The following is a 140655-nucleotide window of genomic DNA, read 5'->3' on the forward strand; positions in this document are numbered from 1 at the left end:
GTCCTAAAGTGAGCGCTTGCCTTGAGATGATCTTTTCAGACTAGGACATGATGTTCTTGTTCAGGCCTAACTCGGCAGGTCTTCTGGGTCATTTGTGTGTGCCTGAGTTCCTGAGGATAGAGGGATATCAATACATTTAAGCCCACATCTTTCACCATCCCAAAACACCACAAGCCAGGAAAGATACAGTTTGGGGTTTGGCCTAAATCAGTAGGTTTCAGGGAGGTGAAAATAACTTAATGCAAAGGTAAAATTTAAAAAGCACTTCTCCCGAGTTTCACCTTAGAAACTTCCTTCTCACCTGGCCTGACATCCCTATAAGCTTCATTCCTGGTGCTCTCGAGTGCCTGTTTCTAGCCCCTAACATGTCTACCAAGAGGGGACACCAGATTCAACAGGTTACACTAAATGTGAGCTGTTTGCATCTGAGCCTGTCGGGATTTACATCTACTTCAAAACCATTTTTGCTTATGCTCTTATTAAAGCAGAATCAAGAACTAAGGATAAATCCAGATGAAAAATCCTAAATGTAGAAGTGTTTGGGTTTCTTTTAACTCTGAATAAGGCAGCAGATCTTCCTTGTACCTTGCAGTGTTGGAGGTGTATGGTGCATCTTTTCCATCTTCTGCTCCAAACATGCAGATCTCATCCCATTGTTTAACAGGGCAGGGTCTTGCTCAGCACATTTTCAAATTACAGATGTCTAGAGTACAGACAGGCATGGAGGAATAATTTGTATTTTTCCCTTTAATTAATCCACCCAATGCACAAACCAAAGGAGCAGAGGAACATCTGCAAACACATCATGTCTGAAAGCTTGCTAGTAGGGGGCTAAGAAAAATCTTACCAGGTAAGAGAAATGTTTTCAAATAACTTGTGCAAAAAAATTCAAGGTGAGGAGGGAAAGCCTGGTAAAGGATCAAGACACTGGGACAGCAAGAGACATGTCCAAGCCATGGTTTTCTAAGAGCCGAGGCTTGACTGAATGAGCCTGGCCAGATGAGTCACAAAGGGGTAAAAAGGAGTGCTGTGATCTTACACAGGTGCTCCGAAGGGTAGGGAGAATAGAAGGAACAGACATAAATGTTCTCCTCTTGCAAGGTTTCTTTGCATCTATAGAAATCCTGGCTGATGGAAAGGATTTTCAGGAAGGAAAAGGAGACTCTTCAAAAGAAACTCAAGCCCAGAAGAGAATCAGGGGAAGAAAGAAACACATTTCATACTAATAAATGTCAACCAGTGGGTTATTCTCATGATTGTAAATTAGCTGTTGTGGAGTTCTGCCATGCCGTACTAGATCAGTTCCAGGACAGAAGAGGCTCACACAAAGCTAGCCCATGCATGTCTGTGCAATTTCTTTCCAGAATCAGCAGTGTAGCTATGGGGTGTGGACATATCCCTAGTGATGCCCCTGAAGTGTAGAAGGACAATATTAAGCATCAGCTGAATCTTGTATCTGAAAAGGCTTTAAGACCTGACAGATCAACTCTGGTCCATCTCCATGTAGATGATGTGCAAAGGAATTGATTGATTTATCAATCCTAGCAATGAGAAGAGCTTTTCATGACCACACAAAAGACCATTCCTTTGGGGAACAAAGGCATATTTGGAAGCAGAAGGCAGAATTTGTGTGGTAAATTTATCTATTATATTTCATAGACTCCTTGCAAATAATCAACGGACCCCCAGCTATTAATGAAAAACAGAATGAAGCCCACTAATTCTAACATATTACAGGGTAAACCCTTTGGGGTTAAATGGAATAACTTGTGACAAAAGAAGGTCACACTCCAGTCAAGTAAACCTCTTTGAGCCCAGGGACATGTGAATGTGGAATATGAGCCCCTTGTTCTGCTCTGCTTGAGAGTCCAGTGTCACCCCAGCACTGCACACTCAGCTGGATCCCTGCATAGAGGCGTAGCCCATTTTCAGCTTAATTAGAGAGTGATGTATCTGCCCAGACACTGTCAGAAAGGAATGACTGACTCCTTTGTGTATGCATTTTCCACATGCTTCTCCTACATGCTGGGTGTGTCTGGTTTGTAAAACCCCATGTGGCTTGAGTGAAATTACAGCGTAAGTATTCCGGCAGAAGGCTAGCAATAGGCACTGACATGTGTTAGTGAAGGACAGACTTGTAGATACATGAGAGAGGTGTGGGAAACAGAGAAAAAAGCTCAAAGTCAAGAAAGGTGTAAACAGGAAGCAAGTGAAAGGGCTGACTCACAGCGGGAGGCAGCCACAAAATAACATCATGCAAGATGTTACGGGAGAAAATTATGGAAAGAATATCCAGGTGGAACTGCCAGTCGCAGGTTATTTCAAACTGCCTGGAAGAGAATTGGAAATGAGCTAAGTACAGGCAGCAAGGCAAGACCTGTAAGAAATGGATGGTCTTTAAACTAACTGAGGTATCTGAGGAAAAACAAAGAAACAAACAAACAGAAGGACAAGGAAGCAGTGCAATGAAAGAAGCCAGCTTTCAGAAGCTGAGCGGTTTGGCATTTTTCACCTGAAACTGAAAGGTTATTTTTCCGTCCTCCATGTCTGCAAGATTCACTTTGTTTTTAAAGTCAAGCTATTGATGCTGGTTTTAGTTCATCTTCAAGATACACATGGTAACATGCACAGGAGACCTGCATTCCTGTGGTACCTGTCTGATGGCATTTGGCTCTGCAATAATTATGGGATAATTTATATTTATAGTTTTGCCAGTGTAGAGAATAAACACACAGTTACCCAATACGAATATACCAGACTGAGACAGAAGTATTTTTACCTGCTCAGTACAGAACAGAGATTAGGTACAGTATTTTTAAAGGATTTCTTGGATACATGGAAACCTTAACAAGACCACTGGAGGGCAGCAATGTCCAAGTGAATCATTCCTCAGAGTACTTCAGGAACTGTTCTGGGAAGACCCCAAACCCAAGACCTTAATAAACGAATAGAAATAATTGGATTTTTTTTTTTTTGACAGTATGCAAAATGGGGCAATTCTTCCCATGCAAAAGGTAGTGCTGCAATATCATTTCTCGTACTTTCCCATATCTAAAAAAATCCACCCAAAGCCTGTATGACTTGTCTTGTTTTCAGAAAATCCTAGAAACAACCAAACACCTGATCTTTTAAGGGTCCTGGTGGAATAGAACAAGAACGTGTGGGGACCACCTGGGCAGTCTGAGCAAAATAAATATAAAAAAGCAATATGATCCTGACAAGACACCAAGACTACTTATAAGGGTGGAATAATCCAGTATTTATGGTTCCTCGAAGATCTATGACTTAGGCGCTGTCTACCTTAGAAAGAGCTATGGTGCAACAGAGGCAGAATCAAGGTGCAAAAAAGTTGGTGCTCAGGAGATGATATCCACTCTGCATGTATATCTATTTGCGGATGTTTTACTTAAGATTAGCTTTAGCCTGGCTCTGTAGATTAAGCACTCATTTGATAAGCACATGAGGTGAACACCTGGAGAACTTCAGTTTCAGGTTGGTTTCCTCCTAAAGAAATGCCATTGTGCTCCATGCTGCACACAGAAGCACATAAACCAGAAGTTTTCTGGTGGACAAAAGTTTTGACATGAGCCAGCAGTGCTCTCTTGAAGCCCAGAAGGCCAACTACATACATCCTGGGCTGCATCAAAAGAGGTGTGACCAGCAAGTTGAGGGAGGTGATTGTCCTCTTCTACTCTACTCTTGTGAGGTCCCACCTGGAGTACTGTGTCCAGGTTTGGGGCCCCCAGCACAAGAAGGATGTGGAGTTGTTAGAGTGAGTCCAGAGTAGGGCTACAAAGATGGTCAGAGGGCTGGAGCACCTCTGCTATGTAGAAAGGCTGCGAGAGCTGGGGATGTTCAGCCTGGAGAAGAGAAGGCTCCAGGGAGACCTCATTGAGATCTTTCACTACATAAAGGGGTCTCATAAAAAAGATGGAGAAGGACTATTTACTTGGGTAGATAATGATAGGACAAAGAGGAATGGTCTGAAACTAAGAGGATAGATTTACATTAGACATGAAGAAGAAATTCTTCACTGTAAGAGTGGCACGGGATGCCTAGAGAAGCTGTGGATGGTCCATCCCTGGAGGAGTTCAGGGTCGCGCTGAACAGGGTCTTGGTCAACCTGGTCTAGTGGGTGGCACCCCTGCCTATGGCAGGGGGCTTGGAGCTAGATGATCTTTAACATCCCTTCCAACCCAAGCCATTCTTGGATTCTGTGATTCTATGATATGAAATGGGTCCCTCAGGAGTCTCTTCCAAAACATCAGCATTACATCCAATCCTATGTGATACAGAGGGAAAACACTAGATAAAATGTCTGGTAGAAGTCATGCATGGCAGTTAGTGAAAGTGTCTACATTTGGACAAGTCACATTTATAAATGTAGCCTAAAGCTTGTTTTTGATTATGCTTTTAATATTTTATACAAGCACAAATCTCTCTTCAGCCTTTGGAAGTTAAGCATCTTGTAACAGTGATAAGTAGAATGATATATATGCAAATGGTTCTTAATTTTTAAAGTATTCATATGGAAATTTAAATACATATGTGAATGAAAGACCTTTACAACAGGAACAGTGGCATGTCTTTTTTAATGTTATATGAGTAAATGATGACAGCTTAAAAACAGAGATCTAATAAAAAATGCACCAGTATCATATAGGAAGATACTATGTATAGCTCTGGACCAGACTGTAGGAACTCCCTTCTGATCTTGTGTTTGACTACTGGGCAGACAGAGCTCACCTTCACTTCCAGATTCCATGGTGGATTTCTGGACTGCAGCTGGAAAAAAGCATCCAGCTTCGAAAAGTGAGATGATCTGCTTGGCAATTTTACTGAAAGACAGTAAAGATGAAAGTACAGAAAGCTTTTTCCACGGTCAGTTTTCATGCACATGTATATACTATTTTAAACAAAAACATCTGCTTTACTGCCACTGCTCTGAGGCTTTCTGCAAGGCTAGGAATGAATTCCTTAAGAAATGCTGGATTTTATTAACATTCCAGCTAGCAAACAGATGTTACAATTAATTGTAATAGCACATGACAAGAAAGCTTGGAATTCTGATATGGAAACATGTCAAAATGTGGATACTCCAACCTACTTTTAAAGGCAAGCACACACCTATGTGCCTTCACAGCCACCAGAAACCAATATGTGAACTTTTCCTATGTGAAAACACACGTACCTGGTCTTACCATTGTCAGATTACAATTTTTCTGACTTTCCTTAACCTTTGGAACAGGATATCACAGACTTGCTGAGCTTTCCCTTGGGAAAGTTTCTGTTTTCACAGGGAAACTAAAAACACGACATTCCTCAGAGTCTAATTTGATGTCGTATTCCAGTGGTGAAACGCAGATTGTGTTGAAGTGATGAACTACAGCGTGTGACACTAACCGTGTAGTCACAAACCCATGTGTCTCATGCCGACAAACACCATTTTGGGGCTTGCAGCCGATGTTTCTTGCCTATCTGCTCATGGAGAACACACACTGGAAAACTGTAATTATTTTTTGCGATGGTTATTTCCTGTGGAGTGCCATCAGAGGGCAGTAACACACAAGCATAGCGCCTATCATTCCCTCCATGTCCAACCCTTGCAAACCCCCTTGGCAGGAGCTACCGCATAGTGAGGGAGAAGCCCCATGACCCACCAGCTGGCTCCTTCCCTCTCAGCAAGAAGCAGGGGGAAAGAAGAAAAAAAAAATAAAAGAAAGCAGGCAAGACAAACACAAAAAGCTATGCAAGGGTGGTTTCTAAGGAAAATATCACCCACTCCAGCAGCTGTTGTTAGCAACCGGTGTACACAGCCGCGGTGCTATAGCAGGTTGAGAGGGAAGATTGATAGTTTTTCGGGTTGATAATGAACTACACAGCTTTTCTCCCCTCACAGCCCAGCCGCAGGGATAAAGCCTGCCTCTTCAGGAGGCTGGGGAAGCTTTAGGAAAAGGAAAGGCTTTGCCTCATTTCCTCAGCTGTAAAAGTCGGGATTTGTACCGGGGCCTGCTGATGGTGGAGGGGCAATGCGACAAGCTCAGAAAGTTCAAATTAACGTTTTGTTTCTATTTTTTTTTATTATTATTATGAATGTATACCACTCTGTTGCTTTAAAAGAGGGCAGAAACTACCCATTCTGTCAGGGCAGAAGGACTGTATGGGTGCCTCACAGAGACACAAGCTGCCGCCCTCAACCAGCCGCTCCTGTTACCGTGACAATTTACACAAACAGAGCTGCTGTGGCGGCAGGAATGGCGTTGTGTGAGGGGTGAGGAAGAGCTGGGGCTGGGTTAATCCCTGGTATTGGGGTCCAGGGCTCCCCCCAGCACCCTCCACTCCACCCCATGAGGTGGGCCTGGCCCTTGCACCCCGTCAGGTTGTTGGGCAACGGGCGGCCAGAGGCTGAGGGCAGCCAGAAGGACCCCAGCGCCATGGCTGGGCACAGCTTCCCCAACCGCTCACAGGTAAGGGCACAGGGCATACAACCTTTTCTTTCATTCCCCCCATCTTTCCCCAGCAGTTTTCCAGCACTTTTCCTCCTCCCTCCTTCAATCCCAGTCAGTTGCACGCATGCGCTGGAGCTCGGTGGTGCAGTATGAAATCCCTAAATCTCCACTGCCCATGAGGGAATAAGTGTGTGTGTGTGTCTACATGAGGTTCTGCAGGCCTACGTAATTACTTAATCACTGCGTAATTACTTAATCATTACTTAATCACTGTTCTCTTAACCCCTGTATCCCTCCCATGATATTCTCTGTTCCTATCTCAGGCCTTGAGCGTTAATCGCCTCATTTCCTTTCCTCAGGACATCTCCCCCCTGTTGGCCAGCACCTTTAAGGATCTGTACACTGGAGATGTTATAGGGTCAGACATAGTGGCAAACTGGATCAAGTCCCGAGGAGGAGAGGATGTTTATCATGAGGCTTTCACAGAGGAGCTACAGAAGGTACAAGTGAAAACCAAGGCAGAGTTTGGAGCTCGGTTTGGGTTTCATTGCTACCTCTTAATTTCTAGGTCTTCCATAAAATAAAAGAAGGCAAATATGAATGCATAAGCAAATAGATGCATCAGTGGACATAGTGTAGTCTGAGTAATAAATATGAATACTACTTCCTGACACTGTCTGCTTGGTTGAGATTTGTTTCACCTGAAAGTGCATGTCTCTTACTTGTATGTTACATCTAAACTAATCACCCAAGCCTCTCTACATCCTCAGAAAATAAAAAAATAGGCAACTTTTAGGGGGCACAATCTGTCTGATCCATTTTAGGTACCTACTTTGGTACAGGGTGGAACTGTACCTGTATTCCATTGATGGTGGAAGGATCCTAGAATGAGCAGGCAGGAGAAAGCATCTAATTTTAGCTGAATGCATCCTGCCCTTTCTATTAAAAACAAACAAACAAACAAAAAAAGACATGGTTAAACCTTGTGACATGATAGGCTACTGGTGTTGTGAAACCAATGCTTCTCAGTTTTACTTGGCGTTCATCTTGTATGTCCTTGTGCCTCCACTGTTATTCTTTCTTTAAAAACTTTTTTGAGGCTGGTTCTTTCTTTCTGAGGTGTGCATATGAAGCATTTACCACACCGAACAGTGATCCAAAATACCTAGGGAGAAGTAAATTGTCACTGCTGGCATGTGTTTGGGGACCTTCCTAATAACTAGGAGGGAACATTCACTTTAAACTTAATCCTACACTTTTAAGGCAAAATGTGTTGCAGTAGCTAGTGTTCCTCAGAAGGTAAAAGAGACATTTCTCTCCTCCTGAGAGGGTGTCATTATCTTTCACACATTTTTGTGTATATATGGGTAGCTGGATAGTGCTTCTCACCCAGCACAAGTTAAATGATGGAAACGAAGGTGTTTTAGCAAGCCAATTTATTGATGTAAATTAATGATATTTTATTAAGCCATTTACCTCTCATAGGCAAATATTTATCTGTAAGGCAGTCTTTAATAATTTGTGACAGCTTAAACTACAGTCATTTCATCCTTGCCTGTAACAGCTTGTAGCAGAGTATAATTGCCGACTGACAGAAGCTGATAGAGTAGAAGAGAACATCATTCAAGCCCAGGCTCGAGCAAGAGCTGAAGAAGAAAGGGCCCTGAATGTGCTGAAGGTAGATGCTGGGGAAGAATTCCACAAAATGGGATTACCACCAGGTGAGAATTCAGGAAACCCTGTACTGGGTCTCTCCCCAGTACATGCCTATAGTACTGGGACGCTAACATAATGTTGGTCTGAATCGCTGGTAGGTCTGACACTAGATTCAGTGAACTTTTAGTTTGGCTTTACATCAACAGAGCAACTTTAATAGATTTTGTGCAGACCTTCAAGAATGGTAACATCTGCTTAACATTGAAAGAAACAAAACAACCAAGTCATTTTCAAGGTATTAGACTTGCTATTAATTGCTTTCCCACCTAGCTTTATAACAAACATATGCACTTTGCTATGTAGCAGCAACTAACAAAGATCAGATGTTTCTCTGATGACTGCATAGCTGAGTTTGAACTGAATTTAAAATTGTGGAGATAGATGCCCATGTCCTGGGATTAAAATACCAGACAGTTTATCTATCCAAAAATATTACCTGACAGTGATGGGTTAAAAAGAGAACATAACTTTGAGTTGATCAAGATCATTGTATCTTAAGCTTTTGCACTTATCTTTGATTTTCTGTTTTACTGTTGTAGTGGCATCCTCTTTTAGGTGGATTGTGGATAATGAACTTCTTAGAAAAAATCATTTAACCTGCCCTGATGATTACATCACTGATAAATTACCTGTTACTAGAGCACCAAAAGGTAACTTTTACAGCAGAAAATAATTAGACTTTTTAGAACAGTCACATTTAGTCACAAAGTCCATGATTTAGATTGTTTATCGATAGAATTCAAAAGAAAGCCATAAATCTAGAATCTTGGAGTTTCCTCTAAGGTGGTAATTTCATTGTCCAAGTGTAAAAGCATGGGGCTGGATTGCACATCTTGTTTATGTAAATTTTCTGGCTATCATAGGTCCATCATATAGATCTTTTTGTAAATCAGACAGGACATTCTAAATCCCACTTGTAGGATTAATACAGCTTTCTGGCAGTAATATAATTTTCTATATAGCTTGTTTGACTAATACTTACAAAAGTTTTGCTATTACTTTTCTTCATTTTTGCAAAATAAACTATAAATGAAATTCTAGAGGATGTAAAGTGTGATTTTTACCTTTGATGAGACTAAAACAAGTTCTTATGCTTAGAATAAATGCTTTTAGCTCATGTTTTTCTGTTACAGAATTACATTTTTCTTTGAATTACAGGGAAAACAGAACCTGGTTACATGAAGGAGACATTTAGTTTTAAACAGCAAATTTCTTCAGACTTGCAGGACCAGATGACTACGCAAATTGCACACCTCCAGAAAATATCTGGTAGCCTGTCAAATGTGTCTTTATCCACATTAACTCTACTTTCAACGCCAGATTCTAGCCACCAGACCAAAAAGGCAAGTAAGGTAAATTTTACAGATTTGCTGGTTTTAGTCTGTCAGAACTGCGGGGCCTGTTGTTAATCCTAAAACAAAGGGTGAATCTGACTGTATTACTAATTTGGCTGCAGTGTTTTTCTTTGGTCTGTTAAGAAAAGAGAAATGCAATATTTTCATATGAATTTTCAATGCTGTTTAGCTTCAGTTAGTCATGTACAGATAGCTTTTTCATCATCCTCAAAGCTGCAGTGTTTAATTTTGCACCGTGGTCTCTGTTTTTCAAAGAAATCTAATGCCTCACAGGAGGCGGCCTGGAAAGGCAGTAAGTGCAAAGCAGAGGGAGAAAGAGAATGTGCTTATCTTGCCAAACTTGAGAGAAGACAGAACTATCTGAAGAACCCCCGCTTTTTCCCACCAAATACTCTTCATGGAGGCAAATCTCTTGTCATTTCTCAAGAAAAGATGGAAAAAATCATAGCAGAAGCTAATAAAGGGTAAGCAGTGTATGTAATTCTTTGCTTCTGAACTAGAGCTCACAAAGAGCTCCACTATAGAACTACTATGGATTTACACATAGGTATTTTGAGCTAAATATCTGTATGGCCTCTTAGGAAATTGAGTATGTCTGTATGACATTTTGATTTTTGCTAAAGGATACGCTTTGAAATTTGTTATTTTGTCAGTATGTAAAGAACCAGGCAGTAAGAAAATGTCTTTCCTTTTTTTTTTTTTCCTCCTTTCTTTCAGTGATATCTCATTTGTTTCTGTGTTTCATGTCAATCCACCTATTGTTTTATTTTCTGATTATGAAGTTGGACGCGTTTATGAGGTGAGAATTTCTTTGCAGGGATTCAATTTTGCCACTGGAAACAGTACATGCTGCCATGATTTCACCCAATCTTTTGGCTTTCCACAATTTAACAGAAGTTTGAGTTTCTTTTTTATATTGATTTAATGACCGTTTAGTTTCCTTCAAGATACTCTTTCACACATACCACTGACACTCTAATCAATGCAAACTAAAGGGAATCTTTTTCAATATCTACTTGGTTTTGCTAGTATTTCATTAAGACTTTACACAAACTGAGAAGAATGAACAGTTTCAGCAACTTTGGTATTCCTGATTTTGATTTTTAGGCCTGTCTTCGTGTTAAATTAGCACCTACTAGCAAAGTACTAGGGAATAGCAAACATTAAGATAAATAGTAATAAATACAATATACTATTATATTTCCTTCTTAAATGAAGATGACTGTAGAGATACAGAACGTCACTTCAACGTGTCACCATGTAAGACTTATTCCTCCTTCTACTTCAGCATTTTCCATTGGACCAGGTAAGTGGTTTTTTTTTGTTTTGTTTTTTTTTTTTCTTTTACTGCCTTTAAGATAGTAACACCTAAAAGATCTAATTTATCTGCTTGAACTAATATTTTTCAGAGACTTTTTGCTTTGTTCTGGTATCCATAGTGCTCTGGGTAGCAAATTACAACAATTACAATTTCTTCAGTAAAAGAAACAGAAGGTCGTTGAAACTGAAGGTTGTTTTACATCTCTAAAACCATTCACATGCAACTCATAACCAGATTCCAGTGGCGTAATGAGGAATTCAAGAAGACTAACATTACCGTGTTTGATGTCAGACTGATATGTATCTGTGGAATACCTAGATTGAGTCTTACTCAGAATTCAGCTAGGAACAGACTTCGTATCCATTGAAATCAGCATGGGGAGAGGGCAAGAAATAACAAACTAGCAAGGAAGATTAGGTTTGAGGATATTTAGAAGTTAGATGTGCACATGTAAGGCATGTTTTGTAGCAGAGGAAAACCAGGTAACATCTCCAGGTTTCTCTCCTGTAGTTTTCTGTAGTTAAGAGAAACACATTTCAGACAAAAAAAATCTTTTGAGTTCAGTGAAAGATAGGCATATACACAGATTGCACTGGCAGGCCCTTTGTGGTTTTTTATCAGCTTGACCATGGTGAGAGTTTACAGGCATCTTTCCAGATGGAGTTATGATCATAAAAATCTATGTCAACATTGTGAGGTTTCAATTTTTTAATTACTTGCATTTTTTTTTTTCCAAGGAAAATTTCCAGGAAAGGGAGGAATGATTGCCCCTGGGATGTCATGCCAGTATGTAGTCCAATTTATTCCTGAATATCTAGCAGATTATGAAGATTATATATTAGTGGAGACTCAAGTATCTGAACCTCTTCAGATCCAGATCCAAGCAAAAAGACCAGCTCCAGTGCTAACATGTGAGCAATATCCAGTTCTTAAGTGTCTTTTATGTTAAATGGATTTTTATTTTTTTTTAATTTGACTGTCTCCAATTTTATGTTACAAAACAAACATGGAGAAATGTGGCAGTGCATTTTCTACATTTTGATACCTATCTCATTTTCACTCCTAATAGATTTGTTAGCTATTAAAGTGTAATCTCGTCAAATTTTTCCTCTATTATTTGCATGTGATGCATGGAGCTCTTTATTTTCACTGTATTAGAGGAATGAACAGGAACTGCTTTTCTAGGTTTGTATCTCATCAATTACTAGACGACTAAGTGTAAATATTAATCTTAAATATTAAGGAATGATTATTTAGTTATAAATATTTGCTGCTATTGATTAATACGGATTCATGCTACATTCATTATATATTGATATAATCTATCTGCAGAATTCACCTCTTGAATATTTAGCCTCAGCTGTAGCAATCAGGACTACTGTTGCACAAACTTGCTTTCATTTAAAATTCATCTTTTTGAAAAATCGTCTTACTTAACTGTCATCATTCAATGGAGTTCTTAAATAGGAAGCACCATTCAACTGTAAGATGAATGCAGAAATATGCAACTCACATAGTTTGATATTCAAATTGAAAGAATTCAAGGCTTTTAGGATGACAGGACCCAGCATTTTTATTTGCAGCAGTGTTGTCTTAAAAATGTTATTTAAGCACTAACTGGCTTTGCCAGCTGCTAACCTTCACTGGATTTGTAGCTGATTTTCTTTGTTGCTCATTGCAGTGCCTCGTGTTATAGACTGTGGTTCTTGCCTTGTTGGGGGAATTAAAGTAACACCGATTTTGTGCAGAAATGAGGGATTTAGCACTGGGAAGTTCTGTATAATGCCAAAAAAAGCCTGGCCACCTCCTAATTTCATGGTGAGTGATCACTGGACATGGTATAGATGCCCTGATGTGAAGAGTTTTTGAAGTAATTGTGGTTAACTAGTACAGAATTCATGAGACTTTTCTGGGTGCATCCATACTGACCCATTCCCTCAGGGATTTACATTTATCCTTCAGTCCAGTCTCCCTGACTGTCTGTACCTCCTGCATGTGCTCTGGCTTACCTATGGAAGGAGTTGCCAATTTATTACACACAAAAGAAGCAAAGATTAAATCGGTTCTAGCACACTTGAGTTAGTTTCCTCCCCTTCCCTGCAAAGCCATCAAATACTGACCTTGCTGCACCTGCAGACCCTAGAAATCCACTGCATTACTGCTCTTTCTTTAGCCTGCCATCACAGAACAGGGTATAAGTGATAGGGACAAAGATGAAATGTGACTGGTAGATTGCTCTTATGTGTTGGAGGAAAAGCTATTGGAATAGCTTCCATGCTAGGTTGTTCCTCCTGAAATATTTCAGATCCCATTCAGTCATAAACATACAGAGACAGACACAGCTCCTGTGCTCAGGCATAGCTGTTTCTCCTGTGAAGGTGAGCATTAGGGCACCTGACATGATCATTTATCTCTGGAGACAGCACCTTCCCTCTTTAAGCTTTCACCAAGGTAATTATAAAGCACAGAGCACTTCTTCTAACTAAGCCGTATAAATAAGCCACATGCTTTTGAGGTGTGATAAAACAATTATGGGAAGGTGTAGAACAGTGATATTTTAGTATGCCGTCTGTTTTAGGTAACCCTGTGTTATGAAAACAGTAAGCCAATAAGCTGATTGATTTAATTTAATAATAATTTCTATTTTATTTTTATTTTTTTAAATCTTAGGCTGTTGCCACTGCTGGCTTTGTGACGCAAGATCCGTTTGGGATCTATCCTGCTGTTTTTGAGCTAGCTCCAGGGCAGAGTACAACAGTAGAGGTTAGTAACTACTGCTATAGAAAGTATTTGTACTTTACCAAGTACATTAGCAAAACGTCAGTTTAGGAAGTCCCGGCTGGACCCTACAAATTTGAGTTTCTGTGAAGAAAAGAGCTCAAGTCCTTTTGTAGAATGATTTGGGAAGAATTGCAGCTATGAGCCTTACTGAAGGGTCTTTCATTGTAGCTTCCAAGTTCTACTTACCTAGCAGAGACCAGTCACATTTTCCCCATGCAAAAAATCTTGTTAGAAAAAATAGAAATCTGAGAAGACAAGAGTCCTTATTTCATTCCAGCTGGGGCACCGAGTCCAACAAACTTTTCCTTTGTGACTTTTATTGGAAAGAGACATTTTGGGAAATTATAACAATGTAGAGCAGCAGGTACAAATCCTTATTTCTGCTCTGCTGTTTACTGAAAAAGATCCTGCAGTAGGTGTGCAGTGCTGGCTACAGTCACTGCTTTCTCTCATGTGGGCTGCGTTTTATCACAGCATCACGATGGGGAGAGGAAGAACGATACTGGGAGCACAGCCAGCCTCCAACCTGTTTTTTTTTCTCTACAGTAACTCCTAGCTGCCACTAAATCAATGGATCACGCAGGTGTGGGTAAAGGAGAAGAGTTTCCCTTTCTCTCTTCCCAGCTGCGTTACTTCAGGAGGGTCACCCATTTGTGGGAGAGAAAGAGGAGGTGGATTTAGCATAGGTTGGGTTTGCAGGCAGTAATGGATAGCAGGCAGGAGAACCATGGTACACATTACTGAAGCCAAAGGTTGCACAGTTTGGGCCCTGAATCATTTTTGTTGAAACGGAGCTCGCGGAAGGCACGCAGCATCTGACCCTGCTCATACTGCTGCAGCTTTACAGGCAGCAGTGGTGTTGCTCAAGAAGTGACTGAGGACAGACCTGATCCTGAGGGTGCAATTTGTATGACTAACCTAGAGAACTGCCCCCAGCTCCAGTGACTACAAAGGCAGCTTGTGGTGACCAGCCAAGTGCACTCACGTAGGTTTAGTCACCCAGAAAGCACCTGTTTCTTTCTGGGCTATGTTAAGGGAATATGACTCCATTCCTTGTAAATGTAAGATTACTTAATTTTCATTCTTGTAAATGTAACATTATTTAATTATTAACCATTAGAACTGTCCTTTAGTGAACACTTATGAATTGAAGTTTATGACTTCCTGGAGAAAAATCAGTTACAAACGTTATTATTTTGCTTCTCTCTTTCAGGTAGTGTTTTTTCCTTCCTCTCCAGAAGTCTCACAGCAGATATACACCATTGTTTGTGACAATTGCCAGGTCAATGATGTTACAGTCACAGGTTTGTTCCTAAGACTTTCCAGAGATCATGTTTCTAACACTACAGATGGTCAGTTGATGTGAGTGGTGGTTGAGGTGCATTTGGGTGTGAAGCAGATTTGGGATAGATCTTGGATTAGGGTATTCAGGAGAGGCAGGCAGTCTTCAGGTTATCTAATTAAAGAAGTTGAAATTATTATAATTGTTAGTGCTTGTCCTGTATTGTGAGTACTATGACATTGGGCTTAACATGAAATTCATACAATCACTTTATTACATGTATTTCATTTGGGAATTTTTAAGAGCGCTTTTGCTGCTTATTTTTTATTTTCATTATAATGCTCAACATGTCTGGCAGCCACAGCATCAACCATTGCAAACATTCTGCTGGCTTCAATGAAACAATGCTAATGTAGGTGGGCTGAAGTTGTGGCCCTGAAAGCCAAATTTGTTAAATTCTTAAAGAAAGGATCTCTACTGATGTATGTTGGTAATCAAAGAACATCAACAAAATGCTGTACAGTTAACACAGTGGAGCTCTGAAACCTGAGGAAACACCAGATATAATCAGTAATGGCCATTGCTGGTCCTTGGTGTTGAAGAGCAATATGAACTAAGTTAATAACAAGGTGGAAAACAGTAATACCTATTTATTTCTTCAAGGGGTTGGCCAGCTGATAGCTCTGGAGCTTTTGCATGTTACGGGTGGAGAAAGCAGCCCTGCACCTGGTGAAGTTACTGATGTCACAGCACAGCACCTCATACGATTTGACCCCCAAAACCCACACACCACTGAGGAGAAGAATTTGGTTATAAGAAACTCTACGTACGTAGCTACTATTAATAGAGTAATGCTCTGAAGTCTAAACACGCTGCTAGGGACCTTAATTGTAACACTGTGTTCTATCAGACTGGCAAAATCTTCATGCTCTTGTTAAGCTTTGTGGAGAAGCTTTATGCTTCTTTTTGCTCTGTTGTTTAGTAATTAGGGTTCAAGGATTATGCCTGGAAGAACAGGATGGTTGTAGAAAGTGTTTAACAGGGTCAGCTAGCTGGGGTTTACCTCATCTAACTTTACATGTCTACAAGGTGTATTTGTACAGCTGAGCTAAGTGCCTTATACACCTTTCCTTTAATAATGAAGGGAAATAGATGGTTTTTAGGGTACAATTCTGACCTGACTGTCGGCATCTCCTACAGAATAGGACATAATGCGTCCTGGGCTATACTGGATCTCCCCTGATTAAAAGGGAGCTCAGTGTTACTAGCTCAGCTTTAAACTTTCACATGATTCCCACTATTGTTCCATAAAAGATTAAAATATAAACTCTATTTGAAGTCAAGGAACATGCCCCATAATTACCTTGTACTGAACATGGTGGAATCCTGATTTTGATCAAACTCACTTAGACAATAATAGAATTATACTAATTTGCACAGTTGCAGTAGTTACAAGCTGCAGACCCCCAAAACAGTGAGGAGATCAGTGCTGTATCTAGATACATGCAAGTAAATTGCTACAGTGAATTTCTGGAAGTTTGTTATCTGTCTGGCCTGGAAACCATAGATGCACAATGCCACAACAGAATGTTGTTTGGGTGTAGGAAAGTGTGAGTCAGTGAACTGCGCTATCATCGTGACAGCAGTCCACGCGCTTCTGGTGTCAGCATTAGGGTGAAGCAGAACTGGGCAGGCTGAGACTGAACTTCATGGAAACAGTCAAGAGAAAACTTTATAAAGCTAGGGAAAGTGATACAAGACATTGTCCTTGTTCAGGTTTATGTCATTAATTTCACTTTGAAACTCCAGTGTCCTTTCTCCATTTTCTAAGACAAAGTTTTTGAGGTCAAAATGAACAAAGTTTTAAAACCCATGAACAGATTCCATGGAATACTTCTGCTGAAGCAACCCAGTTTAGCAACATTTTCTGGATTACAAATAGTATTGCAGAGCCACTGCTATCATCCTAGCTGGAGCCACTGTTTGTTGATTTGTTAAAGACCAGAGCTTGCATTTGGATTAAATTCAGAACATTACATAGATTATTAGCAGCAATCCAATGCAAACACTGGTATCAGCAGGAATGGTCCTGTTGATCTCAAATTCTTGAAAGAAGAATTTTAGAGTTTCTTAACAAGTTAAATAAGGCAAGAAAGTGTTAACATCTCTTGTGCATATATGTATATATATAGCTTATTTCAATGTATTTGCATATTCTTTGTAGAATTTACATACTCTGACTCTTTCTATGCTGTCTCATCAGCTCTGTAGCTCACGAGCGCTGATAAGCCTAACCCCCTATAATCTGTAAGGAGAGGAATTTGCTGCATGGAAAAGAGAGCTGAAAAATTTCTCCCAATATCTTGCTTAAAAATGTCTAATTTTTTAATCATAATTTCTTTTTGTTTATTGATCACTTTGCAGCCATGTAGAACTTCCTTTCTACTGGCAGATAATAAAGCCTAATCTGCAGCCATCAGTGCCAGAAGAAGCTGCAGACTTCACAAAGATTGAATACAAAAGAGACACGGAGTCAGCCTTCTCCCTGAATCCTGAGCAGGGAGTTTTACTTCCCCATGCTGATCATGAGTTTACTCTCACTTATGCTCCACAGGAGGTATGGCTTGTGATTCCTTCCTATCTACAAACTCCAGCTGCGTATTTTTATGCAAGTCATAAAAGCCATGCTGCGCAGCTTTCTGAATTAAATGTAATTGGCTGGTAGTATGCTCTAATAAACAGTATTCAAAATATAGAAAGTTACTGAAAGAAAACATGTTTTGACTGCAAAATATGAGGCAGCTTCTGATCTCATGGCATTTCTGGTACTGATTGGACACCATTAACTTTATACTGAAACTGTGGACACGTCCTCTTAGCTGCAGCTGTGCTGGCTGATAAAGTTGCCATCCTTACTGCGCTACCAGCCCCTTCACAATGCCCTGACCATCAGAATCTGCTAACTGAGCTCCTTTGGGGGAATCTATCCCATACCCACATTATAGCTCAACAGTCTTGGTTAGCAAACTGATTTTTTAAACCGTTTCCAACTGTAGCTTGTTTGGGCTGAAAAGAGACCTATGAACAGCTCTGCAGTAAATAAGAGGGGTAGTAGTAGATTTTGGCAGAGGAATGATGACATGCAGCTGTTGTAAAGAGGGGGGTGCAGTGATGTTTGAGTGCAGCTGTACCAGTGGATGGCTGACTGTTGTCTTAGTTTCTGCTCTCCCATCCATGTAAATAGGGAGTATGAGCTCACTGTATTTAAAGAAACTTGATCCAGAGTAAACCCAAGAGTGAAAATGTCCCATGGCGTGTTGATTGACAGACATAGGAATGCCTCAAGTAAATATGGAAGAGAAATTAACTTAAAAAATACTTTAATATAAAAATATATTAATGATGTTTTAAAGGTTTTAATTTGTTAACAAAAATATGTTAACATACACACTTAAATAAATGTCTCTTTGTAAACAAATGAATCCTTTGCAAAGCCCTTCTGATTTAAGGCCTGCTTCTGTGGGTGTTTTATTTGCTGTTTTGTTGTGGTTTTGTTTTTGTTTTTTTTGCCATTAGTATATAGAAGGCATCCTCCTTCCCCATCATGGCAAAACAGTGCTTTCTATTCAAAATTAGATTGATGGTCAGTTAAATACCCTGGAGTGGCTAAAAAAACCTTAAGTTAGTACAGCCATACTAATCTTAATTTGCAGAGTATTTGCAGATGCTTGCTGTAGTATGCAATATACAAGGGAAATAATAACAGGCATGTCAAAAATGAGTATTTTTCTTGGAACCATAAGCCATGAGATCAGAATCTGGCTTAATGTTTTGCAGTCCAATATGTTTTCTTTTAGTAACTCTATTTTGAATATGTTTTTTCAGAGTTTAGTACTTTGGTGATGATTGTTCATAATTTAAATGTAAACTACGTTTTCATCTCTATTTTTGAATTCTCAATGTAACTGCCTACTTGACAATAAAAGCCTTTCCTTATCTGTACAGCTGAAGACATATCACAGTGTGATTCAGATGGTTCTGAGGGACATCCCAGAATCACCTAGGTAAGCTGAGAAATGAGATTTCCACGTAACATGTGTAGCCATGGTGTTTAGCTATGGTGTTTCATTAAGTTAACAGAATTTTTATCTTTCTGGTTATGATGGACCGAGAGTTATAAAGGATTTAATGTGCACAACTAAACTAATAAAGGATTTTATGTGCACAACTAAACAGTGGTATAAAATGTCTTTGTGAGATTCCATCATGTCTTATGGCCTTAGCCACAGCTGGGGCTGCACCTCTCTTGGAAAAAGATAATTCTGACATTTTGTCTGTTCTTTTCCCATGCTTTCTGCTGAGATTTCCAGCAGTTCTTTCTGTTATAGACTGCTGTGACAAACAGTGACAACTTAGATACTTATTCCATGAATGTGCTGGGACAACCAGAGCATGTTAAAAGACCAATGGGATTTTTCCAGTTTTTAACTGCACTCCAGCAGTCTGTAGTGGAGAAACTTTTGACGTTTCTTACTTTTTATCTGGCAATAAAAGATGGCATCCAGTTTAAGCAAAAGTTTAAAATGTTTAATAATTCTACTACATTTCTTCCTGTAGTTTAGTGAAAGAGGGAATGCTTCAAAACATCCCACAATACAAGGCAGAGGATGTAATAGCACTGGAAATAGAAGTTAAAGGATCAACAGAACCATTTCAGCTTCTTCTGGAGCCATACGCCATTATCATCCCTGGAGAAAGCTTTATTAGTGTAAATGTCAGAAAGACATTTAAGGTTTGTTTGCTTTTTACTTCATTGTTATCATGTGCTTTGTGTCACTGGATGTCATGGGTTTTAGAAGCTATCAGATGGTCCGTGTTATTTTAGTTTTTCTTAAATATTTTTAAAGGAGGCCATGACTACTGTACTGAAATCCCCTAGCAGGCCTCCTTTGCCCTGCACTCCAGGCAGCAGGCTTTGTTCTTTTTTCATCTCTCAGGTTTGATATCACAGAGCGTTACGCTTCCAAATGTTTTTCTGGGTCACAAACCTGTTGCTTATCAATCTGTCACTCCTGTAGTGCAAGATTTTTTCAGCTAGAAGGAATAGCCAATGGATGATTAAATGACTTTGTAACAGAGGCACTCTTTGTTTGAAGGACTACTGCAAGCACAGAAAAGCTGAAGTCACTTAGACTGTAGCTTTCTAGACCTTATTCTATTCCTGCATGTCCTGGTAATTTCTGTTTGACTGTTATGGGACAGGTTCCTGCTGCAACTGTCCACTCATTCCACATCCTTTTCTCTATAGATCGAGATCCTTTTGATCCTTTTGATCTTAGTCTCACGTAAATATAAATAAATCTGTTAGCTATGGCCAGGCAGGAGGAGGTTTCCCTGTTAATGGTCTTCACATTTTTTCTTAGAGCGTACTAACTGGCATTTAGTTCTCTGCTCACTCTCCCCACAAGTTCTTTTTCAGCTTAAGGCAGCCATTTCATACTTTCCAGCAATCCAGTATAGTTAAACATGATATAGGTAATTAGAGTATGGTCTGAATAGATCTGAAGAGCAGGCCAGAGGTTTTAGGAGCTTACATCTCCCTCACAAACAGATCCTTTGGCAAAAAAGGCTGTCCTCAAAAGAAGGATTTAAAGTTTAAGCTTTGAAGTTCTGTTACAGTTTTGAAAAACTTAACAGGCTTCAAATATTTCCATGTTATATTTCATAAAATTTAATGGATTTTCTTCAAGCTTCAGAAAACACCAAACACCAATGTGCAAGTAGCCACCAAGTTCATCAAATACAGTCCTTTGGCATAGATCTCCCCATTTGAGCTACCTGCTCTAAGGTTTTCTTATAGGCCTTGGAGTCTATACGACAGCATCCAGATGGTGATTCATAACATCCTATAGGCTAAAACATATGGGAGGAATTGCTCTCAGCACTATCATATTGGCTTTATTGACTGTAAAGGGAATCCTAGGAGATGAGATCAGATACAGAGCTCTCAGCTATTTTGAAGACATCCGAAATCCAGTCAGATGAATTCTGCATCTTGTGCTCATTTTACATGACAGAGGAGGAAAGCAAAGGGAGGTTACAGTACACGATGAAAATAACAGTAGTTAGTGCATGGTACTGGGTCAGTACTGTTCAAGTCAGCGGTTAGATGAAGTTCTGTGTCTTTCCACTTTTAGTTTGCTCAGTTTATTTCAAGATTCAGGTGAAGGTACTGTATGTTGGAGCTAGATTCAAGCAACATCAGTAGGTTTTAACATTTATTGGTGATCAGGACATTGCTAAAGTTTGTAAAGATAAGGATGTGATGTGAGGCTTGCAATACCTAGTTTGCAGTGCATCACTGCTGTCAGCAAATTGACTTGTTATTATGAAATCTTAAAGTACATTAATTATCTTGTTGTTTTTGATTGTTCTAGATGTGGAATAACAGCAAATCGTTGATCAAGTACACATGGGAGAAAATCACAGCCTGTGACATTGTGGAAGTTGAACCTCACACAGGTGTCATAGGTAAAGTTGCTGTGACTTGCAGGTATCAATTAATGATAGAAATATTTAAAATGGTATTCATGGAAGAGAAAAGTCTTAGAGCATCATAATGCAAGCAGGGCCTGATCCCCAGCCTACTGGAGCCAGCAGGAGACTTAAGTTGGTTCCAGGAGCTTCAGTACTAGGCTTACAGTGGGTTATTTCAGTTCAAGAGGGTGATTTTATTTGTTTGTTAATTTTTCTTCTCTAGATATGAATGAATGCTGTGAATTTGAACTGACAATTACTGGAGGCAAACCTGGGCATGTCAGCCATAACCTGCTGTGTAAAATTGAACACTCTCCAGAGCCAGTCGTGCTGCACGTTGAGGCTGCTTTCAAGGTGAGGACCAGTTCAGTGGTGCAGTATGACTAGATGCACGGCCTGGCTGTTGACTGCAAAAAGCCTTTTGCTTCTTGAAGGCCTGACAAATCTAGGGTAGTTACAAATAGCAGGCATTTTTACTGTCTAGTAACAGCTGTGTAAATGCTGATACTCCCATGACAGTAAGATTTTTTCTGTATTACATGCAAGGCATTTGCTTTCTGCTATTCTCTGAGAAGCTGAACATTAATCTTAGCTAATAATGTTTTTTAATTAGGCAGTTTTGGCAGAAATGTCCGTTTTGACATCTGTTTCTTGGTGTCCTAGGGTCCTCTTCTTTGCATTGATGTTCCATCACTCCAGTTAGGCTTGATTAAGTGGGGCGAGAGTGTGTTAAGAACCTTTGAGATTAAAAATCTGTGTCAGCTGCCAGCACGGTGGAGAATGCAAGAAAGCCAGGTTTGTCTAGCTGAAAGGAATGAAGAGGTAAGTCACTGCTGTAACTTACCATGCTCCCTCTTTAGCTGTTTCTTTCTCAGGCTGTACTATACATTCCAGATATCAAAAGTTGTGATTTCAATGATGCCTTATCAAACGGGTTCTGCACAGTTACATCAGTGCACAAGTTCTTTGTGAAATGAAATATATCTGCATTTTTTTTTCAATTCTGTTTATTTCAACCCCCCTCGGCAGTCTGATCTAAAGAGACATGGAGTATCTCCTGTACGCCAGGGATTTCAGCTGCTGCTAATATACATACAGTTACATACTTGTACGTACATAATGTACATACAAGGGGGTAAGGCTTCATTAGAGTGGAGGCTGCTCAGTTCTCCTCCCACACACCCACATCAGCATCAGATACAAGAATCTCAGCACCTACCAAATTGGTTTTTGTGGCTTCAAATAATGACTTTGAAATATGCAGGTGTGTCCCAAAATGGCTTCTTACCACAGTGAATGCTAAAACTACTGTTCAGTATTATCTAGGCTGTGATATGTCAAGGACTGGAATGGACTCTATTTGATTTCAGAGCTCATTCCACCATTTCATGTGAAATAACTAGAGGAGCTTGGAGATGATACAAAGAATTGAGTGAGAGCTGCTAACTGCAGACCATTGCATATTCTGAAATTATAAGAAACAATAATAATAAAAAAAAAAAGCAAAATGTTTATTTTGATTATTTCTGGCACACAGTGGACTTTGTAGATAGATTTCTCCTTGGTGTTAAGCATTAAAGGGAAGTGAGGAAATCCGGACTCAAGGATAAGTGCTTTTCCTAGCAACAAAAGGCCAGACTCTGCCTGCAGGTCTCTTTACATAATTGACGTGGAATTGAGTTTGCTAGTTTCATGGTAAAATTAATCTAAACACTGTTCAGAAGTTCTGTTTTTCTGGATGTTTTTTGTCAGTTTTGCAACTGAAAGAGCAGCTTATTAAGCAGGAGCTTTCTGTTGACCATCACAGGAGATGGAATGCTGTGGGAAGTTGCTCCCATGAGTTCTGCAGCTTTGTTGTGTTGTTTTGTTTGTTTTTTTCCCCTACACATGACGCGGATGTATCACCAACTTTGGGTGAAAGTTGATGGCAAAAAAAAGAAGGCTTTCTGAATGGTGGCTCTGTCAGCCTTTCAAAACAGTTGTGTGTGTGCCAGTCCCTTTTCCACAAAACAATTATAATCAGAAGTACCTGAATCATAGTGACCTGGGGGAGACCCTGTCCTCACAGTCCTCAAACTCTTCCTTCTCACTTTGTTATTACTTTGTCCCTTGGCATTCCCAACACTTCCCAGGACCTCAGAGAGATTGTAGAGCCTTAATCATTTGAATTTATCTTCCCAGAGTCCATTCATATCGCAGTGAAGATCAAAGATCAAGTTCTCACTTCCTCCTGCATAAAAGCTGCCTCTTTCCTTTTCCCAAACTTCTCCAGCCCACATCCTACGCTCGTGCTTTTTCTATCTGTGCTCCTCCAGTCCTCGATCTGTGCTCCTCCAGTCCTCTTTTCTTGACTCTGTGTTCAGGAATCTCCCCTGACTGCTGACTGCTTCATGCTCCCCCTCACCCTACGCACAGCTATCCCTGTTAAGCCCTTGGTTAAGTCATTGCCATTTTACTAGCTGTCCCCATAGAAGCAAAGTTCCTCCTCCTTGTCTAGCCAGGCGTTCACAAAGCTAGCATTGCACTTACTAAAATCTACCCGGATGAGAATCCAGAGGCAGAGAAAAAGGACATGTCTGAGGAAAAACTAGACACACACAAATCCTAATTGGAGTGTGCAGGTACAGCGTTTTACACTTGCTTTGCAGGCATCAAAAAAATTCCTGTCTCCTCTCTCCTCTCACAGGTATCTCCCTTTACCATTCAACCATCTGCTGGAGAAATACCTCCCTTGGGTTCATGCAGTGTGTCTGTTCAGTTCACATCACTGCTGTGCCAGCGTCTCCAGACAATATTAGAACTGGAGGTAGAAAATGGAGAAGGGAGGTAAGAGGAAAAAGTCACATTCTGCTTTATTTTTTCCTGAGAGTCACATGTGATTTTCACTGCAGGTAGTTTTCTCTCCTAAAACAAAAATATGTAGCAGAAACTCAGAAATGGTGTAACCTATCAAAGAGCCATCCAATCACTAATATTGCTAAATAAACATAATCATCATTCTTTCCAGCATGCTGTTGTGTGTCTAGCACATTTCATTAGCGATAACAATAGACCATCTGTGTGTTTATTTCCAGTCATCTTCCTGTTTTTGTTGAAGTTCAGACCCCCCAAGCGTGCCTGATGTCTAGCCATCTAGCACTCACTGAAATTTATACTGGAATTCCTGTCAAAGCAACCAGCAAACTTTTTAACCAGACACAGCTGCCAGCAAAATACCTGTGGGGAAAGGTAAGTGTGTTTCTGATGGATGGAGAATAAAGGGCGGATGGAAACTGTAATTTCTATCAAAAATACAAACAATAATTAACAGCTTTTCTGACGTGTCCTTTGAATAATGATTGCTGTTTACTGGCTTAGGAGCAGGGCTTCAGCTTGAGACCAGACTTTATGAAAAGATTCAACTCCCCATTGTTGCTAATATGTTTTTCTGTCTGTCAATCATTTATTGGAGAATGGGTGGGCAGAATGGGAGGGGAAAATAGGATGCAAGCTACCAGAGTATTAAAGTATCATGGCAGTTTAGGGTCTGCATTTAATTCAGTAGAGCAAAGAGACAATGCTGCTTTTGAATGGTGTCTAAACTTAAATTCCACGTTCTGGGTGGGATTCAGTTCACAGTTTAGGACAGATAAATTTAATGTCAGTATGTGGGCTACTGTCTGAACATTTCAGCGAGGGGAAATCTGGGCAGGAAGTCAGTCACTAGAATAGAGATGTTAGGTGTCATTTTGGGTCCACCAGATTTTTTTTGTGACCTTCAGGTGTCACTCAAGAAACTCTCTTGTAAGTCCTGTCACACCAGCCAGCAGCTATTCTGTGTACCCGTGTTTAGGTAACTGAATCCTACCACATCCATACAGTCAATGGCTTGTGATTGTGAAAGGGTCTACAGCAACTCTGCTCCCAGTCCAGATCCCTCAGCTGAGCACCTGAAGACATTTGAAATTAATCTAAGCAGGTGAATCTTAGCAGCCGTGGGGGAATTGTAAAGCCAGCTTTGTCTCAGCAAACCATGTTGCTACCTGAAAGTGTTCTAAGCCTTAAAATAACTCTGTTTTTATAGTCCTCTGTGATCTGGAAAGAAAATCCAGAAGAAACAAAGTTAATTAATTCACAAAGTTAACTGTTTGTCCTGTCTGTTTGGCAGCTCGTTGGAAGTCAGGCAGCTTTCTGTTCTGCCGCTGTGTCTCCAGCCAGTGGCACCTTAGGTCCAAATGAAGAAAAAGAATTCTGCATAGAACTGATGACTAACGTCACGGTAAGTTTATAAACAGATGAAATGCTGGCATTCTCATCTCGCCTCCATCTGGCAAAAGGAAGGATTATTATATACAAAATATAATGTTCCTTTTTTACATACAATATCTCTGAAATTGCTTTGCTTTAGAGGTAACCATGGTTGAAGGCAACCATTAAAGCAGTCCACATGGTGTGCAATTTTCTACCCTGCCTGTTTGTTTCCCAACTATATTTGTTTTATTTCTTTTTTTTTTAAATGCTTATTCAATTACTCTTAGTGCTTTATCTCTTTTCATGGAGCATACAGATCCATGCTTATGATTATCCCAAAGAAAATATAGCAGACTGACATACATAGCACATACTTGGTTTTCTGAATGCAGCTGGGCTCACAACATTTTGGTATTTGGAAACAAATTAAAAGAGACTGCTGGGACTGAGAGTCTGCAAAATTAAAAAGCCCTGCAGGGTGTAGACTGCAGAGTTCACAAACTTCGTGATTTCAGCCATGGACTTCATGGGGGGGATTCAGACATCTGATTTAAAGCACCTAAATAAAGAAACTCCCTGTTCATGAGGTGTATTAGTTCCCACTACAGTCACAGGAGACCTAAGTCACAGCTACTTGCTTTAAAGTAGGTGCTCAGGACCACTAGAGCTGCCCTAACATATCTCTGATACACAGATGTGATACCAAACATGTGCGTTTGGTTATGTGTGGCATGGGATTCCAGTAGAGTTGAGCCTTTTTCATTCAAAGCTGGAAGCTCAGCAGGGCACACTGGCCATCTGAAAGGGCACTTCTGGTTATGGCTGGGGAGCTGAATCCCATCTGAGCCATCTACCAAAAAAAAAAATGTCTGCTCTGTGCGTGAGCAAGATGGCAAGGTACCCTTACTGAATCAGTGGAGATCTAGAACTCATATTTGGAAATCACCTTTGTAGATGAACTCCAGGTCTCACACTTGCAGAGCTATGTTTAGAAGTCTAGATCTTGAGATGAATCCCAGTTTATTATTTTATGCAGGATGTGCTGATTCATGTATTGGTAAGGCCAAAAAGGATGGTTGTATTGAATTAGCTAGAGTACTGGTTTATTGGCCACGTATTTCATCCTACAAGTCCTGCTTTAGACCCAGGTAGAAATGAAACTTTTTTCCGGAAAATTATTTTGGTATGATTGAAAGTGATTAATGCTTAGAACTTCAAAACTTGAAACACAAGAAGCATATCAAAAATCACTAATGGAGCAGTTTTAATGTTACAGACAGATACAGATACAAAGATATGAAACAGCCACAATTTTTTTACCTTGTTATGTCCTTCTAAGCAAATCTGATGCTAGCAGGAAGTACACTCAAATCAATTCAATAAAAACTTCAGGATTCTGTTGTAGTTCTGTGTGTGTTTGTTTGTTTGTTGCTTTGTTTTGTTTTTGTCCAGTGTGGTTTATGTGCATTTTCTAACTAGTTTTCTTAATGAAGCTGCCTTTCCTCCGATCTTTGATTCACAAGCAAATTTGACTCTTCTCCTTTCAGGGTGAGCTGAAAGACCTTGTCCTTTCCTGTAGCATAGAAGACATGACTGAACCCGTCTTTCTGAGCATTTCTGGAGATGTGAAAGGACTGCACGTCACCTACTCAGTACCTTGTGAAAGTGGAGCTGCCAGGTAAACCAAGGCATCATTTAAAGTCATCTTCCAGTTGTGTTTGTTGAACAGTTTTAATAGATGCAAAACCCTTGTCTGTCTGTAGAATACTTATACCAAGTGTTTGATAGTATTAAAAACATATAAAGAATGTCATGGCATGAGTAATGTTTGATAAACCTTTGCAGTTTTGTTGTAACCAGATACAATATAGATCACCTGTATACCAAAGACTGTTTGGGGGAAAAAAAAATAATCTTTTAACAATAGAAGATGTTGAACTATAATTTACATATCTCTTTGCAAGGTTTTAGTGCTGTCATTTCATAAACTGGACAAAACATCCATGGTACCAGACCTTAAGGCAGATCATAATGACACAGTCAAACTTTATTTCCAAACTAAATGTTCCAGCATGCGAGTGCAGTGCAGAATTTTACAGTACCACCCTATAAGACTGAAGATCTCTGTGTATCTTGGGCTTCCAAATTAACACTACATAAATTACTTCTTTCCAGAGCAAAACAACAATAGAGGAAAAAAAAAAAAAAAAGAAGTTATTTATATAAGCTTTATTCTTCCTCCTGCTTGATGTAGACAGCAAGGACAGTAAAATGTGCAGGGACTATTCACTGTAGGGGGCGGATTGAAGAAAAGGTACTGGGTTTGCACCATACCCAAATTCAGCATCCTTGTAAACCCAAGAGAAGAGATTTTGAGCTCTTAGAGCACTATTCCACTCCCACCACTGTTTAGCTGAAACAAACTAAATTAACAACTCTGAATTAATTAATTTGTGAATAATAAACTGGTGTGAAGTTAACTGCATATAGTGAAACTCATGGTTGTGTTTTGTCTGTTCTCACGTGTGCTCCTGGCATTTGTCACCTGCCAGCTGTCATGACACTTCTGTGTAGAGAGAACATGAAAATTCCCTTTCTGCCTGCTAACTGAAGTGTGGGGCCTCTGTAGTCCATAACATGTTTGTGAGCTATCTTCTGCAGTGCCAAAAATGTGCAAATTCAGCTCTTACAGAATTAAACCCAATATCTAGTAGTTTGGACCATTAAGATTTCTTATTGCACTGACAGAGTTCTCTATAACTTGGTATATCTGACTGATATACTTTTTTTATATGTAGCATGATTATTCTCTTTTTGAATGTGGTTGTCTTTATCCATTTTTTATATCAGAAAAAATGGCTTTAATTTGGTAGGTCACCATGTTATACACAATAAACTTTCTACACAGAATAGGTCCTTACAAGGGTAGAAGTAGAAAAAATGAAAAGTAGTAAATGCTGATGACAAAAATCTTAGTCCTTTTACACTTGTCTTCACAACCACATTGCCTCATGCATATCTTAAATCTCCTGAAATTGTCTGTGGCATAAGAAAATAGGACTGATGTTTTAATACTTACTTTTTTTCTGACAGTGATGGAAGACAAATATTACAAAGCCCCTTTGATCTTCTCCTAGACTTTGGATCTGAAGTTACATTCAAAGACATAGTAAAACGTCAGCTGATTCTTACCAATCACACCGCAATCAGTGCACCATTCAAACTAGAAGCTGAGCATTTTACTGGCTACTCACCTACTCCAGAAGAAATCTGCCTGTAAGTCTTAATCTTTCTGCATAATAACTCAAATACTAATAGAGATCTGGATTTAAAATGAAAGCAAGACAGAGTGCTGTTTCCTGTGTCACAAGATGCACTTTCTGCAGTTCTCCGGTGTTGGTTGATTTTGTTTTAGATTGATTTTTTTTTTCCTTAAAGCTCTTTGACTCTGGTCATGAAAAGTGCTGATGATATTTCCTGCAGGAACAGATCGCTTGCAGTGCCAGGACAGAAGTTTTAGCTGGCATAAATGGCAAAACACTATTGTTGCCAATGGATGTAAGTTGGTTTGTACCTGCCAAGGCTCTGTTGTGCTGGGTTGTACACAGCCTTACAACTCTTATAAGTTAATTCTCACTTAAGGATGTTACTTCCAAAAGATACTCCGCAGGCAGTCCTTCTTTAAGTAATAATGGCCACTAAATGATTAGTCAGATGGAGCTGTTATTTTAGCAGAGATAAGCTCATTTCACAGAATTGTCTTGATGTTTTTTTTTTTTTAATTTTTTTTCAAGCTCTCCAGGCCACCTGGTGAAAAGGAGAGGGCCTATCACAAAACATGCAGCCAAAAGAGCGCAGTCAGGTATGAGAAATAATTGTTATCCCACTCAGTGGAGAGAAGGCAAAAACCATCTGACTACCACATTCAGCATTAAATCTGCCAGTCAGGCATAGTTTTTTTTTTTCCTTGGAATGTTTGGCTAAGTCTACACTTAAACAGCTTGGTTCCTCACTTCATTCTTGAGGCTGAAACTCCACATTGCATAAGCATTAGGTCATTTTTTTAATTTTTTTTTTTTTAAAAGAAACCAACGGTCTTAAACAAAGATGGGTGATTCTACTTATAGTTCATTCCCAGTACAGACAAGATGTATAACCTTTGGCCGTTTCCTTTCTATGCTGTTTTCCGATACCATTGCAGCAGACCTTTCTCCCTCAAACCCTTTTATTTATCTCCCTGCTGTAGAAAACTACCCCACAGCCCATCCATCATTTCTGGTGCCTTGCACTGAAAACAATAATACTTGGAGCCACAGGGGACCGAGGGAGGGGGTGAAGTGGGATCAAAATGCTATAAAGTGTGGATGCGTCTTCTGTATCCAAAATAAAACTTGGATATATTGGTAGCTTGCCATAGTGTTTGGTATCTGTTAAAAAGACAAAGCTTTTCAGCTGTTGAATTAGCCCTTAAGATTAGAAAAAAAACTGTTCTGACAGATTCCATGCAAGCGTATTGATTTAGAAGACTAAGTGACTCAGAACGTGGAAGGGCTCTGCTCTTTGTAATTCACATTCTTTGTGTTGAACAGCACACAGAGGTAAACAGGCAGCTGCTGCTAATAGAAAGATAACCAGTTAGCACAAATTCCAGCTTATTTTTTCCCAAACTGAGGGTGTGTTTTTATGTAACCAATCGTTGCCTTGCATATCTCAGAGGCCTGGAACAGGTTGTTCGAAGGGAGACTATGAAATAATCTCTGCAAGAACTGACTCACTTAAACTGCCTTTTTTTTTTTAAGGCCCACTGCAGAAGGGAGTAAAGCAGTAAAAATATGGGCTATGTAAGTGATCCCATTTTCTTTGAAGCCAGTGAGGTTATCCTGATTAACACCAGCTAAAGATCAGTCCTCTGTTTTCTTTGAAAGGCTGACTTTGTTCCATTTCCTCAAAACTTATCAAATACTTCTTTGCTGTGCTCCTTCAGCGTTTGCAGCAGCACTGCTGTCTCATGGGAAGGGAGTAGCTTTCCATGTACAACCTTCCTCAGGAACTCTGAAAGCCTTCCAGCAGCTAATCATAGAAATAACAGCTTACAACAACATGTGGGGAGAATACCGCGATGATCTTGTCTGTAAGGTAGGTGGGGCTTGGTTTCAAATTAAATATTGCTATAGCAGATTTGACACCAATTATATTTCCCAGATTCCTTTCTGTTAAAAATTCTTGTTCAGGTAATTAGCTTGGTAGTTATTGCTACCATTACCTCCAACGACATGTAAGGAACAATTCCTTGCTCTTGCAGTTCTTGGTGTAGTTCTGGGGTAATGTGTCCCTGGGGAGGTTTCCATGTGTCTTAAAAGTAACTGGAGCAATTTTGACAAATAAAATATGTTTGGTAGCTGGCCAGTGCACTATGCTCTACCAATACAATTATTAATTATATTATATAGGAAGGCCTCAGGGAAGCTGATTAATGTATGAGCTTTTGTATTCTCCTGCTGAGAAAAACTTTAGCTTATGAATTAGGTGCATATGAATTAGGTGCTTTTAAAAGATACAAGTCAAAACATATGAAAATCCAAACCGGTTTTCAAAACATAATTTTATAGCCAAGGTACTAGAGTTATATCTTGATTCTAATAGCAAAAAATCATTTTTAATAGGTGGGAGACTTACAAACTAAATTAATTCCTATGCAAATGACTGTGAAAGGCTGTCCAATCTTCCTGCAGATGACAGGACCACAAACACAGCAACCCATCATCAGGTACAGCCCAAAATACTGTCAAAGAAGTCAGACAATTAAACACCACTGGGCAGTAGCCAATATATATACCTGTTCCCATCTTCCTGTGATATAATGAGCAGGTCAGCACAGTGACTGCAGAAGTACAATAACTGCTTCTGTAACACCAATGCATTTGTCTCTGCCAGCATAATTAAAAAAGAATGCACAAACAAATCTTCCTGGCTTCACATGTTCACCCTGAAATGTCTGAGACAACTAAGACTGGAAAAAAGACTGATTAAAGAAAGTAATGTTGTATTTTGCAGCATTGGCCATGTGTTACCTGCTGGCCAAACTTAACAGGCTGCCAGTGCAGCCAGATATGCTCCAATTTAATAATTTTTTATCGAAAAATTGTTTTGGACATTCACTTATTCTCTGCATGTTCTAACAGCAGGTTTCCCCCCTCAGGTTTGGCACTCACGTTTCTGGAGGGTGTCCTGTCCTACGGAGTGTGCGGCTCAACAATCCCACTCCCTTTGGTAACACTAACTTTTGTAAAACAAACACCAACACTTGCATTGTGCTCCCTGTAATAATAAAAATAGAACAACCCATTAACATGTTAACTAACTGGCCTTGTTTCCTTATCAGGATGTTTTCTGTAAAGACATTGACAGTCTGTAAGACAATATCTAAGCTGTTTTCTAACTTGGCTAGTACAGAAAAATAGTACAAGTTGTCTGGTCTTTATCTGAATGGTAGTATTTATTATTAGGGCATTATTGCCATGAGTATTAGTTTGCTGTCTGCAACAGTAAATCATCTGAGCTCCAGACAGAGTACAGGAAAATGTGTTACTGACTCAATGTGTTATTACTATGAAACAGCACATCCCATCCTAGTGCATCTGGGCTTTCATTCCTCATTGAAATGATGCAAATTCAGGATTTTCCATACTGTTTTTGTGAAATTCTCACCTGCTTCTTAGTGGCATCAGGCTCTTCTGAGTTTAGTCTTTTTATCTCAAGTGAGATTTTAAGCTCTTCAAAGCAATGCTCAATCACCTTTTTTTTTTTCCTGAATGCCACCAAAAATGTTTGCTTAACAAAGTACTTACCGTTTATTTTAATGTTTACTTATCATTTATGTTGATGTTATTGAAATTATAGTTTGGGATCTAGAGAGCTGTAATAATCTCTAATAAGGGTATGCACACATGCTCTTAAATCAATATCATTTGTTTACAGCAAACATGGCAAAGCTTAACATGTACTCTAATACAAATCCAGTTGCTAGACAACAAATTCTTTACTTGATCTTCTTGTTCCACAGAGCCAACTAAGCTGTGAGTCTTCTGAATGACCAGAAACAACTGTCCTTTCTCCTTTCAATTCAGACATCCGCCTGGACTGGGAAATTTACAACCAAGTAGAAGATGATAAAAAGCTGGTGGACCTGTTGATGTTCTTTGGAGACCCTTTCCCTCCTAAGGACGTGGATGAAAATGAGACTGCATCAACTGGTAGCAACTCGGAGTTGGAGATCGCGTTAGAATTGGATCAACCCCCCATTCCCTGTGGAAGCGTTTATCCAGCCTTGCAAACCACCGATGAGGTCAGCTGTTAGTCTGTTTTTTATACTGCTGCTGAGATACATGATGGGTTTCTTGGCATGAACGGTTGAAAACAAGAACATGCAAGGCCTGGATTATTAAATGTCAGCTCCTCTCAAAAGTCAAAAAAGCAATGCATCAGTAGGTGACTATAGGTATCAGTAATCAGTTTCCAAAACAAGCTATAAACAAATAGCTCTTCAGCTTCTCCTTCTCTTTAGGAAAGCTAGTCAGATACTTCTTAAAACAGTCTTTGACAAACAAATCAATTTGGATCTACTTTTCTCATGGCTACTTTAAGTGCTGCAGTCAGAGAGCAGAATCTACAGTGCAGAGTTCAAATCACAGCTAATGTCTTGGAGGCATTTTTCCCAGTGCCAAACCAGACTGGTTCTGTTAGATGTTACCATGTTATAACAGACTCTAATATGTAAAGTTTTATTATAATATGGCAACTTACTGCTGTGAAAGACTGGGAACAACAGCGAGAAGGTGTTATGCAGGATCTAGCAAAAGCTTCACAGAAAGCACCTTTTCTCTGTTTCAGCTCAGAAGGCATAGTTGTTCTGAAAACACCTCCAATGTTCCACATGCAGCAAGGGAAAGTTGTTTCCCTAGAGTGCTGGTTTATATAATGGGCCTGGGATGTTTCAGCTGAGTGCTGCTCTTTGCTGAACAGGACCCAAGCATGCACATTTTTCAAGAGGTTTTGGTTTTGAGAGAGCAAACCTATGCATGAAAAAATGTATGTGCAGGACACATCCATGTGTCCAGCTTTTGTGCCAGAAAGAAACTGGAGCTGGCCATGCTTACGGACAGTTCCCTGTACACTTCACTTGCATTCCTCCTTTGCAACGTAACCGTTTTAACCATTCCCCACCCTTGTGTCCCTGCAGTCTTCAGGCACAGACAGCAAAGAGATCGCTCAAGAACCTGCAACGCAGAAGATTGTCTCTGTACTCATACGGCCTCATGAAGGGGTTCCTGCTAACAACCCCTACTCCGTCACTCCAAGACAGATAGTAAGCTGTACATTTCTTTGTGCTTAGATTTAGCATGTTTTCTGCAGGATAGCAGAGACAAAGGAAAAGGAAGCTTGGGGTTGGGGCACAGACTACTAAACAGTAGGCCTGGGGGGGCGAGAACAACTTCTCCCTTGGCTTGCTTCAGTGAAGTGTGTGGCATGAAGTGGGAGGCATCCAGCCTGATGCTCTAGCAGCACATTATTTAATCAGTGCAGATTTGCTAAGTAAAGCTGGCAGGATTAGAAAGCAGGCTGCTGGGAAAGGGTTTTCTGTAGACAACATTTCTGAATAAACAGTTGTAACCCACTGTATGTCAAAAAAACCTGCTACCAACAGGGGCCACCTTGTCACAATTCCTTAGAAATAAGCTAAAGCTCTTGAAACATCTAACTATGAGTGATAGGGTTGCCCCTATCACCACCAGTGTGTCCGTTTTGATTAGCAAATTTTTTGCTGAAGAGTTTCAGTTACAAGTTAGAATTAGCTAAAGAATACATTAAAAATAAAATAATATATGGAAATGGCTTCTGAAAGCAATGAAGCCTACGGTCAGCTCTGGGGTGATCTGATACTGAGATAGCTAAGCTAACACAAGTGCCCCTTTGTGGAGAGTGTCTCTATTCAGTTTAGCCAGCAGAGATCTTGGCCCACATGGAATGTAGTTGATGCCTATAGAGCCATTCAGGTATTTTTTTTCAGAAATGTCCTCAATATTGCCATTATTGATCCAAGAAGGTCTAGTAGCTCAGGTGATGTGCAGCACAGCTACCCAGACCTGCCTCAAGTCCATGTCTGTGAGCAAATAAACTCTGCGTGACCAGACCCTGAAACATTTTGGTACATGGCAGAGCTTTCTAGCTCCATCTCTGCTGTGGCCCTGCTAGACCTCAGGCAGAGCTTCCTTATGTCCTCACTGCTCTGAGTGGGGGAACACGGTGCAAGGAGAGCTGAGCTAGCTCTGCTGCTTCTGAACATAAGTCCAGCAGGGCCAAACAGCTCACCCTGTGATCCCATGAACTCAGGGAGGCTGCTTTTGCACAGCACTAGCCTGACAGCAGCACACACCACACAGCCCAAGCTCACAAACTTGGCTAGACCTGGGCTGGTTCTGCGGGAGAAATTGCAAGCAAAAGTGTTTTTGCAGCAATAACACAGTTTAATCATGCAGAACCTATTTAACCTGTACATCACAGGAAATCCCCTGTAGCTGGTTAGTACATTCCCTGCTGTTAGTAAAGTAAAAAATGGCTAACTGAATTGTAAAAAAAACTCATAATTCACACTTGTACATCTTCAGAAAAGGTTTTTTATGTCTCTGAATACTGTCAGTTGTAGGAGTAACAGCTGAGTTAGCCTTGGAGGAAGAGTGGGAAGAACTGGGTAGAATTAGGTATTATTTCTAAAACCAGACAGGGATGTATGTGTGCTCAGGGGAGCTGTTCTGTGGCTGTGCTTAAACTGTTGATAAAATGGCCAGACTGGTATTTGCAGCTGAAATAATCAAACCAGTTTTGTTGCCGCATGTTGTCATTTCAGTGCGTGCCCTGAGCTTAGCCCATTCCCAGAGGATTTCAGGCTCCTTGTGTAACTCTGTTTTAGCAGCTGAGCGCTGAGGGTGCTTGTGCAATCCCCGGCAGCTGCCTGCACGGCTCAGCAGGCGTCTCTCGATTGCAGCTGGTTCCAGGAGGTGGCAGCATCTCCGTTTGCATCTCCTTCACCCCGCGTGTCCTCCCGGAGACCGTCACTGAAGTGCAATGTGAAGGGTTTGCACTGGGATTCATGAGCTTAGACGACAAGGTAAACTGATATCCCAGCAGGGCTAAAGACGACTAGGAAATAACCGTTTCCATTCCTGTAATTTCACGTGCAGGCTGCTGTGTACTTGGCCAGTCTGTGCAAACAGTCCTCTTCCTGCAACCCTGAACATCCTTCCTTAATTTCATTAGCTGCATTTACCTTTTAGCTTGGAAGCTTTCTGGGGTGGGAATGTCAACCTCTTGTTACGTTGTCTGGACCAGTAGACCCCAGGCAAAAGCCCAGGATTTGAATTGCTATCCCAACATCAGGTTTTATTGATAACAAGAGCTAACAATGCAACTGAGACTCAGGACTCTTGAGTTCTGTTCCTGGCTCTGCACCAACCTTCCTGTGAGCTCTCGCATAGCACCTCTCTCCCCTGGGAAGCTTCCTCTTCAAAAACTGCAAGTGCAGCTCGTGGGCTGATGTGAGGCTTGAGCAGTGCTTTACGGATTGCTCTGAGATTCTCTGAAATGAATCATTGCAAAGGTGCAAGGTAGAATGAATGAATAACAGAATTTTTAGTAAAAACATCCCTAATGTTCCTTACTCCTGTAGGAAGTACTGTCTGTGTGTGTATTAAACACAGTCATGAGAGTCCAAATACTGCTCAACTTCTGCCGTTCCTTGCACGTTGCCATCACATCTTACAAACAGGCAATACGTTGCCAAGCAGAATCCCATTTTGGCTACCAGCCTTTCAAGCTAAAAGCAGGGCTTTAGGTTTTAGTGCTGTCATTTATCCAGAAATTCTGTTTGGGTTTTGTTGTTAGCTTGCAAAGACAGTGCCTGACAAGGTGCTCCGCAAACACGGCTACGATGCTCCACCGTTACGAATAGACCTGAGAGCCTCCGTAAGGCATGCTCTGTAAGTACCTTCACACTGACACCTCACACACTGACACCTCACACACTGATACCTCACACACTCACAGAATAAATCAGCCTGGAGGGAAGGGCTCTGACCAGCTCTGATTCTTTACACGCAGGTTAAAAGTAGACATGGATCATGATGGAGAAATGATGTTTTACTCTATGGCAAGTGATCTCATACCAGATCAGCCTCTGTTAGGAGTAAGTACTTCACACACAGATGTGTTCTGTTGGACTGAGCTACTGTGAAAATTCACAGCTGCATGCAATGGTTTTTAAAATACATCTTTACCAGTGTCCTCATGTTGCCATTTTCAATGTTGCACGTAGTTGTATGTAAACTAAAAGGACTACAAGTACTTATTAGCCAGGAATAAGCATAGCTGAGCTCAGACAATGCCTATTCTATACATCTTCCTCTATTATTATTTTATTTGTAGAGGATTTCTTAAGTAGAAAAATAAGTACTTCTTTTCAATACATAAAGGTCTGATAGCAGAATGAGTCACTTAGAGCAACGTAGTCTGTTTCTGTGACCTTTGACATTCAAAGACTCTAACCTTATTACATTATTTGTATTCTGGGTTTTTACTCAAGAAATTTTGAAAAGCACAAGTGAAAAATAATGGGCTTCTTTGGGATAGAGTCTTTCAGATCCCTGGTGCTGTTGAAAGACCAGACTAGCACAAAGCTCTCAAGGGAGTTTAAACTAACCAGTTTTGAATAATTTTTCTACCAGGTTTTGACAGATTCAGTAATGACTCAGAGTTTGAAACTCATCAATTGCACTAAGGTTCCTCTGTACTTCAGGCTCCTTCTGTCTACGCCCTTCAGCCTGGCCAGCACAGATCTCCAGAAGAACACCAAAACATCCCACAGCAAGAAGGAAGAAACAGAACAGCAACCGCAACTTGTACTTTATCCCCAGCAAAACATGCTGGTAGGCTCAAAAAAAATAATCCTCTGCCAGAATAGATAGTTTAGTAATTGGTATGTTAGCATGGCCCAGATGAACCACAAGAAAAACACAACCAATATAGAAATCTCCCGATGTCAGGGGAAATAGTGGTGTATTAGCAAATGCTAATAACTGCAATTTTGCCTGCTATATTGCAGGTACAAAGTATTTTTCCACAGCGGCTCTGCTGTGCTTTTCTCATCAACTCTGACCTATTACAAACTCTTGCAGAAAGCCCTGTGTCATTTCTGGACCTGACCTAAATCAATAGCCAAATACATGCTGGACTAATTAAAAGACTTGCAAAGCCTACATTCCCTCATTTCCTTAAATTAGATGCAGGCAGTTCAGAGAGAAAAAATTGGTTAGTTTGGGATGTACACAGTGACATTAAAGGAAGCAAAGTCTTGGATTCAAGAATTACCTAGGGTGCAAAAATGAATAACCCTCAGCTGCATTTTGAAGTGTGCTTCTCATTTTTCAGTGTTCATTTTGACTTAGAGGCACACAGGTCTTAATAGCACATGTGCCAGAAGAAAGACTTACATTTTTAAGACATCTTTGGGAATATGGTATTTGTAACCTCAGGAACTGAGCGCTTTTGTCTTGCTAGAGAATGTTTCTCTCCTGTGGTTCAGCAATTAGCTGTTCACCTTTACACTCCAGCTCTGTGTACTGGATTTATAGGAAATAGCTGTGCTTTTTCCTTCATGTCCATTAAAGCACTTTATTCCAGTGGGAATTTGGTTGCTGGCACAACACTTTTGGGTTCCAGTGGGAAAATGTGCACGCGGGCCTTTGAGCAGTGTTTACTTTGGATTTCCTGCACACAGTGCCATCTTATGTGACAGTCATCTGAATTCCTCTTCCCACAGGTGAAAGTGTCATTCCACACAACTCTGGAGTTGCTTACCTATCAACATTTGCCAGATACCCAGATGCTTCCTGGATTCCAAGTGCTCCCGTTTGAGAACGGGGAGAGAAAGCTGAAGTTCAGTCAAAATCTGGTCATTGAATACAGTAACCACAGCACCCAGGTAAGAGGAGAATGACAGCACTGGGCTGTTTTATCAGCATCTTCGATTCAGAATGAACGTGCCTTGGGGTTCACTGAGCTGTGAAATACAGCCACCTCTGGAGTAAACCTGTAGCATACAGTCAAAGCGAATGGCCAGAGATTAGCAAAAGCAGAGTGCAGTCTGTTAAGCCTGCAGGTGACTCTCCGGTTGGCAAAGAAGTTTTGGGTCAGCAGCCTAGTGTTCGTACCCCGTTTTCCTGCAAGAGCACTGTTTGCACAGCAGGAAGGCCTGGGTGATATGTCTCAATCAAAGGGCAGCATGCCCAGTCACAGTATGACTCTGTGTCCTGAGACACTGCAGGAAGCAGGACAGTCTCAATGAACATGCCAGCAACTGAGTCACCAAGCGCTGCCTCCTGCAGTACCCAAGTGCTTCTTGAAAATCTCCTAAGCCTGCCCAGCTCATGTGGTGTGGTCATAGCCCACACACATTTAAAAGACTGATCTCTTCCAGATGGAAAGCTATAACCCCCACCCAAATCTTCAGCAGTTCCAGTACTCTGCATTGTCTTCACACCAGGTATTTCTGAGGGCTGATCTGTAAGATCCGAGCACCGTATCTAAAATGCAGTCAACTTAATAATAATAATCTTGGGCAATCTGCACCAATTGAATGACTCACAGTGGGCCATATAAAGTCCTCGGGGACAACAAGATGTTGTAATGTCTGCATCTCCACAGAAAATCCTAATAAATCCAAATAACAAACCAGAATATTCACTGTGTTACTTCATTAAGACCACAAAGATGAAAACCTGTCTCAAAGCAGTGAAACAAGCAACAACTTCATTCATTCAAAGCTGTAGAATGGGGAACTGACTCTGTTACAGAAAGAACACAAAACAAGTACTCTTGATTCAGTGCCTGAGGTAAGAATGATCCAGCTGCAGCAGATACAAAACAATACAAAAAAAAAAAAAAAAAGTGTTTTCTTGTTTTTCCTTTCCTCTCTTTTGTAGCTGGTCCCAGTGACTGCATACCTTACTGTTCCAGTTCTGGAGCTGTCTTGCGACACGGTTGATTTCAAGACCTGCTTTGTTGCACAGACCAAGACTGAACATGTCTTCTTGTCTAACAGGAGTGGCTGCAGAAGCTACTGGACTGCTTTGCTGGGTATTTGGGTTTTGCAACTGGGTTTCCTTGCTCTGTAGTTTCACTGTTCATTTTTTTTGGATGTTTTGGTTTTGTTAAGACTGCGTGCATTCACTCATATGATGATGTTTAGTCCAAACATACCAGGTCTGCTTCTGTTCCCACATACGTGCGGTGGTGGTGGCTGTTGGTTTTTGTTTTCATTTACATCAGTGTATCTCTGCTGGTTTCAGCCTTTACTCCAGATTTAACCAAAGGATGAAACCACAACCCTCACTGTTGGTGGACATGCTTTGCTCATTTATACTACAATCCCAGGAGGCAACAAGCAGCAGCAGCACCTCCTCACGAGGGCTGTTTGAGCTTGTGCCTAATGAGATCAACAACAGATGGACTTCAAAGGAAAGAAGATAAGGGTCTCATTATTCTGACACAAGGACATTGATCGCTCCCCGTGATTAAAGGATGAAAATAGAAACTGGCCACATGCACAGAAAGCTTGTGACAGTGCAAAATATGATTTATTAGTTGGCACAAAAGGAGGTGCATTGTTTTGAGAGCTATATGCTGTACAAACCGATACAGAAGGTCTCGTATTGCTTTGTTTGATATTTGCCCTCTTTGCTGCAGATGAACAAGAAAAGCATAATAACGACCTGGAAGTATTTTCCGTCTCCCCTCCTAATGGCATTTTGGAGGCACGCGAAGGGGACCAACCTACCAAAGATGTTTTGCAGATCACCTTTACTGCCAGGTATGGTTAACACAACTGAAATCTTGCTGTTACTCCCTGTTGAGCCCAGACTCATATTGTGAGTAGTCACTGAAAGCAGAGTTCTGCACTGTTCTTGTGTTATCAGGCCTTTGACACTTGTCAGTCTCGTGCTTCCGATCTCTTTCCCTCCACTGCTCCCACATACGGGTTTTCTTTTAGAATTTTCACCCTGAGTTTCAGCCTTTGGTTTACCTACTTCAAATCACACCATTAAAACAGTTAGCATGGCACACTGCCTGTGTATGACTGGATAAAATCGCTTTCTTTAGGGTCCTCAACAGAGTAAATCTCAGGCTCTGTCAAGTCAGCGCAGAAGCCGATTCAACAGTTAGCTTCTTTATGCATCTAGCACTTTATTAGGACAAAGGGAGAAATGTGTATGGAGTATTTCAAAATTCCAGTAAGAATCCGTCGTGCCTGACAGAGCAGTGTCTTTTGCAGTCAGTCTCAGGGATACTTCATTATAGTTTGTGCTCTAAAAGTTAACTTTTTGAATTCCTTTACCTCAGAATATCTCCTGATGAAGCAAATAGTGCAAAATGTTATTCTAATGCACTGATACAATTTGTTTTACTCCTGCTTAGCTTGGTTCAATGTTTGGACTGAGTCGTGTTGATGTTTGGTGGAAAAAAAAAAATCGATGCATTTTTGTTGTCTCTAGTCCAAAGGTTTTCTGTACGACAAAGATAGCGTGAGCTGCAGGCAGACAACAGCAAAGAGCACGAGAGATCAGATGCAAATAATTGTCTTTGTCCTATAAACAGCTGATATTGTTCTAATTACGTTTATGGCCAGCTTACCATAACCTTTTGTCAAGGCTGAGGATTACTTCTGAGTAGCAGAGGCACTGACCCAAAACCTTTCATTTCTTTGCTGTAATTAATGAGATGCAAATCCTGAAGGAAAACAGCTTTTGTTACAAATGATGTTTTTTTGCTGAGATGGCCAGAGGAAAGGCCCCATGATATTCCTTCACACCTCCCAGAGAAGACAAGTAGGTTTGTTTTTTTTTTTAAGCTTCACTCATTACTTGGAAATTTTAACATCTTGGCAGAAAGTTTAGGATGAGCCTATCCCTGGGATTTCAGTGAACTCTGAACACTGCCGAGAGGGAAGTTTCAAGAAGCAACCTACAAGTGACAGCTATTGCTGGAACTTCAGGTCCCCTGGGCCAGGCCGTGAGCTCTCCATGCCTGGAGCTCCTGCAGTCTCAGCAGGATGGGGCCTGTTAGGCCTCGCTCTGAGCACTGCCTTGGACCGGAGACCAACTTGGGCCAGACTCTCAACTCCTTAAATCTTTCAGCAGAGCCTTTTGACTCTGCCTGAAGCGCTTCCTTTGGTCTGACAACAGGTACCACAATAATCAGCCTGCCAGGGAATTCCCAGCACTGCCGAGCTCAGCACCAGCATGGCAGTAGGAAATGATGATATGTGAGGTGATTTTAGTGACTCACCTCCCTAAATCAGGCATCTTCCTGCAGAATTTGGTACTAGAAGTAAGAGCTGCCTGTTAGACAAGTCTCTTGCAGGCCTTTACAAGGGCAATCTCTGAGAGAGGTGCTTCAGCTGGAGGAGCCCAAGGGCATTGGGTAGCACCAGCCTTAGGCAAATTACGCTGTAAGGCTTCCACTTAGCACAAGTGCTAAAATGCCACTTGCTGTAAGCCCTTTGATGTTCATTTACAACCTGGACTCGGTCAATTATCCCTTGACTTACTGGCATTGACAAACTTGTTTCAAACCTGTCAGAGGGGAGGAGCTGTCACAGCAAAGCGGTGCAGGCAGGTGTTTGTTCCCAAGCGATGCTAATCCCTTAGAGCTTGGTTTTATTTATTTAAACTCAAATTGACTTTCACAGATAGGAAGGCACTCGAGGTCTTCTTTCAACAATGAAATTAATAATGCAGCGTCTTTAGCTGAGGCAGAGACTGTAGCATTGTTTTAAACCCTCATATGTATGAAACCAAAGCCAGGTCTCTCCTTTTTCTTCCACAAAGTAACTAATATCATCGTAAACCATGGAGATAGGTCCAACTATAACTGAAATGTCATCTTTTCCCTCTGCACTTTAGGAAGGCCATCGAGTACGAAGCAGTCGTGACCATTACTGGGATGCTGGGAGAGAAGGCTTGCACGCTGCACATCAGGGGATGTGGATCATACGATGGGAAGTATGAAGACCCACATTTGATTTAAGCAGGACAGATGGCAAGGTAGTAAGTCAGCTGCAAAAGTGGCATCAGCTGAGCCTGTATTGTCATCTACTTCAGCTTTTAAATGTGTACCAGAGTTTTAGCAGAATAAAGTTTATAGGTTACAGGTGATAAAAGTCACAGTAATTTGAAAACAGTCGTAATCTCATCCTGTGGTATTTTATTGCTCTGATAAGCTTAGTGTTACCCACAGAGCCAGGCTCTGCAACAGCATGTTTTAAATTGCAAGCTAGCAATGGTAACTGTTAGGTCAAAAAACTTTTGCATAGTACACTGTGCTTCAAATTACAATCAAGGCTGAAGCTTTTGCTTTGCAATTTTTCTGCTTGTTTAATATTAAAATGGCCACTGATACATAATGAAACCAAGAATTAGTGAATAGACCAGCATTTCCCTGGCTGTCTTCTCAATATCTCACGTGAATATGGGAAAGCCAGCATTTCCTGGACTCTGCGTGTTTCATCATGCTTGGATACGGAGAACAGCCCCTTCAGCTACAGAGGGAGAAACCCTTCTTCCTCTTGATTCCTTCCTCCCACATGGTTCCCATTTACTCACACATCCCTTCAACTGTTTTTAGAATTGCTTTAGCAAAAGGTCACTGAAATTCCCACTTCTGAGACTGTTCAATTTTCCACTCCCATCGCATAAAGTTTTTGTTAGAGGCACTGTGTGTGGGGAGGAAGGGCCGGGAAGAGAACAAAAGATGATGCTATCTGCCTTCTGCCTGCATGAAAGCAGATCTGTACTGGCACTGAAAACTCATTCTATGCATAGGAACCGTAGTGTGCAAAGAGGACCCTTGAGTTACAGTTAAAGAATGCTATCTTTTTGCTCTGAAATACATGAGATGGCTGGGTAAGCGAGACTGGCTACAGAACAGGAACATGAGAAAATAAAATAGCTCTCGCTAATCATGACCTTCAAATATCACAATAAAAAGAATACAAAGATATTGCAGGAGCCCAATTGTATTATTAAGTGCAAAATAAGAGCTGGGACAAAAAACTTCAGTCTGTGTTACAAATTTAAACTTCCTAACAGTCATTAGGCATCAAAAGGTCATTAATGCATTTATTTTTGAAGCCATTAGCTCCTAGCTTCAGTGATCCTTCTGCTAACAAGAACAGGTAAGGAAGAATTTCCTAAGATGAAATGTAAACATTTGTATTAGTGCTGAGATCTGTTTTATATCTAATTATCAAGCAGAAGCTTGTCTGTTGTGTTAGTCATACAAGCTAATAATTAGAAACGTGTTGTAAAAAAATGGAATGGCTACTTTCAAACACCTTGTTTCTAGCAATTCTTCAGAACCTTTGCTTGCAGGCACCCCAACTGTTTGTTTATATTTTGCTGCTGTATAAACTACTTCCTAGCAGCCCTTCCACCTTGCCCCCGTGGTTGTTTCAGAGCAGCTTGGTTAAAAATCTCTCTGTAGATAGAAAGTTAAAGCACATCCTCTAGCATATGGATGATTTAAGACAGAGCCAATTTGTGACCTGGGTAGAACAAACATAGTTATAAAGGAAATATTAAGTCTTTGCACTGCTTTCAAAAGAAACCTTTCTAGACTAGATGATGAAATCTTTAAGAAATCTCTGGAAAAGCCATCTCATGTGCACCATCATTTTCATTTGGAGCCATGGTTTTAGGTGATTTGTCATACAATGTACAACGTAAATATAATTAGAGAGGAGGAGTTCAAAGTAAAGGGATCAATTACAAGTGTTCATTCACAATCACCACACGAGGGCCTGTCTTTGAACTTCAGCTGAACTCGTTTCTTTTCTCATCCTAGGATGCTTTGCAGCACTGAAGTGAATGTCAATCTTGCTTTTTTCCACCTCAGTTGATCTGTAGGATTGGTTCTGCTTCTCAATTTGAGCCTGTAATTTGTAGAGCTAGTAACGGATCCCTGTATCCACTTGATTCCACAGTGCAAATCACTTGCTATTACTAGAGAAGGCAGAGAATTAGCAGCTGTGTTGATTTGTCAGTACGCTGGAGTTTAGTTCCCTGGGTATTCAAATACTGCTGCAGCTCCCATACCAGTTCCAATGCACATTGACACAACACCATACGCTCTGGAACAAAAGAAGATGTGAAATTAAGAAAAACATCATGTTTATATCACCTGACCAGGAGAAAAAATCCAATAAGAGTGATGGTTACTTCTGAGCCCCATTTACCCAGACACACCTAAGGTTAATACCATTGTTCAGTGCTCACCTTTTCCCTCTACGCTTCAATTCATTGAGCAAAGTGACGACTTGCCGGGCGCCCGTACAGCCCAGGGGGTGCCCCAGGGCTATTGCTCCTCCCAGGGGGTTGACCTTCTCCATGGGAATGCCCAGCTTTTCAACACAGTACACAGCCTGAAAAGACAAAGGGAAACATTTCACAGGATGCTCTCACCTCTGTACCTCTGTTAGTTCTCAGCTCTCCTGCAATACTGAACTAGGAGGGCTGCACAGCTGGTGATCTCCACATACAAAGAAAGACAGCAAACAGCCAGGCTGATAATCCTAGGCAGGTCTAGGGGCTTCAGAAGATTTGTGCTCAAAATGAATTGAGCTCAAGTTATGTTTTCTATTACGTAAAATACACACTGTTATGTCAGCTGCTCTGAAAGTATTAAAGTATTAAAATAATTAGTATTTACGGGCCTGACTAGCTAGACCATTTTCCAGTGGAAAGCAGAAGAACTACATTACAAATCCAAAGCACATGAAGCAAGCAAAATCTATCAACTTCATCTCAAGCTGAGCCCACATACTTTCTGACTGGCAAGTCACAGATTTGTGGCCAACAAGTGACGTTTCTGCATTTCATTAAGGACATGCAAATGGATAAGTGCAACACATTCACACCGACACCACCCTGTAACAAGTTACAGCCTTGTGAAACAGCAATTTCGCAAGTTAGTATGAGGATACAACAACGAAGTAATCGTTATTATTTAGTGGAGATCTTTTTTTTAGTCTATGCTACATAAGCAATGCCCTGCTTATTTTTATTTCAAGAAAATAGCCTGTATGTTTTTAACATTTGGCCAGAAGTGTAGTCAAATCTTCATTTTGAGACCAAGTTGAAATATATTTTGTTTCCAAGCAATGTAACAACTCAACCAGAATGATCACTCACCTGGCTTGCAAAGGCTTCGTTGATTTCAAATATATCAATGTCATTTAGTGTCAGACCTATGGTTCAGAAAAATCAGGATTTAAAAGGAGATATTATTGCCTTATAAGTACATTAAAGAGAATAACTCAAAGTCTTTCTTCATGAATTCTACTTCTACCCTGCTAACAACAACAAAGAGAGGACCTTGGCTCCCTGTTAGGTATCTACGTTTTTATGTCTTTATGTGTACAAGTACCTAAAGACTGCAAAACCTCACAGTCCGTGGCATCATGTCACTGAGTTTGCAGTTTCCTTGGATTAAATGTGGTTTCTTTGCGGCGGGGTTAAAGACCAAAGGGTATTTCGAGACAAAGATAAAACTATAGGCAAATGTGTAACCACAGTGCCGACAGCTGACCGCAATAATAATCGTGAGCCATAAAAGCTGCTCGACCCTGTGAGTGTGATAACACCGAGGAAAGCCCGTTCCACTGGTCAGATGCCAAAATTGTAAAGAAAACCAAAACACAAACAAGAAAACCACACACCCACAGCCTCCTCACATTACGCGAAAAGAGAACTAAATGAACTCTAAATCATTTGCCACATGCTGGCAGCTTGTTGAGGCTGTGCAGGGGTTTAGTCCTGAGCTTCTCAAAGGTGAGTGAGGGGTAATTTGTGTCTCAGAAGCAAGCAGCATTACACCACCACCAGGCAGCATCTCTTTCAGGGCTCTAGCTGCATGTGCAGGAATAATCACCTCAAATTTCAGTCCACAGGGAGCGATTCTGCCCCGTGCTGAGCTGCGTGGTCCTTACCTGCCTTCTCCACAGCAGCAGGGATGGCGTAGGCTGGCCCAATGCCCATAACATCGGGCGGGACTCCAACCACAGCGAAGGACTTGAGCACCCCCAGCACTGGCAGCCCCAGCTGTGCTGCTTTGGAGCGTTTTGCCAGCAGAACTGCAGCTGCTCCATCACTGACCTGGCTGGCGTTGCCTGTTGGAAGAGATCTGTCACCACCCCTTCTGCCTGAGCACATGGTGCGACGGGGCAGGCGAGCCACGGGAAGGGCAGAAAATCGTGTCATTGAAGGCAGAGCTGACCTGCTGTGGTGCTGCCGTTCTCCTTGAAGGCAGGCTTCAGCTTTGCCAAGCCTTCCAGGGTGGTGGAAGGCCTAATCCCTTCATCTTGGTGCACGGTGATTGTTTGTTGGTTGCCCTCCTTATCTTGGACGGTGGTCTTGACCGGGACAATCTCGGCTTTAAACAGTCCCAGCTGCTGAGCTTTCGCTGCTCTGTTAAAGGAAAGTACAAAAGTTAAAATAACCTGGAAGGGAACTGCAAGAAGTGATGCCAACAAGAGGAGTCAGAGGATGAATTCAGGTGTGACTTGGTACCAGGTGCATCAGCACTGAGCAGCGGATGGGAAGAACACAAATACTGCTTTCTGTTAACGGGAAGACAGACTTCTTACCTCTGTCACAGGAAATACATCGCTTATATGTTGGGCATTCCTACCCAAACCTGGGTCACAGGAGCACTAAGTGCTGAGCAAGATCCTGTTCTGTCCCCACTCACACCTCAGTGACTGACTGACCACCAGCAGCCCACAGCCATCAGGCTGTACTTGTCCAGTGGTACAGCCACACCACAACAGGGAGAAAATAATCCCCATGTCCAAACATCAATGCCTATTTCTGAAAGTTTAAAACAGGGTGAGGCAGCTAGGCTTCTATGCAATACTAATGATCTGTGAGAAGTTACAGAACAGAGTTTCACCCATTCCAGATTTTGTCCTACAAAAAACAAGCTGACTTTTAGACTGCAGACTTGAAGTATCATCTTCTGGCATTTAAATGTCATCTTTCAAATGATTCCAATTTGTGTTGCATAATTTATTGACTACACAGAAGGGAACCAGAAGTAAAGGTGCACAGAGGATCTGGTCTGGTCCAACCAGCAGGGAACAACTGACACAAGCAGACTGATGGAAGCGTGAAGAAGGCAAGCGGATAATTTATAATTAACTCTGAGCACATAATTTTAATCTTTCATACTAACGAAGTATTTAAAAGCCTCCGCAGCAGAGACAATTTAGAAGATTTACCTTCCAGCAGCAAAGTGCCCTTTGCAGGTAATGCAAATTGGAGACAAAGCTTGTTCTACTCCTTTATGCTGTTATTCATAAAATATAAATATTTAATATTGCCAAGAGAGATTAAGAGCCGAAGGAGAGATCAGTAACTCCACAGACATCCTGAGCCTGCAGCCAGAAAATCAACCCTTTCCTCATGTGAGAGGTGAGGATCGTGTTCACATACCCTTCTGCGCTATCAGGCAGTGAGAAAGCCTGGCATGCCAAGTTCCCTCCGAGCAGGGCCAGAATTTAAAGGTTAACTGCCTTGTCCAGCAGCTTCCTGCGTTAGATAAATAATTGGACCGGGGCGATGCTTAAACACAGTTCTGAAAGTTTAACTCCTTGATGCCAGCAACTTCAACGTCTCGCCCACTGCCCCTGGACTGCTGGTACAGCCCTGGGGATTCCAGGGGTCAGCTCACCCTGGCAATTATTTCACCTAAAGGAAGGGTTTTAGAAGTAGGACTGGGCTCACTTGGAGCCAAGCACCTGCAGCAAAGACAAGCCGCTCCTCTTACAAGCTCGGCAGCTCTCTGGAAGTGCCTCCTTTGAAACGCTCCCCCTCAGGGAAGCTCAATTCTGCTCTGATGCCCACGGTGGGTTTAAAATGACACCGAGCCAAAGCCACTGTGAGAACACTGAGCTGTCCACTGGGTTTGGGAACCTCGTGGCAATGGTGTCCTTCACTCCATGACACACACAGGTCACTCGGTGCTCAAAGCCTGCACGGCTGGTGGTGAGTGTGCAAAACCACACAGCTCCGGGCTCAGGCTGCCTCACCATGCCGCTGGGCTTTGCTCTGACCACCTCAGGCTTCTTTACTCACCGCTCAGTTGCGAAAGGCAAGATGAAGGCTGCACGTAACCACTCATGCAAAGTGCGATATTGTTGTGTTTTTTCCCCCCCTATCTCTATGTATTCTCGAACCAGAAAGGTGAAAATCAGAAGCATTTACTTTTGTTGGGAAGCCAAGGCAAAGGCGTCCTGCTTCTTGCGGGAAACTCCAAACTTCTCCGCCACATTCTCTGAGGTTATTCTGGGAAAAACAACATCAGAAAATTAACCCAATAATGTACCTAACGAAGCTGGAGTTGTCTTTTATTGACAACACAAGCTACAAGCAGTGGCTTCGGTCTCAAAGCTCACTGCTGACTGCTCAACCTGGACCTACTCACCCCATGGGAATCAGGCAATCTCGAGCTTTGCTGTTCTCCATCATACTGGAGCTGATATCACCAGGGTTATTGGCGCTTCTGAGGGACATCGTTTCCACGCTAAACATAGGGGAAAAAAATGAAGTTACTGCCACTGCTTCCATGCTACGCTAATGGTGATTGCTCAGCTAGGAGTGATCGATGTCTTGACAACATTATTCCCTATCAACCTACAGAAGTGCAGCTGATAATTAAAAACTGGCTGAGGCAGAAGCTCCTCAGGCGTCAGTACAAAAATTAGCACCAAATTACACCGGGTTGTTAGCCTAAGCAGGTCCTTGTTCCATTAGGACAGGACACCAATGTCAACAGTTAATTTCTCATGTTTCCACAGCAAGGAAGGAGCTGCTAACTATTCTGGCACTTCTGCCTTCAGACGTAACGAAAAACCCAAGGTTCTTGGACTAGAGCTGTCAACAGCCAGAAAAAGGCCAGTTCCAGCTTAGAAACTGGTTGGCAGTGGAACAACATCGAGTATGAAGCAACGCACGACAAAGAGACTTCAGTGAGCTATGCACTGGCATTTTGCAACACGAAGAATTTCAGATGTGGGTCCCAGAGGCTGCAGCCTTTGGCCTACAGATGGGTTAACAGATCGAAGGAACCCAATTTTACTGCACGAATACAAAGCCACCGCTTAGGACTTGCGAGCTTTTGTACAGTCAGTCTTAGGCCACGAAGCTGAAGATGCTTCACGGTCTGCTGCCTTCTGGGAACACAGATCTGCTTGGAAGGGATTTCTGACGCCCCATCCAAGACCTGCTGCAGGAGGCCATAAAAGTGCCATAAAAAGATGTTCTTACCCACAGGCCAGGCCAATGTCATACGACCCATTTCGGATGCCACCTGTAACAGCAGGGCACAAACATTCTTATTATCGTTAGGAGCACAAGCGCTTGGATTCCAGATGCAATTTTGTGACCACCTGATGTGTTCACTGCCCCTGGAAGGGGCTTTCCCTCCGTGCTCCAACATAAGCCAAGGAACTGAGGTGGCTGAAACTAAGCACAACCTGACCTGCCAGCAGGGAGGACGGGATTGACCCTTAAAGAAAGAGCCTGACGTGGAAGTGGTGGTAGAAAGAACTCATCCTCAGATGACCAAGGTATTTCTCTAAGGGTATCTTATGTATCTCAAGGGTACGAGGTGTATCTGTAAGGGTACCTTTGTATCCCAAGGATATGGAAGCATTCAAGTCAACACCATGCTGAGAATTCCCAGCAGCAGAAGGCTTTATCACTGTTTTTACTGCTCAGAGGGACTGGAGAACAAATGACCAGGATAAAGGAGCACTTGTAGCAGGGCAGGCATCAATGCCAGCCCGAGTGCCTGTGCACGCTTACCAGCTATATTGATAATGGCCTGCAGCCCGGAGGAGCACTGCCGGTTGACACTCGAGCACGGCACCGTCTCTGGGATCCCACTAGGGCATGAGAGAGCATTAAAGACCATGCAAAAAACTGAACTGCTACAGAGAACATGAAACCTCTTGATTAAACTGTAACCCTCACGCTCAACTGATCCCAATAAATGCTTGTTGACCTATTTGGACCTGCACCAAGACAAAGCAAAATTCACGGATAATTTCCAAATGGAATTGCAGGTGGCTCCGCGTGCTGTTTCCCCACAGGTCTACCTTGGAAAGCCCTCTGTAAGCAGGGCCCTCTCACAAGCCCAGTTCCTAAGCTCTGACCAGGGCCAGAAATGCTCAAAGGCTCTGCAATGTTGCTAATTGCTGCCTGTGCCCCTCCAAAGCGGCGTCTGTAAACTGCTTTAGCAGAAGGACACATCAGGGGCAGCCCGCAGAACGATGTCTGCGTGGAAAGGGAGGCCGCTCCCCGCAGCGCCGCCCGGTCCCTGCCAACAGGGCCGGCTGCTCCCAGCAGGGCTCTCCGAACGCTCGATCAAAGTCTGATTTCTGGGCAAAAGGTGACTTGCTGGAAACTCCTACGAGCTCACGAGCCTCATCACGACCTCTCACCCAGTGCTGCTCCATAGCCAAGGCCCAAAACGAGAAGAAACTTTGATATGGTTGAGAGCTTACCTTAGAAATTGTGCAACTCTCGCGACCAAAGCGCCAGCTCCCGGCTGCAGCACGTTCCCTGCGTGCAAACATAGGATCGGCATCAGTCGGCTGCACTGCCCCCACTACCTGCTGCGGACACCGAAGGGACAGTGCCCAACCACTTGACGGGATGGTCATCAAGGATGTGTTAATTCCACAAGCATAACAACTCCACGCGTTAACCCCTTCCGACCCCCACAACACCCACGAGCCCCCCGTGGGCCTGTCCTGGAGTCTGAGGGCAACCACTCACCCACACAGATGTCCCCCAACACCTCCGGCCGCAGCCCGACGTCCTGCAGGACAGCGGTCATAACAGCAGACAGCAGCTCATCGGGTGTAGTATCCTGCAAGCACACGAATACACGTTATAGGGCCTTAAAAGCGACTTGGATGAGTTATATGGCACGAGCATGCAGAGTTCCCTCTGTTCCCTCATCCCAAGATGACCCCAAAGGGCAGCAGCCGGACCCCACCGCCCACATCCAGCTGAGTTACTGAAGGGATTTCTGCCCCCAGCAGCGCGTCGCACACACCTGGAGTGGGTTTTGCACAACTTGGTGACTCCAGTCCCATAACACTAGAGTTTTGTGGGCTGTTATCGACCCCAAATTCAACACAGCCCCTTGAAAACCTACAAAAACACAGGCAGCTTGGCAACACCTCGTGTCCCACCACCACCACCACCTTCGCTTGTAGGTGTCGTGGCTGTCCCGGGGCTGGGTTTGGGGGAACGTGGGGCGAGGAGAACAGGCTGAGGAGGACAAAAAGCAATTAGACAATGCTTGGGGTTCCCTCAAACCCCAAAATGCTGCTCCTGAGGCACGGCAAGGCGCAGGCAGGTCCAGGAGCTCCACACAGGGCAGGAAGGTGAGGGAGATGTTTCCTCACCGCAGTTCCTCAGGGAACCGGGGCTGTTGGGCTCTGTGGGGCAGGACACAGCGGGGTCAGGCACCCCACAACAGCCTGTGGGGCTGGGGGGGGGCTCTTGGTGGCAGCTCCGCACCCCAAAAATTGATTTTATTTCCCTGGTGGTTGGCGAGTGGTGTGGGGGCAACCCCTGAGGGGTCGGTATTTAGGGGAAAGGCAGCTCCCCGAGGGACGAGTAAGGACTGGGGAGGGATCCGGAGGCGCCCCGCGGATTTAGGGCGTGAGGGACACCCCAAAATAAATAAATAAATAAATAAAGCAAATCCCTACCTTGAACCCCCCGCGCTTGGCTCGGCCGATGGCCGTCCTCCTGCCGTGCACCACCACCACATCTTCGGGACACGAAGCTCCTCCGGGCCAGCTCCCGCACGGCGCTGCCCTCACGGCGGCCGGGGGCTGCCCCGCCAGGTGCCCCAGCACCGCCCGCACCCGCCTCAGCGCCCCGCTGCCGCTGCCCGCCGCCATCTTGGCTTCCCCGCCCGCCGCCGCCATTTTCACGCCCCCCGCCGCGGGGAGGGAGGGGGCGGGGTTTGGGCACGGACACGCCTACCTCATTTGCATAACCACGCCCACTTGACTCGTTGGCCCCGCCCCCTGGTTGGGCTCGGGGGTGGAGGAGGAAAAAGGGGGGAAGGGATTGGGATAAGGGAGCGAAAATAAAAGGGAATTAAAATTAAAAGGTTAAAGAAAGGGTTAAATTTAAAATTAAAAATTAAAATAAAAATTAAATTAAAATTAAAAATTAATAGTAAATTCTGTGAGGTAGTCCGCTGAAAGGAGAAAATGCAAATGGATGGAGATAGGGATAAATGAATGAATGAAATGAATGAATTAAATGAATAAAATAAATGAATGAAATGAATGAAATTGAAGAAGGCAGAAATAAAAGAGCCCACCCCAAGCCTCCTACTGTGGTGTACCACCAGGCCAATGTGACCGTGGAGATCACAGAATCACAGAATTTCTAGGTTGGAAGAGACCTCAAGATCATCGAGTCCAACCTCTGACCTAACACTAACAGTCCCCACTAAACCATATCCCTAAGCTCTACATCTAAACGTCTTTTGAAGACTTCCAGGGATGGTGACTCCACCACCTCCCTGGGCAGCCCGTTCCAGTGCCTCACAACCCTTTCAGTAAAGAAATTCTTCCTAACATCTAACCTAAAACTCCCCTGGCGCAACTTAAGCCCATTCCCCCTCGTCCTGTCACCAGGCACGTGGGAGAACAGGCCAACCCCCACCTCACTACAGCCTCCTTTAAGGTACCTATAGAGAGCAATAAGGTCACCCCTGAGCCTCCTCTTCTCCAGGCTGAACAAGCCCAGCTCCTTCAGCCGCTCCTCATAGGACTTGTTCTCCAGGCCCCTCACCAGCTTCGTCGCCCTTCTTTGGACCCGCTCAAGCACCTCGATGTCCTTCTTGTAGCGAGGGGCCCAAAACTGAACCCAGTACTCGAGGTGCGGCCTCACCAGAGCCGAGTCCAGAGGCTGGGGAGTGCCATGCGTGGTGGGGGTCCCAGTCTCAGGGCAGAGCCCCCGAGGAGGGAAGGACACAGAGGGGTGGCCGCGCGCCCGGCAGACACAGAACACGACACTGGAGCCTTTTTCCAACGGGAGGAAAACGTTTCTCTGGGATACACGCGGCGACACCGCACGGAGAGCGGGGACACGGCCCCAGGAGGGCTCCCCCCCCGCTGCCCCGGGTGCACCGGACAAAATAAAATATACATATATAAAAAAACAAAAAAAAACAAAAAGGAAATTTACATGGCATAATATTACATTCTCTTCTAGTTTTCATTTTGTACATCAGAACACTGCGAGGGTTTTTTTGTTTTAAAAAAACACAAAGGCAAAGGCACCTGAGGAGCGAGTCGCACTCACACGCGGGCACTCACACGCAGCCTTGCACGCACAGCCCTACACACAGCCCTACACACACCCCCACAGACACACACACACACACAAACCCCATCACACACGAGCCAGGGGACCCGGCTGTCCCAGGGAGGCTTTTTGGGGTGCTTTGTGGGGCTGACGAGGCCCCAGGGAGCGTTTTTGGGAGGGTCCCCCTCGGCCTCCCCCAGTGCTCGGGGCAGCGCGGCCGGGCCCCCACTTTTGTTCTCGAAGCTTTGGAGAAAATATTCAGCTCCCATCCACCCCTAAGGGGCGAAAAATCAAAGCTGAACAGGTCGGGTGAAAGGGGAGAAAAGAGCATAAAAACATTTTTAGCTTTCCTGAAATGCCCTTTGTTTGTCTGTCAACCCCTTATTTGCCAACACGTTTTTTCTTGTTTTTTTTTTTTTTTTTTTTTAAATCCACCCTATGGAGCTAACCAGAGTGATGGATTTGGTCCTATTCACAGAATAAAATTCTTTTTTTCCCCTAGAGGAAGGAGGGGACAGCCCAGAGAGCCAGCATCCAGCGCCCTGGTGGCCAGGCACAAAGCTCGGGTAGGCACCACCAACCTCTGCAGCTCCTGGACACACTTACAGGAACCCTTCTGGCTATTTAATTTGCCCAAACAGCCCCAGCCTTTTCTTTAACTGAAATAATTGTGGTTTTTGCCTCTCCCTCTGGAGCTGCAGATGAGGAAATGCTCCCAGTGCCACCACAGGACGACTCGATCTCTCCCACCCAGGACTTAAGGATGTGCAAAGTCACACGACCAACCCCGTTCTCCATTTCCCTTTGCTCTGAGCAACACTTCTCATTTTCAATGAAAAAACATTAAAATAAAATAAACCTTTGTTTGATGCCCTGGGAACTGCTCATTTAACCTCCACTGAGCCAGGTGGAAACAGCTAATGCAGCGAGGAAGCAGGAGATGGGGCGATGCAATTAATTTGGCCAAAATGTCCAAGATCTGGTAAATTCATTGCCTCCCACGGCCTCTCAACTTGTAGTAGTGTTGGTGGGGGCCATAGCCCAGCTCTGCTTTAAGCTTTCCCAATTTAACCTCCACCTCCCGAAATACTGCAGAAGGGAGCCCAGCTGCACGCCATCCGCGCAGCTCTGCGGCCCCAGGCTGCGGCTTCATCCTGGCGCAGCCCCGCGGCTGCTCCCTGCCCGATTTGAGGCAAAATCAGAGGATGCGGAGGCCCGGCCGTGCCCCCACAGCTCCACACGCACACGCACACGCACGCACACGAAGGCAAGAAACTGCAGAAACGCGCCCGGCTCCCTGCCAGGCACCGCGATTGTAACCGCTTAAGGCACAGGACAGGAGCCAACGCCACCTCCCTGGTGAGGCCACCCGGTGTCACCACCTCCGAAAGGTTCCTGTCCCCTGGTGGACACCGGGTCCCTCCTGCTCCACGCCCTGAGGATCATCTCCAGCTGGGCTGAAGCTCTGTTCCTCTGCGGGGAGCAGCGCTGGGCGCTCAGCATCCCATTCCTCCGCTGGTCCCGAGGGTGCTCCAGGGAAGCCCTCGGCCCCAATTCCCCGGCGGTGGCCTCCAGGTCCCGAGTGTGCCTTCCAAAAATCCCACAAGGCGGCAGCCACCGAGCGAGAAGGGACCCAAGGGGGGAGCCACCAAGCAAGGACGAGCCCGGGGCTGGAGGTGTGAAGGGCAGGGTGCCAAAATAAAAAGGGGCCGCAGGTCTGGCGGCCACCCCCTGTCCCATCAGCGTTTCCCCAAGCCGCCGCCCGGGGCTCAGAGGCCGCAGTTGACGAAGGGATGCCTCAGCAGGTCCTCAGCCGTCGGCCTCCGCTTCTCCTCCACGAAGATCTGCTTGAGGAAGTTGCGGCAGGAGCTGGAGACGCCGTCGGGGAGCTGGGGGTTGGTGGGCTGCGTGGCGATCTTAAAAATCGCCGCCATGGCTTCGAACTCGGCCCAGGGCGGCTTCTCCGTCAGCATCTCCACCACGGTGCAGGCCACGCTCCTGCAACGAGACGGCAAGCCCATCAGGGAGAGCAGACTTGTGAGATTTGTCCTAAAATGGGTGTTTTTTTCTGCCCTGCTTTAACTCAAGATTAAGCTTCATGAAAAAAGATGGCTGAGAATGCAAAGCACCTGATAGGAACAACCCCAGAAGGAAAATCCTAATGAGTTCAGACACCCCAGTTTCAATAATAGGATGTTGTTCCCCGAACAGTCGAGCCAGAATGAAAGCTGCTTGCCTACAGATTTATGTCTGACTTTATCCCCATTTATTGGGAGGCCAAGTGGAGTTACCCCTGCTCTTTCTGGCTCCAGCTGCCATCCTCCAGAGAGGCCTCAAAACATTCGGGAGCACCCAAAGATTTTGGGTGTCTTCGTGTCTGAGCCGCACGCAAACACCCAGCAGCTGATTTCAGAGGCTGCAAAAAGATCACAGCGAGCCTCCAAGCTGGGCTGAGTTAACCTAAAAACAGCGTGACCAGAGCTCAACAGCTCTCCTGGCAAACCCTCTCCTCACACACCGGGCATTTTGAAAGCAAGCTGTGGTTGTGTGTGCTCCTCTCCAGGGGCTTTCAGCTAGGATTTGCTCCCTCTGGGTGTCTGTATGTTTGATCCTGACATTCACCTCCCATTTCCATCCCTTGCACCCTTTCCATCTTCCAAACACGTGGCAGTGGGGGGTTTTATCCTGCTCCTTACCACACATCAGCTTTCCTTCCGTAGCCTTCTCCGCTGATAACCTCCGGGCTCATCCAGTACGGCGTTCCCGTGACGGATTTAATCCCGGTCCCAGACATGCAGATGGTCTGGATACGTTTGCTGGCCCCAAAATCTCCAAGCTTCACATTTCCAGCAGAATCTCGCAAAATATTGGCACCTGGGGACAAGAAGCAACAACGAAAACACCGAGTGATGAAGCAGCATGCTGAACCGAGCAGCCACAACGAGGAGAGCAAGGGCAGAGGCAAGGAGTTGGACGTGAGGGAGCCCAAAGGGCTCGGCTGGGGCTGGACTCAGCTGTAGGATTTTACAGCCCCCTCTCCTAGGCAGCTGCTCTCCTGGACAGCCTCCAGATTTTTAGAAAGGTGGAGATCTGCCAGCCGTAAAGGCAGGTAGTTTCTCTTAAGAGTACCTGGTCTGGGCATCCCAGGCAGGAAGACAGAACAAGAGTTTGGTTCCAGCTTGCTCAAGATTTTCATGGTTCAAGAGGCAAAGCCAGAGAAAAAATAACTTAAATACCAAATATCTGCTCTGTGTTTTGCACAAGAATTATGTTGGGGCACAGTGAGGCTGGGCTGAAGAAACCTAAGGAAGCAAGAAGCTCCCCTGCGTTCCCTACTCACCTTTAATGTCCCTGTGGACAATCATATTGCTGTGCAAGTAGAAGACTCCCTGCAAGATCTGCCTGGTGTACTTCCGAGTGACGTTCTCCGTCAGAGCACCGTACGCTTTGAGCTGGTCCTTTATCGAACCCTGGTGAGAGGAAACATCGGGCAGCAACCATAAGGACCAGAAGAATCGGGTGCAACACGTCACGGTGACCTTATAAACTTCCCTGACCACCACATTTCTCAGCTCAAATAAAAAACCCAAGCCACTCTGTTGGAGAAATGGCAAGATAAACATCCAGGAAGCGCTGAACAGAGCAAGGATTTGACCCCAGTGCCTCAGAGGCTAGTGGAAAAAGAGGAACAGCCTCTGGCAGCCATCAGTGCCACCCTCTGCCAACAGCACGGAGCTTGTTCCCCCTCTAGTGGCTCGCCTTCACCAACAGCTCATGGACAAGGGCGGCACTAATGAGGAGCTTCTAATCAGGTGAGGATACTCTCCACGAGCTCTTCATGGTTGTCACCTTCTGTGAAGGCTTTCTCCCAGTTTCTTTTGGGGCTGGTGGCAAACCTGCCGCTGGGGATCTCCCTTCCCTTTCATGGTGTTACTGAAGTAAGCTGGGATGCTTGGAAATTATCCCCTCCTGCACCTCGTGGGCAGGGTGTCCTTCCTCACCCTCAACTCTGCAAGCTTCCTTATCCTGGGGGACATCAAAAAATGAAGCCAAAGAAGGGAAAACGGGGTCTGCAGGACTTGTGGTCAAAGGGACCGTTCTGTTTTCCAAGCATAAACTGAAAATAAGAGGTGAATGGTGCAGGGTACAGCAGGAAACACACAGCTTTATAACAAGGCTGATCACCAGAATGCCAGCCTGGTGGTGCACCCAAGCTTTGCCCCCTGAAGATTTTACCATGCTAGCTGTGTATGATCAGAAACCTGGCCACATCCAGCAGTTTGGAGCTGCTCTTCTGTGAGCTTTGGGAGCTCAGCCACTTCCGCTGCCACTGGAAACCAAAGCCCTGAGCTGCTTTTGTGCAATAAGCCATCCCCGTGGCACCGAAGCCAATCTGTATTTGGTCAGAGCTCTGGTTTATCGCAAAGAAAACAAACACTCAGCTTCCAGCCTTGCTGGACGCTGCCCCAGCACCAAACGGTGGTTTCCTGGCTGCTAACAAACACCAGCACGCTGCAGAACGAGCAGCAAGGGTGCTGCTGGAGCTTCTGGGCTTTTCTCTTCGGGGTCTGAGCCTTGTCATAAGGCCTGGAAGCGATGTGCCTGTCCCCGGGGACAGAGGCAGGACGGTGCTTGGAAGGGGCTCGAAGGCATGAAGCCCACCTGATTCGTGACATGTTCGGAGAGCCTGCAGCACATTTACTAATGACCGAAATTATTTGTGACCAGGTGACTTCCAGTCCCCTCTGACCTTACAAACAAGGATTTATTCTTCCACGGGCTAGGGGACAAACCCAGCTGGGCAGGCAGGACGTAGGAGAGCAGCTCGCCCAGCAACGCCAGCAGTTGTGCTGGTTTATACCACGCAGTGACTTTGTCCAGCTGACTCTGATACAACCTGCGTCCTTACAGAGATGTTCAGCTGATGTGTGTGTGCTCTCCAGGCTCCCTCAGAGCTTCCTTTTCCCTGGAGCTATTTCACCCCGTGTGTCAGCAAAACCGCAGAGTTAATCCCCTCCTGGTAGGTTGGATCGTGCTACCAACACAAGGTTCAGTCCTGAGCAGGAGAAGGCTTACCAGTGAGTAACGCTGGGTTGAACGCACACGTGCTGAAAGCCTGGAATAATTGGTGACAGCTGTGGGTGGACAGTTGTGCTATTAACGTGTCCTGGAGGGATTTGTAATAAATACTTAAGGATGGGCTCAGGCCGCAGCGTTTGGAGCCAGATCTGGAGCACGTCCCGCATTCACCACGTTCAGATTGCAGGCTGTGCACACACCCTTCCCCAGGATCCAAACCTGAGACCCTTCCAGGCTTCTGATTTGACCCGCTGCACCTTGAGGGGCCTGACCACGACACCTGGCTCGATGTGAGCTCCCCCAGCTCCTGGGGATGCTAGGATGCAGTGCTTTGCTTTGGCTCATCAGATAAACTTGACAGCTAAGCTTCACTACAACACCAGATCCAAATTTCTCCAAACTCTAAGGCAGTGTAGGTCATGACAATCCTCAGCAGGAACTGCACTTACCCCTGGCATGTATTCAACAAAGATTGACAGCTTCCTCTCCTCGGGATCCCGCAAACACCCATAGTACTGCACTATCCTGTCGTGGCGGAGAGTCTTCAGCAGCTGGATCTCACACTCCAAAGCGTTCACCTCCTGCAACAGGACAGACACACTGCGTGAGAGGTGTGCTCAAGGAGTTTTTTTACCCTCAGCCTCCAGCCCACAGCCCCACAGAGCGCGGTGCTGCCCTCACACTCACCTTACTCGTCTCTTGACTGTCAGGGTCAAATGGCACCTGCTTCACTGACAGCTCTCGGCCCGTGTCAGCATCGTAGCAGAGGTAAACTTCCCCAAAAGCTCCTCTTCCAAGCAGCTTCCCCAGCCTCCAGTTCACTGGTGCCTGCAGGGCTGCAGAAAAGGAGAGGGTTGAGAGAAAAGCACAGCAGGGAGGCTTCAGCACTGACCCTACCAGATGCACATGAGGCCTGCAATGATCCCAGCAGGGCAGGCAGCGAGCTGCCCTCTGCCAGGGGCACCACGACAAAATTGTTTTAATTGCACGAGAGCTACTGGTGCGTGCATGAAGATCTCTTCCTTTATGCTCTACTTTACTGTAAAGCAGAAACAAGTCACAGCAAAGTCACGTTTCTTTAGAGTCCTTCCTCCAGAAACTGCTTTCTTGGGTCACGTTGAACTTTCTCTCCTCTGCTACAGGACCCATCTGCTCCCACATCCCAAGGCTCCTGGAAGCTTGGGGCTGTGCGAGCACATTAAAAGTCCAACACACAAGCAGTTTTCTGCAACTCGGCAAGCTCTGAGCACCAGCTGACTCTGAGCACCCTTTCCTTGAGGCCAATGTAAGGTGCAGTGAGTTATATTTAATATTCCTCATTGAAATGTGAATGCAGGGTGCCTCTTTTGGGGCTGGAAGCAGAGTGCATTCACAGAGGGTTAGCTTAGTTGATGCCCAATAACTCAGAAATCAAGATTAACTTGATTTCGTGTTGAAATCCAAATGTACCGAGACCCTGAAGCTTTGATTCACTTACAGTTCCTAGCTTTTGTAGGGGAGGTGCTGAAGACCTGCAGCCCTTTTTCACAATTGTTCCACCATTTGGGCCTGTACTCGTCGTACTGCAGGGTGCTGAGCTTGCTGTCCCCGTTAAAGCTCTTGGTTCGGCTGGAGGGGACCAGCTGGAAGAGGTTTTCTTGGGGAAAATAACTCCTGGGGAAAGTCCTCCGGCCTGCACGAGAGAAGGGGAAGAGTTATGGCAAGAACACAGATGCCTGCTTGGATCCACCTGTCACCACCTTCTCACAACATTGCTCAGATTCAGCAAGGTATCTCCTCAAACTAAAAACAAGTTTAATAAAACTGAAGCAAAGCCCTGTGCCCATTCTGAATTCAATTTAAGAGCCGTTTACAGCAGGTAGGATCACACTGAACGTAGGATGTTCCCAGCGAGGTTTGCAACAGTTTAATTACATCAGGTTTTTGTCAGGTTTTAATCACAAATAAACTCAGGACAGGATTTACACTTCCAATTATCCCTGGTGTCCCCTAAGACCCCAACACAAACGACCACACCAGCAGTGCCATGGTGCCTGTGAGAGATGAAGGTCATTCTGCATGGCTCAATATGCTGTTTGTGTGTCCTTAATGGTTTTGGGTCGGTTGGTTTTGTGTTTTTTTTCCAAGGGAATTTGATCTGTATTCAGTTTTGCCTCCCACCACTCACACAGTGCAAGGAGGAGCAGCAGTGAGGCGAGGGAGAGGTCCCCAACGCTCAGAGCTCATTAGCTTGAAACGGCCGTGGAGAGACACCGCTACCTGAATTTGGTAGGTGGTTCCCTCCAGCTCTGTGAGAAACCTGCTGTAACCCCTCATTCCTCCTCCTTTTATTACAAACCTCTCCCTCCTGAGTCTCTGCAGCCCTGGGCGCTGTTACAAGCCTCCTGCACTTCCCATCCCCACAGAGATCCCGCACTGAGCTCTTCCCTCCCCAGCCCCCCGTGGTTTTCTTACCGTCGCTGTAGTCCTTGCGACTCTGGGAGAGGTGGTACTGCCTGGGGAAGGTGCCCCCTTTCCCAAACCTTTCGCAGAATGGGATGTCAAATTCTGGAGGAGGAAAGAACAGACACGTTTCTTGCATCAGCTCAGTACCAAAGGCCCGGAGCGGTTCTTACAGGAAAGCATTCAGGCCCTCGGGCCGAGTTACGGGGACGAACAAGGTAACAAATTGTTCCTTTGCTCAGCCAGGCATTCCCCAAGGCTCGCTGAAATCTGCCCGCAGTCACATCCGAGAGGGAAAGCAAGGGCCAGACGCCCTGCTCTCGGTCTCCTTAAAGCAAACAGAGGTTAACCACTGACTGCGGACTCTGGCCCACGCTGCTCACAACGAGGCAGGGGATTGACACAGAACGTGTCTGCTTTCCAACACAGACTGCTACGTGTCTGGTTTACACGTGAAAAACACAAAAATTAGAGTGGAAACAGAACTGTCGGGCAGGGGCAGGCTCAGATCTATCTCGTGCAAGATCTCCGCTGTGCTATCAGCTATTTGCAGGGATCTGCAGGTATTGAGGGACAATCCCCACTTCTCAGATGTGACTCCTGACCTGTGAAAGCTGCAGAACTCCTCATACCCTCCAAACCCTTCTATTTACCTTGATTAAATGCTAGAAAGATCGATTTAGAATATAGAGAAGGGATTGAGCAGCAGAGTTTTGATTAGACATGGGCTTATGGATGGACGTGAAAGCTAAGGACATATTTTTTAATTAAAAAAAGGAGCACAGGAAGCCATGGCTGGTAGCACTGCCTAACGTGAGATTACAATATCTGTCATTTCCCCCCCCCAACTTTCTCCTCCTGTTTTTCCTCCAGCCAGCCCCACCGACACAGCCCATTCTGATTGTTTGTTTGTCTTAGCCTGGGGCCAGCAGCCGCTCCTTGGAGACCCATCCTGGCCGAAGCCTCGCCACAGCGTTATGGAGCATCATTTCCCCGTCACAGCGAGGTGTGAGAGGAGCCCGTAACGGCTGAAATACGGCCCGCAAGGAAAAGCAGCAAGGATGGGTCAATGGGTTCTCGGCAAGCCACGTGTGGGCAACAATGCTGAGCGGCACGGCGAGGCAAAACGCCTCCTGCACCACCAGGGAGGTATTAAACCACGGGCGGCCTGCAGCTCCATCGCCGCACTTCGGTCTGGAAACGCTGCCCCTGGCCAGAAGCGTGGTATCCTGCTGAGGCTGACTGCCATTTATTCATTTTTAATAGTGAAAGTCATGACATTGCAGAGTTTCCATGACTTAACCAGCTGTTTGTAAGCGGTTAAGCAGTAACCTCTGGTCCCCGCGAGTTACCAGTATGCTTTCTCCAACACAGCTTGCAGTGGTACAGATTCTGCCTCCTGTTTCTCCAGGTGTAACTCCCTAGAGAGCTTGGGACTCGGTTTGGCTTTACAGAACATTCCTGTTTAATCATTACAGTTCTTTTTGAAGTGTAGCCTAAGCAATGGAGATGGTTTGCTTAATTTTTTAGTTACTTTCCATGCAGTGATGTCCCTCCAATATCTGCTCTCCTCTATCTACATGCTCCCCGTGCTTTTAAGCAAGCATGAACCTCCAGCGATGCTTACCCATGCAGTCAAGACCGTCTTTGGGATGGCTCTTCCTTCCAGGAACAGGGGTTTGGGTAAAGGGAGGGCTGCAAAGAGAAAAAAAAAAGATATACTTTATTATATTGGAAGGGCTGGGGAGTGAGTTAGAAGTGATAACACGCAGCAAGCACGCGCTAATCAGCAAGATGCACTCATCACCCCAATCGACCAAACCGAGCTCTCATCCTAAATCTGCACAAAACTGAAGATTGAAGGCTTTTTTTTTTTTGGGGGGGGTGGTCCACAGCTTTTTCCTGTGAAAACAGAAGGGATCCTGGAGAAAACAGGGTCACCAGGCTGAAAGAAAGCAGCCAAGTCTGCACTGTAACACCTAGGCACAAAATGGGGCAGGAGGAGGGCTGGAGATTTGTCTTCCCTCGATGCCAAGTGCTCTTTTGTGCAACTCTGCTTTTTGTGAGCACTGCTCAGATGTGTGGATGTACACACTGGAGTCATTCCTTCATGCTCAGCTCATGAAGGTCTCCTCTTCTTGGAGCATCACCTCCCACCTTCCTCATGCAAGAAAAGCTGCACCACCACTGTGCACGTACACCAGGAGGGAGGGAGCAGGCTCAAGGTCTTAAAATTGCAAAGAGAGGATGGTAAAGCATGGTGCGGGGATCTCAGCCATCATAACTTCATCCCAGCACTCTGTAAGGGCCAGTGAGGTGATCTGGACAGGATGTTTTTTCCACTCTGTTTGCTCTCCTCTTAATAAAATGGACGTGGTAGCAAAAACTTGCTTTGAAAAGTGCTCCGAAGTCTATTTGTGTCAACACTGATCACAGCAGGTTTGCTGCGGGGAAGAGGGATTAATTGTGGTGTTGTGTCGCATCAGCCTGGTCACTGTGCTCTGCCCTCTGGAGGCCAACAACACCTCAGGCAATTGGCAGCGAGGACTCGGCTGCATCTTGTGCAGGATCACAGAACCGCAGCACTTCCTGAGCTGGGAGGGACCCGTGAGGATCATCAGGGCCAAATCCTGCCTCTTAACAGAGCAACCTGTGTGGAACAGTCACGCTTGTTCCTTTTTCTGCCCTCCTCGTGCCTTTTCCAGCTCTCTAGACCCAGTGACTGTGAACCAAAGCCATGCTGCTCTCCTGCAGACGTGCCTGACGCTCTTCTCCATTCACAGCCAGGCATCACAGCTCGGCTGTGCTCCTTCTGCTGTTACCCCCAGCAAAATCTACACGAAAAGCAAACCTGGGGCACGGAGCCTGGGAGCAAAAGAACTCGGTTTCGACACATCCACAACGATGAGCAAATATATCACAGGAAAACACCGCAAGCCACAAAAAGGAAAGGGACCTCGCCGCTGAGACAGACCCGAACCCAAAGCACGCCACGCCATCCGCGCAGCCTCGGGGCTGGGTGGCAAAAAAAAATAAAAAATAGCAGTGGAAAAAAAATAAAAAATAAAATCCCTTTGATGAGGATGAATAAAAAAATGCATAGCTCGCTTCCCAAAAGGACACCGTGTCTTACACACAGCCTGCCACGCGGAGCAGCGGGCGCACGGTCGCTCTGCACGTGGGAGCTCGGAGCTGCAGCGCTATTGAAGTGCCGCCCGCGGCAGTACAGCGTGTCCCAGTCGCTTCCTGCCGTGGAGCTAAAGTTAGTTTTTGCTTGTCTGGTGGCCTCAGCACCTTGACTGATACAGCCGGGGCTGCCAAATTTACAGGGGGGCAGCGGAGAGCAGGCAGCACGCCCGGGGAGGAGGCGCGTTGGCCCCATGAGGGCAGGAAGGCAGAGGGGTGAGGGGGGGATCTGCAGCAGGAGCAAGAGCCCAGGATCTGGTTTTTAGCAGTCTAAATGATTTTTTTTTGCTCGGGTGCATCCTCATCCCAGCAGGAACTGCAGGGGATGCCAATGCCCCCAGTTCTGTCCTGCTGTAGGGGGCAGGCTGTGTTTCTGGTGGTGACAGCGGGGACACGTGCAGCTCACCTGTCCACGGACCTGTCCAGGGACTGGCAGCTCCCAGACAGCGACCCGTCAGGGCTGATGAAAGCTTCGAGCATCTGACAAGGGAGGAAAAGGGAAAAACAATCAAACAACAGATTGTAACTCCTCAAATCTCATCACTAACAGAAAGCTGCAGGACACAGATCTACCTGACTCCACTGGAACCGGCTGATTTACCCCAGCTGATACCGGCCCCAGCAGAGGCAATATCCAGTCCACGCAAAGTTTTCTTCCTAGAGGAAGTTCCTTTATGATGCCCTCTGGATTAGGATCCTTCCCAATTGTTATTTCACTTTTATTTGCTAGCAGGGAACCCGAGGCAGAGATAATTGGCACCCTGACATCCGAAGCACGCCGAGGAGGCAATGAGATTCAAAGCGCTCAAAGCATTTGGGGGGGGAAAATGAGTAAGAAAAAGAAAACAGGACAGAAAAAAGAAAACAGGACAGAAAAAAAAAAGAAAACAGGACAGAAAAAAGAAAACGGGACAAAAAAAAAAAAGAAAACAGGACAGAAACGGGGTGCCCAAGGCCGAGTGGATCTCGTGCAGCACAGCCAGGTGGCCGTGGACTCCTGACTTGCAGGGCACAGCAGCCCTGCCTCCGTCCCCGGTGCTCTGTGAAGCATCACCAGGGTTTTTGGCTGCGGGGCCAGCTTGGCTCTGGCGAGCTCAGTGAGTCAAAAGCTACACTGGTGTTGCTTCCTGGATGAGCCATTGTGCTGCCTGGGGTTATTTATAGCCCCTGAGGAACAATAGAGGGTTTGTGGTGAACCTGGGGCTATGTGCAGAGCCACACAGGGCCGGGAAAGCGGAGGGATAGGGGTTAAGCACCGCACGGAGCCCCCCTTTGCTGGCTCCCGGACCATTTGCTCCTCCTTGCCCTGCACAAAACCTCTCCTCCCGCGGGCTGTGCCTGTGCTCTGCCTACTTCACGGGTTGCCACAACAGCTCACATTATTTTTCCGGGCTGGTCCCAAGGGGAAAGCCTAATTTTTTTCCTCTCCTTCCCAGTTTTGACCCCAATGCCTCATGCTTCGGAGCGCAGCTGCCAAAGAGGAGCAAAACTCCACACCTCTCCCATTGAGGTGCTGAAACAGACTCAATATTTCTCCAAAACCTGGCAACGGGGGCAGAATTGGAGGTTGGAGCAGGGTGAAGAATCAGCCTCTGCCCATCTGCTAAGCTGGAGGCAAGGAGAAGACCTCTAAGACCTCGGTTACATCACGGGCCTGCGCGGGGGCATCCCCCAAAAGGCAGCAAGCACCCCCAGCAAAACACCTGTAAGTGCTTTTACAACAGGCACGTGCAGAAGCTGCAGTCCGAGGGCTTTCTGAGGGCAAAGTCCACGTGGGGAAGAACACAAAACCCCTTTTTTCCTGCGCTGAATTCACCGTCGTGCACATCCACCTCGGGGAGAAGGGCGGCAGCCCACCCACAGCGTGCTGCTGGGGAGGAGCGAGGAGCATCTGGGAGCCTTCAGCAGCGGGAGCAGAGCTCAGGCGGTGCTGGCAGAGCTCCCCTGACCCCCCCGGGGCCGTGCAGACCCTTCCTCCTGCACTCACACGTGCGTTGTCTCCCGAACGTGGTGTGGAAACCACAGCAGGCCGGCTTTTGGCCGTGAGCATCACAAGATGCATCTGTGGGCGGACGCTGCCAGGACTCACCCGCAGCTCGTTTCTGGTTTTCTTCAAGGCTGGACGTTGAACCACCAAAAACACAGCTTCGCCACGGCAACACTGGCACAGCCCGTGCCCCAGAACAGAGCTAGCGGGTGCTGCTCGAGCAGAGGGAACGCGTGTCTCTGCAGGCAAGACCCTTGGGGGGTGTTGCAGCAGCCTGCTGGAGCGAGGAACTGCTTAGCTCCCTCCCAAAGTCCCTCCACATCCCTCCTGCATGCTGCCAGTCCTTTGCCAAGCTGTCTTGCACCCAAGCTGCCCGTCTGACTTCAGCCAAGCGCAGGGTACCACTGGTACCAAGCCCTTTCGAGCTACAGCTTGAGGTGAGATGCAAATGGAGAGGGAGGTGGAAGTCCCCCCACCCTCTGGTCCTGGGGCACTCCAGAGTTCCCCTCACCATGGCCAAAGTGAGTGGACGAAGAGGTTCTGTCCATCACCATGCCTCAAATCCACTTTTCTTTTTATTACTGAGGGACTGGAATATACAAACTGTTTAATAAGGAAGAAAAAAAATGGGAGAGGAAGAGAGAAGGGAAAAAAAAAACAATAAAAAAACAGAGAGGCTGCGGGCAGGGCCAAGGACTGCAAGCAGAGCTGAAGCAGAAACAGCACAGGGGAAGCAGCGAGAGCTGCTGACACCCCCAGGCTGTTGCAATCACAGGCCCCGCTTACGTTCTGATCCATGGTCTCAGGGATGAACTCGCCCTCGCTGTTGATGCTGGTGTAGGATCCCTGGCGAGCGATCTGCTGCTGCTCTTCGGGAACGCTGCCCGGGGGCGGGGAGCTCCGGCCAGTGTGCAGAGAGCCTAGGAGAGGGGGAAAGCACGGGTGAAGGAGAGAAGGATTGGCCACAGCCGAGTCCTTCGAGCGAGCACAGACACAGCGAGGACATGCTGCTGGGGTTTGAACTTGCGTGGAAGAGAAGGGAGGAAGGAGAGAAGCCACGCTGGCCACAAAGACCCTACAAAGCTTTTGCAACCGGGACAGTTTGTTTTGTGGGACCACACAACATCCAGCGGCCTTGGCTCTCAACCTCCCCTGGATCCTAAGATCCTGTGTCCGGGTACTCTGCTCGTGCCAGAAAGAAAAAGGCTCCAAGAGTTTTGTTGCAATCCGATCGGGAGAACTCAAAGCACAAATCCTCCCTCCCAGGCTTCAAGCTCCAGGCATTTCCTCCCCTGGATCCCGTCGCTGTCTTGTTCTGTTTGAGAAGAAACCCGGCCCTCAAACCCAAGAGCCACAGAGGGGGGAAATAACCGATGGGATCAACCCTCCTGCCTGGAGGCTCCAGGGCTGCAGGGTAAGAGCCACCTGGAAATCCCTGGGGCTTTGCTGTGCATCCTGCAAGCCGCAGCACAGGAGCAAGGGGAGACAACTCCACAACTTCCTTATGTTCGTGCCCTGTTCCTCCCTTTTATTCCCCCAAACCCACCCTAGCCAATTCCTGGTGCCTGTTTGAGGATTAGGGAGCGTTGTCCTCGCTTGGCCCAGCTGCACAGGCCTGGCTTCTCTTTCTGCAGTCCCTCCCCTCCATCCCTGGGCTGTCATCGCTCCACAGCAAGGAACTGCTGACCGAGGTCTGTGCTGCTCCGTGCTGGAGCTTTAACTCAGCAGCGTTGTGCAATGCAAGCCTTCACGCGGCACAACAAGCTCTTAAGCAGGCTCAAAAAGCCTTTTAAAAAGCCTTTTAAAAAGCCGGTGTCCTTCCCTGCACTTCTCACCCACCTCTGCAGCATTTTGGAGAAGTCTTTTAGTTCATCGCCCCCAACGAGCTGCCACAGTGCAAGAGAAAGGAACGGGGAACAGGTTTAAGCCATCATGAGAAGTCATCACCAGTCCCTCAGCACAACGCTTCTGCCTCTGCCTCTGCTGTTCTGCATCATGGTCACTGTGCCAGCCCGATCTCTGGCACAAATCCATCAGCACAACCAACGCTACAAATCCCACCTCTCACTCCAGCTGCTACGCCCCAGGAGCTGCTGCCACGGACAGCAGCACCCCGGTGTTTAAGATCTCTGAATCAGCCTTGCTGGATTTCTACCAGACACATCGAGATCCCCGTCCCGTGGCTCGGCTCCCTCCAGCCTCCTCGCTCGAATTTTAAAAATAAAACTCAGAGGGCTTCAAGTTATGTTTGTTCTTCTTCCTATTTTCTCCTTCACAGATTTCCTGCAGAACACAGCAAGGAAAAAAAATAAAAATAAAGCCCAACTGAAGTAAGGCCAAGATCAAGGAGAGAGAATCTCTCGAGCGCTGCCGCGCACATAATGAACTGGCTTCCCCCCAGCCCTAAAAACAAAACCAGTTGGGAAGTACAGCATCCTCTCTGGGAAGATAAACAAACGTTTAACCATTTGGGGCTCTCGCTGCTGTCTCCTCGTTTGCTCGGCAGACGCCAGCCCTGAAGGCTGCGGGAAGAAACAAGGCTCCAAAAAGTCACCAGGTGATTTGTCCCGGAGCCTCCAGGATCACGTTCCCCCAGCAGGGAAGGGGCAGGGGGACTCGTTCAGGAGCCAGAGGCTGGCCAGATCTCAGCCCTTCTTTTCAGGCTTCCTGAACTCGGAGAAACTCTGCAGGTTGGCACCAGGCGAGCAGCTGACCTCGATTCCCCTCTGCAGCAAGGTGCTTTGGGACGGGATTCCATGGTGCAGGCGCTGATGTAAAAGTCCTGCACTCGAGAGCAGAGCACAGCATGTCCCAGGCAGGGACGAACCAGGCCAGCACGGAGACTTACAGTCACTGCTGGCATCTGCTGGGGTTTTTCATGTTCCCTTCTGTTATTTTTTTATTTAAGCAGCCTCTTTCATGCTGTGTGTGCGGAGCCCTCGGTGCTGCACGTACGGCCGGCTCCCCCGTGCCAGGCTTGGCTTCCCTCTGCCTCCTTGTTCCCTGGCTTCACCCCTTCCCTGCCCAAAACTTCACCCGTCGCAGAGTGACATCAAGCAGGAGTCCTCAAGCATGATAAGCAGAGAGAAACCTTCAATTAATATCTTACTGATGAGCTGTGGCTGCCACGGGGAGGTGTGAGCAGCTCAACCACATCCCCTCGGGCTTCTTGTGCAGTGGGACCCCTGCAAATCGCCCTCCTCTCTGTGCTGATCCCCTGAGGACGGGTTCCTACATCTAAATTTAAGGCTATGTGTAGGCTAAGCAAGTGGGACACTCCATTTTCTAGTCCCGAGTTGTACCTGGGCAGATTTTGGGTCAGGAAACATGGTGATGATTAAAAACCTTCATCAACATTTAGCCTGTGCTCGTGCCCTGTGAATTTAAAGGCACGGCTGTTGCAATCACACCCACATTTCTCGGAGTCACCTGGCCAGCCTGTGTCCCCCCCAAATGTCCCCGTGGGGTTTTCTCTCAGTAAATAAGCACAGACCTCAGTTAGCTGAAAATTTAGGACCCCGACAGGTTTGAAGCCAAAGTTTTTCTGACACTCAGCTGAACGTTTTCAGATGCCGGTTACAGAGACTGGAACATTTTCCACTTCCAAAAAAAAAAATAAATAAGGTGGAGTGGGGGGAGGGATTTTCACCGAAAATGCTTATGAAAAAAATAAGAAAAATATTGACTTTGCATGAGGTTTTCTGGGGACATGGAGTTGAAGACATTTTCTGTCCAGCAGAAGCAAAAATAGCCAAATCTTCCCCAGAACATCTGCCCCCCCCTTCCATCGTGCTCGTGCCAACGACATGCAGTTTTATTAGTTTTTGCTGCTGCTATCACGGCGGAGTCAGCAGAAAAACACGAGACAGCTGAGAAGCACCGAGAACATGACCCTGAGCCACCTCTCGCTGTAACATCACGTTAAATCTCCTTTCAAACGTGGTTTTAAGGGAAAAGCTGAACTGAGCTGAGACCCTCACATGCTAGCAGCTGCTTTGATGACAGCAGAAGCAAACACTGTGAAGTATCTTGCACCTGCAAGCGGAGAACGGATTCTCCTACAGAAACCCCAACCTCTTAGGATGATTTTTGATTATCCACCAAACTGAATCCAGGGAAACACAACACAGGATTATATTTCTGCCTGTCTAAGGCCTGCTCTTCAGCTCTCTGTTCCATCTGCCATTCTGCTCGCCCTTTCAGCTCGCTGAAGTTTCTGTCCAGCTGCTGGAGAGCCCAGATCTGACTCCAGAAGTCATCAAAACGAAGCTGCTGGATTGCAACAACCCCTGTAAGTGGGCTGTGGTAGCTTCATACGGAGCCCAAAGAGCTACAAAGACGCCTGGAGGGCTGCTGCCATGCAGGTTTGTTGCAGGCTCTGTCCAAACTAAGAGCGAGAGTTGTGGTTTGCACAGGAATAAAAGAGGGATGGCTGTGGCAAGGGCAGCTAATGATGCAAAAGCACCAAAGATCCTGTTTGGGATGCAGTTTGCATGCAAGGATCAATTTTCTCACTGCACACAGGATCAATTCTGCCTATTACACTCAGTTCACACATCAGTGACAGCTCACGGTGCCGCAGCTCTTCACTGGGTTATGTTAACAGCTTAGCTAGTGCCAAAAAATTCCCTTCAGAGATGTTTTGCTCAAGCAGTTTCTGCTGAGGCTCTGGGCTTTGCCATGTCCTCGTGTCTGCATTTCATTCAGAACCATCTATAAACTCTGCCAGATTCTGGGCACACTCTCAAGAGCTATGAAAGCTAGAAAACAAACAAACAAAAAAATACAACAGAAAAAGATATCGCTGGCACATCCCAGCAACAGGACCACAGAGAGCTCTGGTACACGCAGCACCCACAGCTGGCTTCTTTCAGAATTGGGCATTGCTGCACAAGAGGCTAAACTGGACCTACCCTAGAAGGAAATTTCTTTCTATGTCATTGTCTGAGCCGCAGCAAACCAAAGGATGTGTTATCAAGGCAGCGCAGACTGTGAGAGACAGAAAGGGCGAATCCTTGGAGAACAATACTCTTTGCTGCACAGAGTTTGGAAGCTTTCAGGCTGTATTGATAGAGATGCTCTTTGGAGGGTGAAGGATATCTTCGCGTATCTGAGAGCCCCACTTTACAGATGGGAAATAACTGGATGAGCACACTGGGGCTCTGTAGAAATGCCCGTGTAAGCATCACCCACGGATGTAGCAGGGAACATTCACTACTAGACAAAATCACTGAGCCTGCCTGCTGTAAGGTGCAGACTGACAGCCCTGCTATACGGACCGACGGGCTGCTTTGCCGGTGCTGCACAAGACTTCTCTCTCTACAAAATCCCCCAAGGATTCTCGCCCAAAAGGTCCTACAGACAGACTGCCAGCAGCACTTAGCATTTCAAAACGCTCCAAGTTATTTCAGAAAGCAAGAAAAGCACCAACTCAGGCACAGAAAACAGAAGAAAAGACCACATAAGATCCTCACTCTTCACTTCGATGAAGCTCAAATTCCCTGGAGGTTTTTATCACTACGTTTTCCCCCTCACGTTACACCTCAGATCATCTGCTCTTCCTTCATTTCCACGCCTGACTGGACCTGCTGCTCACCACAACCTTGGCCACATCCTTGCAGTTTCTTCCTCAGGCTGAGGATAAGCTGTAACTGCACTGAAATACTGGTGGGAGACCTCGGGGTAGACAGCAGACCATAATACTTACAGGGATTGTGAGGGAAAACAGAAAGGGAATGGTGGTCCTGCTTGTAATAGCACCAGCACCCCCCAGAGCACCACATCTCACCAACCTGTTGAGTATTTCCGCGTCCTCTCGGAGTCCTTGTACAGGGATCCCATGATATCCCCCATGGATCTGGAGATCCTCATCTCGTGCTGCTTGCTGTTGTTTGGCTGGAGGAGCTGGGGATCAGACAAAGGGAACGATCAGACTCTGCCCCTTGGCAGAGGCACCCCGTGAAATCCTGTATGTGACTCCTTACAGCCATACCACCCAAGAAGCATTAAAAAAAAAGACCCCAAAATCTCTCACAAGTTACATCTGTTACTAAAACACTGTCAAATAGTAAAATTGAGGCCCAGTCAGCAAAAATAAATACAGACATGACATACAGACTGTTCCTGCACTGCCTGATTTCAGGATTGGTACGGAGATTGATCCTTGCCCTGAAACCACGTTTGTGACCCCAAAAACTTCTCCTCTGTGCTCCCTCAGTGGCAGACCAAGCACTGCAGAGGTTCCTCTGTACCAGAGCAGACAGCAATCAGTCTTCGCTAGGGAATACAGAGAAGGACTGCAAAGAATTTCCAATCCAGCTGGTAAGTTAAGTGCAGCCTGAGTTATACTGGCAGGACTTGCTGGTGGCCAATCTCACCAACGTACCGTGCTACAGGGCGTTGTGATTTTGTGAGGATTTTGTGTATGACCTCAGAGTGATCCCCTCACCTGCAGTATGTGTTGCCATGCTTCAGGAAAAGCTCCACCAGCTCCAAAGGGATACGTGCATCTGCCTGGCTGCCCCGCTCTGAAGTAGCTGGCATAATGCTGCAATATTGCTGCAGCTAGGAGCAAGTGGATTTAGGAAATCCCAAATGATGGCTCGGTTTCCCCCTGGGACTCTGCTCCCTGCACCTTTTGGGCAGCTCTCAAAAAGAGCAGAGGAAACCCAAGTGCTGCAAGGACAAGCACTAGGAGTTTCAAGGCTCTCAGCCTCTCTGGTACTTCTAGGAAATATAAGGGAGAAACAAGAGTTGCAACATCTGCAAATCTCTTGTTTTACAGCCTGTGCTTGGGGCAGAACGACATGTGCTTTGGCAAGGCGCTCCGTGCAGGCGAGGTCAAGCTAACAGGCTTAGCTGCAAAACCACTGAGCTCAGGGAAAATAAATAAATAAAAACAAATAATAATAATAATAAAAAAAAGAGACAGTCCCGCGTGACACTGAAGGATTCTCTGGGTTGTTCCCCCCTGGCTGTTAGGATTTCAGCACCACAAGGAGGGAAGGGTCCCTGTGCTGGGTCACGGGGACAGCCAGCACCTCCTGCTGCATGTGGAGGGGATGCAGAGGAAGGGTGACAGACTCCCCAGGCCAAAAAATAAAACAAGAGGGTTCCCTGGGGGCTTCCTAGTTTGAGGATCAGTACAGCTTTAACCCTTCAGAGGTTGCAGGAGGAGTGGGAGGGAACTGAGCTTGGTCTCCAGGAAGCTTTCAGACCCCCCGAGGCCCAGCTCTCCCTCCATCAGGAGACTTTTCCCCCTCCCCAAGGCAATAACGAGGCGCCTCACTTTGGACACGAAAGAGGAGAGAAGGTGAGGAGCTCACATTGGCTTTCTTTGGAGCGCTGACGAGGATCCGCAGGCTCTTCAGGGAAGGGCTCAGCTCCAACTGCTCCAGCGCTTTGTCCAAGTCTTCCTGGGATTTCAGCGGGATCAGGAGCTGGAAGGGATTGAACAAACACCGGAGCACGGCAGTGTCACACCGCTGGGTAAACAAAGGAAGCCAGATCCTCACCGTGAGCAGCTTGGGAATGGGGGGACGAGGGAGGAACCCGAGGAGGCGGATGGAAAACAGAGACCCCATGCCCTCCAGCTCGTCGAGCTGCAGTGTTTTCTTCCAAGTTCTCATCTACCGTGGAACGGACGCAAGAATCACAACACAAACCATCTGCGAGGAGACAGCTTAAAGGTCAGCTCACCAATTCAGCGAGCGGTCAGAGGAGAGGGCTGAGACGAAGCCTTGCTGCCTGCCGTTCTGGGGCTGCTCTGATCTGGGAGTTTGTAGACAGGACCTGCTGCTATCCCACGCCAAATCAGCCCCGTGCTTAAGAGGAGTTTGGGTTTCCTCCGTGGAAGAGTTTGAGTTTCTGTGCACTGACAGCTTCCCCAGTGTCCGGGCATCAGATGAGACAGGAACACCTCAAAAACTGGCCTCAAACCCTTTGCTGTGAGGGGTGTGCGCCGCTTTCCCTGCCAGAACAGCTTCTTTGACACCCAGCAGGACAGATTCAGCTCTGCTTTTTAGATGGTAAACAGAGTTTCCCCTCCTACCTCCTGAGGGAATTCGACCCCCTGACATCGCTGTGTGCTGTACCACATCCCGCAGAGGGACTGCAAAGCTCCCAGTGCCCAAAATGCAACTATTTGCCCCCAATGCCCTACAAAGCAGGCTGCAGACTCTGTAGGTTGCCCAGGGTGCTGGCACCAAGAGCAGCCAGCAGAGCACGTCAGGCTCCTGCCTGTGCCAAAGCACACACGGGATCTGCTTACCAAAGGGACCGGGCGGCCACAGCGCCCAGTAAAGCCCCACTGGCCTAACTGGGAGCCCTGCCCTTGTGAAAGGCAGCTCTCTGGGTGCTCAGAGTTCATGTCCCAGCCACAGCAAACATGCCTCAGATCCACTGCCCAAGAAAAAGATGCTCAAACGTTGCCTGTGTCTCCCTTTTTGATCCATCCCAAGGTGTTGCCACCGTTTTGGCTGCTGGCCTGAAGGTAAACACGCCTCCGACCGCGTGCACTAAGGCCAGGGCTTTGGGGATGAGCAGGTCAAGGGAAGGCCCCGGCCAACACAGACAAGGTTTCGTCTCAGGGAACTCCTCCAGTCACCTCTTCCACCCCCAGACCACAGCCTGAGCCTGCCAAGCTTCATTTCAGGTGTTTGCGTGGCTGCTGTGCGGGCACCTCAAGGTTTAGGTGGTGTTTCTCCTCTCCTGGGTGAAAGGGAGGTCAGCTTTCAGCCCCGTTTTGCAGACAGGGAGCTGGGTCACACACAGGCTACCTCTTTTAGAGGCTAAACACCGGGCTTAACATCGTCATCCCTCAAGAGATCAAAGCTGTGGGTAGGAGGGAGGCCTGAGCTTACACCTACCCCAGGCTGAGCCAGGGGTGTTCTGCTTTACAGTACACAAACACGGTTGATAAATTTCTACAAAAAGCCACAAGAGACCCTAGATCAAAGCTTTCAGCACACTCACCCATGTGAATTCGGTTGTGCAGCCTCTGTCCAAAAACTATTTCAATGTTTCTGTGTCAGAAAAGGCCTCTAGGAGGAACCTGAGAAAGCCCTGCCACGGAGTGCTCTGTAGTCTGTCAAGGAGGGGACTCAAGTCCTCAACCAAACCAGCTGGGGAAAAATTCAAGAAGATGAACCTAACCAAGTGGGGTTTGGCAGAGAACACCACCAGCAGTGTTGTCTGGGCTGGGCCTCACAAGCCAGGCTGGAAATAGATTCCCAGTACGGGTCGTGTGTGAGGAGAAAGTGCTCCCCAGGCAGGTACCAACCACTCGGGGCTTTCAGGAGGTTAAAGCACAGCTCACGGGTCCCACACGCTGCTCACCCATCTCCTTACCGAGCTCCTCACAAGCGTTCAGAGCTGCAACCCCTCAGCTGCTGCTGTGAACAAAATGTTCTGCAGCTCACTCCAGGCTCACAACATTAACACATTCGCATGCCTGCTCCTGAGGAGCCAAAAATATCAGGCAGAAATTGCCCTCCCAGGGCCTGGAGCCAGTGTTTGGCTTGGCTTTACCGATCACCCGCATCTGGCAAGTAGATTTTGCTCCTTTTGGCTTCTACACTGGGGCACACATGGGTATCAGGGACAGATATAGGCATGGAATTAAATATAGGTCCAAGAAATAAGCCTAAGAAAGCGATTTCATAGGGTGAGTTTTCACCAGCCACAGCTTTATTGCTCGGACTCACTGCGTAAGACACTGCAGAAAGCCAAAGAATAGTAGGAAACGGGGTTAGGGAAAAAGCTGAGAGGTCAATTAGTTCATCTTCCTGCCCCATACAGGGCTGACTGGCATCAACAATTCTCGACAAAGGTTTGTTAAATATGCTTTTACACAGCCCTCCCCCCCCCAGTGGAGCTTCTACTGTTTCCCTAGGCTTTAACTCCCCTCAGCCTCCTGAAATGATGCTGAGAAGTGATGGTTGCCTCCAAAGCAACGCTCAAAGGGAGGTCTCAGAGGGGAACTGGAGGCACGCAGAGGTTCAGTGATCTGCACAAGGTCACCTCACAAGCTGCTGACAGAGGTGGGACAGGAGAACGCCTCACCACACCTGGAGCAGCTGCTGGGCAGCGAGCACGGAGCAAATTCAGAGAGCACTTGTTGTAGAAGACACTCTTACAAGCCATAACACAGCCAGATTTCTAGAAGTCTCGTGGTTTGATTCCATGACCCGATTTGGCTGTGCTGCTACCGTGCAGACATGCCCTGTGTGGGACACCACAGCCAGGCCCCACTCTTATCTGCACCAGCCCAAACCCGCTGATTCCATGGGCCCACCAGGATGTGAATCATGTGTGCCCCTGCTCCACCCAGCTGGCATGCTCATCTCGTCCACCTTAGCTTCAAGGCTCTTGTTTCTCTAGGACAGGGACTGCCATTTAGTCAGACTTTGTATGGGACCGCAGCCCTCCGTGTAATTTCGGCCTACAAGGCACTACGGCAAGAGAAACAACCAGGAGCTACGAAGAGTTGCTGCAGAGCTCCCCTTGAGTATGAAGAAAGGGTGAAAGATGTCCTTGGAATGAGTCTGTGGACAAACTACCTCTGAGACTTGAAGATGTGAGACTAAACAAGGCTGAGAGCACACTACAGGCCCTGGAGGGTCACCATGGGGACATATGGTTTATTTCCCCAAAGGTCAGTGTTTGTCTGTTTATAAGGTTTCTGCCACAAGCACCCTGAATTGCTACTGCTTCCCAAATATATAGTTCCTCATAAAGAAGAATTTTGATGTATATAAAAACAGCAACAAACCACTGAAGGCCCTCCTTAGCCCTATGAAGTTAGGATTACCCAAAGGCCTGCTTAGGGTCCCGCTGTGTTCTCTGCACATGCCCAGGATTACAGTCTCTAAAATAGGATAAAACGCACTATTTAAGCTTCTGTTTGCTGTTGTTGGAAAAAAGTTCTCTCTTCCAGTGGAAAGAAACCTGGAATGAAATGAGTCATTCCTGGAGAATTCAATGGCGAGCTGTTCCCGGGAGGGCTGTCAGAGAATGCCCGAGATTAGAAACCAGACCGCATTCAAAGCTAAAGCCCAGAGGACACGTTGGTATCGTGAGGTATCTATTAATAAAGAACAGCAACTTCTGTTGGGTTCAATCTTAACTGGAAGGGAAGGGGAGGTGCCTCACAAGAAAACATTGAGCGTACCAGAGCTGACACCCAAGGATGGCCCCCTTCTAGGTGAAGGCCCTCAGCAGCAGCCTGCATATGCTCCTTTCAGACCCAGTGCTGAGCCCAAGGAACAGGTTAAAAATAATAAAGTGGTCTGTGTTCAATGGAAGGTCAGAGTAGAAAGGTTTTCAAGCCTTAACATGCAAGGATAGCAGAGGGAGGGTTTCTTGGCCATCTGAATGTGGCCACAGGACCCGCTAGAGGAACCTACAGCGAGGCACATTTCACTGCAAACCTGCTCACAAGAAAATGCACAGGGTTCTGCCACTTCAGGGGAAACAAAATCAGTGCTGGATGAAGTATGCTGGTTTACTCACACTGTCCCTCATCCTCTGGACTTCAGCATGCTCCTGAAGCTGCTCCCAAGATGAGGAGGCTTCACATCCAACCCAAGCAGGCAGTAGTCTTTCACTTCATGTGGCTCTCATGAAAGCCATTTGGTCTCAGCTGTGCTGTTCTCTGCCCCATGTGTGCCCTCACCAGCAAGAAATACTCTGAAATTTGGCCCTATCTGGTCCAAGTAGTGTTCATGGAGAAACACCGGCAGCTGCTGACTGTGCAGACAATGTCTCCATCACCTCCCTGAATTTGGGTATGTTTTTTTTCTGGGGGAAGATCAATTTACTTATGCCATCAATTAATAAGCCTTAACTGAAATTATTTTAAGAAGGAGAAAGCCTGGCTTGGAGTCAGAGAATACAACCAAAAGGCATCTGCACAACAGCTCTTGTATGCCTACTAGTAAGAATACTAGTAAGAATACTAACTCTTACTAAGAATTTGTAAAAATTCTTACAAAGTAAGAATATTTTTCTTCACATAAATGTACAAAATTAAATCATGGCCTTCAGAACAAACTGTTACTCAATTCCAAAGTGAGCAGCAGGTACCCTAAAACTATCCTTTAGCCATAAAGAGAAGAGTACCTCATTGTTCACACAGACCAAGTCCATCGTCTGTCCGAAAGCATCCGTGACTTTCTGCACCACTTCTTTGAATTTGACTGGTCTTGGAAACTGGATGATCCTGGATTTGCAAACAAACATAGCAGTAGTATCGAGTTAGTAAAAGCATATTGGGATTCAGAATTAGACTGACAATTCAGAAATAAGGACTGGTATTCTATCACAGAACACAGAGCTTGCTCCTTGCTTTTACACTCGTAAAAATGCTGCTTAGCTGCTACGCCCAAGAGGAGACTTGACCTACCCTTAAAGAATATCTACCAAAAATCCTAGTGCAGCTTCTCTGTTCCTCCCCCCTCCTGTTTACATGTTGAAAAGAAGAAAATCCAGCAGCAATTCATGAGAGAAGCCCTAGGTCACACGTCAGGGAGTGATTTATCACCTCCATTTTCAGCGAGTGGCTCTGAGCAGGGAGGGAATGGCTCAGTTTGGCATCCTGTGACTCTCCTGTACCATCACATGCAGGCACTCGAGAGGTACATGTCAACAGGTACAGGCTAGCCTTACACTGACATTATTTGAATTTTCTTTGTTTCTCCCATGCAATTTTGTGAGTCTGTGAGTTTCCAGCCCTGTGGCCTGCCCTGCCACACTCACTGAGCATCGAGCAGAGGTGATTCCATGAAAATGTCAAGTAGGGAAGGGCGTGCAGGCTTTAACTCCCAGCTCTATTTTTATGGGACCCGTGCCTAAAATCTGGTTATCTTAAGTAAGTGTCACAGGCTGCTAATCAAAGGACACGTTTCTGTAGACTTGCAGCTCAGCTGCGGTTCAGCAAGGCTCAAGAATTAAAAAGAGAAAAGGATCCAACTGGGCACCCTACGTCCCTGGTAAGAGGCATTTAATGACTTCCAGTTTGGAAGCACTTTGAGCGCATGCAAATCCCAGGAGGTACTATGGAGAACAGGATGATGAGGCAAGGCTCTTGCATATAAAATCGTAGTTGATTTCAGGGGAATTAATCCTGCTGTGAGCTCATCTGCAGCTGGCTGAAGTCAGTGGGACATTGTTGGGTAAAAAGGGTAATTTGTCCCTGTACACGGAAGGGGACTGGGGTGGGTACATACCTCTTCTCTCCTTCATATTCAAACTTGATCCTGACATTTCGCTGCTGAAATTAAAAACAGAAAAGAGTTAGGTCCCAAAGCGTGTCCCAGCCTGACAGGCAGATCCAAACCGCAGAGCAGTTCTCAGGGAGACTCCCCTAACTCTGCTGGGTGTCTGATCTATTTAGGGCCAAGTTTCCTGCTGGACTTTGGGGAAACTCCACTGCTTTGCTAATAAGTGTACTTGCCAAAGAAAAAAAAAAGTCTTCTGTAAACAAGAGGACACTTACTCATGTCAAGAGGATGGGGCTAGACTCTTTTCGGTTGTGCCCAGTGACAGGATAAGAGACAACAGGCACAAAACGAAGCACAGGAAGCTCCACCTGAACATGAAGAAAAACTTCTTTACAGCAAGGGTGACAGAGTGCTGGGACAGGCTGGCCAGAGAGGTTGTGGAGTCTCCTTCTCTGGGGATATTCAAAACCTCCCTGGTCACAATCCTGCGCAATGTGCTCCAGGTGACCCCGTTCGAGCTGGGGGCTTGGACTAAATGATCTCCAGAGGTCCCTTCCAACCTCCATCACTCCATGACTCACGTGTATAATATTAATAAATTGCACTTAGACAGGGGCAAAAGGGCAAGAAGCAAAGTATATCAGGTATCGCTACTCCACACACAGTAAATACGCACCCTGAACTCTTGCTCACCCCAGGAGAAACCTTCAGCTTTGCCCAAATAAGTTCCAGTGGATTCATGGGCAGACTGGGAACACAACCACACAGACACCAGTAAAAGCCACTTCTTCCCTCCTCTACTTGTGTATATTTAGCAGCTATCGTAAGACCAAAAGAAGCCTTTTCATTCATTCAGCTTCTCAGACTGAGCCTGAGCCAAGCATCCTTCTAGCATCCCTTGGCTCGTGCCAGGACTTTCCAATGGCATCCAAGGCAGATGAAAAACCCTTTTACTTCCCAGACCACGCTGTCACCCCAGTGAACCAGGGCTCTGCTCCCACTAATCCCCACCACCTTCCTCAAACACTGGCTTTCATCCTATGGAGAAAAAAAACTCACCACCTCCTTCAAAAGTACAACCCCAGGGAGGACTTGGTCCCTCGCCACCGGGAATAATCCCTGCCTGGGTGGATGACAGCCCTTCCTGAGCGAGGGCCTTATCTCTAACCCTGGATTTCCAGCACATGAAGGCACACTTTCCATCCTCTCAGAGGGAAAGCAGAGCTGCAGCAAAACAGCTTTGACTCCGATGAGGAAAATGAGCTGGCCGGGTGTCCTTAGGTTTATTTTTAAACAGGCAGCTCCCTGAGCTCTGCGAACACCCAACGGAGTTCAGGCAGTTAAGCCTAGAGAAGACTCAGTCAAAAAGCTTAAAAGCCCTGGCAGATAGAGGGTAGCACGCTGCATCACCTGAAACACATCCCTTTTAGCTCTGCTTCTGGCATTTCCAGACAGGACTGGAAGAACCATCACAAAATGGGGCTTTTCAGCAGCGTTACAGGCACTTACATCACCTCGGTGTCTGCAGCCGGCTCTCCAGCCCCACGATGTTTGCTCAAACTCGTGATTTGTTTCTACAACCAGGCCCAAAGCATTAAAATACAAATCCAGGTATTTTTGGACAAAACAGTCCAAAATTGAAAAGAAAAAATGGCCATAACAGAACAATGTTGAGGGTCTGAATCACTCTACAGAGACAGCCAAATACATGTGGAATTGCCAAGTCTGATTATCAGCTTGGAAAAGGAAAAATAAAATAAAATAAAACATGAAATGAGCTCTCCTGCCATTTTTTATTTCATTTATCTGAATAAAATATTCAGATATTTTATCTGAACAGGGCCTGGCTAATTAATTCACCTCTCCTGGATGCTGGAAGCAAATCAGCCAGAGTGGATTCGCAGCATGCAGCCCTGGAGAGTCCTCTTCCAAAACAAGAGAAAAATCAGGACGAGGAACTTTCGAGGTTTCTCCTTACAAAAGAGCAGGACGTGTAAGGGGAAAAGCTCACGCAGCTCCAGCCTCACTGCAGGAAACCTTTCAAAACACAGGTTTCACTTTCAGCACAGACCTGAAAGCTGCGCTGAGCTGGGATGGAGCAGCCGCGGCGTGTTTGTGCTGAGCAAAACCAACCTCGCAGACAAACAAGTTTTAAAAAACAGCTTGTGGCCGGGAAACGTCAAAACACTTGTGTAAAGCTCCAGAGAGAGAAGAAAAGGAAAAAAAAAGAGCCACGACCCTGCTGCATCCTTTTCTTCCACATCAACAACAGGGCTGATGTGCGGTGGCCCGAAGCCAACAGAAGCAGGCCAGCTGCCCCACATTGCTCCGCTCTTTTTCTGAGCAAAGCAGCGAACACCCTGGCTGCATCAGAGGATCGAAAAGCCACTTCGTTTGTTCATGAGATTATCAGGGTTTGGGGTGATGTAAAAACCACTAAGCTCTTGCCTCCCTCAAAGAAAGCAAGATCTTAAACACGTAAGTATTCAAAAGAGGGGAAAAACATGTATGTATATACATGTATGTGTTCTGAGGAGTTGGTTACAGTTATTTTCCCTTGGCTTGCTCACGTTTTTGACTCACTGCTCAAGCTGAATTCATCACCGCCACCGGCAACAGATACTTTTTTCCTTCAAAAAAAAAAAAGTGGGCAGTGCCCAAAGCGCTAGGAAGTCCCGGGAGGATGCAAAGCACTTCCTAAAGGCTGGAGTGGGCTGTGATTTTTTACACCCATGGAAATCTGGTTCAGAGCAGCTCGTTTGAGATCACACAGGGAGCCTGGGGCAATGCCAAGCGCCGGAGTTAAACCTCACACGAGCCTGCATCCAGGGCTTCAAACACGTGATGAAGAGGAGGCAAAATCAGCCTCTTTTCTGTCAGGAGCTCAACATGACATGAGGGCGTTGAGGTGGAAGAGGCACCGGTTGTGCAGGCTGCTGCTCACCCCTCACTTCTGTAATTTTGTGAGGAGTTATGACAACAGTGACTCCTCCTTGCACAACCCAGGCCGTGCTGCTCACCCTGCCTAGGCCTCACTGCTGTCAGATGGCAAATGAGGTTAATGACGGACTCTTTCTGCCCCACAATCAGGAGGCCATTAATTGATAAAGGAGAAGGGGGCAAGATGTCTAAGGAGGGCGTGTGTTAAACACAGAGGTGAGGGGTAAGGCCCTGCTGTGAGGAATCAGCCCTCACGGCAAGCTGCAGTAGATGCCTGCTATGGTTTCATGGACAACTTCGAAAGCAAGCAGGGGACACTGTGGTGCTAGGACACGAGGAGATGAAGCAGAGCAGCCAGGTCCAAAATGTAGACCTTGGGTCTCCTGGGCTGCACGTACTTCAGCAAGCTCCACATTTGCATCCAACGTGGCACCGGGGAGCCCGCGTCTCAAATGGCGCCTTGAGGCCCTGCTGCGACACAAACAAAACCAGCGACAACACTGACAGGAAATACCACAGTCATTCCCTTCGTTTCTGGAATAATTTCTTCCCCGAGATACTCGTGCTGGCATTTCCTCCAGCCTCACTAACAAATGGCTCCTGGTGTTTTATTCTTTCTTGCCATCTGCCTTTGGAAAGGAAAAGCAAAGCCACTGCGGCGGCCACAAATACATCACCATCTTTCCAGGCTTTCCAGAAGGTATATTTTTAGCTCCTTCCTTAAAACTTCTTGTTTCACTCGAAGAGGAAAAGCCCGCAGCCTCCGAGCGCTGACAGGGCAGCAGCTACGTGCTTGGGGTCAGGGTGAAGGGGAACGCGATGGTGGCAAGGGGGAAAGGACTCGTCCAGCACAGCCCTTGAGAGGGGCTTGGCAGGGGACACGGGGTGGCCCCTGGAGCCCTCTGAGGTACCGGGGAACCAGAGCGAGCTGGTTGGGATTAGGCGAGATGTCAGAGAAATGGAAAAAGTGCTTCCAAGCGAGGTGAATCATGATCTGCTAGAGAGATCCCCGAAGAGCCGACTGCTGTTTGTAATAAAAGCACACACAGAGAGAAGCAGCACACGTAGCAGGGCCGAAAATGGAAACGGCTTTGGAGGAACAGGAGGTGCTGAGCACCCTCAGCCTCTGTCTGCCCAGAGGGGCAATCAGACTGGGGGCATGGGCCCAAACTGGTAGGAGACACCCGCCCACACAGGGCCATCCTGGCTACATCACCACGGACAGGGAAGGGATGACCAGTCCTGCCTGCAGACACCCTGCAAGACACCCCTGCCTGCGTGTTAGCACGGCACCCAGAGCTGAAGCACCAAAAATTGCCATTCTTTAAAGTCCTCAGCTAAGGTTAAGTTCAAATTTGAGACTCCTCTCATCGTTGTCTCTCAAATTCAGCTAATGGTATTCTGGTCTGAACCCGGAATGAACCAAGAGGGACATTCCAGTTTTGCTCTTCCCCACCCATGACACCTACCTTGCCTCAGTTTCCCCTCTGGGTAAAATTGGGTAAAATAAGGGCAATGAAAGAGATCTATTTCTGCATGCTGGAGGGTAAAACGGTTTCAACTCTTTCATTTTCTACTTCTTGGCTTAGGAAACAATGAGAAAACCCCACAGAGCACTGTGGCATTCAAGGACTGGAGATTTAGTTACTCTTTCATACAAAGCCACAAAAAGGTGGGTTTTCTCCTCAACTTCTGCCTTCAGCCAAGAGAAATAAGCACCGCAGAGCCAGGCCAAGGGGACTTCTCTACCTCCCCAAGCCGCATGTTGTTTGGATTAGTCCTGTGCTCACCCCTGCTTTTAGCAATGGGATGTATGTTACAAGCCAGACAGCTGGACCGTGTCCCTAAACCACAATAGGAGATGACTAATCGGCGTCATTAGGAATTATCCACACAGAACCCCCACGCACTTCGGGCTCTTCAGCAAAGCCGACAGAAAGGGTTTTGTCTGGGATTGCCCCCTTCTCCTCCTGGTGGGTGGGAGCTACGAGATAGCCAGGTCCCCCTGAATCCTTACAGCTTTCTTCCTCCGAATAAGAAAGACCAGCATGTGAGCCCCTGAGGCCAGTGGAAAGATCATGTCTAGAGGGTTTGCTGCTCCTTGCTACAGATATTTTGGTTTTGTGCAGCAGCACAAATCACAGACTCCAAGATGCCCATCCGAAACCACCTACCTGGCATGAAATAGCTTTTTCCCAGCAGGATTTCTGCTGGGTGTTACCCTGCAGCACCCAAGTCCATTCCACAGCAGGCAAGGGGAAGCCTCCTCCCCAAATCCTTGGGACTCCCACTGCCTTTGCTAGATCCAGCCACGACTTTCCCAGCCAATGCGACTCCCTTCTTGGTCTCTTGCTTCTGCCCCCATGGTGTGGGAAGACCCCACAGCTCTCCTCATAACAACTCTCCAACTCTCATCTTCAAGGTGGTATTTACGGACCCCCATTATATTCCCCAACAGTAAAACTGACGTGGTAAAGCCAAACTCCTTTTTAGGCTGCTTGAAGACCTACAGAGAGCCCTGCAACATGAGCTATATTTTATCCCGGTTATGAGCAAGCCTTATGCTGCGTTCAACTTGCCAAAAGAGAGTCCAGAGGTAATTTACTAAAAGAACAACTTTTAGGTCAGTCTGACACTTGCCCTGCACGGGGAAATGTTCCCGACAAGTATCAGCCTTTATTGCCGTGGGAGAACTGGCAATCCAAATGAACGGGGCAGAGGAGCTGCTGGCTGTCATCGGCCAGGGCAGAGGCCCACGCCAACGCCTCGGCGTCAGACTGAAGCCCAACACTGACAACCAGCCTCGCACTGCTCACTGCCAAGTGCTATTTATATAATTAAATGGATGTGCATATAAACAGATGCAAAAAGACGTTAATATAATCGCTGCTTTCTCCTCCACGGTTCTGTTTGGGATCGCTAATTCTTTGTGGCTTCCCTTCTTATCCCACTCATCTTTTTCGTTCAGGATCACAATGCACATCTTTGTGCTGCCGTTTCCTCCTGCCCTTCTCTCGCATCACGGAAGAACCAAGCCAACTGCTAGAAACTGTTTGTTCAGTCCAGAGGACTGCCTGAAAGGACTCCTTCCAGCCGTACTAGAGGAATAAAGGACTGATAAAAGGAATAACGGAGGGATAACAGAGCAGAGGATGCACTAGGAATAACGTCAGGATGATCTCTGTGGTCCCAAAAACTCATTTGTAAGGAAAGCAAACTAAAAAAAAGAAAGATTTTTAAGCAATTTGCCTCGGGAGAAGTTCACTCCGTAAAACAATCTAAAGGAAAAACTGTCACTATCTCTGGGAAGAAATATTGTGCAGCACACGCCACCACAGACTATTTTCTTGTGTGGCCCAGTCCTATCAGCAATACAATCTGGCAGGCTCCAGATTTCATCTTCTGTCAAGAGAGCACCGAGGAACCCCTCCAAGAGACAGGGATGAGGTAGCATTTTGGTTGCATTTTTTTGTGGGCCAAAAGAAAAAATGCTGCAAGTCACAGAGGGACAAGACAGTTAGTCGACACATTTTCCTCTAAAATGTTTTTCAGCAGAAATTTGGAACAACGACTGAAGGATTCCCATGCCTCAGAGAGCATTCTTCCACAGAAAAAAATAACTTTTGTTTTTTAATCTGAGAACTGAATGTCCAGACCAATGTGTGAGCATGTGGCTACAGGGCCTCGTAACAGACACCCACAATGAGAATCCCAAGAGGAGCATCGAGCATCTAAATGCCCCGTGCCTTAGCCCTGGTCCAAGAGAGGAGAATGTGCGTTGCATTGCTCAGCCCGAATCAGCCAACATCATCGTAAAAAAAAGTGGGAACGCCAAGTACCAAAGGAACAACAAATCACAGGCATGATATTCCTAAAACAATTTCCTCCCAGCTCCTGCCATCAGATCCTAAAAGAAAAAAAAAAAAAAAAAAAAGACCCAAACAAGTCAATTAAGAGTTTGTGAGCTGCAAACACAAACCCAGTCCCCACTAATTCCACCTCCTGTGGCCACTCCCCACCTCGCAGCCCAGACTCCCATCGTTTTGCGAGCCAGACTTGTTCCAGCTAGGCCAACTGAGTGAAGCAACAGCTCGACATAACTCCAACGCCCTTCATCTCGGGGGGCCTGCTGGTCTGAATCCTCAGCCCCGGATGCGCAACGGGTGCAGGACGCTGACTACTTGCGCCTCCTCCGGCGGAGAGCTCTGAGTAATTCTGAGCAGGCAGCTACGGGCAATCCGCTTACGGATAAAAAGGAAAATGATAAAGGAGGGAATGCTCTTCCAAGCATCCGTGTTGTCTTTGGGAAGAACAGTTGGATTCCTAACAGGATAAGACTAAATGCACGGGGCAGCCAGCAATTCTCAAGCTGATAGCAGAGCACAACGTGACCCTGTCAGCGAGGTATAAGGATATGGAGTGGATGGGCTGTGGATACAAACTTGTTTGCAAGCATTCAACTTTATGAAACCTCTGTAGTTAACAATTCAGACAGTGAAAAATGTTATTTTCCTCATTTTTGACTAAATATCTGGTTAACCATGCATCTGCAGCGTTTCTAGCTATCGTTTTCAAAAATGACAGCAGGAATTTTCTCCCATTGTGAGAAAACAAACACGGCATGTAAGACAAGCCTGAAAAGTTTTGCTGTCCTGCAAGCATCCTGAGATGGCTTGGTATGGTCCCCACCCATCGCCTCGCAGAAAATGCTGCCCTCAGAGCCATCCAAAGCTGCGCTGGATCGTCTGCTCTGCCTGCAGCTGCAGAGCCAGCTCCAAACGTCTCCGGTCAGTCCTGTAAACATCTTGGATTTATTTCAGCCTGAGCTGAACGCAGCTCCAGTGATTCAACTTGGACAGCTGCTACCGCCAGGACACGCTTGAAAACAGACATGCGACGTGTGCGTGTGCTTTCGTCTGCATGTGTCTAGGAAGTCTGGGGGGATTTGGGAAAAGGATTTTCTTCCTCTACACTCGGGAGTTTTTTGCTCGCAGCACAGATGCCATTAAAATAGGCACGACAACTGTAAATGACAGTTTGGTTTCTTCCTTGCAATGCATTCAGCAGTTGTGACGCTGATTACAAGCTTCCTCTAAGCCATAGCATTAGAAGAGGGATTCCAAGAGGATTTGCTTGCATACTTCTCCAGCTGCATCCCAGCACCCCTAATTATTCCCCCCCCCCCCTTTTTTTCTTGCCTTGGTATTCTGACGACTGAATTTTCTTCACAACTTCAGTTTTGTATGCTATTTGTTCCATATGCAAATCGTCTATTAAATCCCCTTCAGCTATTACATATTATATCAATGTCAGCAAATAACTCCTAACGTTGCTCAAGGGACGAGCTTTTTGCTCACTCCATCAACACTGAGCACGCGACAGGGCCAAAACGTTTTGTTTGAGGCGCGCAAAGATAAACACCAGTAATTAATATTTAAACACTTTATATAAGAATGACATTATTCCTCCCCAAAGAGCCTGGGTGTCTACAGCTCAAAGTTGGCAGCCCATCTATAAAATATCTGAAGTAAAATGTGAGTGTGATGAATATTGAATTTCATCAACACCGTCAACAGAAAACATTTGACTGATCTAACTCTTAAAGCTGCAGTGCTTGTAACAAATTCTGCTAAATTCAGTGCTAAAAGAAGAGCCTTGGGGGTGGGAATTGAGATTTAAAACCAGTTTCAGGCTCTGTCTCAATATTTAGGAGTGATTTGGAGCATCATTTTCATCCTCTGGTCCTCCACTGTCCCTCTGTGATATGGGGCTGCCTGTAGCTTCTTTACAACTCTTCAAGAAGAGATCCTAGAGCTTACACCGGGGTAAAATTATTTTATTTCTGATGTGCTGAGCTCCGACAGCACTTGTTAACTTCATCTCTAACATTTAAACTCCGTGCTCCTGGCCTGGTGAGCACCATGCCCACCTCTGCTTGGGGTGGATTCAAGCAAGGCCTTACCTGTTTGCTGGAGTGGACGCTATTTTTATTTCTGTTGTTGTCCAGCAGCCCCCCACATTTGCCCAACGCTGCCAAATCCTTCATAATAGAATTCAGAGCTTCTTCTTCATCTGCAAAAGAAGGAAAGACAACTGAAGCACAGAAGGTAGCTTCACCCCTGGAAACAGGGAGTGAAAATATAGTATTGCATATGCCATCTTTCAACCCAAACGGGTCCCAAGCCATGATGTGCAGCCTTGCTGTGGAGGGAGGCACTCTAAGACTACACAGCACAGCCCACCCAACCCATCGTGTGTAGGGAATGAAAGTTTCTTCATTACAGGAGACAGAGATTCCCCAGAAGAGCCACATCTGCTGCCCATGGGGCCCTTCAGAGTTTCAAACCTAGAGCCAGTGAGAAACCAGGGGAGAGGACGAGAAACCTGTTACAAGAGGCACGCTGTGCGTGCTGCCACGCTCGTGATCCAGTCAGGAAGGGCAAATATTACGTTCACACAGCTGTCACTGGATAAATACGAATCCAGCTCCTGATTTTTGTGGAAAACCAAGCGTCTCCAGGACCTGAACCACCCCCATGCCAAGCTGAGTGTACACCTAACTCCAAGTCTGCAAGGAAGATGAAGATGACAAAAATTGCCATGAAAATGCATGGGGCTGGACCCAAACACGGAGGTTTTTTCCCCGGGGATGCGTACGCCGTGGATCTTCATGCTCAGACATCACCTCCTCTTTTTCTGTTCCTCCTGTGTCATGCGTGGCCGGGTCACATCGGGACTGAAGCTGTGACAAAAAGGGATGAAGAAAAAGGCTTCTCATGCGTGCTGGGTACCCAGAGCCACCTCATTAAAGTAAGGGGGAAAAGTTGAAAATCTGGTATTTCTTTTAAAGCTCAAAACACTTTTTATTGTAGTCGATGTGTCTCTATATAAATATATTTAATATTACATTTATTATTTTATTTATTACATATTTAACATGTCTATATGAAGTACTTAATGGTACAGTTCCTCGCCCCTTCCACATTTCCCTGCTCAGTGAGTGTGGATGTGTTTTTCGGGAGGGGTGGCAGGGAACATAACCTGGGATGCCACAATAAAGCACTCAAGAAAATGAGGAGGTTTATGAGGAGGTTTGTTCCTGTTCAGGAAAGAGAAAAAAAAAAAAAAAAAGGAGAAACAAAAGAACCAGAATTTTCCTACTTTCTGTTGTTGTTGAAAAAAGGGACCCCTGGGGACAAGCCTGGTTTTCCAGACAGATTTTGTAGTAGGAAAAAAAAAAGAAGACACAAAAACAGAAGAAAAAAAACTTATTTTGTGGAGGGGGGAGGGAATAGGGGAGGGACAAATGAAAAAAAAGCCACACACAAAAACAAAAAACCCACACACCACCCTCCAGGAATTTTCCACCAAAGCTAGCTGTAATCTCTAAAATGCCCCTCACCCCTTTTTTTTTTTCCAACCTGAATGACAACAAAAGTTTCCTGAGTGCGATGACACAAAGCACAGTCCCCGATGTCACGGGGCAATGGGGTTTCAGCAGGCAGTGGCTGAGAGCTGGGCTTCTGTAAGCACGACCACGCCGCTCAGCGCTGTCCTCCCCATATCTACATCTTAGCTAGGACGTGGAGGATGAGTTCATGGCATCAATAAAGCCATTGAAAAAGAGATCCTTGAGCTGAAGTGGATCCTATCACTGCCAAATTCCTGGTGCTGCAGCCTCACCTGCACGACCGAAAGCCTGCTTTCCTTAGGAAGTTTCCTTTCCTTGAAGCACCCCCTCATTTCCAAAACCAACTGCTTAAAGCTAACCCCTTTCCAGAAACGCCCAGCCACCAACCTTCTCAGCCTAGAAGAAAAAAGGACAAAAGAGGAGAGATTTCTAATACTGAGGCTGCCAACTCAGCCCCTTTCTATTACCATCGACTAAAAACCTGATGCTGGAGAGGATTCTGAAGAACACGTGAGCATTTTTTTCTCTTTTACAATAAAAACCTACACGTGATGTGTCATAAACCAGAGAACACATCCGTGCCATCATGGAATAGTGGTACAAAACAAAGACAAGATGGTTTCTTGCTGTCCTAGCAAGCAAGCCTGTTTTCTGCCACCGAAGCATGAAACATCTATGTACCAGAGCACCCTACTCAAGCACCAGCAGAAATATGTTATTCCTTGAAACAACACGTGCCTTTAGTCCAAAAGCTGCAATTTCAGAGCAGCTTTGAACACTTGAAGGAACCTCAAGAAGCTTTGAACCCTTGAAGCCTCAAGTGTTCAAAAAAATTAAATAAATAAAGCCCAAAAAAAACCCACGCCACGCTCCAAGGTAACCTCGGAGCAGGAGCATGATTTGTTTTGCATCATCGGTTGCAAAACTGAGGCTTCGCAGCCCTCTGGGTGACAGCTCTGCACCGGGCCTGATGCTTTCCAGACCCAAGCCTCTTGCCCATCCTCATTACAGCTTTTGGGGTCTCCGAGCTGACTCCCTGGAAGGGTGGAGAACTTTGTTCCATGGAAACGAGGAGCCAGCTCCGCCAGCTCAGTGCAAATTGAAGCTCGCTGCCTAATTAAATCCAAATGCCACTCCCGAGGCTCCGAAGCGAAAGGGGCGGCGCAGGCTGCTCGCTTCCCCCGGTTTGGTTTGTGTGAGGAGCGGGAGGGACGGCTCTCCTTGGGGGAAAATTTTGGGGGAACGGTGATTGACACCAGCCCTCCATCCCCCGTGTCTCGTCTTCCACCCCCGGCTCTCTCCTTCCTTCCAGCCGTTTCCCTCCTTTGCAGTTTCGTTTCTTTATTCTCTCCTTCCCACCAACCCCTCAGTTTTGCCCTTTTTAATCAGCTTCCTGTGACGAAGCTCGTTCGATCACGCTGCCAGCCCGCCCGAGGACCACTTCCAACCAAATATAACGGAGGTCAGGAGGTCTCAAAGATAATTCCCTAAATTTTGGTGTTATGTAGAGAAGTCAGCCGAGCAATGACCAGCAGAGCTGCAGTGACACAGGAGGGTCTGAAATTTGACTAAAATCACCCCGACCCACTTTGGTGAGATCTTGTATCAAACCTGGAGCACCTCCTCCTCTCGTCACGCTCTCCATTCAGTCAGACCTTCGGACTCGCAAGTCCCAGGTGCTACCGATGCGAATCTGGGGCAGCGAGCACTTGGAAAAATCAAGTACGAAGCAAAAGCAGAAAGCCACAGCGTGACACATCTCTCTGCCCTTCAGAGACACGTTTCCGGCGCTGCTGCACGGCAGAGAGGAACCTGGAGTTTCAGTCTTAGTGCAGCAGCTCAGTGCTGAACGAAAAAAAAGGGAAAAAAAATAAAAAATAATAATAAAATAAGGCATGGGAGAAATAGCGAGGCTGAAGGTCAGCACAGACCACCCGAAACAATCCAAGAATCAGGAGAGAAAGCAAATCAAGGAGGGACAAAGGAATAATTTAGCTGTGTTCGGATGGTCTAGACAGCGCTGTTATTGTTGGCTTGGCTCACGGGTCATTACTAAGACGCAGCTTACGGTACTGCCATGAGGCTGCTTCCATCCACAGGGCAAGAAAAAAAAAAGAAAAGCTTGCAGAAGTAAAGCGGGGTGATGTAAAACAGGATGAGCTCTGATTTCAGCCCACCAGGCAGAGCTCGGGCTGGGAAAAATTCGGGAAAAGTCCTGGGTGCTGCAGAAGGGCCGAGCGGTGGCGTTGAGTCATTGGGAAGGCAGGCAGGAGCGGGCAGCCGAGGGGCCGCATGCTGCCACACATACTTCTGCTCGGATCCAGCGTAAAACCACAGCCTGGAGGCGCCTGTGGCCACTGAAGATCCCGCTGTGCTTTTTGCAGCCATGCCCGTGGAAATTCCGGCAGTGCCTGCCCCTTGCCAGCATCCCCCTCTCAGCAAGGCAACCAAGAAATGTGGAACTGCGTGGCTGTAACATCAACGGTCTTAAATTTGGCTTGCAAACGACATCATCCCTTCGTTTTCTCTGGTTTTGGATTAATTGGGGTAAGACATTTCTCGTTTACCAAAGAGAGCCCCAGAAAGCCGAGACTCCCCGCCTGGTATCGCCCAGTACCCAGCAAAGGGCAGTTCCTGCTGGAAATTGGGAATTTGGCTAAATTGGCACACGGGAGGAGTGATGAGCGGCTGTTTATGCCTCATTTTATGGACAGGAATCTGAGAGAGACAAAAGTCTTGACCGAGACTGCACAAGTCTGCACCCAGAGCTAAACAGCTTGATAGAGTTTAAATTCAGAAAGGGTTTAACTCGATCTGGCCTTCCTGGATGGATACAAAGGCCACAGAAGTTCGTTCAGCAGTGTCTATATCATGTCTTGACCTCGAATCAAACAGACACAACAGTGTTTTTCTGAAAGCTGTCCAGAAGGTCTGAGTTTGAAGAGCTCACGCAATAATTTCAGTAGTCTCACCGAGTTCCAGTCTGAGTGGAGCTTGCTTCATACTTCGTTCGTTGAACTTCGTCTCTGAAGTGTTTTGGAGACAGCAGGATGCAACATTCAGTGGCCACAAAACCTTTTCATTTCTATTTGGAGTGTGAGCACGGGATAGCAGCAAACGCTGCCAGTGCAACAGCTCACATCTACTGGACCAGCAGCAAGCTGGGCTGCTCGCTGCCTTCATCACGTCGAGGTCATATCAGTCCCCAGTTTGCTTCCCTGGTCCAAGAAAATAGATAGCACTAACCTCTACTAAGGAGGTATCAGAGAACCTTCTTGTGAAAGCAAACACTGCCTTTCCTCCAAAAGCCAACAGGGAAAAAGAGCTTGAAGACAAAACTCTGACTGAGGAAGAAAGAGCATCCTTGCCTGGAAAGGACTCAGACCTTCAGGTTTCTTCACAACCTACAGACTCCATCAGTGGCTATGTCCTGCCACCTGCATTCAGGCCACGCACAAAATACCAGCTACACAGACATCAAGTGCAGAGATAAAGACAGCAAACAGCAGAAGGGATCAATTAGTAAGTAAACACTGTCCCAGACAAAACTAGGAGGGAGATCAGTTATCTCCTAAGCAGGAAACACAAGCTCAAGACCCTGGCTTGGACCATATCAAGCAAGTAAGGAAGAGACCAGATGCCCTGACAGGCAGCTCCAAATACCATTTTGCGACTCTCCCCCTTAGAAGGGCTGTCTGCAAATGACCTGCAGGAAAACAGGCTGCTGCACGCAGCCATCCCGTGACAGAGACGCAGATAATCCCCCATTTAAATGAAACCCACACTCACAAGTCGCTTTGCTACTGTCCGGAGCAGTGTTCGGTGTCTGATGAGGAGGAAAATCACCCCATTACCATCCCCCAGCCCAGACTGCTAGCCACTGTGGCAGCCACCAGTGGAGCACGTTCCCTTTGCAAGTCAGCAAAGTCTCGGCGGCAGCTGGATCCTGCTGTCGTTCACCTTCTTGCAACCCCACCCAAGGGACAGCAAGGTCACCCGTGTACGCCTCGAGGGCAGGGCACAGCTCAGCAGGTCACACAGAGCAATTATACAGGAGGAAGTGAGGAAAGACCCTTCTGATATGCAGGATTTCTTGGCAGGAGTTCGCCCGCTGACGTCTCCAGCTCGAGACGCAGACGCTCCCCCAGATAAATAACTCTGCGAGGTGCTGGGGTTTCTTGAAAACACGTATCCTAGCTGAGGAATTGCGATGCTGAAAGCTACACGATCTGATAGGTGTCGAAGGTCATCGATACTTTACCTGCCAAATCAATGTTAAACACTTGTTCTCCATAGATGACAAAATTTGGGATTTCAAATCTGCTTTTCACAGTGCAATCAGGAACAAAAGCAAACCCATCTGAGGCATTTACAGATGTCCATCATGCCAAATGCCCAATAAAATACCTGTGTTTTTCACGCACTGACATAACCACCCCACAAATCTTTTTATCAGGGGATAAAGCTTGTTTTAAGAGTCCTGCCTCCTACTCCCCATCATAAGCTATCCCTTGGGTAACCCACACAGCTATCAATAAAATCTCACAGATCAGAGAATGTATTTGAATCAAAAACAACTCTTCCATTTACAGCCTCCTGTAAAAGAGGACAGATTTTAGCAGCCAGCAATTGGCTTGGGGGAAAGGCAAGAATTTGTTTTAAAAAGCTAAACCAGTTACCATCTTACAGAGATTTACTAATAATCATTTATCGCATACGTAAGTAATTCTGATCTCCACAATGACACGAAAAAAACAGTCCCCAAAATATTCATCGACGCAAATAACATTATATTAGATGCGTTTGGGCTCTTACAACTCTAAGAGCCTTCAGAAAACAGCAGAAGAGAAGAAGCTAGCAAATAAACATGTTATGTTGCAACATATTTGAGATATGTTACGTGAGATAATGAACTTGGACTGACTTCTGAATTTCCCCAGGGAAAACAGAGAGCTACAGGGAATTCACCTCAGTTTAGGTAAGGTGAGAATGATGCCCTTAAACACTAAGTGATCGATGCAAACACCAAAACCAAAACCTTTTGAGGGCACAGCACAGCAAGTCTTACCACTCGTGTAAAAGCTGTGGGGGCTAAGCCACAAATAGCACAGTAAATTTTTCTTGAGAAACGTGAAAGGCTGCGGCACAATCCCGATGTACAGTCATCCTGGAGATTTACCGTGGACTCGTGCAATAGAAACACTCAGGATCTGAAAGGTGTTGGGTTGAGCTCGGCAGGGAGGGAAAGCAGAGCTACATCTGCGTTTCATTACAACCCTCCCCTCCCAAAACAGCCATCCCTCAGAGCAATGTGTGTAGTCAAATTTACACGTGTCGCACTCCTCCGCAGCCCTGTCCCCCCACAATGTTGTCAGAAGACATCCTCAGATGTCACCACAGATGCAAACAGCAGTGAAATCTGTCTTAAAAGCCATTTTCCCCAGATAGGAGCAATGCAGCACCCCAATGGCCACGAGTTGGTTTTGATTAGTGAGAGGACACACAAGCTCCCCAGCATTATAGGCTAAGGAAAGCTGTATTGTGATGGGTGTCCAAGCTGGACAGGATGGGATGGACAAAAATCTTCGCCCTTGTGAGGTTTATCCAAAGGTTTTCGGAAGCCTTCAGGCACAAGAACAGGCCTCCCCCCTCCTTCCATCTCCCTGCAGCCACCTCCATCAGCCCCACTGAGGCCCTGCAGTAACTTGTGGGGCCCAAGTGTGTGTGCTCCACACCCTTTAATGCCCCTTGGTTAACAGGACAGATGTCTGTGTTAAAATTGGGTGGTATCTGGGGAGGGAAGAGAGATTTACTGACGAGGGAAGGGCTGGAGAAAATGGGCGCTGCCCCTCAAAACCAGCCAGCAACCGTCACAACTCAGATCCTAGAACTGGAGGTGTGATGGTTCAAAAATAAAAAACACACACATTTTCAGGGATATGAAGGGTTTTCAGTGCTTCACTGAGGCTTGTTGATTTACACTGTAATCTGTCACCACAGGGCAGTGGTGCTCAGCCTGCCATGGCTCCCCAAGGCTTCAGCGAGGTGCACAGGCCCAGCCATGCCTCCATGCTGTGGGGACGCCAAAGTGCCAATCCCACACATATCTCCTCAAGTACTGATCCCTTAAACTCTTCCCCAACCCTCAGCAGATGCCATTTTGCTGTCGGAACAGTTAAAGTGGAGGCCAGAGCCATGCTGGTCCCAAACGGGTCCCCAGCATGAAGCAACGTTAGGGCTGGGCCTCACAAGAAGAGCTGTTATCAGCTCTACTCTCCTTAGAATAATTTTATTTTTAGTTGACTCAACAAGATCATCGCCCAAGTCCCACATTATCATCTTCCATAGCTAATTAAGAGCTTGCTACTTGTTTCATCTGTTCACCTCACTCCCCTAGCTCCTGGGCTGCTCCCCATCAGCAAGGGGGATGAGGCCACCCCATTGTGGGGCAGGAATTTGGCCACATTCACACACGTGTTGCTGTGCCATTAGCTCGCAGGGAAAAAGAATAGGCCGTGACGTGTTTTGCTTACTGACGGAGGTGTAACAGGGGAAATCACTTTGCTTCCAAGTGCCTCTAAGCTTATCTGTGGAGCAGGGACCGTAACACGGGCGAACAAGAGCACTCGCATGACAAGCTGATCGCTAGCCGAGTGCCCTGCTCCCTGCTACTAAAGCTCATAAAGCAATCTAAAGCCCAGAGAAGATTAAATAAACACATCTCTGTCACAGAAAGAGCGAGCGTTTACCCTGCAGAGCACCGAAGACTAACCCAACCCAACCTTGACCGCTCCAGCTGCTCAACACTCCCTAGCCATGAACCCACTCCCGCGCTGGATGGCTCCCAGTTGCAGCCCTCAGGAAGACGGGAGGCAGGGACAGGAATCCAGCTGCAGGATTCAGGGCTTTCCTGTAAAAGCACAGAGCTGCTTTGAAATAAACCGGGCTAAATAGCTGCCTCTTGGGCAAAGCAGTTATCATCTCACATTTGTTTTCACATATTAGTCTCACGAGGCTTCTGGGGACCTGCAGGCAAGGACTTGACCCTTAAAGAGCAAAAATAACAACATTTAGGAAAAGTTTGCGTGCTTATAGCTCCACTGAGAATTGAAGAGAAAATTCAGGGACTGTCTGCTTTTATGGCACGATGCATTTTACCCCATAGCATCTGCCCACAAAGCTCCTCGCCACTTCAAAGATGCCAGGTGCTGTTTTCTCTCCCTTGACCCACCACCACCTTTCACAGATTTTCTTTTGCCAACCCTCCCTTCTGCTCCACAGACACTAGGTACCTTTTCCTTCAACGGATTAACATAAATTAAATTAAACTTGGGGCAATTTTTCCAGCTTCTTTTCCAGCTTTGCTTGAAATCTGCTGCTTCTGAAGAAGGGCTTATGTACCTAAAAGGCAGCCTGTTTTTTTCCACCTCTATCAGTTTGGTCTAATAAAAGATATTACCTCTCCCCGCAACCTGCGCCTCTCTTGAGCACACTTGAAAGGAGAAAAATGTTTACACAGTGAGAAATGCAGCTGGCAAGTTATTTCCCCTGACTGCCTCCGATACCTTTGAAGGTTATTTGCAGGCTCATAAAGACCTCTTTCTCCCTCCCAACTCAGCTACTTCCAGTGCTCAAAGTCACTGCCCAGAAACCGTGAACTCTTCATCTGTTGCTGCAGCAAGAGCTGCAGAGCCCCAAATACAGCAGTGCAGGTCTGATCCTGCCCTCCCAGCTGCCCAAAGCGCCTGGTGTGACCCAAAACAGGAGCCCTGGGCACAATGTTGCCAGGAAAGGGAGAAGGAGCTTAACTCAGACACCTCTTGAAAATAAAAAAAACTCAGCTAGAAAGCCTGATGTGCATAACAATAAAGCAAACTGCTGCAATTTAACTTGATTTTTATCTTTTTTGCAGTTCTCAGCATACAAAGAGCAGGTAAAGTGCACAGGCATTGCCTTCAAATGAGGGATAAGGAACACAGAGCATGGGAGAGGTGAAAGAAATTAATGTCTGTGTGTGGAGAGTTGGTGTTTTTCCTCTGAGTGTCTCAACAGCCCCAGAAGAGCACAGAACTGGAATTAAATGGACAGACCAGGACTGTGTGAAGTGGCCACCTCCTCCTGCTGCAAGCTGCCTTGCCTTTTGCCAGCCCAGCCTGCAGTCTTGTTCTCCAAAAAAAACCCCACTCTGTCAAGTCAAGACTGTAAAAAGGCATTATTCTTCCATCCCTCACACTTCCGATTACCTTGCTGCTGAAACAAAACTTGCATTTTCTCCAGAGAAGTACTGAAGACCTAAACTTTGACTCATGCATCAGAGTGCCCAGTGTTTTTGCAGTCAGAAACACACACACCATTTCATAGCTGGAGTCAAGAATACTCAAATCACTCTTAAACAAAAAGAAAAAACATTGGGCAATGAAAACGCTGGTGCCTTTTATACCCACTTCCACAATTTTTAATGTTATTTTTACCGTGATGTTATGTTTAAACACAGCGGTTAACTGCCATCAAGCACGGTCCTCTCCCTGGGTTGCGTTACACAGACAGCTTTGGAAGTGTCCTTGGCACTTGTTGGTGCTCAGCTACATTTTGATCCATCAACAAAAAGGGTTTGGATCCTCTTGGAGGGGCAGCAGATGGAAATGGACCATGAGCTGCAGAAATTGTTCTGTGGCTGAGAAAGCCACTGCAAGAGGTGCGTGGCAACCCAGCCACCATGTGAAAAATGACTTCAGTATTAGTCCAGTCCATCCAGAAGGAATTAGGTTGGATATTAGGAAAAGCTTCTTTACTGAACAGGGTGTGAGGCATTGGAATGGGCTGCCCAGTGAAGTGGTTGTGTCACCATCCCTGCAGGTCTTTAAAAGACGTTTAGATGTTGAACTGAGTGATGTGGTTTAGTGGAGGACTGGTTAGTGTTAGGTCAGAGGTTGGACTGGGTGATTTTGGAGGTCTCTTCCAACTTAGACAATTCTGTGATTCTGTTCCACAACCAAAACACGAAGCATAATTCTGTCCTAAGCTCCTGTGCTGAACCCAGTTCCAATTCCCTCAGAAATGGAGCCATATCCTGCAGCAAGACCTCCAGGTCCTTCACAGCCAGCATTCAGAGAGTAGATACAAATCTCAGGTGATGTGATCACAGTCATATCTGCACCATGTAAGAAAACCCAGGGCCAAGGAGCTGTGCTGAAGCTGGCCCCAAGTCAGAGGTGCACATGGAGATGCCAGAAGATGCCCCTTCACACCTTGTAGTCTCTGTACAAGGTCATACAGCTTCCCTAGAACATGGCCAGGAGTGAACAGCACTACGCTGAGCTCTGGGACAGAAAGCTGAGTGTGAACGGGATCCTAGGAAGAAAGGCAGACCTGGAGGAGACCTTCTGAGATCATTTCAGCATAACTCCTCTGTGGCTTACCAGAAGGGAATCAAGGAAATGACTGAAAATTCCCTGTTCTTCCATTGAAAATGCTCCCCTGTCCCAACACACAGAGGAAACCAGAACACATGTAAAATGGTGTGTGTGTGAAACCAATAAACCCTCCAAATTCAGCCGAATTTTCAAAGCCATTGCAGTCATCATTTGACTACCAAATAACAGAAGATCTGTAACACTGATCAAGAGACACATCGGTTTATCTCTCTTGCCCCAACAGCCAAGGCAGGGCCCAGGCTCAGGACCACCCCACGATCCCTTCTGAAGGCAGCCTAAGCAGGTCTAAGCAGTCCCTGAAATGGCAGAGACATTTGGGAAGGAGGGGACACGCACAGCACTCTTTGCTGAAAACCGGGCTGGAGCCAGCACCTCACTCCCTGCCAGCCCTCAGAGCAAGGCTGAACTTTCCTCCTTTAAAAAAAAAAAAAATGCATTGAATAGGAGTAGCTCTCATCTTCAAAGTGACAATTTCCCTAAAAAAAAATTCTGGGTTTTTCAAGTGAAATTTGTCATTCTGTATACTGAAGAACCAGGTCTGAACTTTCTCTGCCCTTCTTTTTTTTTTTTTTTTTTAAACTTAGCTTTAAATTATTTTTTTACCTCAAAATCTCTCTCCCAGTTAATAGAGAGACAAAAAAAAAAAAAAAGAGATAAAGCTAGGATGGGCTAAACACTGTTCTTCTCCTATTCTCCTTCCTCCATAAGGGAAGACAAACAGTTAAGGTGTGGCACTGGCTTTGCATTTTCTATTTTTTAAGTTCAAACCACTACCAAATTCTTCATCGCTCTTCTATTAGGCCTAGAGAGACAGTCACAATTTACCAGCATTTTCAATTAGCTCCAGATGTTAATCACACACATTTCTGTAAGGCAGAACCCACCCTTCTTCAACCTGCTGAGCTTTCTCTTTTGAGCAAAACTAAAGAAAATGAGCAGAAACCCCTGCAGTTGCTAGAACTGCTACTGGCTGGCAAAATGTCTTACAGACCACTTTGCAAGTGGTTTTGAGGGCAGCATTCACTCTGCAAAGAATGAATTCTTGCTCCTAAACGCACAAGCTTCTAGTTGAACCCCAAACCTGGCAGCACACAGCTCTCAGGAAGGCACGTGCCTCCTGCAAAGCGCATTCAGCATCCTTCATCCCTAGAGGACTGTGATGGGAAGACACCAGGCGATCCCTGCAGCAGCGCCCCAGCTGTGTGCCAGGTTGCAAGCACGTTGGCAAAGCACAGACCTGCAAGCAAGGTGTGATTCTGCAAGAGATAAATTTGACGGCCCACAGCACAAAAAGCTGAAGGAGCCGGGGCACTCGCACTTATTATCTGATGTGAGACAATGCCGCTGAGCTGATTACCCACAGAAACAGCGCAGCACTTCCAAATAGTCCCAGTATCTGCAGTAACAAATTTCCTTTAGCGCAGTGATTAGATCAAACAATCACTGTGCACCTCCAGAGCTATAAATATGCTCCGAGGTAAAAAATAAAATAAAATTTCCCTCAGCATCACAGGGCATCTGATACGTGACTTCCTCCTTTATTCCTGCAGAAGAAGGTGCTGGTACAAGTCAGCCCAGGTCACCAGCTATAAAAGCAAAATCCCAAAGCTCTGTTTGAAACTGAAGCTTCCTTAGGTAAACGAAATACAGGGAGTGAAGATGCCCCGTCCAGAAACGCAAGATTTGGGAAGGGGCTCCACCTAGAACATGCCCCACCAGAACACATCAGTGGTAAGAAGAGAATTTGTCCAATTTTGGCAGTACTGTAAGGCAAAAAGAAGTTAGAAAACACTAATATTCAGCCAGGCAGCCTTGGCAAGGTCTGCTGCTCCATTGTCATGCTCGGTAACCCCAATCAAAATCAGCAGGTTGCAGAGAATTAATTGTTTCAGGGAAGCACAGTCCTTACCCATCTTTCCATCTACATCAGGCCTCCATTCCACCGGTCCCAGACGCTTGCACCTTATCCTCCACTCTCAAGCATCCACCCTGCAATGACAAGAGGACACCATCCTTAATGCATTACATCTTTAATGCATTTTTTACATTGTTTAATGCAACCCAAACGCAATTACACATCACATTTTGCAGTGTCCCCGCGAGATAACACTCCCCTAGGAAACAGACCGACGGCAGGACATGGAAAGTGTCACTCCTAGAGGCAGCCTGTACCAAAGCAGAGACCTAATTTTAGGTCTTCCTAATTCCAGCCAAGGTTCCCAAAAACTGCATCAGCCTCTCTCTGACCTCATGGGAAAAAAATGAGTCTGGGCAGCTCTCAGCAGCAACGTATGAGCCACACATCCCTCACAGCAGGTAGTTTCCTTGCAGCGCTCACACAGACTTTGCCTGTTGCCCCAAGCTGCTCCTGCTTCTCTCTGAATTTACCCAAAGCCCATGAGTTTACCCAGCGTGCTGCATTTAGCTGATAAAAAAGGTTTCTTTTTTACACGTTAGCTGGCTGATAAGCCCACAGATTTCTTGGCCATAAACTTGTGTGATAGCATGACTCAACGCAGAGGCATCTCACATACCTCATCAGCCTTGGATGGAGAGAGGAAGACACCCCTGTCCTGCAGTCCCTACAGGAAATATTGCCCCAAAACCAAGATGTGTGTGTGCCAGGATGTGGCCATGAACTCTGCAGCACTACGTACCCCGTATTGTGCTGGAGCAGTGGAGGAAGGCGCTCTGAGCACCCCCTGGCCCAGCCAAATCGATTTAAAAGCAGTAACAAATCTGAAGTGAACCAGGAACGGATCGAAATGATTTTCTGCAACTCCGCTGCCTCACTGCTGGCAAGCAGGAGGAAATTTATCCAGCCTATTTCGAGAGAGACAGGCAGGAAGGGAAGGCGATAAGCAAGCGGTGAAGGCGGAGAAGCGCGAGTGCCACGGAGCGTCTTGTTCCTTCTGCTGCTGCAGCTTCCTCTCGGGACAGCAGCACTTACCCTGAGAGCTCACGGCCGTGGGGGGCTCCTCTCTGTCCTTTTTCAAGACAAAGGAGAAGGCCAGGAAGTAACTAACAGGCTCAGGAAGGTTTAAAATCCCATCTCGACAAGATATCGGTCGGTCAAGGCAAGAAGTGGATCAAGAGAGAGCAAAAATCCACCAAGAAACAGTGCAAAAGCTCCAGCTGATTTAACAACAACAGGAAACAGCTCAGATCTTCTCTGCTTTTGCTTTCAGAATTGATGCAGGACTTCCAGTAATCAAGCTGCGTGCAGAGTTTGCTCCAAGGGTCACATGCAGATAGCCTGGATTTCACCCGAAATTCATGAGCTAGCCCAGGTTGACTTTGTCAGATTTTTCTAACGCCTTTTTGGAGACCTTTCAGGCCTCTGCAGTCTGCACCCAGTCCCAAAAGCATGCACCTACAGGAGCCACGCGAGTAATCCTTGGGAAAACTGGGGACAGACACACGGGAGAAAGAGGTTTTCTGTTGTAGCACCTCTCTTCAATCCTTGGGACAGGCAACCTTCAAACTGGACCGCAAACACCGGCGATTTCCGTGGCTTCCCAAAAATACATACCAGCAGCTTCCTGTTACAGCAGGCCAAATTCCTGTTTCGAGTACAAATTCTGCCTTTTTATTATCTCCTGTAAAAAACAGGGGGGTGGGAGGGAGAGGAAAAATCCTTTTCCTCCTCCAATGCACTCTGGAGCAGCATCCCACTTCTCCTCCCACCACGGTCCCCTAGCAGAGCCTTCAAATCTTGGAGATCACCACGCAAACCACCTGAAACAGGGCTCCTGCTCCACACTGCGCCTCTCCAACCACGGCAGAACCAACCTCTGCTGTGAACCTGCTGTAAATCTCCACCATGAAGCTCCAAACTACAGCCCTGGTAGCCTCACCGTGCACAAAGGCTTCCTACCAAGCAAGGAGGGCAAGAGATGAGCGAAGCGTCAGCTCCCAGGGCTGCAGGGGCGACACAGGGCTCATGTTCCAGGTTTGTGTCGTGCACGCAAGAGACTTGAGCTGCTCTGCTCCGATCTGCTCAGGAAACTGCCGGAGATTACTCAAGCTGCAGGAAACCCCGGGACAGATACGCTCATCTGGAATAAAAGCAGCTTGGATTTGACCAAGCTGAATTCATTTCTGCAGCCCAAGTGGCTCGACACCATTAAGGCTACACGAGTGAAGTATCCACACCAGAGCTTTATGCAATTAATCTCCTTTAAAAATGAATCCCAGGTGTTTTTTTTCCCCCTTCTCCCCTGCTTCTGGGTGGGAAGGGATTAACTAAGACTGGGTTCAAGAAGCAGCAGCAACACACCTCCCAGCTCTGGTCTCTGGGCAAAGCAGCAAAGGAGGTGATGGAGAAGAGCAGTTTTGACCTGGCTTTAAGAGAAGACAAAGAAGTGATGGGAAGGCAGTTAGTGGGAGAAAAGATTTGGGATGGGGGTAAGGAAAGAGGGATGAATTCAGTCCAGCACTGAGAGCTGCAGTCACCAGCAGCCTGCCTGATTTTAAATGGGATTTATGGTATCACCTACCCCCCAGAAGTGCTGGTCTTATCCCACAGAGCCTCAGCATCCTATATAAAACACAGCCTCAAAAACCAGGATGTCTTATCACTACCACACCATGAACAAGTGGCTTCTCTTCTCCAAGTTTCCAGGGAAAGCAGCACCTACTTAGCCCAGCCTGAGCACCACTTACCACATTGGTTTGAAGGTGGAGGGACACGGCACTGTAAAAAAAATAATAAGAAGAAGCCACAGTTGCCCCTGAAATGTGGCTCAGCTGGAAAGCTACTCAAACCGGCGTTGCTAAAATTGGGACTTTCCTTGTTTTTTCAAGCAGCAGGGAACAACATGTTGGGCTCAGAGAGTTTAACAAGCAAGAGTCAAGCGGAAAAAATCTCTCCTTTTTTTAAGAGTTGACCACATTAACTTTCAGCAAGTTTCCGGGAGTCCTGCCAGGGCGCTGGAGTTTTGTATACTACGGAACTGTTAAAAATATTATTGTAAATGTTATTTTCAAAAAGCTTCAGAGGCCAGGGCTTGGGGTAGTGTTAAAAACAACAGCAAAGCAAATGAGATTGTTTTAACTGAGAGAATACAAACGCCTGCATGCTGATAGCTTAGTCAGACAGCCTGCAGGTTATCACGGTGGATTCAAATGCAGAGAAAGGTTGAAATATTAGAGATTTCCTCAGATCGTCTCAAATTCATCCTTAAAGTTTTGTTCTAGACACTAGAGGACATTTGATCTGAAGCACATACAGCTGCCCTGGAAATGGGATCCGTATTTAGGGGATCTACAAAAAAGAATTGTTAAATTTTGGTGATGCTTGAGAAGTGTAAGACCCCACCCTCACAGCATGTCCTGCTCAGGTTATCCAAAGGATGCACAACGCAGAGGTACTCAAAAAGAAGCCATTTAAGCCCACGCACCAATGTTTATGAGCACGCAACAGGGATGGACCTTCTGCAAACGTGTGCAAGCCTGGCTTATCTCCCACGTGGGCAAACTGCATGAGCCAAGAGCCATCGTGCAAGATGGAAGATTGTTGTAGTCCTAAGAGACCCGACCAACGCAGCTAAGTTCAGCAGCTGCCTCTCAAGAAAAACCTCCCAAACCATCCTGTCGATTCCAGCACAAGATGTGTGTAGAATACGAGCTTTAAAACATGCACGGCTGCTCACTATTCACTTCCCTGACAGCCCTTTAAAATAGCCACTGAGATATTAAAATCTCTCCTGTCAACCCCTCCTCTTCCTGCAAACGATTTTGTAAATGAAATAACGCAGATAACATGCTCCAGTAAGGCTTTTTTTTTCCATCGGTTTCCCTTTCTGCTTTACAGTAATAATCCTTTTTACCAAATTCAGTGGAACAATCGGTAATTTATACCAGCATATAGAATAGTTTTGATTTTTTTGCACTGAGACTGCAAACTCCTGGAAAACCACAAAACAAGGAAGCAATCGAAAGTATTCAAAAGGACTCTTCTATCAGCAAAAACAGCTAACGCAGCCCTAACAGGTCAGAGCTAACGCATTTTGCATATATATATATTTGTATATATCAAACAGACAATTCAAACAGAGTAAATTTCCAGGGAGCACACGTGGAAGCAGCTGTTTGGATGCTTTCTGGCAGAGTGCAGAGCTGCATCCCTGCTGAATTCCTGCCTGTTACAGAGGAACTGCCTCCTTCAGCAGCTGGTAGAGCCCAACCAACCCTACAGACAACCCTACAGACACCCTGATCACACCCCAGGCCCTAGATGCAAATGTTAAAAGTCTGGCAACAACCAAGTCCGAAGGTTCCTCACCTCCTGCAGGCTGGGGCGTTTTTCTCTCAGGAAGCCAACCCAGCCAGGCTCATTTTAATGCACAGTTCTCTGTTAATGATGGTCTGTGATTAGAGGAGAGCACTGTTACGCATCATTTCTCCTTACACAGGGCAAAAACACATCCTTGGGTGGTTACCTATGCGCTTATAAAACACAGAGAGACCCTGATGCAAGCAACACCAAGATAAATCCTCTTCGATTTCAACAAGCAGTGCCCCTAAGTGAAGGGGCAAGGGGGAAGACATCTGTGTACAAGATAAAAACCAAAGAAGAGAAGCATCAGAATTTCTTCTATTTTTTTTTTTTTGTGTCCTTTTTTGTTGTTGTTTCTACTTCAATAACTGCAGACCTTAGGGATAAATTCAATCCAGAAAGCATATCTGGAAAAGTGAGGTGACTGTCCTTCCCCTGGGGGGGGTGGGGGAAGAGGAAGAAGGAGCAGAAGCTACAAGAAGGAAGAGATACTAAAACTTGCAGACGAAATCCGTCCTGAGATACAATTTCTGACAGGCCCAGTGTGCTCTAACAGGATGTCAAACACCGAGTGACCACGTTTGGGCCAGGAGGGAGGGAGGCTCACCCGCCCCTGAGGCGGGCAGCAAGGCCTTGTGGCAGCATCAGGCTGCTGGAGCTGCTGTGCCCTCTCCCCTTGCTACCTGACCCACTTTCTCTCACTTCCAACATCCTGCTGACATCCCACACCTCCCACAGTTCATCCTCCTGGCCTTTCTACGCCAACATTTGCCCTCCGCTGGCCGCGATCGATAGTCCCTCTCGCAGCCATCCCGCCTCCTTAACGAGCGGCGGCCTCCTCCCCGCGGCCCTTCTGGCTTCGATCGATTAAACCATGACTTTCTGATCGACCGCAAAGCCACAGGCTGCATGTTTATCGACTGCCTCCTGCCCTTTCAGCAGCTACTTGGTTATTTTACCCCTTCCCGTGGGCAAGGAGCACAAGCTCCACAGCGCATGGGTAGACCGGGACCTTAGGCTCGGCCCCCAAGAATCGCCTCAGAATTTGCGAGATCCTTTTCTTGCTCACACAACTTCTGCTGTGTAATTCTGGATCCAGATTAAACCAGGGGAAAGCCAAGCTCAGCAAGTGAAGACTAAAATGCCTGTTGTGTTTTTGGGTGAAAGGACCGCCTTCCTGCATAGCCCCGGGGACGCTGCTGTCCCCAAAGGCTACGGGTTCGCGTGCGCGGCCAGTGGGGTGGTGATGGGATTATGAAACAGAGCCACGTGGGCCAGCTTCCACAGAGGTTTCGTTCTCCTTGTCCTCTTGACCTACAGTATCACATGAGCTCGAGGGTGCTCGCCTTCATGTGGGACTAAACATGACAAAACATGAGCGTGCAGCGGCAAGTCTTTGGCATCACAGCCTGTGGGGCTCTGCAGGTACCTTGCACAAAGTCTGACACGAAGACCTTCAGAAGAAAGAAGCCTGTCACCCTCAAGAGGCCACAGAGCAACCCCTGGACACTCAGGGCAGCCACACAACACCTCCAGACTCAAAGACAGTCAGGGCAGAGGTTGCTCGGCTGCTCCAAAGCCAGGCCGCTCATGAAGGGCAGTGGGGAAGCAGTCAGCTCCTCTCAGAAGAAACCTCAGAGAAACCCAGCACAACTTCGTATTGATTCCCACGGCCCTGCTCCAGACAGAATTCATTTCCAGGATGGAAAGAAACATATGCCTGCGTATCAAAACAAAACACAGAAGCCTTTCCAGCTCTTCAGCTGCATTTCGATGGAAACCAGAAGGCGGTCACGATGGAAAGATTTCAGTTTTCTAATTAATCCTCCCTGCTGAGTGTTTAATGCTGCTAATTGATGAGGGGAGGTGGTGTCCAGACAGCGTTTACGATTGCTTTTTGCATCTTCAGACCAAGATTTCTCTAAACCAAATAGTAACAAGGCAGATTTGCTCGCTACATGCACCATGCCCCGCTCCAACTCCTCCACCAGACATCTTCTAGGGGGGAGGGAAGGCAGGCCAAACGCATCTTGGGGCTCATTTACAAGTGTTGGAAGTTTTCCTGGAAAACGTCATCCGCGATACTGTCACTTCCACACGAGATGCCAAGAGAAAGACCACGGGTGCCAGGGACATGTTCTGTACCGTGAAACACCCAGCTCCTACCAGCCTCAGGTTTAGGGAGTAGCTCCTCCTGATTAAGCAGAGCAGTTGCTGAGCCACAAGATGTCCCGTAACACCTGCAGAAAACTGCACAAAACGCACAGCAGCGTCAGGATACCCATCATCGGGCCAAAGCACAGCCCTGGGGGCCCAACACCAGCAAAACCACGTCACTGGTGGTGAAGCAAGCTCGGTTGCTCACCTGCACCACATAAGAGACCTGGTTTCTAGCCCCAAATATTGATCTCACAACACTGTTGACCAGGAGACACCCTTGGAAGCGGTGGAGTGATCCTAAATGCACAAGCCAAGAGTCTCAACACAGGAAGGCAGTTCAGCACGTGCCTTGATATGAAATTTCTCCTGCAGTCCCCAATGTTTGGCACACGCTCCAAGTCTTCCCCGATTTAGGTAAGAATAGAATCCATCCCTTTACATTTAACACTCGGTGATTTCAACCTGGGTTTCAAGCTAAGTGCTCTCGGCCATAAACAAAATCAGGGAGCGTGAACAAAAAAAAACACCAAGTACATGTGTATGAGGCTGTGCTATGGTTACACGTTCCGAGGAATAATAAATGAAGCAGTGTTGATGGTCCCCAAGCACCGGCGTGAAACTCCAGCTCTGCTCTGTTTGTCATAGCAATAGCATTTCCACCTGCACCTTTCTGATGGCTCCTCCGGGAGCCTTCACGCGCCGCCGTCATATATCATGGCAAACGGAGCCCAAGCCAGCTGTGCAGATGTCTAGCTGGCTGACCTCTCCTTACCAAAAGGATTCTATTTTTTTTTCCCCCCTATTATTATTATTAGTGTTCAAACCACCTACTCCATCACAAATATCAAGTAAAATTAGCTTATTCCTCGAACGTTAAAAAAAGATGAGCTGACGCCCGCACAAACTGAGTCCCAGCAAGTCACCGGGAAGGCTCCAAGCACGCCAAGAATGTTGAGCCCAGGGCTTTGGGCTGATTTACTCCAAAATCCTCTCGCTGCATGCAAGTTGGGCACATGCAAGCCGAGTCACACATGCACAAATCCCTCACCTGCATGGGCTGCAAGCTGCTCTTCCACAGCACCCCGGGCAAACTCCTCCTGTCTGCCCGACAGCCCGCTAACAAATAGACCCCGGGGAGAAAAATTGTGCGCCAGCAGGGAGGTGGACGAGATGATCTAATAGGACCTTTTCCATCCCTTAGCTTTTATGCTTAGTCACAGAATAAGTATCTCCCACGTTGTAAAGAAACGTGCTGGTCTGCTTATGTTGGGAGAGCGTCGCCCTCTGAAGACATCTCGGTTCCTGCTGCGATGTCACTTGTGCTAGCAGGACTTACCCAAGGAGTAGGTAAAGTTAAGCAAAGGAGGGTTTTTGCCTGGCTTTCTGCTTCAGTGAGCTCTCCGGCACCCAAGCAAGTCTTCTAATTCCTCCCCTTGCAGCCACAAGCAGCGCAAGAACCTCATTTCTGTATTATTGGAGAACTCCGTGCTTCCCTGAGCACTCACACCTGATCCTGTCCGACACGGAGAAGCACTCTGGTTTTGCAAAGCACAAGCTGGCAGGAGAACAGACAAAAGCATCCCGTCCATCAGCCAGCCAGGTGCAACAGGCTGTCAGAAACCCAGCTCAAAAAATAAAGGAAAAAAAGTGAAGAGGCAGAGAAGCAATGGGTTTGGGGAGAGGAGAATCCAACGCAGCTTAAACCGTGCAGCTTTGACTGCAATTTGCATTGGCAGCGGTTCATGTCCCCAGCAGCAGCAAGGCCCTCTCTTATCTTCAAAATGCAAAAGGAGCTCAGTCACACGGAGAAGGGCCCAGCAGCTGCGCTACTCCAACACCTCCAAAGAGTGGTCAAATAAAGCATGCACCAATTTGTAAGGCTGCCACAAAAGATTGCCCTCATGTAATCCAAAGAGCAACTGAGAGCCCCACAATCTCTGATCTGCAAATTTCACAATGTAGGAAAAAAATAAAAACCAAAACCCTTTAACCGTGTAAAGGAGAAAAAAGGGAAAGCCACACAAACCTAGATCTCCTCTTGCAACTGGCTGGACATCAATGAATGGGGAAGCAACGTCCACTGCTCCTACCACTGCAAAGGGAGCTGGGACTAGAAGGTTCTGCTTCAGCTTCCAGTTCAGATGCAGGACCATGGGCTGACCCTGAGCGCTGCCAATTCTCACAGGATTTGGTGCTTTTCATAAGTAGCCGGTTCCTGGAATCACATGATTACCTCAGAATCCACACTTCCCGATTCTGGATTAAAAAGAAGTACTTGTAGATGTCTAAGTTGAAGAAGGAAGCATAAGTCAAAGTCTGAAGTGCTCAAACAAAAAAGTTAATTCACAATTTTAATTTTTTTTTGGAGGAAGGAATGGGATCGAGGCCTCTTTCCCCCAGTGATATACATTGGAATTTTTAGACTGGGGCGAATGGCTTAATATGGGGGAGGGCTTCTACATCCCCATCTGTAGGTTGCAGATCAGAAAATCCAGCTTTCAGAGCAAAACCTGTCCAGAAACTACACAAACCTTTGACATGTGCAGCTGTTGGCCTCTTTCCTCAAAAGAGCCCTGTTCAGCAGAGGGCAATATGAAGGCACGGTGATTTAAGAAAATAATAAAATGCAGTGGAACAACTTGCCAAATTTTGCTTCCACTTCTTTTACCCAGCCTGAAGTAAGGCAAAGCCCTGCGAGTCCATCTGTGCCGGCTCATCTGCTGGCACCCTCTGCTCCCCAGCGTTACCAGATTTACAGCTGCTGGTGGGTCTTGCCCAGCAGAAATACTGCGTGGTAAGAACCGGTCTGTAAATAAGGACTCATCCTGCTGAAAAAGCCTTTCTGGGCCTGACGGAGCCCAAACCGTGGTGGTGCTGAGCGCCCTGAGCAGCTCTGGGTGCTGTGTGCCAACACGAGCAGTAACCTGGAGCCAGCACCCATGGCCCCGATGCCAGCAGGACCATGCCAGGCGCTGTTCCTGCCTCGCAGGCCACGCAGAGAGAGGAAGCCTCGCTGCTCTGGCTTGGCAAACGCTTCTGGGTTTCTCTATTATCTCATCTTTGCGATTAGGAGGAAGTGAGCACAAACCTGTTGAGGCGCATTGTTCCCGCTCCCCCCTGGCTTTCGGCCGGGTGCTTACGCTCCTGGGTTCCTGCTGTTCCCAGGGCTGATTTGCTGCCCCCGTGCAGCCCATGAGGGGCTCCAGGACGTTCCTGCAGTTTGTGGGGACATGGCTGTGCCTTCCCCAGCTGGGAGCTTCACCAGCAGGAACCCACAGCATGCAACAAGTTGGTCCACATCTATTAAACTGCCAGCCACATCTGATATTGCTGCATCCGTGGCATTTAACAAGCCTGACCCTCACCCTTCCTGCAGAGCACAGGTGCATTAAACCCACCTCTGTGCAGCTTGGTCCCCAAGGACAGGAGTGCTGCTCCTCTTAAAATGAGCCGCCAAAACCAGAAGGTGACTGAAGAGGTGACAAATAAGTAAAGAAATATATCAAAAATAAAATTAAAACCAGGTTCGATGTAATTACGGCTTTGTTTGTCTAAATTTCTCTGCACCTCCTTCTTCGTCTTCCCCCAGAAGATTTACTTCAGGAGAAAAATGCCACCCATCGTGTTTGTGTTTACAGGAGAGGAAAAATACACCTTTCCCCTTGGTAAGGCAAAACAAGTCATGCCACGAAAACTCAACAGATGTGGAAGCGGCAGGCCTTTTTTTTTTCCTCCCCTTTTCAAATGAAGTATTTTATTAAACGAGCTCAAAACTCCAGATCGCCGCATACAAAGAAACAAGGTTGGAAATCCCCCTCCCTCCACCCCCACTGCTGTTTGCTAAGGAAACCAGCTGCTTGGCCCCAGCCAAAAAAATGATCTCAGCCATTCTTAAGAGAGCCTCCAGTGCATTTTCATGAGTCATGGAAAGCAACAACTCGTTGCTTTGGTAATGCTAGGTAAGCAACTGCTCATCCATCCACAGCCACGCTGCCAGCAGTAAGTCAAAGAGCAGACCGTTTCTTGACGGATTACATCAGAAACGGCCCCAAAATAGAGCTTTGCAGCACGACTGCCTCGCAGGAAGCTTTATAGGACATGCCACAAGTAGGATTTAGCAGCCAGGGTCCTCTGTGGGCCTCATCCTGAACCCCAAATGGAGGGGAGAGTGGCAGATGCAGGCAAGGAGCAGTGAGAAGAAGGAGAGAGACTTCTCCACACTCTTCTCCCAAACCTGCAGCCCACCAGCCCAAAAGCCAACGCCGGGGCAAGGAGGCTTGTTGGGAGAATTGCAGGGTGCTTCATCCACAGACCCCTTCCAACCAGGTGGGTCTGCACACCACAGCTACACCTACACGACTCAGTGAACACACTCACACAGACACACACAAGACATGCCTCCACCAGCCCTTCACCAAACCATTGGCTCTTCTCATGTCTCAAGGACTGCGAGCCAAAAAAGATGCCCACGTGCAGTTAAAACAGGAGACTGTGTCTACTGACACCTCAAGACTCAAGCAACGGAGGTGCAGGCAACATATCCAAGCACCGCAAAGGGAAAAGCCATAAGACAAAAGCTCAGCGTGCCACCTCCTCCCTGGGACAGCCCAGCTGGCTTTCCAAAAGGGAATTTCTCCCATGCAGGATTTCCTAGACACATCCAAGGCTGAAACGAGCTTGTCCCCAGCTCTCTCTCAAGCGATGGTTGCAATCTTCAGCACCTTCCATAACGGGGCCAAAAGGCATTTGTTTCGGCTCATCTCCTGTGACGCAGCTCGTGAGCACAAACCACAGGTCCTTGCCCCAGCCTGACGCCGAGCAGGCACACGGCAGGCATTAGTCACACCGGTAGTACCGTACGTGAAGCTGCTGAAATATTGTGCTGATTGAGTGTTTTCTCTTTCTCTTGACTCATCGGCCAGGTATCACAGGGAACGACACAAGCACCATTTGTAACTTCAACAGCTCAGCGCTTTAGGGACAGCCCCAGCAAGCAACACATTTCGTCACCAAACAAAAATAGGCAAGAGTGGGTACAGTTTCTCAAACCCTTCACACTCAAGAGCTAATTTCAGCCAAATGAGGTGAAGCCAAGCCAGTCTGCAGGGACCATCATTAGGGGACGCAGAGAACACCACAGCCGCCCTCCCATCAGGGCCACCCGTGACTCAGGTCAGCATCCAGGAGTGCTTTGGGAGAGGGAACATGGGGGCAGCAGCCCAAGCCCACTGGGGAAGCAGATCCTCCTCCAGCAAGAGCTGTCCTAGCAGAAAACTGTGTGTGGTCCCACATCCAGGCAGCCCCAAGGGTCCTGCCCAGCCCCAACCCGCAGCAGGTGCCTCAGGAGACATGAGCAGGGCTTCCCTGGGTTGCCACCACCTGAGGAAAAGTTGCCGGGGCTCAGCAGGAGCCACGTGCAGTTTTCAAGGGAAAAGCCAGAAAAGCACATCAAGTCCTGTGAGGAAAGGTTGAGGAAACTGGGGGTGTTTAGTATGAGGAAGAGGAGGCTCAGGTGTGGCCTCATTGCTCTCTGCAGCTACATGAAAGGAAGGGGTGGGGAGCTGGGGGTCGGCCTCTTCTCACGGGTAACTGGTGACAGGACCAGAGGGAATGGCCTCAAGTCGAGCCAAGGGAGGTTCAGGTTGGAAATGAGGAGACATTTCTGCTCAGCAAGAGCAGTCAGGCATTGGGACGAGTTGCCCAGGGAGGTGGTGGCGTCCCCATCCCTGGGGGTGTTCAAGGAGAGGCTGGATGTGGTGCCTGGGGACATGGCTTAGTGGTGACATTGGTGGTAGGGGGATGGTAGGCTGGGCTGAATGATCTTGAAGGTCTCTTCCACCCTTAGTGACTGTGATTCTACACAAACTGAGAGCACCAAAGCGGCTCCTTTCCCTGCCCTCAGCACTCTGGCAATGCACAGCACGGCTCGAAGACACCCTTCAGAGCTGGACCTCAAACCTCCCAACGAAACCAACGCTGCCATAAGCCAAGCACAGCTCAGGACAGTCTCTGTCTATTTCTCCTTTGCTACCAGCTCCCTCCAAATCGAAATAACTGACATATTTTGCATATTTCTCTAATGACTCTGTTACACCAGCACTGAAGGATTAAGACCAAGGAGCAGCAAACGCATTCCACTGGTTTATTAACCGGGTGCTCAGGTTTCCCAAAGGCCGCCCTCCAAGTTGGAAGCCAGCAAAAAGGGTTGCAATAAAGGGATCAGCACTGTGCTGAAGGGTGAACAACAGGCATCGAGGCTGCAGCAAGAGCACCCTGGCAAGCTTTCCAGGGCCTTGGCCCAGCCTGGTGTTTTTACTGAAGGATGTTTCATACGTTCAGCAAGACAAACCCAGCTCCACAGCACATTCAGACCCCACCTGGAGCCTGTGCTCAGCGCTCTGGGGTACCAGAAGGACAGGGAGCTGTTGGGGTGAGTCCAGAGGAGGCCACGAGGATGCTCAGAGGCTGGAGCACCTCTGCTGTGGAGCCAGGCTGAGGGAGTTGGGGTTGTTCAGCCTGGAGAGGAGAAAGCTCCGGGGAGACCTCAGAGCAGCCTGCCAGGGCCTAAAGGGGGCTGCAGGAGGGCTGGGGAGGGACTCTTGGGCAGGGGTAGGATGAGGGGAAATGGCTTTAAACTAAAAGAGGGGAGATTTAGATTAGAGATAAGGAAGAAATTCTTCCCAGTGAGGGTGGTGAGGCCCTGTCCCAGGCTGCCCAGAGGAGCTGTGGCTGCCCCAGCTCTGACAGTGCCCAAGGCCAGGCTGGATGGGGCTGAGGGCAGGGGTCCCTGCCCATGGCAGGGGGTTGGGATTAGCTGGGCTTTGAGGTCCCTGCCAACCCAAAGCACTCTGTGACTGATCTGCCTCAGCAGAAGCAAACCCAATCTCTCACCTCCCACATCCAAGCACAGCTTCCCCACTGCCTGCAGCCTCCTGGACTGAGTCACTCCCCTGTCCCAGCCCACACACCTCCTTCCAGCCACCCCCTTCCACCTCCACCACCCCGTTTCTCCAGACAGCAAGCTGAGTACCCGAGCCGTCAGCATCACCCACGTACAGATAACATCACCAGCCAGCCTCCACGATGGCACTGCGCTGACCCGGCACGCAGAAAAGGGACAGTCCCTCTGCAGGGCACTCCCTGGTTAGTGGCAGAGAGGAAGAGGCGCGACGCCAGCAGGAACAGAGCATCTAGGACAGGATTTCTGTGCACGCACACAGCTATAAGACCTCACCCTACACCATCCTCCCCAGCCGAGCCTTCCTTATCGCAGCCCCACGTGGTGGCTGCACCAGCCCTTCAACCTGGCCCAGAGGTGACATCCACTTGTCGGCGACAGCTTATATGTGTGGTCATCGCTGCTGCAGCCCTGTGGAGCTGAAGGTGCAAATAACTCGCTGCAAACAGTAAATATCTGCCTTTTTTTTTTTTTTTTTTTTTAAGCTCTTATCACAGAGGGAGCTGCACTATTTCCAGTTTGCAACTGGACTGGGATGGCCTCACTTCTTCTAAATCGAAAAGACAAAACCAAAAACGTAAAGGTTGTAGTGTAAAAGCTGTAAAAGCAAGAAGTAACCAACCATCATCATCACAACAGGCTTCCACATCCAAGGAGTGTGCCAGACCTCAACAGACTCCCCCAAAAAGCCTCCACACCTCCGCACCAGCCTGGCAGCAGCAGAACCCAGAGCACAGCATCGGGCTCGTCTTTGCACAGCACCTGATGGCTGGCAAATGCTCATCACGTTAATCTTCCAGCAGTCCTACAGGGATTTGCAGGCACTTGTATGGCTCTAGAAGCTAGAAATACCTTCACGTGGACCAGACAAACAGCACTGCTCCAGGACAGCCCTAGTAGATCAGGAGCGCTCCAAGCACTGCAGACCCCACAAACTCCTCAGCAGCACTTAGAGCCTTCCAACCTGCTTCACAAGGGCTTTTAACCCCACCAATTAATCCCTAAAGCAACTGCACAGAGCCTTTCCCCCTGTGAATCACCTGGTTATCAATCAGATGACTTGCTGCTATTTAGCTCACAAGCTCCACGCCACAGCAAACTCCTACAGCATTCACACTCCCCCCTAGCCAGGGCTATTTTTTCAAGTTTTTTAGTATTAAATCACAACCTGAATGCTCAATCCATCCAACCCCCTTCCACCCAGGCTGTTTACAAAGCATCCCACGCAGCAAACTGGCCAGCTCCTTCCAGGATCTGGCCCGCGCTGCCGGGCATGGCCCCAGGCTGCCCGGACTTTGTCCCGTGCCATTTCTTCGGCACCCAGCCAGATTCCACCCTGGGTTTCAGTTTGGTGGCAGCTCGTCCTCCCCGATCATCTTGCACAGTGGGGAGGGCGAAAGGAGAGGAGCTTTGGCCGAAATAGTCATGATTTTGGGGTAAAATGGTAGCCAACGGGGGTTTTATCGCAGCGGAGGGCAGGCCCTGCTAGGGATTCTCATTAAATCCTGAGTCACTTGGTCTCCCCTGACATTTGTTTGAGGATTTTCCAGGGAAGGGAAAAGTGGCTGAAGAATGCATTTTGGAGCCAAAACAACCTCTTCTGTGGCATACAGGTACCTGCCACCCTAAAAGCCTCAGCACCTGCAGGTCCACCCCTGTGGGTTGCCCAATGCTCTAGGGACCGGTGCAGGATGACATCCAGCACCACATCCCCGTCCCCACAAGAAGATGCAGGGCTCGAGTGTGCACCTCCTACACCCCACCTCACCAAATGCTTCTCCCCAAACCACTGCAGCAGCGGGTAAGCCAGCTTTGGGCCAAATTCCTCTCCACTACGACTCATGCTGGGACTGCAACCTGTCTGTTTAAGCCACGGGAGCATCTCAGCGCTCTTGCTCTGCCATCCTATGCAGCCCATCTTCTGCAGGGAGCAGGCTTTGAAGTGCGAGGCATCTATTTTTCGGTCTTGTGTTACTGACGGGACAGGGATTTGGTTGGAGCCCAGTGGCATTTCGCAGGTCGGGACAGACACGCTGCCCCCGTGGATGCTTTCCTGGAAGGATTCCCAGAAAACACCCGGTCACCTTCACCTTGCTGGAGCTTAGATAGGAAAATAAAGTCTGGGGATTCGGGTTCAGCATCAGCGGGCCATTTAGAGCTCTTCCCGAAAGGCTGAAAAGCGCCTGAGGACTCCAAGAAAAAAAAAGTTGAATTCCATATCCCCCTTCCTATGGCTCTATAATGCGTTTTCCATCTCGCTGGTGCACAGCTGACATTCTGCACATTGCTGTGCACATTGTGCTTGGCTGCAGCTCGGTGCAGAGAGGGGAGTGGAAAGGCCAGAGTCCAACAAAGTTCCTGCTGCTGTCGGGCACCAGCGGCCCCAGCTCCCGGGACAGCAGGGACACGGGGCACGCATCCCTCTCCTGTGCTGGACCTCGGGAAATGTAAAAAATCCGGAGATTTGGAGAGATTTGTCCATCTCTACACAACACAGGCTCTCCATCCCAAACGAAAATCCAGGCTACATCTCTCTGAGCGAGCTGTAAGGGTCTCCAAAAAAAGAAACACACTGTCCCTCGGCACACGTAGCCACGGCAGAGTTTCTGATGGAGATTTAAGACCCATGGAAAAAAACTCGTGGTACCGAACCCCGTTTGGGGAAGGGATGTATAAAAGAGCCTTTAAAGCCGCAGCCCACCAGGCTGGCAGCCCATCCAGCCACGCATCCTGCCTCCAACAGAGGAGCTTTTACAAGCCGGGAAAACTTCCTAAGGCAAAGACCGTGCCCGGCTGCAGAGGAAAGCCCCAAAACCTCGACCCCCTTCTATTACATGGTCTGGAAAGCGGACCCTCAGATGCAGCTATGCCAAGACGCATTTATTCGAGCCTCAAAACTCCCAGTGTCACCTAAACTCCGTATAAACCCCAAATCTCCAAAAAAAAAAGACCCTGTTATGTCGCATTCCCCATCCTCAGCGTTTTGAGAAAGCCTTTTGAGGGGTTTCACCCCTTGCACCGGCAATGCGGGGCCAGCCCCGAACCAGAAGCAAGGTTTAATTGCAAAAAAATTAATAAAAAATGAGAACACCACCGGGTTGAGAGCCGGGAATTGGAGAGGAAGAGGAAAAAAGCAGCAGATGAGGGGAAAAAAGTTTTTTTCTGGGTAAAATGGGGCCGGCGAGAGGCACGCTCACTGCAGGGTGGTGGGTGGAAGGCTTCGTGCTGAGCCTTGCCTTGCAGCCAGGGCTTTGGGAGCAGCTTTTTTACCCCGAGATGAAACCCATCCTGCTTTTCTGTCCCCTATAGGGCTGCTGTAGGACAACTGTGTCGGGCACCAACTTGGGGAGACGGCTGCTGGAGCCAAACCCGAGCAGGCTGGAGGAAAGGGACACCAGGACCGTGTTGGGAACCCAACCTGCTGCCTCTACGGGGACATCCCAGAGGTGGGGGGGTTGTTATAGGGTGCCCAGCACCGACAACCCCCCAAATCCCAAAAGTGCTGTAGACAAGCAACACCCCTCCCTTGCATTGCTAGAGGATGGGGCAAGGAAAAACTCGAAATAAAACGCTCGCAGAACCAGACCCGGACACAAAACCCCAAAACCGAACCCGCGGAGCCAAACCCCGACACAAACCCCAAACCCAAATGGGGCAGCGCGGCTGCATTCCCCCTCCCCGTATCCCCTCCAGCACAGCCTTACCCGTCCGGAGAGCGGCTACCCGCGGGGAGCCATGCGCGGAGGCTGCGAGCGCTGCTTTGGCACGGCTCGGCACGGCTGGGCTGGCTTGGATTTGGCACGGCACGGCTCGGCTGGGCTGGATTGGGTTGGGTTTAGCACGGCAAGGCTGGGTTGGATTGGGTTTAGCACGGCTGGGTTGGATTAGGTTGGGTTTAGCACGGTTGGGTTGGGTTTAGCACGGTTCGGCTCGGCTCGGGCTCGGCTTCGGGTTCGGCTCAGCTCGGGTTCGGCTTCGGCTCGGGTTCGGCTCGGCTCGGCTCGGGTTCGGCTTCGGCTCGGCTCGGGCTCGGCTCGGTTCGGGGGGGGGCGGCGCGGGGCGGCGCACAAAAGCGGGAGGAAGCGGTGACGCGCTCGGGCGCCTCCGCCAATAGGGAAGCGGCCAAGCCCCGAGGCCACGCCCCCACCCGCGGCCGCCCCGCGTCCCGCCGCCAGGGGGCGCCATTTTGTGCCTCACCCCCCCCTCCGCCTGGGGGCGCCATTTTGTGGCCCCTTCCCCGCTGAGGGGCGCTGGGGGTTGTGTGGGGGTCGCAGCCCCGCTGGGTTCTCAGTCGTTCAGTTTCTTCAGATTTTGGTTAATTTGGGCTAGCGAGGTGTTGTTTAGCCCTTGGGGAGTCCAGGGGGTGGGCTGTTGAGGGAGCCGGTTGAGGTTCTGTGGGGTTTGGTGAGGTGGGGGGCGGTTGGGGGGGTGAGGAGGGAGGGAGGTGAAGCCCCGTCATGGAGCTGCAGCAGGGGGGACAATGAAGAAACTGCTTAAACTGTGTAGCTGTCTGCACACAGCCAGGACATGAAAGGATTGCTCTTGTCACTTAATTTGCTTTTGCCACTTTAGGGGGGCTGAGGGAGAGCAGACGCAGCCAGGACTAAAGGACCCCCAGCCCTTCCTGGGCTGTCAGCGATGCCCTGCACAGCGACTCCAGGCTCCTCAGACAGCCTCGGGGCAGCTCTGACTCACACCCACCTGCCCCAAGGCTCCTTGGTGCATCCCGGTCCCCTTGGGCTCAGCCCTCGAAGGCTTGAAGGCAAAACAAGTGAAAACAAGGCCTGAGCCTCAAAGATGATGCGAGTGGGGCCTGAGGTTTGCAGTAGAAATCACTCACGCTTGTGAGAAAGGCAGAGAACTCTCGCAGACGATGGAGAAAGTGAGTAAGAGTGTTTTGCTGACTGGTTCCCCGTTTCCCCATTTAGTAAATGCGTTGTGGAGAAGAACAGGAACAAAGTCAGTCTGCAGTTGTGTGGGAGAGAAAAAAAAAAAAAAAAAAAAACACAAAACAGGCAGAATCCTAAACCCAGACCCATTCACCTCAAGCTTTTCAGGGCTGGCTGCTGCAAGAAAGTTTCAGCAAAATAAAAAAGCCTATTGCCTGTAAAGGCAATAGAAACCCCAACCAGGGACCCCTCCAGAGAGCTTCAGATCTCACAGCCCCGCATACAATCGCGTGACCTATTAATAAAATCCATAGAAACCAATTCTGTGTACCAAATAACAGCAGATGGCTCCAGCCCAAACCGCTCCGGGTTCCCTCACTCCATAAATGATTTTACTGGGGTTAGTCGTGATCTTGATGTAATTGAATAGGTTTCACTCTTCTCCCGCTCCCTCCCCCTCCCCAGAATATTTGTGCAGCTTACGGAGAGGCATCCAGGGGGACCGAGCTGTTGCTGGAAGGAACCTCTGACTCCAGCTTGCCTCATCGGTTTGGGAAGCGGCGTAAGTCTATCCTGAGCCACCTGGCTTGGAGAAGGAGGTTGCCTCTCTCTGCACCTTCCCTCTAACCCTTACAGCTTTTAATAAAGCTCTGGTAACTTGGCACATTCGAAATGTTTGGCTCCTGCCCATCGGGGATGTATGTAATGAATTCTTGTGCAGATGCATTTCTGAAATGAATCAGATGTGTTTACCTTGGGAACCAGGCACAGGGCTCCAGGACTTGGGTTTCGAGCATATAAGGCACTAAGTGACAAGGATCTCCTGTAAAACCTCCTGTTTTTAATGGGAATCCATTAGGCAAGCAGCATTTCCTTGTGAAAACTCCTTCCAAAGCAGTTTCTCTTTCCTCAACTCGTTTGATGCTCCAGGAATCCAGCTGCAGGGATTTCGGTTCTAGGGTGTTCCTGAACAATGCAACGCCCGCCCTGTGTGCAAAGCCTCGTTCTGTTGATGCCAGCAGCTCTCTGCTGATGGGCGTGCTGAGACGCTGCCCCAAAATTCTGCCTCCTCGAGCTGCTCCTGAAAGCATTGCTGAAGCCTGGCAGGATGCGTGGAGGTGTGTGGCTCTGCGTGTTGTGGTACAAACGCAACCCAGCAACCCTCAGCACCTTTCTGGAGAGGAGCAAGGAACACACAGCGGAGAGCTTTATGGAAAGTCAGTGCAGACGGTGGTTGTAGTGTCTCTCTTATTTCTTATTTCTTATTTCTTATTTATTTCTTATTTCTTAATTTCTTATTTCTTTCTGGCTATGCAGAAATAAGAGAGACACAGAGCTGTTTTCTGTCCCTGAGGACAGTAGGCACGGCACACCTTGTATCCATACAGCCTGCTTCTTCCTTCTTTTCTTTAGGTTGGATGTTAGGAAGAACTTCTTTACTGAGAGGGTTGTGAGGCATTGGAATGGGCTGCCCAGGGAAATGGTGGAGTCCCCATCCCTGGAGGTCTTCAGAAGACGTTTAGATGTTGAACTGAGCGATATGGTTTAGTGGAGGACTGGTTAGTGCAGGCCTACACAACCCTGACAAAATCTGCAGAGAAAAATTGGGTAACACCAGTGGGTGCTAGTGACATGCAAGAAAAGTGGATCTGCAGCCCCAGAACTTGCAAATCACAGCCCTGGGCAGTTCAGTTTATGCTCCTCCTTTCATGATGTCAGCACCAGCGTTTGCTGTGGGGAGCGAAAGGGGAAGACACTTGGCTTTTACCTAACTGCTGCTATTTTGGGCTGTGGCAGGGTTGCTGAGCCCCCATCACTTCCCAGCTGCCCTCCTCTTCCTCTCGTATTGCACGAAATGCTCCCTGGTCGTTGGGATTGTCCTCCCTGCATGGGATCTGCTATGGGAAAGCCCTCACAGCAAGCAGGCTCTTTGCCTCAGTGGGTTTTGACTTCTTTCCTCAAACAAATGCAGAAGGCTGAGTGTGACAGCAGCATGCAGCAGCGCTGATACACCAAAACACAAAGGTTTTAACTCAGAATTCATCCCCACTGGGTGGGATTACACCGAGGTTAAGTTGTGTGGATGATTTTTTTTTTTTTCCTGGTAGCTGTCACGTGTGCTCGCGCGGCTGGATGTAACTTTCCGTGCCACCGTTGTTCCATGACTCACCTTCTCTGCCTAAACAAAGGCAGAAAGAGCTCCAAGGAGGACAAAGTGAAAGTGGAGGGGACCCGATTGCAGGTTGGCTTGGTGAGCAAACACAATTACAGAGCGTTTTTCTGCAGTGCTCCTTCACACACCATGTATACCTGGAAACTTGTGTCCTCCAAGCAGAATTTGCACGGTGATGCTGGACATCAGGCTGCTCAGAGGGGCAGAGCTGAGAGCCCTGGCTGCAAACAGACACACTTTAGACCTTTTCAGACAAGGTCAGAACCATCCCAAAATATCTACGGGCTCATCTGATGCCAGAAGCTTGTGGAAAGGAGCACAAGAAACACCGTCCTTGCAGCATTTGCAGCTGAAAGTGCAAGAAAGCCAAATATCACAGGGGATATCCTGCATTTCTGTCCCAACTTCCCCCAAAGTTCAGAGAAAATCACAAGTTTCCTGGGTAGAACTGAGATTCCCCCATGCTGTGACTGGCCCCTCGTGAGTAAAGGCTGAGGGATGAGACTGAGACTTGGTCCTGACTTGGCTTCAGGCGTGTGTGTCCAGCCTGCCCCGTTCTTTGACTCCCCTGCCTTTGGCAGGATTTGGCTCCCTGAGAACCCGACCTTATTTCCATAATCCCTCTCCTGATTACAGCTGCCGTTTTAGAGCATTTTACACTTCTTGGTGCATTCTTGCTGAAGAAGCTCCCACCAGAACTCTTCAGGCATGTCTACACTCCCGCAGCTGACGGGGAATCAAGCACAAGCAGCCATTGCGCCCGTGAGCCTTCGTATTTCTTCATGGAGCTGGATTTGAGCTGCCAGAAACCAGGGGAAGCAGAAACTGCTTTACCATAAGTGGGACCCGTCCTGTTAGCCATAAACTTATCCGCACACATCGACTGCAAACCCGCAGTTTTTCCCTTAAATCTGTCACGAGGGGGGGGAGAAACGGCAGAAACAATCACAAGCTGGCTGTTTACGCCTGTTTTGTTTTAGAAGTGGGCTTGCACAGAAAGTTTGCAGCCCTGCTGCACAGACAGCTCGCGGCCATCTCTTATCACAGCAGCCATATGTCCTCGTTTCCTCAGCTGCAGCAAAATACGAGCCGTAATTAGGAAGCTGGGGGTAAAGCGCGCGGCATCCAGCGCTGGGAGAGTGGATTTGGGTGAAGGTTACAAAACACAGAAGGGAGCAGTCCCTCTGACTTTCCGTTGCGTGGTTGTTGGTGTGTTAACCACCCAAATCCTCCACGCATGGGGGAAACTGGGAAGGTTTGTGAGGGGCCTGAGCCATTGGGTTTGTGCTCAGCCGGTCCTGGGCATTTGTTTTCCTGTGGAAATGACTCAAAATCGAGCCTAAAAATGCGATGAGCTGACCTGCTGCTGTTTAAATCCCTTTGATAAGGTCTCAGGACACGTGGAGGGGATTGAGAGCATTCATGGATGTCCTGTGGAAAGCCTTCCTATGGGATGCACAGCCCGGCGGGGAGATCCCACTTTCCAGTGTGGAGCTAACGTGGTTTCAGCAGGGAAACAAGGAGCAGAAGGGTCCTGCAGGAGCACTCAGACATTTTTCTGGCTTCTCCCTGACCAAAATCACGGCTGACTGTCATCTGTGGCCATTGGTCAGAGCTGGTGAGCAAAACTCAGTGTCACCCGCTGCCTTTTCACTTCACCCACGTGTTTCCGTGAGGGTGCTCCGGGATGGATAAAAATTAACCATCTATGCAATTAGCACACCGAAACAGCTGCCCTTGTGGCATGTCCGCATCCTTCCAACCTCTTACTTTGTCCAAAAGGGAGACATTTCCCAAATCTCGCAGCAGCCAGCGGTCGTGAGATGCCCTTTCGCCCAACTCGGTGTGCTTTGTGCGAGGGCGATTTCTTGAATCCATCTGAAACTACACGAGAAAGGAGAGAAATAGCCCGGCGGCGAGATAAGATGATTATCTCCCCGGCGAACAATAGGACCACGGTCAAAATTAAAAATAATTGGATTGCAAATAGGAAGCCTCGTAAAGCAGCAGGAATAGAGGAAACATGACTAATTTTTTTTTTAGCTCGTCTGAACTCACACAACGGAGTTCTGCAAGCGCCGAAACTTTGAAATCGAGATCTGTGGAAAACCCACGGGGGGAGGATGGCAGGAGTCCAACTGCAATAGTACAATAGGAGCAAGTTAATGCAGCTCGTAGATCTGATCTAAATGGGTAAATGGCGACAGACAAAAGCTATTTTAGGTAGAACTTGGTGGGGACCACGCTAAATATTATTTGGGGAGGAGTGGAGAAAGTGAAGGCTTTTTACCTGACTCCTTTTTTTGGTTCACATGTGTCACCCACAGGATCAGGGCTCAGCTCTTAGCAGGCCTGCAGAACAATCCTTCACATCCTTGTTCAGTGCTGGCTCTTCCCATCTCCAGCACAGAACCTTTCCTTGCTGCACGGGAAGGAGAAGGGGCCTGCAGGACTGCTCAGACTGGGGGATTCATCCCCAAGAGAAAACTTTTGAGAGATGTGGAGCCCATACCAGGCATCACAGAAAGGGCCTGGTGTCTATCGACATACCTCAGCAGGCAGGAACATTGGGATCTGTGTTTTACGATGCCTGAGGTGACCTGAGTGTATCCTTCTATAAATGTAACTGTCTGGAATATTCCGTGCTTCCATTATCATCAGAGATGGCTCTCTGAGACGCAGGCAGCCAACGCTCGGATGCGCTGTGGCAGTGATGTTACATCCACTGTGCAGCACGAGAGCTGGAGGCAGAGGCTGAACCGAGCCGTTCCAATAATACAGGAGGAAGTCTGAATCAGAACACGACAAAGACGTGATGTTCCCAGGCCTAATTGTGACCACAAAACCGCAAATTCTTTTTTTTTTTTTTTGCTTTAGAAGCCTTTTGAACTGAGATTCCTACTCAACCGAGGGCTGAAGCAAGTCTTCGGTCAGCTCCGGTGAAGCCACGTTGGATTACATTAAGCAAGGATTTAATTTATTGACATTAAGCTACTTTAATTGTGGCTGTGCGCATCTGATCCTTCAGCCAGGTAGGTTCTTCTCGTATTTTGAGGGCATACTCCAGGCGAGGGCGTGTTACAGCAGCCACAAGCAGTAGCTGACCCTAGCCACTAACCCATTTATTTAAACCGTTTGGCAAACCTCAGCTGAGTGCAGTAATTGCAGGTGGATGAGAGCTCGCAGAAGGTCATCAGGCTCCTGATGGAGGAAACAGCGCTGAAAGGCAGCGGGGAAAATGACAGATTTAATGATCACGGGCTGACCTAGGGAGAGCGACCGGTCTGTGTGCTGTCCTACAAAGGTGGCAGAACCAAAATCAGACAGTCCCCGCACACTGCCTGCTGGCAAGAGCCAAGACAAGCCAAGAGCTCTTCAAATAAGTGCAACAAATGGCACCAGGGAAAGGCTCTGATGGAATATCAGAAAAGGAAGAGGTGTCTAATGCTGGTGGGGAGGATTTAGGCTACTCAACTCCCAGAAAATTAGATTGTCCTTGTCATACCCAAGGAGAAGTTAGGGCATATGCTTGGCCACGGCAGGACTGCAAACAGAATCACTCCAATCTGTCTTTGAGCGCTACATCACAGGTAAGCTCTTACAGAAACAGCTGATGGTGGCGTGGTTCAAGATTCTGTGCATGGCACAGGGGGAGACTCAGTAAACCATCAAATAGCAGTGCCAGCCATTTCATGCACAACAAACTAGCTGCAAAAGCATCATTCTCACAGAGACTTAGAGGAAGCAACGGCTGGGACCTGCTTCCAAAATGAGAGAGGAAATATTCAGGCCCGTTTTGTTACTTTAGCCACCTGAAACCCCACCTGAGTGGAGCTGGTTGGTCACAGATGCGTATGGACATGGACATAAATGGACAGGACAGCACAGAGGAGAGAGGAGGAGGACAAAAGGAAGCTTGGACCCCCCTCCAATTCCTCTGGCACAAAACCAGATGGCTTTCTGACAGGTTTGTTCTGCACAAGGCACAAAAGGAGAGCGTGCTGCAGGAATGATGAGCTGTAATTCTGTGACTCTGTTACCCACGATAGGTGCAACAAACGTTGCTGACCGTGACACCTCCGGGAATAAACGCAAGCTGATAAATGGCTTTAGTGAATGAACAGGGACACCCGAAGGGGAAGAGGACGGCTACGTGAGTTCACAGACCTCCCCCCGTGTCCCACGAACGTGGAAAGCTTGTTCCGTGCTGGCGTAAGGCCTGCTGCTACTGCAGAGCCTCCTGGCAAAGGTTCTGCGCTGCTCAGGGGGGATTGGAAAGCTGGAACGCCACCTCGGAGTGAAGAGACAGGTGTCAGTGGAAAAAAGTAAATAAAGCTTTTTGTTCTCGGTGACTGTGTTCATCGGAATGGAAAAACCAGGCGAGGATCTCCAGAGCCCACGGATAACACAGACAGCTCTCCTGGTTTCTAATTTTGGAACAAAGTGCTCCTCACCACCGCTTTTCCTGAACACCATTGCATCCTTTACACAAACAGCAAGCTGGCCGAGCTGTGCTTGCTTCTAAACCCACTTTTGCTTCCTCCTCGGCGTAGTTTCAAATCTCCTCTCTTTATTTCTGCTAAAGCAGCCTTCCTTTCCAGTGGGAAACGAGCCCTTTTCAGCCTTTGGGCACCTCTCTGTTGCACGCACCTTAAATAAGACCTCTTGGAGTCGCAGTGCCAGCTCTGAGTAAGCCACCAGCGGATGTCATTACTCGGCTGCAGACAGAAGTGAAGCCAACTGTGCTGCTCGTCCTTGCCCCGACGAAGGCAGAGGCAAGCAGGGAAGATTTACTAAACCGGATTGATAAAACCCTTTAATTTCTGGTGCGATGAGGGGAGAGGCTTCCCTCCGCAGCGTGCGCGTTGTGAGCCGATGGCGGTGTTTTCCTTGGGCGCAGGCCAAAGTTTGCGGCTCTCCTTTTTCTTTCACCAACCAGGAGGCCTCCGAGATGAGTCACCGGCTCTTACACAGGGCCTGGCAGGCTGCTGAGCCAGGAAAAAGAGCCCACAGAAAGGGACTCAGGAGGTTTTGTGTCACAGGGAGCACGTGGGGAAGCGGCCCCACTTCCCGCAGGCAGCCAACGCGCAGCGCTGAAAATAAAACCGGGACTCCCCAGGACTCTGTAGGATCAGGGTGCTACAATCTGGTGGGTGTTTAAGACCCGGTGTGGCTCCCCCTGATGTCCCTTTCAGCATTTTGGGTATGTCTGGAAGAATTCCTTCTTGTAAACCTGATCCCCGACATCACCAGTAACCCTTCTCCATCCTTGCCCAGCCCAGCAGCACCAGCGGGGTGGACACGAGGAGGATGTGGCTGGAGACCTCGGCCAGGGAGCCACGCAGACCATTTGTTTTGTTTTGTTTTGTTTTGTTTTGTTTTAACGTTTCCTCTTATTATGAGAGCAGCTGAATGAAAAAAAAAAGACCCCGAGGAACAATTCAGTGAGTAATGCAGACTGAGCAAGGGATGCGTGATCCCCACTGTCCGACGCCGAATTACGGAAACGATCGGATGAGTCCAGCCTCACTTTGCTGCCGTCAGTGCTGGGAATCACAACTTTTATTGCTGAAGTGACAGCTCGCAAGCAGCAGGTGAGCAAGCAGAAGGCTGACACCACGGTCTCCGTGCCTCCTCGGGGCTTCCAGGAGAACCACCAAGTCGGGGAGTTGGAAGGGACCTCGAGGATGGCCTGGTGGCGATGTGGTGGCTCTGCAAAGCCTCAGGCAGCCTGAGGAGAACCGGGGCGGGCTGAAGGAGTGGGGAGGGATGAGGAGAATTGGGGCGGGAGGAAGGAACGGGGAGGGCTGAGGGGCCGGGCTGAGGGAGGGCCATGGCGAGGGCGGCTGTCTGCCTGCTGCGCTGCGACCTGCGGGCTCACGATAACCAGGTAGGGCCCGGCCGGTGAAATCCCCTCAGCGGGGGGGGGGGTTCTGTGCAAGTACCCCCAGTGCCACCCCGCTCATGGGTAATCTGCGGAGAGGTGTCCCTCCCCAAACCCAAGCCCAACCCTCACCCCAGCCCTAACCGTAACACTAGCCCCAACCCAAACCCTACCCCTTATGTTAACCCCAGCCACGATTCTAACCCCGACCACAGCCCCAACCCCAAACACAGTCCCAACCCCAATCCTAACCCTAACGCTAACCCCAACCCAACCCTAACCCCAACCCCAATCCCAACCCAACCCCTAACCGCAACCCTAACCCCAAGCCCAACCCTAAACCTAACCCCAACCCTAGCCCCAATCCCAACCCCAACCCTAACCCTAACCGTAACCCTAACCCTAACTGTAACCCTAACCCTAGCCCTAGCCCTAACCCTAACCCCAACCCCAATCCCAGCCTGAATGCCAACCCCAACCCTAACCCCAATCCCAACCCAACCCCTAACCCCAACCCCAACCCTAAACCTAACCCCAACCCTAGCCCCAATGCCAACCCCAACCCTAACCCCAACTCTAACCCTAACCCTGACCCTAACCCTAACCCCAACCCCAATCCCAACCCCAACCCTAATTCCAACCCTAACCCCAACCCCAGCTCCATCCCCATCCCCATCCCCATCCCCATCCCCATCCCCAACCCCAACCCTAAATCCCCCACACCTGTGCTGTCAAGGCCCTCTCCATATTTCCAGGTGCTGCACTGGGCTGCCAGCAATGCCGATTACCTCATTCCCCTCTACTGCTTTGACCCGCGGCACTACGCGGGCACGCACTGCTACGGCTTCCCAAAGACGGGGCCGCACCGGCTCAGGTTTCTGCTGGAAAGCGTGAAAGATCTGAGGGAAACGCTCAAGAAGAAAGGAAGGTGAGAAAGCACCATAGAGACATCACATCTATTTTAATTTTCCTTCTCTTTTTCAACACTTATCTATGCTGTGAGTCAAATCCTGACAGTCTGGGGCTGTGATGATGGTTTGTTCCAGAGTGCAGCCCTTCTGTTAGCGTTGGTCACTGCCCAAGCCCTGTTTGGATGACTTGCTGTGGCATCTGCAAGGGACTGAGGCTAACTTTTCACTTTTAGGTAACATCCAGGCTGTGTGCCATTCAGATTTTGCTTTCCTGACATCAGATAGCACAGATGGGTCTCAGCCACAAGCTCTTTGCCCAGAATCCTGCAGAGACATGAACTGCAGTTTCCCAAGACACAGGCAGTGGCACCAAGCACCTCGGCATGCTTCTTTCCTTGTCCCTAGCAAGTTTTCCTCAGGAACTGGCTTGCCAGACCTCCGTGGGTCCTGGCTTGTGAGACTGGAGTTAAATTTGCTCATGCCCTGTCCCAGCAAACCTGTTCCCTTTGGCAGGCTATGCTGTGGGAAGGGGATCTTCAGGGATTCCTCTTTCATGTACCTTTAGGAACTATACTTAGGGTAGACCAGGGCATGAAAGAGATCCCAGTACTTGGGAACATTTGGCTTTGCTTAGCAGAAGATGCATCAGTGAGCCCGTCTTCTCCCAGGGCAGCACAGCGTTGGCAGGAGATGCAAGAAGAGTGGCAGTGCAGATCATGCAGGTTGAGGGGTGTTTTGGGGGGCTGAAACAAGCGATCAGTGGGTAGTTGCACCCTCACCCTGCAGCGAACAGATCCAGAGCTGCTTGAATGCTGCTGGGCCACCCTTAGTGGCTGCTAAGAGATTGTTCTGCCCGGAATTCTCTGCACCCACCTCTGGCCAGCTTTCTCATCACAGCTTCTCTTTTGGCTCGGTGCCCTGGGTACACAGCTGGGCAGTTTGTGGGGTTGCAGTGTGGGAGGGGAGTTTTGTTGATTCTTACTAAGACACGGAAAGAATTCCTCTGAACAATCCCACGTGAAAGCAGAGGGGGGTCTGCCCACAAGCCGCCACTACCTGCGAAGGAGATCGGAAGAGGATTCAGTTCTCAAATCTCAGCCTGTGTGTGTGTGAGGCTGAGCAGATCTGACAGATTCACGTTTAGGTAACAGCCTGGCTTTCTGCCCGGTCATCCTTTCTAAGGCTTCCGGGCCAGTAGGAATGTGTTCAGTGCAAACTCTGCCTCGGTGGCTTGCAAACTGCGTTCAGTAGTTCCTAAAAAAAGTGGGCTTGTCAAATCCTGTCTGTCTGCCTCCACGGGCTGGCTGTGCTCCTCACAGAACGGGCACCCGGGTGCCTGGGCTCCTCTATACACAACCAGCGATGACATCAAACCTAATTCGGGCCAACCTTTTGTGTTTGCAGTACCCTGGTTGTGAGAAAAGGGAAGCCAGAAGATGTGGTCCGTGATCTGATTACTCAGCTGGGCTGCGTTGGAGTCGTCGCTTTCCATGAAGAGGTAAGGGAAGTATTGTCATGGTTAAAAGGTAAAATTAGCGAGGTTTCTTCTACATGATTGTGGTGGGATTCCTGGCTGGATTGCAGCTGTTGGTGAGGAAGGAAGCAGGAATCTGGGCCGTGGCTGCCGGCAGGGTTGGCACCTCACTGACCTGCCCTGGAACCCATCTTACTCCGCAGCCATTCTCCTGGCAGTGCCCAGTAGCAGATGGGGAGAGAAAACCAAAGGAGCAGGGCAAGATGCTCCCCCTAAATACCTCCCCAGCCTCCAGGATCCCATGGCTGAAGGACTTCTCAAGGCAGGAGTGCTGTCCTCATGTTCCCTACTGATCAACAAACTTCTTGTCCATGTATTTGTCCAGTTACCTTTGCAGTCCATGCAAATGTAAAATATCTGCAAGGTCTTACATCAAGCTTCACTGCTCACAAGATGATAACCCAGCCTCTTGCCCTGAGTGGCAGTTTGTTGAATCTTTTTCTGCTTGGCTGTTGGAAAAAGCCTGGCCTCATTTATCCACTTTATATTCATCTCTGAGGTTGTAACAAGTATTCCAGGGCGTCTGGTGGTGGATTTGGCTCCTCAGAGCAGCTTTACTCTCACCTCCTCCACATTCTGGCGTCAGCGCTGCTAAGGGAGCGTGCAAATGCCAGCTGGGTTTGGCCCCGCAGTGGTCTCAGCGCATTGTGTTCTCCCCAGGCTACTCAGGAGGAGCTGGACGTGGAGAAGGAGCTGTGCCAAGTGTGCGAGCAGCACGGGGTGGAGGTGAAGCCCTTCTGGGCAGCCACGCTGTACCACCGCGATGACCTTCCCTTCAGGCCCATCGCCAGGTGATGCCACGCACTCCTCCCCTGTCCCACTGATTGCTCGCTCCACTGAACGCTCAAGAGGGGTTTTAGGGGTTTTAGGAGGGGTCGTGATAGAACTGCCTGTGGCAGAAGCCTTCTGGGTGTGGACTCTTCATGCCTCCATCAATAATCCCTTGATATCTCGTTCATAGTTGAGTGATTCGTGGTATCCTAAAGAAAATATATAAAATAGGGCAGAAAAGCCAGGCCAAAACAATGCCTGTTGGTCTCCATCGATCATAAAGGCAGCCTGAGGTTGCACATTTCCATGCTGAGGTCAGCCCTGGGGGTGATTAAAACTTAGGTGAGCTAAATCTGCCCCTCAGGTGAGATAAATGGCCCCATCAGGACACGCCATAAGTGGAAAAGGCACCGTTTGCATCAGAAGCAGAAAGCAAATTAGTGAAGGGCTGTGAGGAGGGCACACGGCAGAAATTCCACGGCTCTCCTACGGAGATGTGACCGCGCTCCGATCCCTGCAGGTTGCCCGATGTCTACACCCAGTTCCGAAAAGCGGTGGAGGCCGAGGCGAAGGTCCGGCCGGCCCTGCAGCTGCCAGATCAGCTGAAGCCTCTGGCTCCGGGCGTGGAAGAAGGCTGTATCCCCACGATGGAGGATTTGGGACAGAAAGGTAAGAAAACAGAATTTAGCTGCTGCTCCCGTGAATCCCTTACTGAGAACCAAAAGAAAGAGGCCTCCTAAGGCAGCGGTTGCCCTTCACACACTAGCTGAGCCCCTGGTAAATTCCCTGCCTGCAGGAGCTGGGTTGGCAGGCCCTGGGTAGAAAACATTCTCCTAATCATCAGTTTTGAGTGTCTGATGTGGCCCTTTTTCAAAGCAAGGCTCTGGCAGAACCTTGCATTTCCCTGGAGCAGCATCCCTCATGCTGAACGTCCTGTTTTTAAGCTCCTTGCTGTTGGGGTGCTTTCCAGAGGCTGATTTTTGTTGGTAACAAGCTGGTGGTGTTTTCTGTGGCAGATCCCGGGACTGATCCACGAACAGCCTTCCCCTGCTGTGGAGGAGAGACCCAGGCTTTAGCGAGGCTCCAGTATTATTTCTGGGACACGGTAACTCACACATTTCCTTCTCTGCATCCTCCCCCTCGTACACCCAGCTGTACCAGTGCGTGAGGCTGCAGTTCACTTCCTAATAATTCCTTAGCTCCTGTATTAGCACTGTACAAAGGAGAGAATTAGCATTATTTCAGTGTCACAGCAAGACAAACTAAATCAAAAAGAAGCCATCCAGGAACTGGAAATGTAAGACAAATATTTAGGAACGTAGTTTAGTGGCCACCCCTTTTTAGTGTCTCTTTCTTCAGCTTTAGGGAATTGGAACCATCTTTTGGTTTCTTTACCTTGACTTGCCTCATGTTGCTTTCCCTTCCCACGTCAGCAGCAATTCAGTTCCTCCGTTTTGGAGGAGTGAAAAGGAGCCCAAAGGGCTGCAGTCGCATTTGGGGTGAGGAACCACTGAGCCAGGCTGCTGCCCACAGCCAGCTGTTCCCAGCAGTCTGGCCCAAAAACTCGTGGCCAAATAATTCAGAAATGATTTGTCCGGTGCGCTCACTAACACAGCTTCCAGGGGATTCTTTCAGCTGTGCTATGAAGATCCTGCGTTTGCTTGGTGCTGGGGAGCACAGACAGCTTTTAATCTTTAGGGAGCACTAATGTGATCACTGCTGGAAAACCTGCTCCTTTTTTTTTTTTTTTTTTTTTTTACAGTTATGCGAATATTATCAGCCCTTGGTGAGCCAGAACAGTTCGCTAGTGCTCGTAACCTGTGCTGTGTTTCACAGTGCTTGCAGAAAGAAATGTGCTACAGGTTGGAGCAGGGAGCACGGCTCGTGACACGTTTCCCAGAGCTGGCCTGATTAATTTCTGCACACTCCAGGCTGTGATTTGGCAGCTCTGTAACCCTTGCGGGCAGCCGTGAGAGGGAGCCCAGCCCTGCCGGATCGTCCTGGCTCTGACATAAAAGACATTTTAGCAGGTGGCATGTCAGGTATTAAAGTCTTTTGTTCTTTTCTCACCCAGAACCTGGTTGCATCATACAAGGAGACTCGGAACGGGCTGATAGGAATGGATTACTCAACCAAATTCGCACCATGGTAAAAAAAAAAAACTTCTGTTGTGAGGTTTGAAGCTCCCTTTCTGCCCGCACCCCAAATTGACGTTACCTGTTTGCTCAACACTCGTTTAGCATGGACAGGGTCCTGAGTGTGATTCCCTTGTCCTTTTTGTCGGGGTACAGCAGTCTCAGAACTGCTCTTTATTATCAGGCTCTTTATTCCCCGGGAACATTCCTGCAGTTAGGAATTGCTGAAGGGTAGCAGTGAGGAGCTGAGCGTGCTGAGAGCAGCAGTGTGGGCTCTGTGCTGCTTTGCGGATCTGTGTCACGGAACCGCAACGTGAAACAATTTTCCAGGGCTGCTCCAGGTCAGGATTTTTATTTTCAGCCCTCTGCTTCAGTGCTCGCAGCGGATGGCTCCACCTGCTGGCACTTGGGGATCCAGGGCCACTGGGAAGTTCTTTCCTGCGTTGTGGCCACTCGAGTTTTTTTTCCAAGCTGGCCGTTTGCCCAGCACAGCCAGTCCTGATCTGCCTGCCCTGAAGTCTTCTTCTGCCAGACAATCAGCACCGGGCTGGCTCAGGCTGCAGCCATTCACGCCTCACACTGGGCATTGCTGAGGCGTGCAGCTGGTCAGCAATTAAGGAAAAACTCAAATCCTTTCTTCCTGTTTTCCAAAACTCACCAGAAGGTCAAATGTTTCCATCAGCCCCGGTGAGGAATAGCATTCAAATGCATTTCTGGGAAAATCTTAGGGTCTTATCACCCTTTTCCATCGGGCTGGAGTCTGCGTTTTGTTTTCTGCCCTGCACGGCACTGATGGGGAACAAATAGAAGGAGCCTGCAGGGTTGAAATGCCAGAGCTGGCTTTGCTTCCCTATTTTCCTACCCTGCCTGAGATTTTCGGCAAGCCACTCACCTTCTGTGGCTCCTCAAACGAGACTCGTGGGTGCTGCAGCTGTAGGAGCCCTGGACGTTGGGATAAATTGCTCCAGAGGGGAAGGAGGGCTGCTGGACAGCAGCGGCAGATGCTGAAGAGGTTTCACAGAATCCCAGAATCATCTCGGTTGGAAGAGACCTCCGAGATTTTTCAGGCTCTAAGCACAAAGCTGCCCCTCTGTGCCCTCTGTGGAGCCACCAGGCTGTGAGGCACTGCCCTGTTCTGAATTCCAAACATCTCCCTTCTGCTTCCAGGCTGGCGCTCGGCTGCATTTCCCCCCGCTACATCTACGAGCAGCTACGGAAGTATGAAAAGGAGAGAGGGGCAAACGATAGCACCTACTGGTACGACCCTGCGTGATGGCTGTGGCGCGTGTTTTCTGGAAAGGAAACTGGCGTCTCACGCACAGGAGAGAGCAATTTGTTAACTTTCTTCTTAATTAATGCTCATTTTGCCTGTGCCTGCTGTCTGGTTCCTCTGGGGCTCACCACTCTTCTGTTTCAGGACGGGTTTATTGCTCTGCCGTTGACATCCAGAGGCTTTAGGCATTTTATAAGTGAGGATTATTAATGCCACTTGTCGTGGCTATTGGTGGCAGGTTTCTGCTCAGAATTTTTAAGACTGATCTCTGTAAATCAGCAAAAGGGCCCCGCGCTCGCTCAGCTGGCTGCCCACGAGCACGACGCCTTAGAAAAGGGGAAGAAGGGATCGGAAGCGGGCTTCATGCAGCCAGCCCGGTGATCCCTGCTCTTCCTCACCCACCAGCTGCGTGCCTGCAGGTGGCACTGGGGGAATCTGCGCTGCTGCGGGGTGCTTGGGGTCAGTGAATCCATCTCTGGGCTGGCCTTGAGCTCACTCATGCCCAATTCCAATTCAAGCGACAGATATTGACCTCTTGCTTGCTTATGTGTGTGTTTCTCTTTGTTTGTTTTCTTCTTCAAACACGTGGCTTTGTGTTGTAGGGTCCTGTTTGAACTGCTGTGGCGGGATTACTTCCGATTCGTGGCCCTGAAGCACGGCAGAAGGATTTTCTCAGTAAGAGGTGCGTGCGAGTCTCTGTATCCGGAGGGGAAAGGGACGGTCTTAAAACAGGGAAAGGAAGAGAAGAGGCTGCAGGCGCTGTGATGTACAACACCCTTCTTATAGTGCTTGTGTCACTGCCCTGGGACGCTCCTGGTGAGTTGCTTTTTGCACAGAAGTGCCTTAACACCACGGTCCTGGCTGCTGTGAAGTTTTTCCTCCAATCTGATTAACTACAGGGAACAGTAGCACAAATATTAGTGGGAAACAGCAGCACAAGAGCAAAAGTGCTGTTTCCAGAGACCCTCTTCCTTCGGGCAGCACTTTTAGATGCCCTTGGGCATTCTGCCTGGCATCTAGCTGTGGCTGTGGAGGGGCACACATCTCCCTTAGGGCCTGAGTCATATTTGCCAAGCCTAAGTGGCTGTTTCAAACGCCCCGTGGCATTTCGAATCGTACCTGGTGCCAGTGGTGGGCCTGAACTGAGATGTCTGGAGCCAAAGCTGAGTCCCTGCTGTCTCCGTCCCACCGTGCAGGGCTGTAATTGCCATCAGACCCCTGCAGACTTAAAAGTCGTCCTCCTTATCTGTTCCTAGCCAGCTGCAGGAGCAAAATCTTACCGGGGGCTTCTGCAGAGTAATTCTGGGGTCAGTATCATGGATTTCACACACGCACTGTGCTGGAATAAAACCGAACAAGAAAATATTACCTTGGAGCTGAGCGTATCTCTGGCTGCTTAGGAGGTCTGAGCCATTTTTAAGTTAAACAGCAAACACCAGTAAGCCAAATAATCAAAATTCAGAAGGCCTTGAGCATCGCCTGCGTGCACCAGGCACCCCTTTACAACACTTTGTAGGATGAACATGTTATCTCTAAAATCTTTGCAGAAGGAATGTGGTTTGTGATGACAGAGGGCTAGCTCCATCCCGATGTCTTGTGTCAGCCAAGGCACCTCTGGCTGTCATCATTTCATTTTTAAATGCTTGTGTCAGCGTTTGTCTTCACAAACACTTCCTTTTTATCCTCAACAGGGCTTCAGAGTAAAGAGGTGCCCTGGAAAAAGGATCTTCTGCTCTTTGACTGCTGGAAAGGTCAGTAGAACAAGAGGTTTGGCTAGCAGTGCTCTTGGTTTCCACCTGCCCGCATGCTTACGTGTGCCCCAGCGCCAGCTCAGGTTTGTACTTTGTACTCTCATCACCAAACAAGCACAGAACCCTGGGTGAGTGCAGGATGTTTGCCGGCCTTTCGAGACCGAGCACCATCCAGGAGCAGGCCCCCAGGATGTCATAAATACCCAGGTTCTGTCTGCCACAGGCTGTGAGATGAACCGCAGGTAGATTTCCCTGCCCAGGTTTGTTCTTCCAGGAGGTTTTGGTGAGGTTAAAGCAGCCTTAGAATAAATCTCACCTTTTGCTGTGCCACACAGCCTTTTCATATACTTGTGTGTTTGTTTTTTTTTAGCTTTTATAACTTCGTTGTCACATGAGTAGCAAAGATAGTATTCCAAATTAAAACTCAGAGGGCCTAACAGGTTAAAGTATCAAACCAGTGACATGCACATCTGTGGATCTTTCTCCACATTACTGCTATATGTGTCCATTCACACAGAGCTACAGCAATTTTTTTCCTTATCAACAGACAAAAGCTCTCTGCTTTTCAGGTGCTAATCCTCAGGGACTAGTCCCATACACCCCACTCCGCTCTTCATCCTTTCTCAACATTTTTTGTTGTTGTTCTTGGCCCATCTCCCTGCTGTCTGTACAGTTATTTTGCTTCAATTCCACCTGATGCATTGGTTTTCCAATCTGAAGTTTTTCTGTACCTTTTTATTTTTAAATTCTCATTTTAATTTTCCATTCGGTTTACTTCCTAGTGTCTTTTAGAGCTGAACATCAGGAAATCTCCCCAGCATAAAGTTCTCTCCCTGCTGCTGTGCACTGGCACTGTTTTACCTGCTCGGATAGCCATGAATGCATGCGCACGGGTCGGTTCTGAGTGCCAAAAAATGCCATCACATCCCAGCAGCGCCTTTTGTCTCCGCAGAGGGCAAAACCGGGGTTCCTTTTGTCGATGCCAACATGCGGGAGCTGGCTGCCACGGGCTTTATGTCTAACAGAGGGCGGCAGAACGTCGCCAGCTTCCTCACCAAGGACCTGGGGCTGGACTGGAGGATGGGGGCGGAGTGGTTCGAACACCTGCTGGTAAGGCTGAAGCCAAGAGGTAGCCAGGAAGTTTGCAGTGATACTTTTGGTCCTTCTCTTGTTGAGTTTTAGCCAGAAATCTGTCATACTCAATAAAACTGTCAAGCATAGATAACGTTAACGTAGATAACGTTAACAATGCTCTAATTTGCTCGTCCCAGAGGCTGGGGAGGAGGGCAGCCCTGAAATAGAACAGAAAAAGAAATGTGTGCAGGCCACTGAAGCTGGGGTTGGCTCAGATCCTTGCGGTGATGTGGACGGAGAAATCACCCAGAGAGGAGCAGGCAAGCAGGGACAATAATTGCTCAGCTTCCACAGGGCTCCACCCTGGCTGGAGGCATCTTTCTTCCTTCTGGTGAGTCAGCAACCGCCCTGCCAAGGGGAGCAGCGTTCCCTTGTGCCAGTCAGCACTCACACAGTCCCGGTTAAATGGCTGGGTTGCTCTGCTGCCCTTGGCCCCACGGCTTCTTTCCAGGAAGACCTCGTCTGTGGGATACCAGAGGCTGTGGATATTCAGGAAACTTTCCGCTCACGAGAGTGGCTGGAGGTGCAACAAAACCATCACTTCCCTCCTACAGGCGATTAAAAGAGCCTTTTTTGTTAATTAATTAAAAGAGCCTTTTTTATTAATGTAACTTTTCTGAGCTTCCTTGGAGCTGGGCTCTGGCAGCCAAGATCTGCACTTCAGTCCTGATTTAAGTCCTGTACCTTGAGTGCCTTGTGTGTACGGGCTGCTCTGAAGCCTGGTTTGGCACAGCTGAGGGGCGCCCACACGCACAAACGCGCTGACACATTCCTGAATGGCTTCAAGCCTGGCTCTCGGTGGCATCTGCCAGCTGTGGCTGACAAAGGTGGGTGTGATATGCAGAGGCCAGCTTAATTCGTGTCAGGACAAGCCTGGTGCTCAAAGCTAGCGGTGATTAAGAGTTAGGAGTGGCCAAGATCCTGGCAATCCCAAGGGCACTCAGGCAGGACCGTGCTCTGCTCTCATTTGTGCCTCTTTCAAAATCCTGGCTCCATTTTACACAAGCATCCTCAAGAGCTTTTTGTTGAGAGCTTTTTGATAGATTTTTTGAGATGTCGAATAGGTTCAAGTGTAGCAGGGACTCAACTGCTGCTTTGTGCTGGTTGCACCTTCCTGCACTCTGTGTGCTCACTCCCCTCCCTCAGACTTTTCTCCAGCCTTCCTAATGGGATCTGCAGGGATGATTTTGCTTGTCTGTGGTCCCCAGGAAGAATTTCTGGAGTATTTGAAATGTTCCGGGCTGCTGCTTCTCAGAACGTGAGCCCTCAAAGGCTGAGGGAGTTGTGATGAAGCTTTCTCTTTCCTCCTCCTCTCCTCAAGGTTGATTACGACGTTTGCAGCAATTACGGCAACTGGCTGTACAGCGCCGGCGTTGGCAACGACCCCAGGGACAAGAGGAAATTCAACGTGATTAAACAAGGCCTGGACTACGACGGCAACGTAAGTTATAAATCATCCTGGGCTGCCTCGCAGCGAGCAGCAGAGCAAAACTCGTCTTGATAGTTGCAGGGACCGGGGATCGATGCGCTGTGTGGGCACCGCAGCCCTGTGCTCGCTCTGCCGGCAGGCGGGCAGCTTCCTCCTCCTCCCTGTGCAGGAAAAGCTGACGTTTGCAGTCTGCTGCACTCCCCAGCTCCCCGCGGCTTGGTTTCGTCAGCGTTTCTTCCGGGTGGCGGCCACGTCCCATCGGTGTCACGCACCTCCTGCCTCCAGCAGCTTCGGGAGGGACTCAGAAGTGGCCGGAGAGCCTCAGCTGCTCGCCTGGCACCTCAGGAGGTGCTGGATGAAACCTCCGGCTTCTCTGCCTCTCTCCAAGCACACAGATTGCCCTTTCCAATTGCTTTGGTGTCGTTCACATCCTGCTTCCACCCCGTTCCTTAGGTAGCAGCATTCCCTTTTACCACCGTAGCAGGAAGAATTTAACAGGAATCAGATTTTTTCCTAGCAGGGGACGCAGCTGGAGAGATCCCGGGGTTCATTTAGCCAAGCACCGAGGTGTACAGCTAAGCTCATGCTGGTTTCTGTCAGTCACTGGAAAGAAAAATGCAACTTTTGGGGAGTGGTTTCACCTTGCCCTGTCTTAAACAGCCCAGGGGAACCCCGCAAACACCTCTGCCTCCTTCCACTGCCTGCAGAGTGAGCTCATCCTCATGTCCTTGCATTCCAGGCTCTAATTCTGGGTAGCGGGTTTAACAGGAGGTGTCGAGAGCTGACTGGTGCTGCACCACCAGCTTCTTTCCCTGAAAACCAAGCTTTTCTTTCACGAAGACCCTCCCACGTACAGATAATTGCAGAACAGCCCCCATCACTTCGGTTTTGGACCCTGTCCCTTCTGTTTGCAGGGAGATTTCGTGCGCCTGTGGCTGCCAGAGCTACAGGGCATTGCGGGAGCTGATGCCCATGCCCCGTGGGCACTGAGCAGCGCCGCGCTCCGCCAGGCGGGCGTAATTCTGGGCCAGACCTACCCACAGCCGCTCGTGAGGGCCCCTGAGTGGAGCAGGCACATCAACCAGAGGCTTGTGAGTACTGGGAAAGCTGGGATGCGCTGGGAAACCTTACAAGAAACTCTCATTTCCTAAATCCAGGACTAGAACCACGCCTCTCAGGCCAACCCCAAATTTTTGCCACGTATCTGGGGGCTGAAAGAGCCACGTGCACTTTTTTCTTCCTAACACTGCGTGCCAAGGCTGTGTTGTGCCCAGAGCAGCAGCAGAAGTGTCTCAGTGCTCGTCTCTCCTTTGCAGCAGGGAAGAAGCCCCCATCCCCGGGGCAGGAGAGGACCTGCTGACGCCCCGGCGCAGCGCAAAGACAGAGGGATTGATTTTTACTTCTCTCGCAAGAAAGATGAGTGACGGAGGCGATCCACGTGCGTGCTGGAGAAGAGTTCACTGGGACTCCGAGCAGGTGTTGCTGCTTTTCC

The 140655-nt window shown here is 47.4% G+C and overlaps 4 protein-coding genes across 9 annotated transcripts in view; 2 read left to right on the forward strand and 2 right to left on the reverse strand.

Moving 5' to 3' along the window:
• The first annotated feature begins 6236 nt into the window (after positions 1-6236).
• On the forward strand, positions 6237-43725 carry DLEC1 (DLEC1 cilia and flagella associated protein). 2 transcript variants are annotated; one of them, XM_068673339.1, is made up of 38 exons: positions 6241-6467; positions 6809-6949; positions 8014-8170; positions 8705-8815; positions 9324-9517; positions 9776-9984; positions 10238-10319; positions 10739-10826; positions 11579-11752; positions 12523-12659; positions 13512-13604; positions 14836-14926; positions 15568-15730; positions 17329-17521; positions 18910-18968; positions 19522-19696; positions 21342-21435; positions 21665-21795; positions 22105-22263; positions 24128-24267; positions 24516-24669; positions 25589-25699; positions 27219-27349; positions 28765-28947; positions 29466-29533; positions 30656-30807; positions 31335-31438; positions 31871-31941; positions 32799-33016; positions 33911-34036; positions 35714-35836; positions 36610-36704; positions 36826-36910; positions 37449-37649; positions 38543-38704; positions 39705-39858; positions 40468-40591; positions 42684-43725. In XM_068673339.1, exons 1-38 carry the CDS (start codon positions 6348-6350, stop codon positions 42805-42807), a joined length of 5097 nt encoding a protein of 1698 aa, XP_068529440.1. In that variant the 5' UTR covers positions 6241-6347; the 3' UTR covers positions 42808-43725. The 2 variants fall into 2 exon arrangements, 1 of the variants encoding a protein (XP_068529440.1); XR_011093635.1 differs by lacking the exons at positions 40468-40591; positions 42684-43725 and having other exon boundaries at positions 6237-6467; positions 37520-37649; positions 39705-39842.
• A 711-nt stretch (positions 43726-44436) lies between these two features.
• ACAA1 (acetyl-CoA acyltransferase 1) lies at positions 44437-52811 on the reverse strand. The gene is made up of 12 exons (XM_068673343.1): positions 52565-52811; positions 51618-51711; positions 51344-51401; positions 50643-50722; positions 50103-50145; positions 49261-49359; positions 49041-49121; positions 47053-47243; positions 46766-46945; positions 45969-46024; positions 45054-45199; positions 44437-44908 (listed from the first exon to the last, which is right to left on the reverse strand). Exons 1-12 carry the CDS (start codon positions 52784-52786, stop codon positions 44833-44835), a joined length of 1326 nt encoding a protein of 441 aa, XP_068529444.1. The 5' UTR covers positions 52787-52811; the 3' UTR covers positions 44437-44832.
• A 1222-nt stretch (positions 52812-54033) lies between these two features.
• Positions 54034-119223, reverse strand: LOC137852060 (mitogen-activated protein kinase kinase kinase 3-like). 3 transcript variants are annotated; one of them, XM_068673342.1, is made up of 17 exons: positions 118984-119223; positions 101791-101870; positions 88999-89108; positions 80103-80143; positions 78997-79096; positions 74202-74315; positions 72669-72780; positions 67663-67796; positions 65296-65369; positions 63331-63398; positions 61716-61808; positions 60739-60933; positions 59949-60097; positions 59711-59842; positions 57523-57652; positions 56879-57056; positions 54034-56180 (listed from the first exon to the last, which is right to left on the reverse strand). In XM_068673342.1, exons 2-17 carry the CDS (start codon positions 101792-101794, stop codon positions 55952-55954), a joined length of 1863 nt encoding a protein of 620 aa, XP_068529443.1. In that variant the 5' UTR covers positions 101795-101870; positions 118984-119223; the 3' UTR covers positions 54034-55951. The 3 variants fall into 3 exon arrangements, with proteins under 3 accessions (XP_068529443.1, XP_068529441.1, XP_068529442.1); XM_068673340.1 differs by having other exon boundaries at positions 80103-80146; positions 118984-119222; XM_068673341.1 differs by lacking the exon at positions 118984-119223 and adding an exon at positions 102832-103024 and having other exon boundaries at positions 80103-80146.
• An 8909-nt stretch (positions 119224-128132) lies between these two features.
• Positions 128133-140655, forward strand: part of LOC137852062 (cryptochrome DASH-like) — a 12720-nt gene continuing 197 nt past the window's right edge. The window contains exons 1-14 of one of the 3 annotated variants that reach the window (XM_068673344.1): positions 128133-128231; positions 128981-129153; positions 130541-130634; positions 131331-131461; positions 131962-132110; positions 132458-132546; positions 133516-133589; positions 134744-134833; positions 135452-135531; positions 136541-136600; positions 137553-137710; positions 139056-139175; positions 140078-140254; positions 140480-140655. The exon at positions 140480-140655 is cut by the window's right edge and continues 197 nt beyond it. In XM_068673344.1, coding sequence (XP_068529445.1) covers positions 128175-128231; positions 128981-129153; positions 130541-130634; positions 131331-131461; positions 131962-132110; positions 132458-132546; positions 133516-133589; positions 134744-134833; positions 135452-135531; positions 136541-136600; positions 137553-137710; positions 139056-139175; positions 140078-140254; positions 140480-140587 — 1560 coding nt within the window. In that variant the 5' untranslated portion in view covers positions 128133-128174 and the 3' untranslated portion in view covers positions 140588-140655. The other 2 variants (XM_068673345.1, XM_068673347.1) reach the window with 2 other exon arrangements.

Source organism: Anas acuta, chromosome 2, assembly GCF_963932015.1.
Source record: "Anas acuta chromosome 2, bAnaAcu1.1, whole genome shotgun sequence".
NCBI classification, from domain to species: Eukaryota; Metazoa; Chordata; class Aves; order Anseriformes; family Anatidae; genus Anas; species Anas acuta.

Excerpts from the sequence above, each read along its gene's own strand:
- DLEC1 (XM_068673339.1), top strand. The coding sequence starts at position 6,348 with ATGAGGTGGGCCTGGCCCTTGCACCCCGTCAGGTTGTTGGGCAACGGG. Across the intron at positions 6,468-6,808 it reads GCTTCCCCAACCGCTCACAG|GACATCTCCCCCCTGTTGGC; the intron begins GTAAGGGCACAG and ends TCCTTTCCTCAG. Across the intron at positions 11,753-12,522 it reads ACCAGCTCCAGTGCTAACAT|TGCCTCGTGTTATAGACTGT; the intron begins GTGAGCAATATC and ends TGCTCATTGCAG.
- ACAA1 (XM_068673343.1), bottom strand. The coding sequence starts at position 52,786 with ATGGCGGCGGCGGGCGGGGAAGCCAAGATGGCGGCGGGCAGCGGCAGC. Across the intron at positions 51,402-51,617 it reads GTTGGGGGACATCTGTGTGG|GGAACGTGCTGCAGCCGGGA; the intron begins GTGAGTGGTTGC and ends GTTTGCACGCAG. Across the intron at positions 46,025-46,765 it reads TGCTGCTGTGGAGAAGGCAG|GTCTGACACTAAATGACATT; the intron begins GTAAGGACCACG and ends TCTGAACCATAG.
- LOC137852060 (XM_068673340.1), bottom strand. Across the intron at positions 65,370-67,662 it reads CTGAGACCATGGATCAGAAC|ATGCTCGAAGCTTTCATCAG; the intron begins GTAAGCGGGGCC and ends CTCCCTTGTCAG. Across the intron at positions 57,057-57,522 it reads TGTCCACAGGGACATTAAAG|GTGCCAATATTTTGCGAGAT; the intron begins GTGAGTAGGGAA and ends TCTTGTCCCCAG.